Here is a 144,179-nt window from a genome sequence, read left to right as displayed (position 1 = left end):
ATCCTAAAACTCTTCAACTTGGTTCTGAGTGTCGGTCATTTCCCTGACATCTGGAACAAAGGACTCATAACACCCATATACAAAAGTGGGGACAAAATCGACCCAAACAACTATCGAGGCATCTGTGTAAACAGTAACCTGGGGAAGGTATTCTGTAGCATCATAAACAAAAGACTTATAAACTTCCTTGAAGAGCACAATGTCTTGAGTAAAAGCCAAATTGGATTCCTGCCAAACTATAGAACATCCGATCATATCTTCACCCTACAGACCCTAATTGACAAACACGTTCACCATAACAAAAGCAAAATCTACGCATGCTTTGTAGATTTCCAGAAGGCTTTCGGCTCCATCTGGCATGACGGTTTATTCCTGAAACTTATCGAAAGCGGGGTAGGAGGTAAAACATATGATGTAATTAAATCAATGTATACAAACAATAAATGTGCAGTTAAAATTGGAGACAAACAAACAAAATACTTCCCACAGGGGCGGGGGGTGACGCAGGGCTCGCCAATCTCACCGACACTCTTTAATATTTACATTAATGGATTGGCAAAACTACTTGAACAATCTACAGCACCCGGCCTCACCCTATATGAATCCAAGGTTAAATTCCTCCTCTATGCCGACGACCTGGTTCTGCTGTCACCAACTAAGGAGGGTCTACAGCAGAACCTGGACCTGCTGGAGTCGTACTGCCAGACTTGGGCCCTGACAATAAATCCCCAAAAAACCAAAGTCCTTGTGTTCCAGCAAAGATCCAAACAACATGGACCCACAATAAATTTCACAGTAGGAACAACCAAAATTGAACAAACCACTCACTACACATACTTGGGCTTAAAAATCAGTTCTACGGGAAACTTCAAACTGGCTGTGAATGAACTGAAAGAGAAAGCAAGAAGGGCTTTCTATGCCATCAAAAAATCAATCCAAATAGAAATCCCAATTAGCATTTGGCTCAAAATTTTCAAATCAGTAATTGAACCAATTGCACTCTATGGCAGTGAGGTCTGGGGACCACTAACACAACAAGATTTTGCAAAATGGGACAAACACCCAATTGAGATCCTACATGCGGAATTCTGTAAAAGTATCCTCCGGACTCGAAGGAAAACAGTAAACAACGCATGCAGGGCGGAACTAGGCCAATACCCATTAATAATCACTATCCAAAAAAGAGCCACCAAATTTTGGAATCACCTACAAATGAGCAACCCCCAATGCTATCACTACGACGCCCTGAAATGCCAAGAGCTGACCATAAAGAAGAATACCCTCAGTCAACTAGTCCTGGGACTCAATAAAGTAACTAATAGCAATACTAACAATAACCAGTCCCAGGACAGTGACAGGGTAACACAAAGAATTCGACCCAACACAATCGTCGCTAAGCAAAAGGAAAAATATCTGTCATATTGGGCAGAAACAACAAAAACCCAAAGCAAACTCAATTGCTACTTGGCCCTAAACAGACAATACAACATAGCTGATTACCTGACCATGGTAAAGGATAACAAACTGAGAAGAACCTTGACAAGGTACAGACTTAGCGAACATAGCCTAGCGATCGAAAAAGGCAGACACAGGCAGACCAGGCTGCCAAGAGAAGACAGGATATGCTCTCACTGCAGTCAGGGAGTAGTTGAGACAGAGATGCACTTCCTCACAGCCTGTGGAAAATATCAGGGCATCAGAGAGAATTTCTATCAAAAATTCTCACAAATATGCCCTGAATTCAGAAATCTGACTGACAACCAAAAACTCCCATTCCTACTGGGGGAGGAGAGAAGCTGTGTAACACTGGCGGCACACTATGTTACAGCTTGCCATGAACAGAGGGACAACCAGTAAACTAAGACAAGAGTATATATAAACAAGGCAAAAATATATTTATAAACTCAGGGATATACCTGTTTATACACTGTATGAATGGAACCGCGTTTATGTGTTCAACCATAAATGTATTTTGATGCTTTGGCAACATAAGATGTACCTTATCATGCCAATAAAGCGATTTGTATTGTATTATTGTATTGGGACTATGAACCCACAACCTCCTGACTCAGAGAGCGAGGGTGCTGCCCACTGAGCCACAGCTGACACATAGAATACATACCTTGTTTTTAAATCCCAAAGTAACAGGAAATGTTTCTGATGGTTGTATAATTGCAACACTGATTGCCTCAATCAGTTTAATGTAATTGAGGACTGATTCTATTGGCAATTAACCTGCATTTAATTAAATAACTTCAAAGAGTGAAAGAACAGTACTGTTGTTAAACAAGAGCACGTTATTAGATTTTACCCTTGTGCTTTATTCTATGTGCAACCCTGTTTGTGGATAAAAGAAATGCAGGAAGGGCTTTTTTTGTACACTGGTAGCTTACAAACTACAAAGTGAAACCAAGATACTGGGATAACTTGTTTAAATCTCCATGGCAACAGTGGAATATGATTCCCGTGGCATTCCATCTTTAGCCTCGGTAAGAAGGACGAGTAGCAAGTACCTAAAGCTCTGCAGTTCAGAGTTTACTAAAATATTAAAGTGGATGGTTTCCTGCAGCTTGGATTTTCGCCTATAAAAAGACAATTAGTTTGTGTTCTATTCATTGCTTGCTTAGCTGTGGAATCAGAAAAGTGGATGGGGGTGGGGGGATGGGGAATTAGCTAAGGTTCCTGCTCCTGCCCGCTATTCAGTATATGCATATTGGGTGAGCGCATGATCAGGCCAGGCTGTGATGCCTCCAACAGTGGGATAGCCCGTGACACTCGCTGTCTAGACTCACACATGAAGAATAGCCACCTCGTTAAGGTGCTGGAGGGTGACTGCTGCCTGTGGAACTACGCCCCGCCAAACAATCAGACCCATCAATTTTAAAATTCTCATCCTTGTTTTCAAATCCGTCCATGGCCTCGCCCCCCCCCTATTTCTGTCACCTCCTCCAGCCCCACAGTCCCCCCCGAGATAGCTACGCCCCTCTAATTCTGGCCTCTTGAGCATCCCTGATTATAATCACTCCACCATTGGTGGCCGTGCCTTCAGCTGTCAAGACCCTAAGCTCTGGAATTCCCTCCCTAAACCTCTCTACCTCTCTTTCCTCCTCTAAGATGCTCTTTAAAACCTACCTCTTTGACCAAGCTTTTGGTCACCTGCCCTAATTTCTCCTTATGTGGTTTGGCGTCAAATTTTGTTTGACAACGCTCCTGTGAAGCACCTTGGGACGTTTTACTACATTAAGTAGTTGTTGTATCAGGAAAAGGAATGACAAAAAAACTCATCCAACATATTGGCAGCTCTAGTTTACAGAGTGATTTATTATTGTATTATTGCTGATTGAACTATCTAGAAACGACTAATTAAAAAAAATAGTAAACAAGGAATCTACATCTTCATAAATAAAAAGACCAAAATGAACCTTATTGTTCTCTATTGTCCTGTCACCAGCAGCATTTCAAAGAACTGAATTCAAAAAATAATTCATGTTGCTACTTCGACTTCATTTTAATTTAATTCAATTCAATTTTATTTGTCATATATGCAGCAAACGTGTGTACTGCACAATGAAATGTTGATTTTTACGAGTCCTCCCAACATTGGAATAAATATGGCATAGCAATGATAAAAATACTAATAGAAATACAGTAATAATAAATAAAACAACAGTAATAAATAATAATAAATTATTCGTTCATGAGTCTTATGGCCTGGGGGTAGAAGCTGTTTCGAAACCTGCTGGTACGAGTCCGTATGCTTCGATATCTCTTACCGGACGAGAGCAGGGCGAAGAGGTTGTGGCTGGGATGGCTCGCATCTTTGATGATTCTCAGGGCCTTCCCCCGGCACCTCTCGGGGTAGATATCCTGCACAGCAGGTAGTTTAATTCCTATAGTATGTTGTGCAGCTTTCACCACCATCTGTAGAGCCTTGCAGTCTATGGCGGTGCAGTTGCCATACCAGGTAGTGATGCAGCCGGACAGGATACTCTCGATGGTGCACCGGTAGAAGTTGGTGAGAATCTGGGGGGCCATTCCAAATTTCTTCAGTCTCCTGAGGAAGAACAGGCGTTGGCATGCCTTCTTGGTTACAACGTCGATGTGATGAGACCACGTTAAGTCCGCCGTAATGAATACACCCAGGAATTTGAAGCTGCTAACCCTCTCCACCTCAGCCCCTTCGATGTAGATTGGGGTGTGTCCCTCCCCCTGCTGCTTCCTGTAGTCCACGATCATCTCCTTTTGTTTTGCTGATATTGAGGGAGAGGTTGTTGTACTTGTACCATTCTGCTAGGGCTCTTACCTCCTCCCTGTAGCCTGTCTCGTCGCCACCTGTGATCAGGCCTACAACGGTAGTGTCATCAGCAAACTTGATGATGGAGTTGGAGTTGTGCGTGGCCACGCAATCGTGAGTAAACAGGGAGTACAGAAGGGGGCTGAGCACACAACCCTGGGGAGCTCCCGTGTTCAGGATCAGTGTGGAGGAGGTATTACTGCCTATTTTCACCACCTGGGGTCTGCCCGTCAGGAAGTCCAGGATCCAGTTGCATAGGGAGCAGTTGCATAAGTCCTAGCTCACTGAGCTTGTTGACAAGCTTGGAGGGGATAATGGTATTGAATGCTGTACTATAATCGATGTGTATATTAGAAAATAGATTTTGGGGGAAAAAGTTGGTTGCTTTGCGCCTCCTGTTAACCCTAACCCTAAGAGGGTGCTAACAGGGCGCAAATCAACTAGCGCCTGGGTGCGGCACCACCAACACCTCCCGCGAAATTCAGTGGGAGGTTAGCGGCAGTGGTAACCGGTAGCACCCCGCGGCGCTGTACTGCCGGCGATGATACCATCGGCGTGCGCAGCGACCCACTTGCGCCCCCTGACTTACTGCCGGACGCTATATCCGGCGGTGTCAGGGGGGCTTACCTGCGGCCGGGGAGGCGCTATTTAAAGGCGAGGTGCAGGGCGGCCATTTTTGTTGCTGGCCGCCTGCCAGCACCTGCCTGCGCTTCCGTCCCCGGCTTCCTGACCTGCCCCCCCCCCCACGGAGTGCCGGCTGCGCTCCATGAGCCCAGCACTTCTCTTGAGTGCCGGGCTCTTTTGTCGACACTCCGATCTCCGGTGGCCCAGCTGGGCCCCCGGTCGCGCTGCGCAAGGCCCCTCCTCTTTAAGAAGGGGAGGAAGGCCTGCAATACCGTGGCACGTAGTGCCACGATATTCCCTCACAGCGCCCCACTTCCCTCTTGGGGCGCTACCACTCAATTTCCGTCACGGGGGCGCTAATTTTTCTGTGGCGCTCCCGGATGAAGTTAGCGCCCCAAAGGGGGCGCTACTCAATTTTTAGCCCTTTATTTCATAACTATAAAATCTTGAAGTCCATCATTACTAAACATGCAGGCTAAACTAATTATGCTGTAAAGGGGTGTCATTTGATGAGTGATATTTTCTAGACTTAATTTACACCTCCACCTTGGACTGATCCACAACAGACATCCCTATAACGCAGACACTGGGAATAGTCTGGTACACAGGTATATGGTGCCGTGCTTTTACTATTTATTTTTAAATGTAACTCAGGCACTTCCCTATTTTCTGCCGCTTGACTTCATGCATACAGGAGCTGACACCTGCCAGCTGATCTGGTCATGACACTTGCTACTGCCTCAGTGTTGAAAAGGAATAGAAAGATTCCACAGAAGGGCAGCAAGAATAGGTTTCAAGCTTTGCCCATTGAGGCATAACGAAATGACTAACAAAATTAAATCTCTTCTGAAAAGAAAACTGGGAAAAAAGACAATTAGAGAATGACAAATTCCACTGATGATTCAGTGAGTAGATTAACTGTTCAAAGTGAAATCGAACCATAGAGACCAAGAAAGTGCTAGCTTTGATCTTCAGTCTGTGCTGAGCTAACTAATCTCAATTGGTTGGTGTTCCCACGACCACTGACATCTGCTTGAAAGTGTGCACGTAACCTGCTGTGACACCCGATATAGTCTGTGGGTACTTACTATTTGGGGGTCATGAGTACAATCACTTCAACAAGGCACCACAGGGCTGCTGATCGCCATGGAGTTGTGCCCCAACACGAAATTATATCTTCAGTAGAGGAGCAGAAGGGCGAACATTGGAGAAAAAACAAACGAGAAAAGGGGAACGTTCACCAAGTTTATTTTAAATCATGGAGAACAGCGATAGAGTCAATGGCTTAGAAATTGGTTTGCACCCGAATTCGGGCAGTGCACCAGTGGCGAAGAAGGTGAAGATCGGCTGGCGAGGACACTGGCACCAGACTTACCATGAGTCGGGGGGGGGGGGGGGTGGCGGAGGGGAGGGCATCTGAGGGGTTGAGCGGTGGCCGGCAGTGGCCCGCATTTCTAACATAGAGCCAGGAGGAGCACTCCTGCTCCTTCTAGCTCTGCATTCAGGTAAGTAAAAAGTCTTGTTGGTGGAAGCCTCCAGCGTCCCTTTAAAGGCCGCTGGTTTGGCTGCTGTTTACATGAGGAAACTGTCTGCCATGTACACGGCGCATGCTGCCATCCGTTGCAATCCAGTATTGGAAAGGGGCCTGAAATAGGCATTATGCCCACGATTTACACAGGCAATAGGCTTAACGCCAGTTTCCCACATTCTACCCTACATAAACTTGGGGTCATCCCAAAACTCGGCTGCCCGTGTCCTAACTCGCACCAAGTCCCGTTCGCCCATCACCCCTGTGCTCGCTGACCTACATTGGCTCCCGGTTAAGCAGTGCCTCGATTTCAAAATTCTCATCCTTGTTTTCAAATCCCTCCGTGGCCTCGCCCCTCCTGATCTCTGTAATCTACTCCAGCCCCACAACCCCCCCGAGATATCTGCGCTCCTCTAATTCTGCCCTTTTGAGGATCCCTGATTATAATCGCTCAACCATTGGTGGCCGTGCCTTCTGTTGCCTAGGCCCTAAGCTCTGGAATTCCCTGCCTAAGCCTCTCCGCCTCACTACCTCTCTTTCCTCCTTTAAGACGCTCTTTAAAAACCTACCTCTTTGACCAAGCTTTTGGTCACCTGCCCTAATTTATCTTTATGTGGATCGGTGTCAAATGTTTTGTCTTAAAATACTCCTGTACAGCACCTTGGGATGTTTTATTACATTAAAGGCACTGTATAAATACAAGTTGTTGTTGTTGTTTCAGGCAGGGACCCCGGATGACTCCAGTGCGCCCTAACCAATATGGCGTGTGGAATGAACACGCTAATGCCGCACGCCATATTGGACCTTTCAGCGCCCATTTCATCGCCTGGAAAACTGGCACTACACAATCAAATGTCTAGGCCATTGCATTGAACTTTTCTCAGCAAACAAAGCTACCAGCTAATTTTAACACAAGGAGTAACATCTTTACACTTCAAGTTGTTAATTTACAGCAAAGACTGCCACCTAGTGTAGTGAAAGTTGAAACATTGAATGTTTCAGTGGACAAAATAAAGATTCCTGATTCAAATGAGAATCGAAAAACAATAGCAAAATACTGCGGATGCTGGAAATCTGAAATAACAACAGAAAATGCTGGAAAAACTCAGCAGGCCAGGCAGAGAATTGAAAAATGTGGGCTTGGAAACATGGCAAGATATAGGGCCCACCCGAGATATTTCAGGGCCCATAGCAAGAGCTGTTCTGAGGGCCTCCTCTCCCTGGACCGGAAGACTGGCCTTTTATTCTGTGAGGTAGCGGCAGGGGCTCAAGGACACAAATCCCCCTGAAAAATTCAGAATTTTACATGTGAAATAGTCTGATCTGATGCATTTATCTATCCTATTCATTGATTTATTTTTATTCCAAAGTCTCAGGATAGCACTAAAGGCAGATGTTTCAAATTATATTTGATAAAAGGTCACTTACTTCATTTAACAATCTTACTCTGGCCCAGATACAACAGTGCAGGAATACAGGGTCAATAACTCTCTCCGAGTGTCTCAGTCACTCGCCCTCTTTATTACTTTCTCACTTTGGGTTGAAGTTTCACTTTACAAATGTAACCAAAATATTATACAAGTATAACACAGTGCTTAATCCTAGTGAAGGCAGACAATTTCAGCACCTCTCCATGTGTTTCTCTTATACTCTCCCTTTCTGTGTTGCTCTGTTATATTCTCTGTATTGATGTGTCTCTGTTGCTCTCTCATTTTCTCTCTGTTATTCTTTCCTATCTGTTGTGTATGTACCTTTAAGAGAGAACTGACTTTATACTGTAGTACCGGCAGTGACCACACCTGTATATAAAGCCATAGCAGGCTTCTGTACTTTCAGTTTAAGCTTACCCTCTGTTCACACCCGGTGCGGAGGGGAGCGGACAGGTTGGAGGACCTCCTTGTAGGCCTGCTCCTGGGCCTGGCTAAAAGAGCCATCAATTGGTCCAGGCAGCGGGCGGTCGAGGGGGTCGTCCGGCCGGATTGCCTGCCTCTCTTCCGCGGCCATGTTCACGCCCGGGTGGCCCTGGAAATGGAGCACGCGGTGTCCGCCGGCACGCTTGAGTATTTCCGCGACCGGTGGGCGCCGCGGGGACTGGAGTGCATCATCAACCCGGAAAACCAAATTTTAATTTGATTTGTTAAGTTTTAGTTGAACTTTTGTTAATTTACAGTCCAATTTGTTTTGGGTGTTTTTTTGGGTCCAAACAAAAGAGTACCCTCTGTTCAGTAAATACCTGTTAATATTGTTTTCCTGTAGTCCGTGTATTATTGATACGCGGACGCTACACTGGCGACGAGCAGGTTCGAACTCACCTGCAGTACTGCATCACCTCACGGGGATCTTTCCCTGAAAAGAAGCTTCTTGGAGGTTGAAGTCAGAGCAACGGGCGTCGACCGCGGGCAACCGCCCAGGGATCCATCGGAGTTCGGAGAATTGCAGGGGAGGCTGTGGAGAGCTGGGCTTGGCTCCCCAGTCAAGGTGTTCCAGCAAATCGTGCTGGTAGCAGGTAGTGCGCTGACCCTTCCGGACTGCGGCGGGCTCGAGCTCGATCGAGCGGCTCTGCAAAGGAGCCGTGCAGCGTTGTCGGGAGGAAAAGAGAGAGAGAGGGGGTGGAGCGCACAGGGCGCGGTCGGTGCTCAAGAACCGGGCAGCGTAGAGAAAATAAAATGAGGGGAAGGAAAAGTGAGACGCGCCGAAGCCGCGGGTCGCCGCCATTACCCTGTAGAACGCTAGGAGCAGCGTGGCAGCAAGGGGAAGAAGGAAAAGCGCGGGAGGCGCCATTTTATTCCATTGGGGAAGAAGGAAAAGCGCGGGAGGCGCCATTTTAATCCATTGGGGAAGAAGAAAAAGCGCGGGAGGCGCCATTTTAAACCACCCAAGATGCCAAAGAGTGGCAGTATCACTGCTTTCGACAACGAGGTAGAAGACTGGACCACGTATGTGGAAAGAATTGAAGTGTACTGCAAGGCAAATGAGGTGGCCGATGGAAAGAAGGCGTCGGTATTATTAAATTTGATGGGCGCGAGAACGTACGGCCTATTGCGGAATTTAATTACCCCAGCTAAACCAATGGAGAAAAGTTTTGAAGAGATTGTTAATATCTTACAGGAACACCTAAACCCTACACCGCTGCTGATAGCAGAAAGATTCAAGTTCCATAAAAGAAACCAGCACAAAGATGAGAGCAATGCTGACTATCTTACGGAACTACGCAAGTTATCGAAGCACTGCCAGTTCGGAGCAGGACTAGCAGACACCTTAAGGGATAAGTTTGTCTGCGGGCTCCAGAGTGAAGGAACCCAGAAACGACTACTTTCGGAAAAGGACCTGACGCTAGAACAGGCTTTCAGCGTGGCAGTATCCTACGAAGCAGCAACACGGGGAGCTGCGGAAATACAACAGAAACCACAAGAATACAGCGTATGGAGCAGAAAAGTGCTATCGCTGCGGCAGAACAACCCATGATCAGAAGGACTGCTGGTTTAAGGACAAAGTATGCAGGCAATGTGGGAAAATGGGACACATAGCAAGAGTCTGCAGGTCGGGAAAGAAAACCAACATTAAAAGAACTACTAAGGAAAAGTACAAGAAAGTAAAAAAAATGACAGACGGTAGTTCAGAAGGTCAGGAGAGTGATAATGACTCCGGGAGCAGGAGACTAAGTTGTCTAAAGTTACACAACATGATCGCAAAGGAGGATCACCGAACCATTTGGGTCACCCTCATGATAGCAGGGTCCCAAGTAAAGATGGAATTGGACACAGGATCAGCCCTAACTGTCATGAATCGACGAGACTATGAGCGGCTATTCTCACACATACCCTTGAAGGACACATCCATTGTATTGAAGACATACACGGGGCAAAAAGTCTACCCCAGAGGAAAAATAAGGGTGCCAGTTAAATACAACGGCAAGGAAACACAGAAACTGTATCTATATATACTACAAGATGGAGGACCACCATTATTGGGACATGAATGGATCCGAAAAATACAATTGGATTGGCATTCCATTCAGGCGCTAACTGTGACTGACAAAAAGGATGACGACGTCACACCTGGACAACTGTCAAAAATTCTAACTGACGTGAAAGAGGTGTTCGAACAAGGACTTGGGACTCTAAAAGGAGTAACGGCAACGATAAAAATCGAAGATAACGCAAACCCAAAATGTTTTAAGGCCAGACCGGTACCGTACGCGATCCGCCCAGCCGTTGAAGCAGAGCTGGAGAGTCTGGAGCATTCGGGTGTGCTGTCCAAGGTGGACTGGAGCGAGTGGGCCACACCCATCATTCCTGTAATGAAGAAATCATTGAGCAGCACGCCTGGGGAGCCGAAGAAGGTTCGCATCTGTGGGGACTTCAAGGTAACTGTGAACCCAGCCCTGCACGCAGTACAATATCCACTTCCACGGATAGAAGATATTTTCGCCTCACTATCTGGAGGGAAACGCTTTACGAAGATTGATCTGGCCCAAGCGTATCTACAAATGGAGGTGGAAGAAGCATCTAGGAAATACCTCACGATAAACACTCACAGAAGTCTTTACCAGTACAACCGACTGGTATTCGGGGTAGCATCAGCCCCGGCTATTTGGCAGAGAGCGATGGAACAAGTCCTGCAAGGGATCCCGGGGACCCAGTGTTATTTGGACGACATCCTGGTTATGGGCGAAAATGACAGTGAACACCTTGCCAACCTGGAGCAGGTGCTCGCTAGATTACAAGAATATGGGCTACGAGCCAACCGCCCCAAATGTGAGTTCTTCAGGAGACAAATCTCGTATTGTGGCGACATGATTGATGAGGAAGGGTTGCATAAGTCCCCAGACAAGATTGAGGCAGTAGTCAAGGCTCCAGCACCGGAAAATGTGTCGCAACTGAGGTCGTTCCTCAGGTTGGTGAAATACTACCATAAGTTCTTGCTGAATTTATCTACAATTCTGCACCCACTGAACGCCCTGCTGCAAACTGGAGTAACATGGAAATGGAGTGATGAGTGTAAGCGTGCCTTTCAGAAATGTAAATGCCTAATCACTTCAAAAGAAGTATTGGCCCACTACAATCCAACACTACCGATTCGGTTGGCATGTGATGTGTCTCCCTACGGCATTGGAGCGGTGCTGTCACACAAATTCCTTGACGGTTCAGAGAGGCCAATAGCCTTTGCGTCGCGCTCGTTAACCTCAGCCGAGCGTAACTACGCCCAGATTGACAGGGAGGCCCTCAGCCTGGTGTGGGGGGTGAAGAAGTTCAATCACTATCTGCACGGGCAGAAATTCACCCTACTGACTGATCATCAGCCTCTGGTCTCCATTTTTAACCCAAAGATGGGCGTTCTGGTGATGACGGCGCAACGGCTGCAAAGATGGTCACTTTTTCTAGGGGCACATCAGTACGACATAGAGTACAAGGGTACGAAACAGCATGGAAACGCTGATGGGCTGTCGCGCCTACTGTTGCCTACGGTGGAGGAAGCACCTGCAGTGGACCCCGTTGAGATATTCCATTCGACCATAGTCGAATGTCTACCTGTTACAAACTCAAGTATAGAGAAGGAAACCCGAAATGACCCGACACTCTCTCGGGTCTATGATTTGACGGTGAAGGGATGGCCAGCACATGGCGACTCACTGTTGCCAGCATTCTCGCCAAGGAGAGAACAGCTGTCAGTGTGCCGGGGGACCTTGATGTGTGGATCCCGAGTGGTAATTCCACCCAAGTTGAGAGATAGAGTGCTCAATGAGCTTCATGAGGGTCATCTGGGAGGGGTAAAAATGAAGAGCCTAGCCAGGGCATTTGTGTGGTGGCCGGGAATTGATAAAGAAATCGAGGATATGACCAAGAGATGCACAGGATGCCAGAAGGTCCAAAACGCTCCACCACAGGCCCCGCTACACCCATGGGAGTGGCCCTCATCTCCATGGCAACGGGTACACATTGATTTTGCTGGTCCATTTATGGACTCAATGTTTCTAATCGCCGTGGATGCCCATTCGAAATGGCCAGAGGTCATCAAAATGTCCTCCACCACCACGGAGAAAACTATTGCAGTCCTACGGACCATCTTCACCAGGAATGGCTTGCCAGAACAGATTTGCTCCGACAGTTTGTGTCCGAGGATTTCCGGAGGTTTCTGAGGAATAATGGGGTGAAACATTACACATCTGCCCCACATCATCCAGCCACAAATGGATTGGCTGAGAGGTTTGTTCAGACCTTTAAAAAGGCAATAAAGGCGATGTATAACGACGACATACCACTACAACACAAGATGGATAATTTCTTGTTTGCTTACCGGAATGCGACACATGCAGTCACCAACCAAGCTCCAGCCATAGTGTTCTTCAACCGAAGGCTAAGATGTCACCTGGATTTGCTCAAACCAAACATAAGACGAGATGTTGAGGATAAGCAATTCCAGCACATCAATGAGAAGCTAACCAGGAGCTTCAAGATAGGGCAACCAGTCTTGGCCCGCGACTACCGAACAGAAAAATGGCAGCCAGGAACGATATGCACACAGCAGGGACCACTAATGTACACAGTGGATGTTGGAGAGAGCATCGTGAGATGCCATGCTGACCAGATTCTAGTCACAGGAACAAGCCAAACCCATACCACGAGCATGTGCACCTGGTAATGAACCCGAAGTACAGATTGCGTCTACCTCAGAATCAGTGGTATTGGAAGCTGACGAACCAACCAATGACAATGAGCCAGAATCAACTCCGCCGCAAGAACAGGATACTCGAGAAAGGCGCTATCCAGTCAGGATCAGGAAGCCTCCTCAAAGACTGAACTTATAAATGATTATTTCAGTTGATGTATATAGTACAGAGAAAATTGTAATTGTAATTAGTTATTATTTAATTGTTAAATGAATGTTATGTACTGTTTATCTAAAAGGGGAGGAATTGTTGTGTATGTACCTTTAAGAGAGAACTGACTTTATACTGTAGTACCGGCAGTGACCACACCTGTATATAAAGCCATAGCAGGCTTCTGTACTTTCAGTTTAAGCTTACCCTCTGTTCAGTAAATACCTGTTATTATTGTTCTCCTGCAGTCCGTGTATTATTGATACGCGGACACTACACCATCTGTTACTCTCCTCTTCCTGTTTCTCTTCCTTTCTCACTGGGTCTCTGTTATGCTCCCTTTTCTCTGCGTTTCGTTCTCTCTTTGCCTGTTCCTGGTGCTTTCTCTGTTACTCTAGCAATCTTTACCAGCCATGTCCTCTTCTTCCAATGATTTCCACTCTCCACTGCTGCTCTTTACCTTCAGCAATCTCTTCCAGCTCTGCTCTCCAGAACAGCTGACAATGCGATATAACAGGTTCCTCCACTCTCTGGCCCCTGAATCGCTAATCAGTCTGTCGTTAGCAACTTAGCAAGGTTTTAAAGATAAGTCAGAGCCGCTTAAGACTTCCATGGCACCTCTCAATTTGCGAACATCTGCGCCCTCAGGATTAGAATTAGTGTCAGCCAGTGGCTCAGTGGGTAGCACTCCCACCTCTGACTCAGAAGGTTGTGTTGGTTCAAAGTCCCACTCCAGAGACTTGAGCACAAAAATCTAAGCTGACACTCCAGTGCAGTGCTGAGGGAGAGCTGCACTGTCAGAGGTGCCGTCTTTCGGATGAGACGTTAAGTCGAAGCCCCGTCTGCTCTCTCAGGTGGACATAAAAAATCCCATGGCACTATTTCGAAGAAGAGCAGGGGAGTTCTCCCCGGTGTCCTGGCCAATAATTATCCCTCAATCAACATCACAAAAACAGATTATCTGGTCATTTATCACATTGCTGTTTGTGGGAGCTTGCTGTGCGCAAAATTGGCTGTCGTGTTTCCTACATTACTAAGCTGTCTCAAATTACATAATGTAATTGCCAAAGATGGTTACCAGACCATTTGGGTTACCCTCACGATAGCAGGGTCCCCAGTTAAAATGGAGCTAGATACAGGATCAGCTCTGACCGTCATAAATCGACGGGATTACGAGTGGCCATTGCCGGCATTACAGTACACATGGGGCTCTTAAAGGCACATACACTACAATTCCTCCCTTTTTAGCCAACCAGTGCATAATATTATAAGTAATTATTAATTACATGTTACAAGAAAAATAATCTACACATTGCTGCAGTTAATTAATTATAAGTCAGTCTCTCTGGAGGCTTCCTGACTCGGTCCGGATAACGCCTCGGTGGTGTAGTAGTTTCTGGTGGTGTAGTAGGTTCTTTTAGCAAGGCTGATTCAGCTTGAATGCCAGTGTCGGGTTCATCGGGTTCCAGTATCACCGGATCGGAGGTAGATATGGGTATCTCTACTTCATCGTTAGGTGTATAGAGTTGTGGTGTAGGTTGTCCCTTTTCGGATGACTCTATGATTTGGTCAGCATGGCGCCTTATTATGCTTTCTCCGATGTCCACGGTATACATCAGCGGTCCTAGTCGTGTGCAGATAGTTCCAGGCTGCCATTTCTTGGTACGGTAGTCCCGGGCCAAAACTTGTTGACCTATCTGGAAGGTTCTAGTTGGCCTTTCATTCATGCCTTGAAATTGCCGGTTCTCCACGTCCCTTCTGATGTTGGGCTTGATCAAATCCAGCCGGCATCTTAGGCTTCTATTGAAGAACATCATGGCGGGAGTTTGGTTTGTAACCATATGTGTTGCATTCCTGTATGCGAACAAGAAGTTATCCACCTTGTGCTGAAGTTTTATGTCTTCATTACCCATGGCCTCTATGGCCTTCTTGAAGGTCTGGACAAACCTTTCAGCCAATCCATTGGTGGCGGGATGGTATGGGGCGGACGTGTAGTGCTTAACCCCATTGTTTTTTAAGAACTTCCTGAATTCTTTGGACACAAATTGCGGTCCATTATCAGAACAGATCTGTTCCGGCAGCCCATTCCTGGCAAATATGGTCCTTAATACTGTGATGGTTTTTTCCGTGGTGGTGGAGGACATCTTTATTACCTCCGGCCACTTGGAGTGTGCATCAACCGCGATTAAGAAGATTGAGTCCATAAATGGACCAGCAAAGTCGATGTGTACCCTTTGCCAGGGAGATGAGGGCCACTCCCATGGATGTAGAGGGGCTTGGGGTGGAGCGTTTTGGACCTCCTGGCATCCTAGGCAGCTCTTGGTCATTTCTTCGATGTCTCCATCGATACCTGGCCACCATACAAACGCTCTGGCTAGGTTCTTCATTTTCACTCCACCCAGATGCCCCTCATGAAGCTCCTTTAGCACTTTATCCTGGAGTTTGGGTGGAATCACCACTCTGGATCCACACATCAAGGTTCCTCGGCACACTGACAGCTGTTCTCTTCTTTGCGAGAATGCTGGCAATAGTGGTTCGCCATGTGCTGGCGATTTATGATGGTCAGAGCTGATCCTGTATCTAGCTCCATTTTAGCTGGGGACCCTGCTATCGTGAGGGTAACCCAAATGGTCTGGTAATCATCTTTGGCAATTACATTATGTAATTTGAGACAGCTTAGTCTCTTGTTTTCGGAGTCGCTATCGCTCTTCTGGTCTTCGGAGCTACTGTCCGTCATCATTTGTACCTTTCTGTACTTTTCTTTATTGATTTTTTTTTTCCTGTCTGTGGATTTTTTTTTTCCAGATCGGCATACACGTGCAATGTGTCCAATCTTTCCGCATTGCCTGCATGCTTTGTCCTTGAACCAGCAGTCCCTCTGGTCATGGGTGGATCTGCCGCAGTGATAACATCTCTCGAAACCCTGTGTCATTTCATGGGTGCCGAAGTCCTGTGTCTTTTGTTGTATCTCTGCAGCTCCTCTTGCGGCTGCTTCGTATGATACAGCCATACTGAAAGCCTTGTCCAGTGTTAAATCTTTTTCAGAAAGCAGCCTTTTCTGTGTTCCTTCACTTAAGAGACCGCAGACGAATTTGTCTCGAAGATAATCTGCTAGTCCTGCCTCGAATTGGCAGTGTTTTGATAGCTTTCTTAATTCGGTGAGGTAATCAGTGTTACTTTCATTCTTGTGTTGATTTCTCTTGAAGAATTTGAATCATTCCGCTATCAGCAGCAGTGTTGGGTTTAAGTGCTCCTGTAGGGTATCAACAATTTCTTTAAAATTCTTGTCCTTTGGTTTGGCTGGAGTGATTAAATTTCGTAACAGCCCGTATGTCTTTGCGCCCATTAGATTTAGCAGTACTGAAGCTTTTTTTCCATCTTCTATTCCATTTGCGGTGCAATATACCTCCACTCTTTCCACATATGTGGTCCAATCCTCTATCTCGTTATCAAAAGCATCAATATTGCCAGACTTAGGCATCCTAGAAAAAAAATGGCGCTTCCCGCGCTTTTCTTTCTTTTCTGCAGAAAAGATATGGCACTTCCCGCGCTTCCCCGCCGCTGCTGCCGATGACAACGCTGTTTCCCGCGGTCTCCATACTTTTTTATTTATATATTTACAGTTGGAGACTCGTTCCCGCTGGACTCTCTCTCTAGGTCTGAACGCCGACCTGCTTGCAGCGCCGGCCGTCTCCCGAGTGCTCCCTCCCCGTCTGTTACTGCTTGCCTCCGCTTTCGCTGCTCGGCCTAGCTGTAGAGCCAGCCGCTGGAGCCCCAGCCTGACACCCAGGAAGGATTATTGCAGTACCTGCCACCAGCTTGGCTAGCTGGTGAAACCACAGCTTTTTTTCACTTTCTTGATTTTTCTTCAACTTTGGACGCCAGAGGAATCGATGTCCTTGAGGTGCTGCCGAATTGCAGGTAAGTCCGTTTCCACTTCGTCGCCACTGTTGTGTCTGTGTGTTGATAGAGACACTGAAGACAGGAGCTGGTTTCATAGGTATTTACTAAACAAAGTCTGGAGGGGAACTAACGGATACAACACAATATGCAGGCTTATATAGCCCGAGTGGCCATTACCGGCATTACAGTACACATGGGGCTCTTAAAGGCACATACACTACAATTACAACAGTGACTACACTTTGAAAAGTACTTCATTGGCTGTAAAGTGCTTTGGGACATCCTGAGGTCCTGAACGGCGCCATAGAAATGCAAGTCTGTCTTTTCTTTTTCTTAAGACAAAAGATGAAAATGATGTGTACAGATCCTGAACATGGACCTAAATGAATGACCATGTCTTATTGCTACTCTCTTACATGATTATAATTACCATCAATTCCACCCTGTAGTCAGGCAACAAGTGAGTCATCTTATTTTCTTGCTCTCAGTGAGAACGTTCTGTTATTGGAAGGTGCTCCGCCAGTGAATTAATGAACAAGAAAGAAAGAACAAACTTGCATTTGTAGGGAACCTTTCATGATCTCAGGACATCCAAAAGTGCCTCACAGATAGTGACGTACCTTTGAAGTGTAGTCACTGTTGTAATGTAGGGAAACATGGCAGCCAATTTGGGTTCAGCAAGGTCTCACAAACAGCAATGAAATAAATGAGCTGGTTTTTTTTGTTGGTGATATTGGTTGATGGATAAATGTTGACCAGCAAACCAACAGCATTCCCCTGCTCTTCCTCTAAGACTTAAATATGGGTCCTTTCACAATTTTAAAAGCATGTTTAATGTGTTCTTTGGTTCAATCCCAGTGATTACATTGTATTTATTAACTCATCCCTAACCATGGACACCATTTGGAATCATCCCCAGCACAGTCCCCGCTCCAGGAATGGACACCATGTGACATTATTATTACTGCAGCCCAGTAGGACGGATTTGTGGTGACTGCACAGTTACGGTATGCAAATAAAATGGGGTCACTGACCTCAGAGACAGAAGAAAAGTTAACTCAGCACAGGGAGGGAAAAAAAACATCTGTGAAGAAATGTGAAGAGATATGGAAGCAAAGATAGAAATTATATACAAATACAATATGCAGCCAACATAACTATACTACCAGAACAATTCCAGAGCTAATAAAGGTTTTTAACCATTTCTAATAATGTATTACAGTGAGATTTGTGTGTTGATGGAACAAAAAGAGAAGAAACGAACAAAATATTGACCAAGTAGAGGATTCGGGTTGTATGGATACAGATGTTCCAGTGATTCATGGACCTAAACAGGAGCCAGCCAAAGGAAGTCAGACACTTGTCTGTATGTTAATTAATCAAAGTTACCTTTAATGACTTAACATTGCACACAGCATTAAAACAGTTTACACAAGCATAAAGACAGCATCAAGCAATACATATGACCTTTAAACCAAGGTTTCAGCATCAGTGCAGCAGAGTGATCAGTTCTTGCGTGGCACTTGATTCCTCCGATGGGATGTCCTCCTCTAGGCGGAGTTTCGTTAGGCTCTTGTCGACTGCAGTGCTGGACCTGCCACGATGTCCCATTATTGTATGGTTCTTGCTAGTTGGGGCATGAGTAAAAGTTAGGGGAGAGTCACATTTTATGCAATCACCGCCCCCCCCCCACCTGCCCCCTGTTGTTAGGCCTCATTGTTAACAGGCCTCAATGATGGAAATATAAAACAGAAAATGCTGCAAACACTCAGTAGGTCGGGCAGCATCTGTGGAGAGAGAAACAGAGTTAACACTTCAGGTCTGTGACCCTTCGTCAGAACTGATGATGGACAGTTGTCTGTTTGCATTTAGCTTCTCTGTGATGTTAAAACTCAGATACAATGATCTCACTTGGTTTTATGGGCGATTAGAAGATGCAGGAGGACTCATGTTAGAGCTCAGACTGTCAGTGTTTCACAGCTTCAAACAGCTGTGAAACACTGATATTTCATCTGTCAAGAACTCTTGACAGATGAAATTTCAGTCTGTGATGTCACCTGTTGCCGGGTGGCCCTTAATTGGCCTGCTGAGTCCGCTGGGCGGGCTCAACAAGGTCAATCAAGGGAAAATCGCGCAGATTGGCCGGACGTCGAAGTAGGCGGGTCTAAAACCCGAAAGTTGTAGTCCCGCCTTCTTCCCGACAGCTTCGGGAAAATCGACCCCTGACAGTCTGAGCTCTAACATGAGCCCTTCCGCATCGACTCAGTTAGAACTCACATCGGCACTCAAAGCTGAAGGTTGTCTCTTTTGACAGATCGCAGCCGTTCAGCTTTAAGTGCCGGGTGAGTGATGGGCTCCCGACGGCTGCAGGAAGAAAGGCTGTTAAGGTAAGTACAGGTACGTAAAAGTTCTTTACACACTTTAAACACACCAAACACACTTACCTTTGCACTCATGCCCCCATCACTCACCTGAGCACCGACATCGCGACCCCTCCAACTCCTTCAACCCGACGGCCCGCCTGCTCTAACCTGGCGTGGTTTGGAGCCGTCGGGAAACCCACACAAAACCCCTCAAAATAGGGATTAGGCTAAAAACTGCCTGTTAACTACCTGTTAACAGGCAGTTAATTGGCACTAATCCCTTCCCGCCTGGTTTCGGCGGGTCCCAGTGCGGGGCGGGTACCCGCCGCCCCTGAAAGTTGCGTGGAGCGGGGTTTTGGGCGGGATGGTGTCGGGAGCCCCAAATTCGGGATTTCCCCCCCCCCCCCCCCCCCACACGCCTGAAACCCTGCCCGACGGCTCCACGAAAATCGACCCCACAATGTCCAAATGTCCAAAAGGTGTTATTAAACCTTTTCCTTCAGGGTCATGTGTATATTTCTACCAGGTAGTTCTACCAGATTATCTTCTCCATGGCGTTACAATGCTTCTAAACAAGGTTTCTCTATCCGAAGGTTCATTGCATCTGAACACCAGTTACAGTGTTTTTTTCCCCCATAATATGGTTTATGCCATTGTTCTTATTTTCTCCCTCTCAACTCTAAAAGCCCAATACAACCTGAAGTAGCAAATGATTTAGATATGCATCAACAACATAATTGGCAAATGCACACAGCACAAGATCCTCTCCAAGAGATCCAAGCTTCAGATCCTCTAATGAATGCAAATGAGGACATCAGGCTTTGTGTTGGCTCACTGAGAGCTGGGAAGCATTGTAACCATGAGTAGAGCTTCAGTATGGAAATAGCATGCTTGGTTATTGAACAAGGAATTGCATTTTCCTTTTGTTTCGATTTCCCATTCTAGTTTACAATCCTTTGAACCCATCAGCATTGATAAATATACTCAGGTCTACATTAAAGTAAACCAGCTTTAATATAATTTTATAGCCATATTTGGAATTTGTAGTGTATAACACGTCATTTAAAAAAAAAGTAAAACTGTTTAAAGGCAAAAGCTCAAATAATTCCCTATAATTCTCAGTTCAAACTGACAGTGATGCTCAAAAAATATGATATTAAACGATTTTATTTGAAATGTTGAAATTGGAAGTTTATGGAGCTTATTGTTATTCCCATCAATTTTGTTTGGTACTTTTTTTTCCTGTTATTGTTTTTGGTCAAACCTACAATAAGAAGATATGGATAGAAACATAGAAGATAGGAGCAGGAGTAGGCCATTCGGCCCCTCGAGCCTGCTCCGCCATTCAATGCGATCATGACTGATCATTCAAATTCAGTACCCTGTCCCTGCTTTCTCCCCATATCCCTTGATCCCCTCAGCCTTAAGAACTATATCTAACTCCTTCTTGAATATATTTCATGAATTGGCCTCAACTGTTTTCTGTGGTAGAGAATTCCACAGGTTCACCACTCTCTGGGTGAAGAAATTCCTCCTCGTCTCAGTCCTAAATGGCTTACCCCTTATCCTTAGACTGTGACCCCTGGTTCTGGACTCCCCCACCATCGGGAACATCCTTCCTGCATCTAGTCTGTCTAGTCCTGTTAGAATTTTATAAGTTTCAATGAGGATAGTTTTATATACCTGGGAATTAAATAGATTAGACGGAGACATACGTGGTGAGGTATAAATTCACATTGGGATAGCAGCAGCAGTCTTCAAGAAACTCAGCAACATACGAAGGTCAATTCTGCGAGGTGGCTAATTAGAATAATTTACATACGCACCCTGCTCATTTTTCACAGGTGCGTGAACGCTTTGGGTGCATGTGGACATGGAATAAGGAGAACAGCAGCTCTTAAAGGGCTGCTGCTTTTTTTCCAAGTGAGCATCTTGTTTTGCTTGACTGTTGCTGGGACCACGGACTCTTGCTATGGGGCGGGTGACAGAACTTCTCCCTCTAAATGAGGAGGCAGTGGATGTTTTGGTAGAAGGAATGAGACAGAAAATGGAATCCATATTTGGGACAGAGGGAATTGCCCTCGAGACCAAATGTGCTGCGTACATTTCAAAAAAAAATCTGTTGTTGGCATCTGGATGATGCTGGCAAGGATGCATTTTATTGCCCATCCCTAGTTGCCCTGAGAAGGTGGTGGTGGGCCTTCCTGAGAAGGTGGTGGTGGGCCTTCCTGAGAAGGTGGTGGTGAGCCTTCCTGAGAAGGTGGTGGTGGACCTTCCTGAGAAGGTGGTGGTGGGCCTTCCTGAGAAGGTGGTGGTGGGCCTTCCTGAGAAGGTGGTGGTGGGCCTTCCTGAGAAGGTGGTGGTGGGCCTTCCTGAGAAGGTGGTGGTGGGCCTTCCTGAGAAGGTGGTGGTGGGCCTTCCTGAGAAGGTGGTGGTGGGCCTTCCTGAGAAGGTGGTGGGCCTTCCTGAGAAGGTGGTGGTGGGCCTTCCTGAGAAGGTGGTGGTGGGCCTTCCTGAGAAGGTGGTGGTGGGCCTTCCTGAGAAGGTGGTGGTGAGCCTTCCTGAGAAGGTGCTGGTGGGCCTTCCTGAGAAGGTGGTGGTGGGCATTCCTGAGAAGGTGGTGGTGGGCCTTCCTGAGAAGGTGGTGGTGGGCCTTCCTGAGAAGGTGGTGGTGGGCCTTCCTGAGAAGGTGGTGGTGAGCCTTCCTGAGAAGGTGGTGGTGGGCCTTCCTGAGAAGGTGGTGGTGGGCCTTCCTGAGAAGGTGGTGGTGAGCCTTCCTGAGAAGGTGGTGGTGGGCCTTCCTGAGAAGGTGGTGGTGGGCCTTCCTGCGAAGGTGGTGGTGGGCCTTCCTGAGAAGGTGGTGGTGGGCCTTCCTGAGAAGGTGGTGGTGAGCCTTCCTGAGAAGGTGGTGGTGGGCCTTCCTGAGAAGGTGGTGGTGGGCCTTCCTGAGAAGGTGGTGGTGAGCCTTCCTGAGAAGGTGGTGGTGAGCCTTCCTGAGAAGGTGGTGGTGGGCCTTCCTGAGAAGGTGGTGGTGGGCCTTCCTGAGAAGGTGGTGGTGAGCCTGCCTGAGAAGGTGGTGGTGGGCCTTCCTGAGAAGGTGGTGGTGGGCCTTCCTGAGAAGGTGGTGGTGAGCCTTCCTGAGAAGGTGGTGGTGAGCCTTCCTGAGAAGGTGGTGGTGGGCCTTCCTGAGAAGGTGGTGGTGAGCCTTCCTGAGAAGGTGGTGGTGGGCCTTCCTGAGAAGGTGGTGGTGGGCCTTCCTGAGAAGGTGGTGGTGGGCCTTCCTGAGAAGGTGGTGGTGGGCCTTCCTGAGAAGGTGGTGGTGGGCCTTCCTGAGAAGGTGGTGGTGGGCCTTCTCCTTGAACCACTGCTGCCCTTGTGGTGATGGTGCTCCCACAGTGGTACTAGGTAGGGAATTCCATAATACTACACAGTAACGATGAAAGAACCGTGATTTATGTCCAAGCTAGGATGGTGTGAGACTTGGAGGAAAACTAGGAGGTAATGGTGTTCCTATGATATTTCTGCTCCTGTCCTTGTAGGTGATAGAGGGCGCAGGGAGGGAGGTGCTGTTGAGGTAACCTTGGCGAGTTGCTGTAGTACATACTGCAGCCATAGTGCACAGGGGATGAATATTGAGTTCAGCGCACTGAATGAGTTCCGGCTTCTTGATCGCTGTTGCGGCTGTTCCCATCCAGTTGCGTGCTAAGTATTCCATCATACTCCTAACTTGAGCCTTGTGGATGGTGAAGAGACTTTGAGGGGTGAGCCAGTCAGAACGCCTCTGCCTTGCTCTTGTAGCTACAGTGTTGCTATGCCTGGTCCAGTTCAGTTCCTGTTCAATGGTGACCCCCAAGATGTTAATGGTGGGGGATTAGGCCATGTTGGTGCTGTTGAAGGTTAAGGTGAGGTGAGGTGGCTGGACTTTCTCTTGTTCAACATGGTCATTACCTGGCACTTATGTGGCACAAATATTACCTACCATTTGTCAGGCTAGGTTTGGATGTTATCCAGGCTCTGTTCACGCTGGCATGAGCTGCTTCATTGTCAAAGGAGTTGTGTATTGAGCTGAATAGAATCATAGAAGGATACAGCACAGAAGGAGACCATTCAGCCCATTGTGCCAGTGCTGATTCTTCGAAAGAGTTATTCAATTAGTCCCACTCCCCCATTCTTTCCCTCTAGCCCTACAATCCATTCTTCTTCAAGTATATATCCAATTCCCTTTTGAAAGTTGTAAGAAGTCACACAACACCAGGTTATAGTCCAACAGCTTTATTTGAAATCACAAGCTTTCGGAGAATCTGCTTCCACCACCCTTTCAGGCAGCGCATTCCAGATCATAACAACTCACTGCATAAAAGAATTTCTTCTCATCTCCCCTCTGGTTCTTTTGACAACTATCTTCAATCTGTGTCCTTTTGTTACCAACCCTCCTGCCAGTGGAAGCAGTTTCTCCCTACTTACTCTATCACTACCTTTCAATAAGTCTCTTCAATAACCTTAGGAAAAGTACAGAAATGTAAAAGTGGAGCTGAAAATGCTTTTGTCTCTGTAATTTTCTTCTTTTCAACTGGTTGACTGCTTTTTGCTTTGCAATTGGTTAATTTCTCTATTCTGAGTTTTCTGATCAAACAATCATGTTGCAAATACAAAATGACCAATCACATTGCACTACTAGGTGTATTCTATAGGCCACCAACTAGTGGGAAGAATATGGAGCAGCAAATTTGCACAGAAATTATTATTTGAATGGCAATAGATTGGGAGAAGGGGAAGTGCAAAGAGACCTGGGTGTTCTTGTGCACCAGTCGCTGAAGGTAAGCATGCAGGTGCAGCAGGCAGTTAAGAAGGCAAATGGTATCAGGGGTGTTAGATCCGTGATTCTGAGAGTATGCTGTTTTTCAATAACCACACGGATGCTGTAACTTAACGATAAACAGGTATTTACTGGAGGAGGGTAGTCTCAAGACTGGGGGTACAGAGGCATGCGCAAGGCTTATATACAGGTGTGGTCACTGCCGGTACTACAGTATACAGGAGCTGTAAAAGTAGTTCTGTCTTAAAGGCACATACACTACAATTCCTCCCCTTTTAGATTAGTAGTACCCCTAATATTCAAATAACAATTAACACTTTAACATGTACATTAAACAACAATAGTCCATTTATAGATTCAGTCTTTGGGGCGGCTTCCTGACCCTTTCGGGATAGCGCCTTTCCTGAGGTTCTTGTTCTTGGTGCAGAGGCGATTCTGACCCCTTTTCATCGGGTAGTTCATCGGGTTCCACTGCTACTGGTTCTGAGGTAGATGCTACCGGTATGTCGGGTTCATCCTCAGGTACTCGAGACATGGGGTTGACGCATTCCTGTGACGCTAAGATCTGATCGACGTGGCGTCTCACAATGTTCTCCCCGACATCCACTGTGTACATTAATGGCCCCTGCCCTGTGCATATCGTTCCGGGTTGCCATTTCTCTGTTTGATAGTCACGGGCCAAGACTGGTTGTCCTACATTGAAGCTCCTTGTCGGCTTCTCATTGATGTGCTGGAATTGTTTGTCCTCAACATTTCTTCGCACATTTGGTCTGAGCAAGTCCAGACGAGATCTCAACCTTCAGTTAGAGAACATCATGGCCAGGGTCTGGTTGGTAACTGCATGTGTCGCGTTTCGGTAGGCTAATAAGAAATTGTCCATCTTATGCTGTAGTGGAATTTCATCGTCGCACATGGCCTTTATCGCCTTCTTAAAGGTTTGTACGAACCTCTCAGCCAATCCATTTGTGGCTGGATGATACGGGGCGGATGTGTAATGCCTTACCCCATTCCTTCTCATAAATGTTTCAAGCTCTTCGGACACAAATAGTGGTCCATTATCAGAGCAAATCTGCTCTGGCAAACCGGTTCTGGCAAATATGGTCCGTAGGACTGCAATCGTTTTCTCTGTAGTGGTTGAGGACATTTTTATCACCTCAGGCCACTTCGAATGAGCATCCACTGCTATTAAGAACATTGAGTCCATGAATGGACCAGCGAAATCAATATGCCCCCGTTGCCATGGAGAGGAGGGCCACTCCCATGGGTGTAGAGGGGCATGTGGTGGTGCATTTTGGACCTTCTGGCATCCTAAGCAGCTCTTAGTTAGGTCTTCGATTTGTTGATCGATTCCCGGCCACCACACATAAGCCCTAGCAAGGCTTTTCATTTTCACTCCCCCCAGATGACCTTCATGTAGCTCATTTAGCACTCTCTCCCTTAACTTGGGTGGAATCACCACTCGGGATACACACATCACTGTCCCCTGGCATACTGACAGCTGTTCTCTTCTGGATGAGAATGCTGGCAACAGTGAGTCGCCATGTGTTGGCCATCCCCTCACCGTCAAATCATATACCCGAGATAGCATCGGATCATTGCGGGTCTCCTTCTCTATATCCGCGTTCGTTACTGGCAATCGTTCAATTATTGACGAATAAAATATCTCGATAGGGTCCACTGCTGGTGCTTCCTCCACAGTAGGCAGTGGCAGGCGCGATAGCCCATCAGTGTTCCCATGCTGTTTCGTGCCTTTATATTCTATTTCATATTGATTCGCCCCTAGAAACAGGGACCATCTTTGTAACCGTTGTGCAGTCATCACTGGAATGCCCTTCTTAGGATTAAAGATGGAGACAAGTGGTTGGTGGTCAGTCAGCAAGGTGAACTTCTGCCCATGCAGATAGTGCTTGAATTTTTTTACTCCCCATACTAGGCTGAGGGCCTCCCTGTCAATCTGGGCGTAGTTGCGCTTGGCTGAGGTTAGTGACCGAGACGCAAAGGCTACTGGCCTCTCCAACCCGTCTGGGAATTTGTACGACAGCACCACTCCAATACCATAGGGTGATGCATCACATGCCAAATGAATTGGTAGCGCTGGGTTGAAATGGGCCAACACCTCTTTTGATGTGATCAATTCTTTACACTTCTGGAAAGCTCGTCTACGTTCGTCATCCCACTTCCATGGTACCACTGTTTGCAGTAGGGTGTTCAGTGGGTGTAATACCGTGGACAAATTTGGTAAGAACGTGTGGTAGTAGTTTACCAGCCCGAGGAACGACCTCAGTTGTAACACATTTACCGGTGCTGGAGCCTTGACTACTGCCTCAATCTTTTCAGGGGACTTATGTAACCCCTCTTCATCGATGACGTGGCCACAATACGAGATCTGTTTCTGGAAAAACTCGCACTTGTGGCGATTAGCTCGTAGCCCATACTCTTTTAATCTGGTGAGCACCTTCTCCAAGTTGGCGAGGTGATCACTGTCATTTTCGCCCATGACCAAGATGTCGTCCAAATAACACTGGGTCCCTGGAATCCCTTGCAGGACTTGATCCATTGTCCTTTGCCAGATAGCCGGAGCCGAGGCTACCCCGAACACCAGCCGGTTGTATTGATAGAGACCTTTATGAGTGTTAATCGTAAGGTATTGTTTCGAAGCTTCTTCTACCTCCATTTGCAAGTATGCCTGGGCTAGATCAATTTTGGTGAAGCGTTTACCTCCAGATAGCGAGGCAAAAATATCCTCAATTCGTGGAAGCGGATATTGTACCATGTGAAGGACTGGGTTCACTGTCACCTTAAAATCCCCACAGATGCGGACGTTCTTTGGTTCCCTAGGCGTATTACTCAACGACCTCTTCATTACAGGAACGATGGGTGTAGCCCACTCGCTCCAGTCCACTTTGGACAGTACTCCTGAACGTTCCAACCCTTCCAGCTCTGCTTCGACAGCTGGTCTGATCGCATAATGCACTGGTCTGGCCTTAAGAAACTTTGGGCTTGCATTTTCCTCTATTTTAATCATTGCTGTTATGCCTTTTAGTGTTCCTAGTCCCTCCTGGAACACTTCTTTTGCGTCAGTTAGCATTTTTGACAGTCGTCCAGGTGTGACGTCGTCATCCTTTTTGGCCTCAACCTTCAGTGCCTGTATGGAATGCCAATCTAATTGTATCTTCCGGATCCATTCACGTCCTAGCAGTGGTGGTCCTCCATCTGGCAATACATATATATCCATTTTAGGTATTTCCTGGCCTTTATATATCACTTTCACCCATATTTTTCCTTTGGGGTAGACTTTTTGCCCCGTATACGTCTTCAAGACAATCTCTGTAGCTTTCAAGGGTATATGTGAAAATAGCCGCTTGTAGTCCCTTTGGTTTATGACTGTTAGGGCTGATCCTATGTCCAATTCCATTTTCACTTGGACTCCGTCTATCTTGAGTGTAACCCAGATAGTCTGGTGATCCACCATTTTGTTACCTTATGTAGTTTCAGACAACCCAGCTCCTTGCTTCCGGAGTCTGTGTCACTTTTCTGTTCGTCTGAACCACTGTCCATCACCTGGTGTACCTTTTTGTACTTCTCCTGTGGAGATTTCTTACTGTTGGTTTTCTTCCCAGACCTGCAGACTCTTGCTATGTGTCCTGCTTTTCCACACTGTCTGCACACTTGGTCCTTGAACCAACAATCCTTCTGGTCATGTGTTGTTCTGCCGCAGCGATAGCACTTCCCTGTTCCATAGGACATTTCATTGGTGCCATATTCTTGCGGTCTCCGTTGTATCTCTGCAGCTCCCCTTGTGGCTGCTTCATGTGATACTGCCATACTGAAAGCCTTGTCCAGCGTAAGATCCTTTTCTGATAGAAGCCGTTTCTGGGTTCCTTCACTTTGTAGCCCACACACAAACTTGTCCCTTAACGTATCTGTTAGTCCCGCTCCAAACTGGCAGTGTTTCGATAGCTTGCGCAGTTCCGTTAGGTACTCAGCATTGCTTTCATCTTTGTGTTGGTTCCTTTTATGGAACTTAAATCGTTCTGCTATCAGCAGCGGTGTGCGGTTTAAGTGGTCCTGTAGGATTTCTACTATGCTTTCGAAATTCTTGTTCACCGGCTTCTCTGGGGTTATTAGATTTCGCAGTAACTCATAAGTTTTTGCACCCATGGAATTTAACAAAACCAGTGTTTTACTAGCATCTGGCACTTCATTCGCCCTGCAGTACACCTCAATATGTTCCACATATGTCGCCCAATCTTCGACTTCATTGTCGAACGTAGAGATACTGCCACTCTTCGGCATCCCTGGGTGTGATTTAACTGTCAAAAATGGTGTCTCCCGCGCTTCCCCTTCTTCTCCGCTGGCACAAAATGGCGTCTCCTGTGCTTTCCTTCCTTCCCGCGCTCGCCCTTCTTCTCCGCTGCGGCTTCTAAAAATGGCGTCTCCCGCGCTCTTCCTTCTTCTCCGCGGCTCAATGGCATCTCCCGCACTCTCCCTTCTTCTCCCCGTGGACACTGTTTAGCTCTTGAGCCCTGGCTGTGCTCTGCACGTTCTTTTTTTCTCGACGCCGCTCGGTCCTGAACCCGGCTGTTGCTTTACCCTCTCTCTCTCCATTTTTTTTTTCTCGATGCCGCTCTGTTTTCAACCCCCGGCTGCGCCCTGTGCGCTTCACCCTCTGTCTTACCCCGTCGACACTGCTCGGCTTTCTCTCCGCCGTCGGTCGGCTCCAGCCGCCGCTGTCCGGGAAGGGTCTGCGCTGGACCTGTCGTCAGTCTCTTGCTGATCGTCGTGGCTGGGGAACCAAGCCCGGCTCTCCACAGCCTCCCCTGTGATGTTCATTCTCTGCCAGACGACTGGGTGGTTGCTCGTGGTCGACGCCCGTGTTCCTGGCCTCGACTTTTTTTTTTTTTTTTTTTGTTACACCGCCCTCCCGGAGCGGATCCTCGAAGGGAAATGCAGAGCTGCAGGTAGATTCGAATCGACACTCGTCGCCACTGTTAGATCCGTGATTCTGAGAGTATGCTGTTTTTCAATAACCACACGGATGCTGTAACTTAACGATAAACAGGTATTTACTGGAGGAGGGTAGTCTCAAGACTGGGGATACAGAGGCATGCTTATATACAGGTGTGGTCACTGCCGGTACTACAGTATACAGGAGCTGTAAAAGTAGTTCTGTCTTAAAGGCACATACACTACAAGGGGCAAAATTAACAGTCACTTGGACAAGTGTGGATTAATTAAGGAAAGCCAGCACGGATTTGTTAAAGGCAAATCGTGTTTAAACAACTCGATTGAGTTTTTTGATGAGGTAACAGAGGGTTGATGAGGGCAATGCGGTTGATGTGGTGTACATGGATTTCCAAAAGGCGATTGATAAAGTGCCACATAATAGGCTTGCCAGCAAAGTTGAAGCCCATGGAATAAAAGGGACAGTGGCAGCATGGATACGAAATTGGCTAAGTGACAGGAAACAGAGTAGTGGTGAATGGTTGTTTTTCGGAATGGAATACAGTGGTGTTCCCCAGGGGTCGGTTTTAGGACCACTGCTTTTCTTGATAGATATTAATGACTTGAATGTGGGTGTACAGGACACAATTTCAAAATTTTCAGATGACACATAACTTGGAAGTATAGTGAACAGTGAGGAGGATAGTGATAGACTTCAAGAGGACATAGAGAGGCTGGTGGACTGGGCGGACACGGGGCAGATGAAGTTTAACGCAGAAAAGTGCGAAGTGATACATTTTGGTAGAAAGAATGAAGAGAGGAAATAAAAACTAAATTGTACCATCCTAAAGACGGGTGAATGAACAGAGATACCTAGGGGTATATATGCACAAATCATTGAAGGTGGCAGGGCGGGTTGAGAAAGCAGTTAAAAAAGCTTACAGAATCCTGGACTTCATGAACAGAGGTATAGAGTACAAAAGTGGGGAAATTATGAAGAACCTGTATAAAACACTGGTTCAGCCTCAACTGGAGTATTGTATCCAATTCTGGGCACCGCACTTTAGGAAGGATGTGAAGGCCTTACAGAGGGTGCAGAAAAGATTTACAAGAATGATTCCAGGGATGAGGGGCTTCAGTTACGTGGATAGACTGGAGAAGCTGGGGTTATTCATGAGGACAATTTTTTTTACTCAGCGAGTGGTTTGGATCTGGAATGCGCTGCCTGAAAGGGTGGTGGAGGTAGACTCAATCCCGGCTTTCAAAAGGGAATTGGATAAGTACCTGAAGGAAAAGAATTTGCAGGGCTACGGAGAAAGGGCGGGGGGAGAGTGGGACTAGCTGAAGTGCTCTTGCAGAGAGCCGGCATGGGCTCGATGGGCCAAATGGTCTCCTCTTGTGCTGTAACCATTCTATGATTCTATTCTACAAACAACAACCAATCAAATCCCAGAAACTAGATGACACTGACCCCAGGGGCTGCAGTATAACTAAAGCATTTTAGTACTCCAGCATTTTGGGGATGTAGAAATCACTCTGGAATTTAGCACCAGCTACAGAATGCACCCCTTGCCATTTGTTCTCTTATTTTCTTTCCTGGTTTTTACCCATTGCGATTGTATTCAAGCCAATACCTGTTGCACTGATATCTTCTTTTCTTTTGATTGGTCTGCGAGGATGACGCGCGTCACCAATCAAATTCAAATGATCAAAAATGCCCCCTTTTGAAAGGGGCACAAACAATAAGGTCCCAATTGTCAGTAAACAGAAATGGAAAAACTTGTTAAATCATAACATTATTGGCGGCGTTGATTACACAGTCCAGTCCCTCCGGTGCCCACTGGCCGCAGAAAGCCTCAAGCGTACCAGCAGACACAGAGTGCTCCCTCTCCAGGGACACTCGGGCGCGGACATAGCCGGGGAAGAGAGACAAGCAGTCGGAGCCAGTCCCCTCAACCGCATGTTGCCTGGACATGTTAATGGCCAGGCCCAGGAGCAGTCCCACAAGGAGGTCCACCGACCTGCCCACTACTGGTACCTTCTTAACTTCAATGGTGTCAGCTGACATCAACTTTCTCATGCCCGTTGATTTGCAGTTGGTAAATCTCCATGTATCTGATCTGATTTTCTTTAATTGCCAATTAGGATGACTGAGTTCTGTAGAAGGGTTTCGACCTGAAATGTTGACTCTATGGGGTCGATTTTCCTGGCGCCGTCAGGCGGGGTTTCAGGCGTGTGGGGGGGGGGAAATCCCGAAATCGGGGGTCCCGACACCATCCCGCCCAAAACCCGCCTCCACATAAGTTTCACAGGAGGCGGGTACCCGTCCCGCACTGGGACCTGCCGTCCCGAGGCAGGAAGGGATTAGTGCCAATTAACTGCCTGTTAACAGGTAGTTAACAGGCAGTGTTTAGCCTAATCCCTATTTTGAGGGGTTTCGTGTGGGATTCCCGACGGCTCCAAACCACGCCAGGTTAGAGCAGGCGGGCCGTCGGGTTGAAGGACTTGGAGGGGTCGCGATGTCGGTGTTCAGGTGAGTGATGGGTGCATAAGTGCAAAGGTAAGTGTGTTTGGTGTGTCTAAGGTGTGTAAAGAAGTTTAAATTACCTGTACTTACCTTAACAGCCTTTCTTCCTCTAGGTTTCGGGAGTCCATCACTAGCCGGCAACGAAAGCAAAATGGCTGTGAGCTGTCAAAAGTGACAGCCTTCAGCTTTCATTGCCGGTGACAGTTCTAACTGAGTCTGTGTAGAAGGACTCAGGTTAGAAATCAGACTGTCAGTGTTTGACAGCTTCAAACAGCTGTGAAACACTGATATTTCATCTGTCAGAAATCTTGACAGATTAAATTTCAGTCTGTGTCGTCACCTGTTGCCGGGTGGCCCTTAATTGGCCTGCTGAGCCCGCTGGGTGGGCTTAACAAGGTCAATCAAGGGAAAATTGTGTGGATTGGCCGCATCTCGATGGAGGCGGGTCTAAAACCCGAAAGTTGTAGTCCCGCCTCCTTCCGGACAGCTTCAGGAAAATCGACCCTTATTTCTCTATCCAGGGATGTTGCCTGGCCTGCTGAGTTTTTCCAGCATTTTCTGTTGTCATTTCGGAATTCCAGCATCCGCAGTATTTTGCTATCGCATCAATAAGGAATCAGTTTAACAAAGCTGTCCCCTATTTAAAGAGGCACAAAAAATAAACTCTAAATTATAAATAAAACCAAAGGAAACTTAATCAAATTGAAGCATAATGTTATTATCCATGTCGACTATGCATTTCAGTCCCTCTGGTGCCCACTGTATCTGATCAAAGTATGAATGCACGAGGGTTAACGAATTGCAAATCAGTGTGAATTAGAACATTTGGTTCAATTTAAAAACATTAGAATTCCATCTTTAAGTGTTTTACTATTGTATCTCTCCATTTCCTACTCTGACTTGTTCCTTATCCGAACTCATCTTGGACCGTGAGAAGTCTCGACCTCTGGTCCGTTTCATTGGTTCTGATTCAACATTGTTACACGCCGAACGCGTCCTATTGGTGGAGATCGGCGTTGCCTTGGTTGCTGTTGTCAATATACACTTTGCGTAACCAGGATACGTTGTTCTTAACGGAATTGTTGTTGGGTGAATGGATCAAACTTCTCTGTAACGGCAACACACGCATACAGCTGAACAGTTTGGTAAAACGGTAATTATATCCATTAATCCAATTGCTCTAAAATCAGGGTTAGCAAATTTTAGATGAGCTGACTATGTGTCCACAGCCTCACAGGCCAGGCAGCATCTGTGGAGTGGGGAACAGAGGCAACTCTTCAGGTCGACGATCAGGACCACAGAACCCAGTTCTCCTTAAAGCTCATCGACCTGAAACGTTAACTCTGTTTCTCTCCCCACAGATGCTGCCTGACCTGCTGAGTGTTTCCAGCATCCCCTGTTTTTATTTCAGATGCCCAGCATCCGCAGTATTTTCCTATTGTTCCAGCACCTATTAGTATATATTTTAATCTGAAATTGGTTAATTGACTAAGGGAAGTGGGCTGCACTATGTACGAAAAATAGTATTAACAAAAATTCAACCATGAATGCTTGTTATTGGTTAACTGAAATTGTGGAAAGGTTTTATTTTACGCAGGGCATCATGGATTTCGACCCTTTCACCGAACTGTTGAAGAAACAGGCTGATATTATAATAGAGATTGTTCTGGAGAATGCCAAGAAGTACCTTGCAGATTTGCTGATGAAAGAAGGTAAGGAAAAGACCCTCACATCTTCAAATAATTCAGAAATTGCATTTATATAGCACCTGATCACATCTCTCAGGAACACCCCAAAGTGCTATACATACAATGAATTACTTCCAGAAGTATCAGCCTTGGCTCAGTGGGTAGCACTCTCGTTCGTCTCTGAGTTAGAACGTTGTGGGCTCAAGACACACTCTTGAGCACATCATTTAGGCTGACACAAGTGAGGGTGTGCCGCACTGTCGGAGGTGCCATCTTTCGGATGAGACGTTAAACCGAGGTCCCGTCTGCTCTCTCTCGTTCTCTCATCCTCCTGTTCTCTCTCTCTCAGGGTCAAATATCCAGAGGTCAATTAGAGATCGAATAATTACTTCCCTTGAGATTGGCAGTTAGGTGTAAATCCCTGACTCCTGCCGTAATGAAATAATTAGCTTCCATTCCCATTTTTAAGATTGTTTGACCTCTGTAACAAAGTATGATAGAAACATAGAAGATAGGAGCAGGAGTGGGCCATTCGGCCCCTCGAGCCTGCTCCGCCATTTAATAGCATGGCTGATCATCCAAATTCAGTACCCTGTCCCTGCTTTGATGGTATCTGTAGTGTGATGGAAGCACAGCAGACCCAAGATGTTTATTTTTGTTCTAGTAGATATCCTGTGACGTAGCTTACAGTAAAACCTTTCCCCTTGCTCACCAAACCAAATCTCCCCCCAGGCTCCCACTGCCCTATCCTGAATCTGCTCTTTTCTCCAATTTCTCTCCAATCACCCCTCATGCTTATTCTAAGCTCATTTTGTCCATGAGAGCCACCTCCTGCTCCCTTGACCCACTAAACTGCTGACCACCCAACTTCCTTTCTTGGCCCCGTGCTAGCTGACCTGGTAAATGGTCCCCTCACCTCAGGTACTGTCCCCACCCCTTTCAGAACTGCTGTCTTAAGCCCCTTCCTCACCATCCACCCGTGACCCCTCTGTCCTACTGCCTCACCTCTAATCTTGCTTGCCTCTCCAAAGTCCTTAAGCATGTTGTTGCCCCCAAATCCGTGCCCATCTTTCTCGCAACTCCCTGTTTGAATCTCTCCGATCAGATTTCCATTCCTGCCACAGCACTGAAACGAACTAAACAAAAGTCACAAATGACATTCTCGGTTATTATCCCCTCCCTCCTCGGCCTCTCTGCAGTTTTTTACACACCATCCTCCTCCAACATCTCTTCTCTGTTGTCCAGCACTGTGAGACTGCCCCGCACTTGGTTCCACTCTTACGTATCCAATCCTAGCCAGAGTAACTGCAGCAAAGGCTTATCTTCCCAACGTCAACCCCCCCTCAACCTGCACCATTATCTCTGGATCACCCAAAGACCTATCCTTGACCCTCTTCGCTTCTTCATCTACACGCAGCCCCTTGGCAACATTATCCGCAGACATGGAGTAAGCTTCCAACTGTATGTCCAGTATGGTTTGGATAGGTTGGGTGATTGGGCAGAAGCATGGCAGATGCAATATAACATGGATAAATGCAAGATTATCCACTTTGGTGTCAAAAACAAGAAGGCAGATTATTATCTGAATGGCAATAGATTGGGAGAAGGGGAAGTGCAACAAGGGCGTCCTTATGCACCAGTCGCTGAAGGTAAGCATGCAGGTGCAGCAGGCGGTTAAGAAGGCAAATGGTATGTTGGCCTTCGTAGCGAGAGGGTTTGAGTACAGGAACAAGGATGTCTTGCTGCAGTTGTACAGGGCCTTGGTGAGACCACATCTTGAGTATTGTGTGCAGTTTTGGTCGCCTTATCTGAGGAAGGATGTTCTTGCCATGGAAGGAGTTCAGCGAAGATTCACCAGGCTGATACCTGGGATGACAGGAATGACGTATGAGGAGAGATTGGGTCGATTGGGCTTATACTCGCTGGAGTTTAGAAGAATGAGAGGGGATCTCATTGAAACCTATAAAATTCTGTCAGGCCTGGACAGACTAGATGCAGGAAGGATGTTCCCGATGGCCGGGGAGTCCAGAACTAGGGGTCATAGTCTAAGGATAAGGGGTAAGCCATTTTGGACAGAGATGAGGAGGAATTTCTTCACCCAGAGAGTGGTGAATCTGTGGAATTCTCTACCACAGAAGGCAGTGGAGGTCAATTCATTAAATATATTCAAGAAGGAGTTGGATATATTTCTTAAGGCTAAAGGGATCAAGGGATATGGGGAGAAAGCAGGGACAGGGTACTGAATTTGGATGATCAGCCATGATCTCATTGAATGGCGGAGCAGGCTCTAGGGGCCGAATGGCCTACTTCTGCTCCTATCTTCTATGTTTCTATGTTTCTATGAATGCTGCGACTGCCAGCTCTACCTCACCACCACCTGTCTCAACTCCTCTACTGTCTCTGTGTTGTCAGATTGCTTGTCCGATATCCAGTCTTGGATGAGCCACAATTTCCTCCAGTTGTTGGGAAGACCCAAGCCATCATCTTCGGCCCCCACCACAAACTCCGTACCTCTTGCTACTGATTCCATTCCCCTCCATGGCCATTGACTCAGGTGGAACCATACTTATACTCGCCATCACAAAGACTGTCTACATCCACCTCCGTAATATCGACCGCCACCAGCCCAGGCTCAGCCCTTCTGCCGCTGAAACTTCATCCATGTCTTTGTCACTTACAGACTTGACTATTTCAATGCTCTCCTGGTCGGCCTCCCATTCGCCTCCCTCTGTTAACTTGAACTCATCAAGATGATGCTGTCCTTCTCCTATCTGCTCACATATCACCCTGCCCTTGCTGACCGATCTTAACACCCAGCCCACAACGCCTGCAATTTAAAATTCTCAAACCTTGTGTGTAAACCAGCAGATCAAAATGGGTCCAACAAGATTATCCCGCATAAAATATCTTAACATTAAAATAAATCGTTAGTTAAGAAAATAAAAGATTAGAAAATTAAAAATAGTTTTAAAAGAACTCTCCATCAATTTACATTTGTATGGTGCCTCTTGCATAGCGTCACATGTCAGTGAGAAGAAAGAGGCCACCAAACAGGGCGAAGAGTGACTGGGGAAGGAAGGGACAAAAGCATGATCAATTAGAGGGGTCTTTAAAAGGCTTTGAAAGAAGTGACAATATGGCGAAGCAGAGTGCTTTACAGAGAGTGTTTCACAAGGCAATGGAGCAACGACTGAAAGATTGACCACTGGTGGCATAGCAGAGGATGTGAGGAACAAACAGTAAGCCAGAGTCAAGGGAGTGGAGAAGGTGTGTTCAGGTATGTGGTTGGAAGACATCATGTAGGTAAGAAGGGGCAAGCCCGTGGAGGAATCTGCAAACAAGGACTTCAATAATAATAATAATCATAATCAACTTTATTGTCATTGTTAGTGCACAAGTGCAGTACAACGAAATGTAGGCTTGCGGCTCCCGAGAGTGTACATTTAGATTAAGACATTTAAACTCAATACATTGGGGAACACAGAGCTAGTGGAGCTTGTGGAGCTTGAGTGTGGAAAAAGCCACAAGCCACAGGGTTTTGAATTAATTGAAGTTCGCGACTGGTAAAGGAGGGGAGCACAGTGACGAAGACAATCAAGATCAGTGCTCAATGTGATGAAGGAATAGATTAGAATTTCAGCAGCAGAGGAAGCGAGGTAGGAACTATAAATGGACCATGGTCCTGAAGTGGATAAAAGACTGGACGTGGGGCATAAGGAATTGCTCAGAGTTAAAGCGGATCCGGAAGTTGCGGACCACCTGATTCAGCCTGAGCAGGCAGCTAGGAAGGCTGATTGAAGCAGTGCCAGAGCAATGAAGGTGCTGGCGGGAAGCAGCTTCGGTTTTGCTACGGTTGAACTGGAGGATGGTATGACTCATCCAGGTGTTGATGTTGGGGAGTTACTCCGATATTACAGTACTGTGGAGTGAGTGGTGGAGTGGAGAGGTAGAGTTGGGTGTCAACAGCAGACTTGTGAAAGCCGAGCCTGTGCCACCCAGGGGTATCCGTAGGCGATTAATAGGAAAAAGATCTATTTTGATAAATCTACGTGCACTGGGTTTCCTCTGGTCTGATTACCTGAGCTGTCTTCAGATGCCACTAATACGACTTTTTATTTCGGACCAGTGTGTGATGTTTATCTGGACAGTCACAGTTGAGACAAAAGATGGACAGTGTACAGGTCCCATGAGATAGAATCATAGAATCCTACAGCACAGATGCAAGCCATTCGGCCCATCGTGCCTGTGCCGGCTCTTTGAAAGAGTTCTCCAATTAGTCCCACTTCCCTGCTCTTTCCCCATAGTCCTGCAAATTAGTCCTCTTCAAGTACATGTCCATTTGCCTTTTGAAAGTTCCCATGGAATCTGATTCCACCACCCTTTCAGGTAGTGCGTTCCAGATCATACAACACTCTGTGTGAAGAAATTTCTCCTCATTTCCCCTCTGGTTCTTTTGCCTATTATTTTTAATTTGAGTCCTCTGGTTACTGACCCACTGCCAGAGGAAGCAGTTTCTCTTTATTTGCTCTATCAAAATCCCTCATGATTTTGAACACCTGTATTAAATCTCCTCTTAACCTTCTCTGCTCTAAGGAGAACAACCCCAGCTTCTCCAGTCTCTCCACATCACTGACGTCCCTCATCCCTGGTACCATTCTAGTAAACCTCCTCTGTACCCTCGCCAAGGTCTTGACATCCTTCCTAAAGTGTGGTGCCCAGAATTGCCCACAACACTCCAGCTGTGTGAGAATCTAAAACTAGGGGCCATAAATACAGGATAGTTGCTAATGAATCCAATTGGGAAATCAGTAGAAATGTCTTTACTCAGAGAGTGGTTAGAATATGGAACTCGCTACCACAGGAAGTGGTTGAGGCAAATAGCTTAGATGCTTTCAAAAGGAAACTAGACGAGTACATGAGAGAAAAGGGAATAGGAAGATATGCTGAAAAGCTGAGCTGAGGCAGATGGAGTGGGAGGAGACTCGTGTCGAGTATAAACACCAGCACAGACTAGCTGGGTCGAATGGCCTGTTTCCGTGTTGTATATTCTGTGTTATCCTAGGTATAGTAGAATGACTTGAGATCTAGATTATATTTTGTAAATGGATTTAACTTGATTTCAGATGAATTTGTAACTAATTAGTCTTGATTTTTTCATTAACTTCTTTAGTTTAGTGTCTCCTTATCTCCTATTTATTATTTACGTACACCAGATTTTTATTTAATGCAATTCAGATCCCTTTAACGTTGGTAACTTCTATTTAGTTCACTTGCGAACAAGGCCCTTGCCATCCATGAGCTTATCGTGGATGACTGCATCGACATCGTGGTCTTGACGGAAACTTGGTTGAGCGGTGATGATACCTTACCCTTAAATGAAGCCTCCCCGCCTGGCGAGACCTTCCGCCACTTGCCCCGCTCAGACCGCCGTGCTGGCAGCGTGGCTCTCATCACTAAATCACACCTTGGTCTGTCCCCCACTTTCTCCTGCTTTGAGCAGCTCACCTTATTCCACCCCTCTCACCTCTCATTTTAAATTCTTGTTCTCTACCGCGCACCCAAGTACCATAACATTTTATTACTGAGATATCTTCACTGTTCTCCTCCCTCAGCCTCTGCGCCAAACGACTTCTCATCCTCGGTGATTTCAACCTCCATCTCAATTCATCGTGCTCTCTCTTTTAAGTAACCGATCGGGGGGTACTAACTTTTGCGTCTACATCAGCTTGTTTTTGTCACTGTTGTTGGACACATTGACCTGAACATGCACTTGTACTGGGACCTGGAAAATGTCACATGAGAAGGTCCAGCAAAACAAAGAAGGATCCAGGAAAGGACAACACTTTAGCCCAGGCCCCTGGGAGAGGGTAAGCCTGTGGAGAAAAATGTACAGGGCAGATTTCTAGCAGCAGATGGCATTTTTATGAGGAGGTTTAAATATTCTTTTGTGAACCACTTAAGATTTTTTATGTGTTGTCATGTTACAAAAGTTATTTTTTAGTACCTGACGCAAGCTTTCAAAGAAACTGGAAAATCTTTTTGAGAAATGTGGTTGCTTTTGTGGGAGTTGCCAGTTGTTGATTGGTCATTTTCTTTCTTGATTATCTTCATTGCTTCAGAGTGAGTGCAAGTGTTTATAAAAATACCTATTTTTTTCCACACAGTGGTTTTCATTGAGCCAATGTCATGATTCATATGACAGATGGTGGTTTGTGATTTTTAATCAATAGTACATTTGCGTTTACCTTAATTTTTTTCCTAACAGAAACTTTCAAGGTATAACACCTTAAGAACATAAGAAATAGGAGCAGGAGGCCATTCGGCCCTTCGAGTCTGCTCCACCATTCAATAAGATCATGGCTGATCTTCTACCTCATCTCCACTTTCCTGCACTATCCCCATATCCCTTGATTCCCTTAATATCCAAAAATTCTACTGGTCTCTATCTTGAATATACTCAATGACTGAGCATCCACAGCCCCCTGGGGTAGAGAATTCCAAAGATTCACCACCCTCTGAGTGAAGAAATTTTCCTCATCTCAGTCCGAAATGGCCGACCCTTTATTCTGAGACTGTGACCCCTGGTTCGAGACTCCCCAGCCAGGGGGAAACATCCTCCCTGCATCTACCCTGTCAAGCCCAGGAAGAATCTATCTGTCAATGAGAAACAGATGCATACTGTACCCAAGTCTTTTGTAGATAGATAATACAAGTTTCACCATTAGCGCTTAGATGGATGAGTATTTTTGTTGTGTAGTATATGTTACACTTAAATTCTAATATGTAGGTTTGTACTTTAAATACTAATGTAATAATTAACTGGTAATTCATCTCCGCGCTGTTTCCAGAATGATGTTGGTGCAGAATGGCTGCCACATTTGCCTACACAGCAGTAAATGAACTCCAATAGTAGTTGATAGATGAGTTGATGGCACAAATAGAAATAAATGGGTCTGATCTGATAGCTATTACAGAGATGTGGTTGCAAGGTGACCAAAGCTGGGAACTGAATAGTCAGGGGTATTTGACATTTTGGAAGGATAGGCAGAAAGGAAACGGAGGTGGGGTAGCTCTGATAATAAAGGATGAGATCAGTGCAGTGGTGAGAAATGATATTGGCTCAGAAGATCAAGATGTAGAATTAGTTTGGGTGGAGATAAGAAATAGTAAGGGAAAGAAGTTACTGGTGGGCGTAGTCTTTCGGCCCCCTAACAGTAGCTACACTGTAGGACAGAGTAGAAATCAAGAAATAATGGGGGCTTGCTTGTAAGAAAGGTACTGCAATAATCATGGGCAATTTTAATCTTTATATAAATTGGACAAATCAAATTGGCAAGCATAGCCTTGAGGACAAGTTCATAGAGTGTATTCGAGATGGTTTCTTAGAACAATGCGTTGTGGAACCAAGCAGGGAGCAGGCTATTTTAGATCTGGTAATGTGTAATGAGACAGGATTAATTAATGATCTCATTGTAAAGGATCCTCTAGGGAAGAGTGATCATAGCAATTTCAAATTCAGTTTGAGGGTGAGAAACTTGGGTCTGAAACTAGTGCCCTAAACTTAAATAAAGGCAATTACAAGGGTATGAAAGCAGAGTTGGCTAAAGTGGACTGGGAAAATAGATTAAAGGGTAAGATGGTAGATAAGCAGTGGCAGACATTTAAGGAGATATTTCATAACTCTCAGCAAAGGTTTATTCCAGTGAGAAAGAAAGACTCTATGTGAAGGATGAACCATCCGTGGCTAACTAAGGAAGTTAAGGATGGTATCAAATTGAAAGAAAATGCATACAATGTTGTGAAGATTAGTGGTAGGCCAGAGGATTGGGAAATTTTTAGAAACCAGCAAAGGATGACTAAAAAAATAATAGAGGGAGAAGATAGATTATGAGAGTAAACTAGCAAAAAATATAAAAAAACAGACAGTAAGAGCTTCTACAGGTATATAAAAAGGAAGAGAGTAGCTAAAGTAAATGTTGATCCCTTAGAGGATGAGACGGGAATTAATAATGGGAAACAAGGAAATGGAAGAGACTTTGAACAAATATTTTGTATCGGTCTTCAAGGTAGAAGAAAATAAAAACATCCCAATACTAATTGATAATCAAGGGGCTATAGGGAGGGAGGAACTTAAAACATTCACTATCACTACAGAAAAAGTACTAGGTAAACTAATGGGACTAAAGGCTGACAAGTCCCCTGGACCTGATAGCCTGCATCCTAGGGTCTTAAAAGAAGTGGCTGCAGAGATAGTGGATGCGTTGGTTGTAATCTACCAAAATTCCCTGGATTCTGGAGAGGTCCCAGCAGATTGGAAAACTGCAAATGTAATGCCCCTATTCAAGAAAGGAGGGAGACAGAAAGCAGGGAACTATAGGCCAGTTAGCCTAACATCTGTCATTGGGAAAATGATGGAATCCATTATTAAGTAAGTAATAGCAGGACATTTAGAAAATCATAAGACAATCAAGCAGAGTCAACATGGTTTTATGAAAGGGAAATCGTGTTTGACAAATTTACTTGCATTCTTTGAGGATGTAACGAGCAGGGTGGATAAAGGGGAACCAGTAGATGTAGTGTATTTGGATTTCCAGAAGGCATTCGATAAGGTGCCACATAAAAGGTTACTGCACAAGATAAGAGCTCACGGGGTTGAGGGTAATATATTAGCATGGATAGAGGATTGGCTAACTAACAGAAAACAGAGAGTCAGGATAAATGGGTAATTTTCAAGTTGGCAAACTGTAACTAGTGGAGTGCCGCAGGGATCAGTGCTGGGGCCTCAACTATTTACAATCTATATTAATGATTGGCTGAAGGGACCGAATGTACTGTAACCAAATTTGCTGATGATACAAAGATAGGTGGGTTAGTAAGTTGTGAGGAGGACACAAAGTGTCTGCAGAGGGATATAGATAGGTTAAGTGAGTGGGCAAAAATTTGGCAGATGGAGTATAATGTGGGTAAATGTGAGGTTATTCACTTTGGTAGGAAGAATAAAAAAGCAAATTATTATTTAAATGGAGAGAGACTACAGAATGCTGCGGTACAGAGGGATCTGGGGGTCCTCGTACATGAAACACACAAAGTTAGCATGCAGATACAGCAAGTAATTAGGAAGGCAAATGGAATGTTGGCCTTTATTGCAAGGGGAATGGAGTATAAAAGTAGGGAAGTCCTGTTACAACTGTACAGGGCGCTGGTGACACCACACCTGGCGTACTGCGTACAGTTTTGGTCTCCTTATTTAAGGAAGGATATATTTGCATTGGAGGCAGTTCAGAGAAGGTTCACTAGGTTGATTCCTGAGGTGAAGGGGTTGTCTTACGAAGGGGACTTCAATCACATAAACCTAAAAACTGTACTACCGAAATTCCACCAGAATGTCTCCTGCCCCACAAGAGGGGAGAACACACTGGATCAAGTCTACACGAGCATTGTAGACGCTTATAAGGCCATTCCCTGCCCCCACCTTGGGAAGTCTGACCACCTCTCCCTATTTCTAGTCCCGGCATACAAACCGCTCATCAAAAGAGGGAGAACATCAGTGAGAGCAGTGAAAGTATGGCCAGAGGGGGCAGTATCGGAGCTTCAGGACTGCTTCGAATGCACTGATTGGGGCATGTTTGCCCATAATGACATCGAGGAATACGCATCCACAGTGCTATTCTACATCAACAGCTGCGTCGAGGTCGTCACGACCCATAAAAATATCAGGACATACCCCAACCAGAAACCCTGGATGAACGGAGAGGTCCGCTCACTGTTGAAAGCACGCGACGCAGCATTTAAATCTGGCGACGCGGCGGCTTACAGTGCAGCTAGGACCAACCTAAAAAAGGGTATCAGGACTGCCAAAAGGAAACAGACACTGCAGATAGAGGATCACTTCCGCAACAACTCGGACCCCCGGCGCATGTGGCAAGGCATCCAGTCCATCACTGACTACAAGGGCAAAAACACCAGCCCCCTGGTTAGCGATGCCTCCCTTCCGGAGGAGCTTAACAACTTCTACGCTCGCTTCGACAGGGACAACAGGGAGCCGGCTACCAAAGCCTTGCCACCCCCGGAAGACCAGGTGCTCACTCTGTCGACCTCCGACGTAAGGGGTGTTCTACGCGGAGTGAACACACGAAAGGCTGCTGGACCGGATAGCATCTCTGGACGGGTACTCAAGGAATGTGCTGATTAGCTGGCTGATGTCTTCACCGCCATCTTCAATCTGTCATTGGCCCAGGCAGTAGTCCCTACATGCTTCAAGACCGCTACCATTATTCCTGTGCCAAAACAAACGGCTGTGACGTGCCTGAACGACTATCGACCTGTCGCACTCACACCCATCATAATGAAGTGTTTCGAGAGACTGGTCTTAGCCCACATCAAAGCCAGTGTTCCTGCCTCTCTTGACCAACACCAGTTTGCCTATCGTGCAAACAGATCAACGGAGGATGCAATCACAACTGCTCTACACTTGGCACTGAATCACTTAGATGGTAAGGAGACCTACATCAGAATGCTGTTCATAGGCTACAGCTCAGCATTCAACACTATCGTCCCCAACAAGCTGGCCGCCAAACTCCAAACTCTTGGCCTGAACACTTCCCTCTGCAACTGGACCCTGGACTTCCTAACAAACAGACCCCAGTCTGTCAAATTAGGTAACCACACCTCCCCCCCCCGACCCTGAACACGGGGGCCCCACAAGGATGTGTGCTGAGCCCCCTCCTCTACTCCCTCTTCACCCACGACTGTGTGGCTGTTAATGGTTCCAACACCATCATCAAGTTTGCGGATGACACCACGGTAGTAGGCCAGATCACCAACAACGATGAGTCAGCCTACAGGGAGGAGGTCCAGCATCTCGTGAAGTGGTGCGCCGATAACAACCTGGCCCTTAACATCAAGAAAACCAAAGAAATCATTGTGGACTTCAGGAAGTCCAAAGGCGGAAGTCACACCCCCATCCACATCAATGGGGCTGTGGTGGAAAGGGTGGACAGCTTTAAGTTCCTCGGAGTCCACATCACGGAAGACCTCTCCTGGTCCCTCAACACCTCCTCTCTGGTGAAGAAGGCCCAGCTGCGCCTATATTTCCTAAGGAGGCTGAAGGGATGTAACCTGTCACCCCTGATCCTCTCTAACTTTTACCGCTGCACTATAGAGAGCATCCTGACAAATTGTATCACAGTATGGTATGGCAGCTGTAGCTACTATGACCGGAAAGCCCTGCAGCGGGTAGTCAAAACTGCCCAATGCATTACCGGCACCCGGCTACCGACCATAGAGCACATATACCAGAAACGCTGTCTACGGAGGTCACGGTCCATCATCAAAGACCCTACCCACCCCAGCCACAGTCTGTTCGCCCTCCTGCCATCTGGGAGACGCTACAGATGCATTCGCACCCGTACGACCAGATTTAGGAACAGCTTCTTTCCCAGGGCTGTCATCCTACTGAACTCCACAAATAAACTCTAAAGCCTGCACATCTGCCAATGCACTTTATTATGGTTATGTTTATGTTAATATACTACAAGCCAAATGTATGTTGAATGTTTAAATGTCTTAATCCAAATGTACACTCTCGGGAGCCGCAAGCCTACATTTCATTGTACTGCACTTGTGCACTAACAATGACAATAAAAGTTGATTTGATTTGATTTGAAGAAAGGTTGTGCAGGTTGGGCCTATAATCATTGGAGTTTAGAAGAATGAGCGGTGATCTTATTGAAACATATAAGATTCTGAGGGGGCTTGACAGGGTTAGATGCTGAGAGGTTGTTTCCCCTTGTGGGGGAATCTGGAACTAGGGGGCATAGTTTCAGAATAAGTGGTCACCCATTTAAATCGGCAATGAGGAGGAATTTCTTCTCTCAGAGGGTCGTGAATCTTTGGAATTCTCTACCCCAGAGAGCTGTGGAGGCTGGGTCATTTAATATATTCAATTTAGACAGATATTTGCGCTACAGGGGAGTCGAGGATTATGGGGAGCGGGCAGTGAAGTGGAGTTGAGGCCAAGATCAGATCAGCCATGATCTTATTGAATGGCGGAGCAGGCTCAAGGGGCCGAATGGCCTACTCCTGCTCCTATTTCTTATGTTCTTATTATGTGAAGCACGTAGAGATGTCTTGATGTAATAAGCTGTATACATAAATGCAAATGTTCTTATTTTATTTAATTAGCATTTTGTGTTACTATTGTCTTCAAACAATTCTTTGATCACTTATACCTTTGCATATTTTTCTTTTGAAAGGAAAAAGTCCTTTTGTAATCAGTAACATCCAATGGATTACATGCAAAGAATTCACAGTTTCCATTGGGGCGAGACAAATAGAAGAATATATTTCTGTAAGTTTTGTATATAGATAATGTGTGATCTGCAGGGTTGTTTTGTGCCATGATTTGTTTTTTTTGTTCCTTTATTTTGGCTATCTTCTTCCCCTCTCCTTTTTTCAGTTCCCCTTATACCAGAAACCATTCCACAGCAGATAACGGATAGGGATCCCCTCAGCCTTTGCCATTCTGTGATCAGCTTCTCAAATGTGTGCAGTTGCAAACCAAGGTAACTCGCTCTGCCCATTTTCCCCACCTGTTCAGGACAGCTTTGCTAGTGTGGGGAACCTGCCTTGCTCATTGAAACATATAAGATTCTGAGGGGGGATTGACAGGATAGATGCTCAGAGATTGTTTCCCCTGGCTGGAGAGTCTAGAACTAGGAGGCATCAGGATAAAGGGTCGGCCATTTAAGACTGAGATGAGGAGGAATTCCTTCACTCACAGGGTTGTGAATCTTTGGCGTTCTCTGCCCCAAAGAGCTGCGGATGCTCAGTCGTTGAGATAGATTTTTGGACTCTAAAGGCATCAAGGGATATGGGGATTGGGCGGGAAAGTGGAGTTGAGGTCGAAGATCAGCCATGATCTTATTGAATGGTGGAGCAGGCTCGAGGGGCCGTATGGCAGAGCAGGCTTGAGGGGCCGTATGGCGGAGCAGGCTCGAGGGGCCGTATGGCGGAGCAGGCTCGAGGGGCCGTATGGCGGAGCAGGCTCGAGGGGCCGTATGGCGGAGCTGGCTCGAGGGGCCGTATAGACGACTCCTGCTCCTAATTCTTATGTTCTTGTGTGGAGAATCATGGGTTTGAACCCAAACGCTATCATACTGTTAACTAGTTCTGGTGCTGTGGTGATAGTGACGTGAATGTTAATATAATAGGATTCAATAATAAAAAATTTATTTTTAATGTAAGTATATTAAGTGAATGCAAGAACAGTTATAAATTGTGCAGTTTTCATAACAGTTTGTTTCGGGGCAACTCTTCAAAAAGTATTGTTATTTAATTAATGTAATGATGGCTAACATTAACTGCCGTTGAAAACTTAACATTAGAAAGAATACACTGGCAGGGAAATGCTGTATTTATACTACACAGAAGATTGTTTATAGTAGAGTCGGCTGTGGCTCAGTGGGTAGCATTCTCTCTCTCGCGTCTGAGTCAGAAGGTTGTGGGTTCAAGTCCCACTGCAGGAGACTTGAGCACAAAAATCTAGGTTGACACTCCAGTGCAGTGCTGAGGGAGTGCTGCACTGTCAGAGGTGCCGTCTTTCGGATGAAATGTTAAACCGAGGCCCTGTCTGCTCTCTCAGGTGAATGCGAAAAGATCCCATGGCACTGTTTCAAAGAAGAGTGGGGAGTTATTGCTGGTGTCCTGGCCAATATTTATCGCTCACCCAACATCACTAAAACAGATTGGCCTTGAATTTGACCCATGAAATATTTCCGAATTTACCTCTTGGTTCCACAGCGGCGGAGAGTTCGGGTCCAGGGCATCCAGGTGTACGTCTGCATAAAGGCCCAGGGATTCAGACAGTTCGGAAGCGTCCCAGGGATCACGTGGGCCAGGTCCTCCAATGAGAAAGGAGGATTCCATTGCAGTCATTTCCGAACGGAATCCCCTTATGACATGCAATGGAATCCTCAAATAATGAAACAATTTAGAAAACTCTAATAAAAATAAATGTTCTCATTTTCAAATGTAATTAAAAGTCCCTTCAATACAGCAAATATAATAAAAATTAAATTTTTTGAAAAATTATTTTAAACATTTTAATCCAGGCCAAAATTTGCATAAAGTAATTTTAAGTGTTTGTGCATCATTTTTGATTTTTGAATTTTTGATTTTTATTAACCCTTACACTGGTGAAAGCAGGCCCTACGCCTGCTTTTACCAGCTGTAAGAGTTTTGTGGGCAATTGCTGGGCAGTAGTTGGGCAAATAGCCCCTCTCTGTGCCAGCGAAAGTGATTTCTCAATCGGTTCGGTAGATCTGTTTAAGGCGAACCTTGACAGATCGCAAGTTCTGTGTTTTCGCGCCTGTGCAGTGCGTGTGGAAACCCAAAACTTGCGGGGCCTTTCAGAAGGCTTACGACGGCCTACGCTGAATTTGGGTGAGCATGTAATAGCCTAATTTCTTAATACAGTATTCAGAGAAGATATTAAAAATGCTGCTTTGACCACACTCATGGTGAGGACATCTTGCTGTACACTGTTAGACAAAAGTTGTTAGCTTTTGCATTTTTAATTTCTATATATGATAATGCTGATACGCCAGTTATTTGACATCTACATTTAACTTACAAGAAATACACAGTGGTAGCATTGGGGGAGGAGGCGGTGGGGGGGCGGTTACTGCAGTCACCCCTAGTGTCCCAGGGTTAAGGAAGGAACAAATCAGCCAGGGTTCCCAGTTCTGGGTGCGTTTCAGTGATCCCCACCAGAAATTGTACGCGTGTGGTCATTGGGTGAGGATATGGGATACAATTCGACTTGACTGTAATGCTTTCTGCGTTTAACGACCCTGCTGACAATCGTTGTTTAAGATCGCATATGTAGAATAACCACATGGGTAATTTACAGGACGGTCTTGGATGCTTGCGGAGATGGACTAAATTGAGGTGGTGGTGGTGGGGGTAGGGGGATATAAAATAGCACAGCATGCTTGGGGAAGCATTTCACAACCACTAAAACATCTTGCGTTCCATTTCCTGACAGTAAATTAACTGCAATTTCATTAATCACAATTGCGCTGTACTCTAACAGACCTGGGAGTTTTCCAATTGCTGGCTTCACTGCCTGGACTACCTGAATGAAGAGGAACTAGAATACCATATTCATCATCATTATCGTGTACGCTGGAGTATACCAACTCGGAGGAAGCCCATCCCACGAGCAATGGCCTGTACTTATTTTATTATTGAAATCTCTAAAGTTAAACCACCTGTGAGTAAAAGTGTACAGTAAATCCACACCTTCATATTGATGAATTTTCATGCTCTATATGGTTAGTACTACAGGGTTTTCCACAGAGGCAACTTAGACCAGCAGCTGAGGAAGGCTGATGCTCAGAGCTTAAGGGTGAATTGCTGTGATTCATTTTGCTGTAGCATACTGTGCAAGAATTGAAACAGGTGGACTCTGCATCAGGAAAGGATTGAAGATGTTTGTGTGCACCAGTGGGACCACTGGGGACACAATGTACACCAGGGATCAGTGCCTTTACCTTCTAAATCATTAGGGACTCAATGTAGATCAGGGATCAGTGCCTTTACCCACTAAACCAATGGGGATTCAATGTAGATCAGGGATCAGTGCCTTTACCCACTAAACCATTGGGGACTCAATGTAGACCAGGGATCAGTGCCTTTACCCACTAAACCATTAGGGACTCAATGCAGACCAGGGATCAGTGCCTTTACCCACTAAACCATTGGGGACTCAATGTAGACCAGGGGTCAGTGCCTTTACCCAGTGCCTTTACCCACTAAACCATTAGGGACTCAATGCAGACCAGGGATCAGTGCCTTTACCCACTAAACCATTAGGGACTCAATGGAGACCAGGGATCAGTGCCTTTACCCACTAAACCATTGGGGACTCAATGTAGACCAGGGATCAGTGCCTTTACCCACTAAACCATTAGGGACTCAATGGAGACCAGGGATCAGTGCCTTTACCCACTAAACCATTGGGGACTCAATGTAGACCAGGGATCAGTGCCTTTACCCACTAAACCATTGGGGACTCAATGTAGACCAGGGATCAGTGCCTTTACCCACTAAACCAATGGGGATTCAATGTAGACCAGGGATCAGTGCCTTTACCCACTAAACCATTGGGGACTCAATGTAGACCAGGGATCAGTGCCTTTACCCACTAAACCAATGGGGATTCAATGTAGACCAGGGATCAGTGCCTTTAACCACTGAACCATTAGGGACTCAATGTAGACCAGGGATCAGTGCCTTTACCCACTAAACCATTAGGGACTCAATGCAGACCAGGGATCAGTGCCTTTACCCACTAAACCATCAGGGACTCAATGTAGATCAGGGATCAGTGCCTTTACCCACTAAACCATTGGGGACTCAATGTAGACCAGGGATCAGTGCCTTTACCCACTAAACCATTGGGAACTCAATGTAGACCAGGGATCAGTGCCTTTACCCACTAAACCATTAGGGGCTCAATGTAGACCAGGGATCAGTGCCTTCACCCACTAAATCATTGGGAGCTCAATGTAGACCAGGGATCAGTGCCTTTACCCACTAAACCATTAGGGACTCAATGTAGATCAGGGATCAGTGCCTTTACCCACTAAATCATTGGGAGCTCAATGTAGACCAGGGATCAGTGCCTTTACCCACTAAACCATTGGGGGCTCAATGAAGACCAGGGATCAGTGCCTTTACCCACTAAACCATTAGGGACTCAATGTAGACCAGGGATCAGTGCCTTTACCCACTAAACCATTGGGGACTCAATGTAGACCAGGGATCAGTGCCTTTACTCACTAAACCATTGGGGACTCAATGTAGACCAGGGATCAGTGCCTTTATCCAGTAAACCATTGGGGACTTAATTCTTTCAGTTAATGTTTTGAAGCATTAATAATAGATAATTAATTCATTCTTAACCTGGTCTTCTCAGCTTTAAATGAGAGTAATGCCAAAGGTTGAAGAATCAATGTTTGCTGCCTAGGGAATGATGGTTATGTGTTCCTAGGAGCCCTTTCCAGCGATTAGAGGTATAAATAGCCGTGTGCAGTGAGTGAAGCACTGGTTGCTATGGGTTGACCATTACTGGGTTTGGGGCTTTTAATCCAGCTTTTCAGAAAATGTTTCCATGTTCTTCTGATTCTCGAGCTCCAGCTCAATGCTCGGTTGACATTGCAATCTGTCTCGTCAGTGCTAATACTCAGAATAACGTGTAACTCTCCAACTTTGTGTACTTGAATTTCTGATGCACACGTTACTGAAGTCCTGAAGGATTAAACCAAAGCAGTAACAAGTACAGAAAAGCATTAACCCGTTAAATAGTAAATGTAACTTGCAGCTTTGAAAATGGACATAGTGTTAAGCATTTAATTGAGCATGTATCTTTTGATGTTTTTAGGTTTTTCCAGTTGAAGTTTACTTCTTTTTAGAATCAAACAAACTCATGCACAGGTAAGCAATTTATTTATAAATTATAGCAATTGTCCAGGTGTTTTTATTCGTTCTCAGGATGTGGGTGGCGCTGGCAAGGCCGGCATTTATTGCCCATCCCTGGTGGCCTTGAGAAGGTGTTGATGGGCCTTCTTCTTGAACAGCGGTTTTGATATAACCGAGTGGCTTGCTAAGCCACTCCAGAGGGCAGTTAAGAGTCAAACACATTGCTGTGGCACTGGAGTCACAGAGACCAGACCGGGCAAAGATGGCAGGTTTCCTTCCCTAAAGGACATTAGTGAACCAGTTGGGTTTTTACGACAATCTGACAGCTTCGTGGTCACTTTTACTGACACCAGCTGTTTATTTCCAGATTTTATTAAACTGAATTCAATTCTCAAACTGCCACAGTGGGATTTGAACTCATTCTCTGGATTCCTAGTCCAGTAACACAAATCACTACACTATCGTACACTGGACCTTCATGAAAGTGGCCTTCCTTTCAGAAGGCTTCAACTTCCCTGGGTACAATGGTAGCTTTTCATCCCAAATGAGGGAACGATTACTGGTCATGAAATAAGTTCTTTTATTGGTGGGATGTAGTAATACATAGAGCAGGCATATTCAACCTGCAGCCTCTGAACCCTGTCAATATTTTAAATTAAAACATTTTTTTTCATTTATTGCTAGTTTGAGTTGTTATCCCCACTTTGGAGTGATTATATTGGCCCAGAAATTCGGGTCGGGGGCTTCCCGCGGGTGCAAGCCTCCGACCTGCACTTACCTAGCGCGCCGGCCGTTGAGCTGTGGGCCCGCGTGGGATTCCGATCCTGGGCCTGCTCCGACTGCCGGCGCGCAGTGCTTGCGTATCCCAGGGGCGCAGTTAGTTCGAAGCGTCCCCTGGGATCACGTGGGCCATGGAGAGCCAATGGTAGTAGAGAATCTGTATTCATAGATTTGACAGGAAGATCTGTCAAATCTATGAATACAATTCAGCCCCAAAACATCACTAAAACTTCAAATACATTTTTTAAAAATCACATTTTTAAAATAACTATAAATTACATAAAATAACTATTTTAAACAATAATTAATTACAGTTTCTAACTGTGCTAAAAATAAACACCTTTCTTTAAAGTATTAAAAAATAATAAACCTGTGGAAAAAATGTTTTAGCTTAACTTAATTCACCACTTACCTGGTTAAAAGCAGGCCTTGCGACTGCTTTTTAAAAGCGTAGCTCCTGGAGACTTACCCTCCTGGAGAAACCTGCCAAAAAAATGGAAGTTCCAGACGTACACGCTGCCTCTCCGGCGCACGCGTTTGACCTGTGAACCCCTTCCTTGAAGGGAACGGAAGTTCCGGTTTCCCGCGCATGCACGAAACTGGCACTTTCATTGGGCATACGCACGAGTACCCAGCGCGTACTCACCCGTGGGGACCTGAATTTCTGGCCCAATGTTAGACCATGTGATATTGTGCTGCATAGTTTTTCAGTGCAAGATGGAGGATGAGGCTGCACAGAAGAATTTAAATAAAGCTCATCCTTGCTGCCAAGCCATTCACTAAATTGTCAGTCAACGAATCACTTCAAGCCCAACTCCTCTATTAACCAACCCATGAGAAAGGAAATGATCTGTCAGTCTCCAACATTCCTCAATGTGCCATGTTTCACTTTTGCACTCCGAGGGACCTGGGTGTCTTTATACATGAATCACAAAGTTACCATGTAGGTACAGCAAGCAATTAGGAAAGAAAATGGTATGTTAGCTTTTGTTACAAAGGGATTAGAGTATAAGAGTAAATAAGTCATACTACAATTATACAGGGCATTGGTGAGGCCATACCTGGAGTACTGTGTACAGTTCTGGTCTACTTACCTAAAGAAAGACATACTTGCCTTAGGGGGAGTGCAGCAAAGGTTCACTAGACTGGTCCCTGGGATGGGGGGATTGCCCTATGAGGAGAGATTGAGTAAACTAGGCCTATATTCCTTAGAGTTTAGAAGAATGTGGTGATCTAATTGAAACATATAAAATTCTTAAGGAGCTTGACAGAGTTAATGCTGGGAAAATGTTTGCCCTGGCTGGGGAATCTAGAACACAGGGTCACAGTCACAGGTTGGCCATTTAGGACTGAGAGGAGACATTTCTTCTCTCAAAGGGTTGTGAATCTTTGGAATTCTCCACCCCAGCGAGCTATGGATGCTCAGTCATTGAGTATATTCAAGACAGGGATTGATACATTTTTGGGAACAAAGGGAATTAAGGGATATAGGGATAGTGCAGGAAGGTGGAGTTGAGGTAGATCAGCTATGCTCTTGTTGAATGGCAGAGCAGGCTCAAAGGGCCAAATGGCCTACTCCTGCTCAGATTTCTTAGGTTCGCTGTATGTTTGTGGTGTATTTGATGTTGGTGTTAATAGTTTTGGATCCACTTGACACCTGTTATATTGTAATGTGATGGTGATGCAACACAAATTAAGTCCTTGTGTGAGGTCTAAGTCATTAAGCATAAATCACACTATCCGTCATGTAAAAGATATTAATCCAACCAAGGTTCAAATTACATTGTGAAGAGAGAGCAAAGCTCAAGAACTGAGCAGCTCAGTAAGATTGCAACCCTGAAATCACTCCCAGGTATCTTTCGTTTAAAAGTGCTTTTGGATTTTTTGGACTTTATTACATTTTTGTTCCTGTTATTTGTGGGCAGGTGATGGCATGTTGGAGTCTGGCAGCTCGTGCCTTCAGTGCTCATTGACATACTTGCCTTAGAAGGAGTACAGCAAAGCTTCACTAGACTGGTTCCTGGGATGGGGGGATTGCCCTATGAAGAGTGATTGAGTAAACTAGGCCTATATTCCTTAGAGTTTGGAAGAATAAGGTGATCTAATTGAAACATATAAAATTCTGAAGGGGCTTGACAGGATTAATGCTGAAGGATTAACAATAATGATACAATCACTAAGTTTGAGTGAGCAATCTACCAGGAAATAAGTGAATATAAATGAGAACTCAATTATTGAGCCGTAGGCCACTAAAGTAACCAAAATATTTTGTAATGTCTAAAACTAAAACCTGGTGACATTGTACATTCGAGGGCATTTGTGTAACCCGGGATGGGGTGGAGATGGAGAAGAAATAGTTTACTTTATAGCTTGAAAACTATTTGTTTGTACCAGTTACAAACTGTACTTCATGGTATCTGCAGTAATGTGTTTACCAGTATTGGTCCCTTAGGTTTACTGCCCAATGACATTAACAGCAAGTGAAAATTTTTACACAAATGCTTTGTTCCGTTGATGTCTTATTCAGACTGTACTCAGTTTTATATTAATAGCAGAAAACTAAGAAGCGTATCTTTTTTTTTAGACCTGGCCAATCGCGATTCAAAGAAAAATGGCTAAAAGACATAATCGAAAGCAAAATTCTGCTAATGGAAGAAGTGGACTTCTAGTATTTTTAGGTGTATATACAGTATTGGGTGCTTTAGGTGTGTATCTTAAAGAGTATAAAAAGGGGAGAAACTAAATAGTACTCATTATCTCTGGTTGTTTTTTTAAATTTCCACCAACTTTGTCCTTTTAAAAGGTATGGCTTACTTGCTGGGATGGTTCCATGGGCTCCAGTTGCTCTCTGGTGCCCTTGCTCAAGTTCCACTTGAGGGGCCTGGTGGTGCGAGGTGGCAGGCTATTCATTGCTGGCAAGTCTCCACTGCTGAATGCGCCCACTTATTCTTGTATATGGTGCCAACAACTCCCGCTTGCCTCATCCAAATGGGCATTCTTGATGCGTGAGTCACGACAATGAGTGTCAGCAGGCTATTCATCATTGAGATAGCATCATAGCTGCCCCTGCCCCTATCTGATGTCCATTTCTCAGTGGAGAATAGTGATTAAAAGCTGGAGCATGGGTTGGCTTTTCCTCACCCTAGCCCAGGGACACTGGAGAACAATATGTCAGTAGCCCAGCTAAGATAACTCAGCACAGGCCAGGAATCAAACCCAGGGCATTTCTGGCTTGTACAGCCAAGAAACGCTCTCGGTAATGCACTTATCCGATTGAGCCAGCATATAGCAGAGAATTGTTTTTCATATTACATTATTTTCAAAAATCAATGAATGTAAAAGAATTTAAGGAAAAATGTTTCAGTATTTTTCATACTATGGCTAAATAAACCAGTTTCATATACATAAAAGCTCCAGTGTTGCTGTTTTAATAAACAAACATGATCCGTGTGATTGAAGACACTAAAATGGATGAGAACCAAATTAGTTTCCAATTGAGCATTTATTTGGGAGATACATTGCTCTTTGCTCAGATGACAGAAGGTGCACAACCATGATGGGAGGGGTAAACTGCACATTGTTTTTCTTTCCCATCAACTAGGCATCGCCAGTACACTTCATGCGGAGATTATTAGCTCACCATGTGGGGATGCCAGGTGTGAATGTTAGCCGAGGTTTAGATCATTAACCAGATGGGAGCACTGAGGAATTCCCTTCTATTTTCTAAACCTCAGACACCATCTCCTTACCCGGTCACATCGGTAGCATAGCCATGTCAATCTTCACAGTCCTGAGCTTGTCTGCTAGTTTTGTGCTAATTAAAGGGCATTGTCTGCATGCCCGATACGAGACTCCCAAAACAAGCACTCTACTCGGAGCTCCGGCACGGCAAGAGAGCCCCAGGTGGGCAGAGGAAACGCTTCAAGGACACCCTCAAAGCCTCCTTGAAAAAGTGTAACATCCCCACCGACACCTGGGAATCCCTGGCCCAAGACCGCACAAAGTGGAGGAGAAGCATCCGGGAAGGCGCCGAACACCTCGAGTCTCTTCGCCGGGAGCAAGCGGAAGCCAAGCGCAAACGGAAGGAACGCACGTCAACCCAAGCACCCCACCCACCCGCCCCTTCAACCACTGTCTGCCCCACTTGTGACAGAGACTGTAGGTCCCGCATTGGACTCATCAGTCACCTGCGAACTCATTTTTAATGTGGGAGCAAGTCATCCTCGGTTCTGAGGGACTGCCTAAGAAGAAGAAGAATTAAAAGGTTAACCTTACCACCTGTATAATTCATGGTGAGATCACCAGGTTTACATCACCACCAGTTAGGGTGGAATATATTGAACATCCCTTTGCAGATTATTTCAGAGTTGTTTGATTGGTTTGCTGGTAGAATCAGGGCATATGGGACACTTTCTCCTTTCCACTGACTAATCGATTTGGAGTGTAATATGAAATGTAATCCATCACACCACAAGATATATTAATAATTTTAATATCAATTTTACAGCAAGTCAGCACTGAACTGAAGTTATTTTATAAAAATTTAGAAAGGGGATAGGAAATTAAGGTTTCAAGTATACTATATTAACATTCAATTTGAACCAACTACTGTAACAAAAACTGAAGAAATTTATAACATCCAGAGCTGAGTTATACACCAAGATTTTTAAAAGAAAAATTATAAATGCTGAAAAGGGAGCTTAAAAAAAAAAAAATCAGAAAATGGTAGAAATACACAGCAGCTCACTTAGCTTCTGAAAAGGAAATACATCAAGATTACAATCACCCACCTGGAACACAATCTCTTCTCTTTCAGATGCTGATTGAACTGCTGTGCATTTCCACCATTTTCTGTTTTTAAACACAATATTATAGAGAGCTGTTAAAAAAAAACATTTCAAATCTCTATTTTTCCTCCTTGCCCTTAGTCTTTCTGTGCACCATCTCCCTGAAGCCAGACAGGATCTTGTTCTCCCTCTTCTGTCGTTCCTCTTTGTTGAATGAAGCCAAGGCTCTCTTCTCGTCTGCACTGTAAATCTGGTTCTCTTTACGGAGACGCACGGCCTCCATACGTCGATGTCTGGACACAAAAAAAAACCCTCAGAACTCACAAATCAGAAGATAAATACAAACAAATCATCAGGATCATTCATATACTAAAAGGAATAAAATCACAACACTGAAGAAGCCAGCCATGTATGTGTGCACTTTTAAAACAAAATAGTAATTTAAAAAAAAGATTCCTCCAAGTTTTTGAGGCGTCATTCTCTTATATTTTCAAATCTCCACTTTCTGGCTGACGTTTATTTTTATGCTTCAGTCTTTCATCTGATACTTTTAAACAATTGAGTTAGTTACATAGGTTTTACAAGTTAACCAATAATTTAGTGGAAAATTTTACAATTCAGTGCATGCCCTCTACACACAAACAGGAGTTATTTCTGTTTTAATTACATCTACTTTAGATCACACCAAACACCCAGCGTTTTTGAACAGAAGGCACAGCACAGGCTCAAGACTTTAGAATTCAAGGTCCTAAAACATTGTACAATACAGCAGTATTTCTCGACCCAAATCTATCTATCTACTACAAGAGTACAGATGAGCATTTGCAAAGCAGGTCACTTCACCAGCTCCGTGCATAGTCTGCCTCCATATACATTATACACATCTGTAGTCCTGCTGACATTTAATGGAGGGTGTTTAAATTTACAACTTATTTTAACCAAAGCTTGCAACAGCTCCTAGAAATAACAAGGGGGAAAAAAATTAACGCGGTGTGAGTTGGCTATTGTTTTGCAAATTGAAGTGAATTTAGTGGAATTGTTGCCAAAACGTTTGTCCCTTCAGATACCCATGAGGAGGTTTTCACAATACCCATAAAAAAAACCAACTTTTTTTTTTTCCTTTTTCAAATTCTCTCCCTCTCCTGCTTGCTGTGGTGCAGTTTCACGGGCACAGGGCGTCCTTCCCCATCGCCTCCAAGTGAGTGTTCACAATGAGTGGGCTGAAGTAGCGAATGCCTGCAGTTATTTGACCACAAGGGGACATCACGACCAAACCCAATCCTGATCTCACCCGACCAAACCCAATCCTGGTCTCACCCCGACCAAACCCAATCCTGGTCTCACCCGACCAAACCCAATCCTGGTCTCACCCGACCAAACCCAATCCTGGTCTCACCCCGACCAAACCCAATCCTGGTCTCACCCGACCAAACCCAATCCTGGTCTCACCCGACCAAACCCAATCCTGGTCTCACCCGACCAAACCCAATCCTGGTCTCACCCGACCAAACCCAATCCTGGTCTCACCCGACCAAACCCAATCCTGGTCTCACCCGACCAAACCCAATCCTGGTCTCACCCGACCAAACCCAATCCTGGTCTCACCCGACCAAACCCAATCCTGGTCTCACCAGACATCCGTAATTCCGGTTGAATTACAATCAGGAGCACAAAGGAAGTTGGCTGTGGTTGTTGGAGGTCATTCATCTCAATCACATGACATCACTGCAGGAGTTCCTCAGGGCAGTGTCCTAGGCCCAACCATCTTCAGCTGTTTCATCAATGACCTTCCCTCCATCATAAGGTCAGAAGTGGGGATGTTCGCTGATGATTGCACACTGTTCAGCACCATTCGAGACTCGTCAGATACTGACGCAGTCCGTGTCCATATGCAGCAAGACCTGGACAACATTCAGACTTGGGCTGACAAGTGGCAAGTAACATTCGCAACACACAAGGGCCAGGCAATGACCATCTCCAACAAGCGAGACTCTAACCATCTCCCCATGACATTCAATGGCATTACCATCGCTGAATCCCCCACGATCAACATCCTGGGGGTTACCATTGATCAGAAACTGAACTGGACCAGCCATATAAATACTGTGGCTACAAGAGCAGGCCAGAGGCTGGGAATTCTGCGGCGAGTGTCTCACCTCCTGACTCCCCAAAGCCTTTCCCACCATCTACAAGGCACAAGTCAGGAGTGTGATGGAATACTCTCCACTTGCCTGGATGAGTGCAGCTCCAACACTCAAGAAGCTCGACACCAATCAGGATAAAGCAGCCCGCTTGATTGGCACTCCATCCACCACCTTCAACATTCACTCCCTCCACCACCGGCGCACTGTGGCTGCAGTGTGTACCATCTACAAGATGCACAGCAGCAACTCGCCAAAGCTCCTTCAACAGCACCTTCCAAACCCGCGACCTCTACCACTTAGAAGGACAAGGGCAGCAGACGCATGGGAACATCACCACCTACAAGTTCCCCTCCAAGCCACACACCATCCTGACTTGGACCTGTATCGCCGTTCCTTCACTGTCGCTGGGCCAAAATCCTGGAACTCCCTTCCTAACAGCATTGTGGGTGTACCTACACCATATGGACTGTAGTGGTTCAAGGCGGCGGCTCACCACCATCTTCTCAAGGGCAATTAGGGATGGGCACTAAATGCAGGCCTAGCCAGCGACGCCCACATCCCATCAATGAATAAAAAAAAACCCTATCCCGAAGCAGAAGTAGAGGTCAACTAAAGCAACCCCCCCCCCCCCCCTCAACCAATCACTGTCCTGGCTGAGATCAGTTAGGGACTGAGGATTCAATGTGGGATCTTTCTATCCTGTTTGGCTTAGCTACTCACTACCTTAATCAGCTGCGTTATTGGTTTTCATTTAATATCTTGGCTACTCTACAGTTTACTTACAAAACCCCATACTGACCCCCTAGTTCCAGAAGAATTTGTACACTAAATCAGTTCTTAAAAGATGCCCATTTTCGCACTGATTTCAGGCCTCCAGCTCTGCTAATTTGGCACCAAAATCTTAATGCTGAGCAGCTGACTCTCACCAGGTATACTCCTACTGGGTCAGTTTTATTCCTGTTTTGCCACTGTAAAATACTGAAAATGCAAAGCCTGATTGGTATCTGTGCATCAGATGCTATTCTTTCCCCTTCTTTTCACCCTATTTATTAAAAAGTTAAAATAAAAACACAAGAGATACATTTAAAATACCATCCTCAACTGCAATAACTCTTACCTGCTACCACTCATTACATAGCCAGAATGCTCAAAGGAAGCAATCTGGTCACTCGTCAGACCAATTTCACCTCTTCGTGGAATACGCTTCCCAGCTTTCACATATTCAGCCATGGCAGCACCTTCACCAGGAAGCAGAGCGTGACCATAACTAGAAGACAGAGACGGTTAAGCATATGAGCAATACAGCACACTTGACAAAACAGATAATATGCCACACAACCCACTTTTGCCTGGAAATTCCTCAGCTTTTCATACACATCTTAAAAACGACAAGATTGTAGAAAGATTTCACACACACATGAACAGCATATGTATCTGTTAAATACAGAGCAATAGTAACAGGAGTAGGCCATTCAGCCCCTCATGCTTGTTCAGGCATTCAATTAGATCATGGTTGATCTGTATCTTAACTCCATCTACCAGCTTTGGTTCCATAACCCTCAATAGCCTTGCCTAATAAAAATCTATCAATCTCAGATAATGGAGACGTGAAATTGATTTATCAGTTGTCTAATCAGGGGATTTGGGCATCGCTCTGTGGAAGTGAATCACAACTGGATAACTAGCATCTAAATCATGGAGTTAAATTTGTGTCTTGACAGTTGATTCTTGATAGCTCACTAAATGCTACTTGGTATGCTGCTGAACCATTCAGGACTTGAAGGTCTCAAGTTAGATCTCTGCTCTGTGCTGAGTCAGCTGATCGCTACTGGCGGTCAAATGAAGGTACTACAAGGGGCTCGGTGTTTCTGCTAGGGAGGGGATGATGATAGGAGATGTTCCTCCTTGGTTTAAAATTAAATCGAACACAACATGGGCCCGGAATTTGCGGTCAGTGGTGAAGCAAAGGCGTTCGCTGCTGGCTCCAAAGAAAGCTGCCCAGAGATCTCGCAATCTCCGTGGCGAGAAATTTGCCTTTTTCGCCGCACAAGGGATTTCAGCACTCTGTAGTGAGGATTCCCTTGTGCGATCTGCTGTGACATTAACAAGCTGTCTAAGCAGCCAATCACATTGTAGAATTCTCAAAGATGGAACCAGGAAATGAAAACCTGCTTTAATCCTGACTTTTTTAAAATGTTGGCGAGCAAAACAAAGATTGGGGCTCTCACATGGGGATAAGGTAGAACCTGAAATATCATGAACAAACAAAAAATGTCCCCAATGTTTCTTAAAAATTCTAACTTTTATCATAATGGAGAAATTTGACACTCCATAAAATTAAAATTAGTTTTTCAGGACCATAACGTTTGTTTAGCAGTCAATACGCTGTTAAAACCCCAGCTACACCTCACCCAACAAAGCCTAAACATTTAATGGGGTATTTAACAGCGATATTACGCAGAAAAGCCCAAGTTGTCGTCAGTTTCACAGATTGCCGGCTACCAGGGCGGGGAGGGAGGGGGGCTACAGCGCAGCCAGTGTCGGAGCAGTGGATGACTGATCACAACTTCAGGATTTCCACCTTTAGATGCGCATGTGCTACATCCGGACGTTGCGGTCAGTTTCAAATGGGGAATTAACGGCAAACACTGTTAGTTCGCCGTTATCACCCACCGCAAATTCCAGCCCCTGATATTATTTAAATTCAAAGAGCTAACAGATTAACCATTAATACTCTTTTTGAAAAATCTACATACAAGTCCATATAATGGTGTTTTTCGTATGTGATATCCCAGTGTATAATACCGTATGTTAAACAGATAAAAGCATAGCTAAGGTTCAGCCCTGGCAGTCCATCTCCAAAATGGGAATGAAGACAAATGTGACACAAAGGGGCACACAGTCAGTATTCTAAACTGGACTTTGATAAGGGATCCATTCAGTACCTGTCAGAATTTGAAAAGCTGGGCATTCATCATTTGGGTTGAGAGTTTGCTTCCATTTTACTCAAAAGGAGGAAAGGTCACTTACTTCAAAGGTTTGTCATCATCTTGAGCGGACTGTTGCATTGGAGCTTCAGGTCCAACCACAGTCTCCTCATCAAGTGCACCTTCACAAGGAAAATATATTTATAATCAATTTTTCGAGGAACACGTGCTCTTTTTAGTCACGTGGAAGCTATTAATTAAACTGCACATTTAACATGAGCAGGCCAAGATTGACAGAGCCTATTTTTTTTTAAATTTTTTTTTTTTTTTATATAAAAGTTCCACATATCTGGAAAAAACTTCACTAGTACAAAATAAAAAAATGTTTTTTTAAATAAATAAAAAAGGCACCATCGAATACCATTCAAGACAAAATGAAAATGACAATTAACCAGAGGTATATTGATGGACTTTGATTGTACCCGTCTCATCTAACTAAAAACTCACGTGTTTTTTCTACCCAGATAGCTTCATCATTTTCTTCCTCAGACTCTCCACTGCTGGATTCCGATACCACCACCTTGTTCTTTTTCACTTTCTTTGGCTTCTTCCTGTTAAATTAAACCCAGAGATTTTTGTTTTAAATACTACCTTGTTGTCTCTCCCCGAGTCATAATTATCGAAGTTAAAAAGACTTTGGGGGGGGGGGGGGGGGGGGGGGGGTGGGGAGAGGAGAGAAAGAGGAGATAGGAGGCATAATGTAACCTGTATCTACAGTTTTAGTTACAAGAATTTATTTTATGTTACTGGTAATAGATAAATTCAGTGAAAGGTAATATTCAACTACTGAATTTGCAGCACTGCTTTCACTTTTACGCATGCTGGTTATCCTTCCTGCCAGCTTTCTTCAGCTGGCAGCACACAACCGACCAGGCAGTAGGATTCATCTCACCAATCAGGAATGCCATTTCACGATTTGATAGAAATTGAGTCTAGTTCCATTGATCTTTCCCTGAAATGAAGCCAGTCAGAAACTGGAGAGAGTTAAGGGCCGATGAATTCAAACATAAAACTGGGACGGGAGCTGATCATGTGCTTTTATATTGCAGCCCAGGAGAGACATCTAACGGTGCCACTTTATCTTTCTAATGTGCAGCTGTACTTCCCGTAAACCGGCTGCGGCGTGCGGCTGCTGTTCTGTGCATGTGCAAATCGGCGGTGGCATTTAGCCTATGCTCATGTACAGAATAATTATGTCACCACCAGTGCACGTTGTACACTACTGGAGGAGGGCAGTTACTGGCTGCAGAAAGATTGCTGGAAGCCAGGAGGACCAGGTGTTAAAAAAAAAACCAACCTTCTTGGCTGGTGGTCCAAAAAAAATTCCAGGTTTATTTTAGTTCGGCCACCAGCTGCTACGGGAGATAGGGGTCGAAGACCAATGTAAAACGGCTTAGAATACCAACATTGCCAATTCCAGCTCTCACCCATTTAGTTAGGCTTTTTTATTCCTGGGCCCAAGTTTATTCCTTTTCTTGGATACTGTATTTTCCAAGTAATTGATCCAAAAATGATCACTTTAAAGAAAATGCTTAAGAAATGTAATAAGCAGGTAAAATTATGATTTAATGGAGTAGTATGATGTGGGAGAGCTCTCCTGAATTTCTGTACAACAAGATTACAATCTCTGCCAGGCTACATGGAGAGAGGAGAGAAAACATCTGCCACTTTCACTCTCCACAAATAGAACTGAAAAGGTGGCCTAGCAGTAGATCAGGTCCAAGCTGGGAAATAATGTACAACACAGGGAAACCCAATGAACAGGAGAAGATAAATTTTAAAAATGGATCGGAGGGAGGAGAAATATAAAAGAATTCACATTTATGATATAGATGTACAAGTCAAGTTACATGGTGGCTCTAACATGTAATTACTTACTAAACTTAGGAAAGGTTACTCATTTCCAACTTGCAACTAAGGTTAAAAGCTTTTAAAGAAACAAGGTACAGGAAAAGTTCTGATATCCGGCACCGACGGGACCGAGCTGCTGCTGATCTATCAAAACTTCCGGATAGACCAGCGCTAATGTTGAAGGATACGGAGGTTTTCATCTCCGTATCTGACAACAAACACTGTTGCTTAGCAACAGCTTGTAAACACTCGGCCCGTACCTTGGAAGCGTCTCTGAAGCTGTTGCTAAGCTACAGAGACGCTTTCCAGAGCCTGACTGTTTATATAAAAAAAAAAAAATGCTAGGAGAAGAAAAAAAACCTAACCAAAACGGCTGCTGATTTCTGCTGTTAGATCGAGGTTTCCGGGCATACAACCTCCGGATAAACCAAAGTTTCCTGTAGCTATATCAAGTCACTTGCATTGCTCATCAGTCCACTTTTGCTGGTCATTTTACCAACTTTTAATGAAAACAGTCTTATAACTGGTGGCTCTCATTCAAATAAATTCTCAGGTTGTTGACAAAAATCTGCTATTGGGACTTTAAATATTTACAAACTTTGTTCCAGTCTATACATTAATATGAATTTCTCACTCTAATATGTAAACTCATTTTCAGTTTGTTCTACTTCAACAATTTTTAATAGCAGTTGTATACTCAATAGCAGAAGAGAAATGCAGTATTATAAATCAACAGTAAAGTAAATGCCAAACAGGTTAACTTGCATCAAGTTAAGCAGATGAAAGCTAGATTCAGATACAACATAAATGAGTTACTTTTTGTGAGATTTCTTCTTCTTCTTCTTCTTTTTCTTTTTGTCTTGATCTGAAAACATATCATACATAAGAACCAAATTCAGTAAAAAAAAATATATACTCATAAAAGTACACAAATGACAAAATACAGGCTATGGGGCCGAAAGTCTTGAAATGATAACTCACATCACCTATTACAACAGAATAAATAGATAAATAGAGACAGTTCTATATTCATCCAACAAGGTTAACAGTTTAAAGTTAAATATATTGCTTAGATCAGTGAAGAAACTGTTGAGCTGCTTAATGCATGTCAGGACCATACAACTTTAGTCACCATTGCCACATGAAAGGGGAGATAAAATCTACCTAGTGAAGTCAGCCTTCACGCAGTTTTTGCAGCATTTTATTACCAACCTAATTTTCTATTGCATTCTTGATCATCTGCCCCGACTGATACAGGTAGACTATCCTTTATCCGAACTTCCGAAAACCTCTGAAAACCAAAAGTTTTTTCGTTCAGCGTAAGTCGTGCGCACGACATGACCCGAGTGGCGCAAAACATGACAGGAGTGGTCCTCCGGGGCCCAGAACAAGAATTCCTGCAGATTGTCGACACGCCGGCCTTCGCTCTCGATGTTAAGTGTGACTGAGGGAGCTCTGCCTTTCCCTGTGAGCAGGCCAGAGGGTCACAGAGTTCCCTCCTGGGTAGGAGATTGCAGGCTGAGCCGGGCAGTGTGAAGGAGGTACCGGGAGAGTGAACCCAACAATACAGCGGCCTGTCCGATAGCTGCAGCGGCCCGTCCGATATTCTTCTCTCTTTCTCCCCCCCCCCCCCCCCCCGACCTGATTTGCGGGCCAGCTTAGCGTAGGAGTCAGCCGATATCCGGCTTTCCCACAACTGGCAGCGGCAGTCGAGCCCCAGACCCCCGCCAAGTCAAGGAATTCAGATACGGAGCAGGGGGAGCTGTAAACAGACTGGGAGCGGCAGCACAGAGAAGCAGGAAGGGGAATGAGACACGGAACAGTCACAAGAGGTAGCCTGAACTTTTAAAATTTATATTAAATACAAATACTAATTACCAAATTAATTTAATGTTCAGAGTTTCCCAGTCTAAAATAATACCTTCTGAAATCTGAAAATTTCCAAAAACCAAAACACAGCTGGTCCCAAGGTTTTCGGATAAGGGATAGTCAACCTGTACATCGATTTCAATTTAAGATAAAAGTGTCGGTTGTATACTCAATTAAAACTTTATATGCATTGTTATAGTAGAAAGAACAAATTAACTTGCATTTATATAGCACTTTATTTATCACATCCCCAGGCTGTCCCAACGTGCTTCATATCCAATAACTTACTTTTAAAGTGGTCACTGTTGTAAAGAGCTTCCAAAGGATACCAAGAATATTGAAACTATAAGAAAAGTTGTTTCTGAATCCTTAGATGATAAAGCATAGGATTTCTTATTCTTTTCAGTAGTACATCTTACCACTTAAGTCACTTTCACTGTCAGACTCCGATTCACTTTCTTCTGAATGCTTATGCTTTTTCTTCTTTGATTTTTTCTTTTTATTCTTCTTCCGTTTTTTCTTTTTCTTCTTTTTCTCTATATATAAAGCATTTTAAATCATGGGATATTACATTACTCATACTTTATTTACTTGTGCTGAATGATGGCTTTGCTTTGTAGAACAAACACTGAAACCACCCCCCCCCCCACAAAAAAAAGGGCCTCACTGATGGTAAAAAGATTATGGGTTGGCTCCCCTGATGTCTCAATGGGTTTAATACAGCAAGCAGCTTAGCCAAACAGACCAAGAAGGTCAGAGGTTTGATCTCTGGTCTGCTGTTAGTTGATTTCAGTCACACAGGTAGTCAGAGCCTCAGTGGCGCTAATTTAAGGAGTGAAAAATCGGTAAGTTTCTCACTCCTGATTGCTATCCTACTGGAAACGTACGCGTGTGGTTATCAGAGGACGACACGATCAGGCTTCGCTAGGCGGTGATGCCCCAGTGACCAAGCAGCTGACACTCACCGTCAAGGCTCACACATGAATAAGTCACTTGGACTAGGTACTGAAGGGTGCCTTGTGCCCAAAGAACTGTACTCCAGCAAGGAGTCAACACTTCTTGGCTGGATTGATGGCAAGAAAAACAAGATTACGGCAGAAACTATTTGTATTGCTATTTAGGAAAGAGTGACAGAAACCAACATTGCAGATTAAATGAAGATTTAAATTCAAAAGCGTAACATTAAAAAAATCTATTCAATAAAGTTAGGTCTTGTTTAGATAGGTCTTATTTTTATAGAAATAGGCTACAACTTTAAATATTGTAAAATTTGTTATCAAGTTCATGCACGGTTCATTTTCGATTCAGTCACATGAAGACATTTTCAATCAGTGCCACAAGTGTGTCTGGGACACTAGTGTACAATACGCTGCGTCACAAAATGTACGTTCCCAAGTCCCCACGCAGCACTTTCGGATATCGGATGGGCTGTCCATGAGGTACCTCTAAACAAGTATGAAACAAAAAAATTACAAGCTCATTTCAGGTGTGAACCTACCAGCAGACAGCAAAATAATGGCACTCCAAGGCCTGGGAATAGTTCATGTGGGGAATGGTGAATGTGGGGAATGATGACTAGTGGGAGCTGAGAGACTAGCAGGAATCAGGGCTGCCAGCACTATATGAACGACCAGTGATAGTAAGGCAGATCACCTGCTCATTTAAAAATGCTTCTGGAGTTTACGGAGCTCAACAACTGAAATGGTCTCACATCAAATGCTTGCTGCCATTGGGTTGGTGTGCAAAGGACAAAAATCAACTTTTCAAATATAGATTGATGCACTCAATCTATAAATATTCTTGGAAGCTGGAAGCTAACATTAAGAATCAAGCCTACACGTTGTGAAATAACAACAGAAAATGCTGGAAAACTCAGCAGGCCAGGCAACATCCATGGAGAGAGAAATAGAGTCAATGTTTCAGGTCAAAACCCTTCGTCAAGACTGAAAAAGCACAGGAAATGAAACAGATTAAAAGGCCAGTTTGGAGGCTGGGAGAGAACAAAAGGGAAGTGAAGAGACATTAAGAGGTATTCAAAACGAGACGAGATGGTGATAGGACTAGTGAAGACAAAAGACGGCTCTAGATTAGGTGTGAAATGCGCTGGCAGAATGGGAGACAGCTACCATGTGGGATACTGGTTTGAGCTTTTTGAAATTTTCCCTTTTGTTAGAGGCACTCTTGTCAACTGAGCGTTTCGCGAACATTCCAGTCTGTTTCTAATGCAAAGTGTGAGTTTCTCAATTACCTGTCAATTTCCACTATCCACCACAAGGGCTCGCTGTAGGTTTCCCTAAAATGCAGTTATTTATAAAAAGTTACCTTCTGCACTGGAATCAGAACTGCTGCTCTTCTCGGCTTGCTCTCCCTCAACCGGAGTATGTTCATCGGAACTAAAACAAGAAAGCAAACTGATACTTTGTTCTAAGAGAAATCTCATTTTTGTTATCTGTAGACACTGTAATACACTCAAAGCTAATCAGAAAATCATGGGAATTTTTCAAGTAGTTAACCCTTTAAAAAATGTAATGCAGAAATAATGTGCATATGCCATGCAGCTATTAAACAACATCACGGCTGTACGTATTGTAAGCAATTTTCTTGGAATTATTTTATTACTTTTGAACCAATAACTGCTCCTGACTTGAGGTCAGGTTTCAATAAAAACACAAATATTGAAACAAAATAAATTAACTTCAATATAGATTTTAAAAAACTGCAGCTGTCAAAAAATAACCAGTCGACCAACAAATTGTAAAGAGCAAATGCAATTTAAACCAGTGATCGTGGCAAGGGCACTTACTCTGGTTCTGGGACCTTTGGAGATAGCCCCCAAACTTCAGGTGCTCCAAGTTCTCCAATTCGCTCTCGTTCCTTTAGACGCCTGCAAGAAATATGCACAAAACAGTCACTATTTGTAGATTTATCATTTCAACATTTCTTTGAGACAATCTATTCAACTGAAGACTTGCACTCACCTTTTTAAAAAAAATGTTATTCCCATCTTCCACTCCCACCCTCCACCCCATCCAATTTTCTTCCCTCCTATACTGAAGGCACCAGGTATAGCTCCGTGGGTGCCAGCAGTCTGTCACGTGATAGAATGTCAATAGTCTATTCCACTTTGGGAGCATCACAGCAAAGCCTAATTCTGTCCTCATCCGATGTCCACACACTGGATGGTGATCAGGTGTAGGAACCCTGAATGATTTGACTAAGCCCGAGCCTAGGTGTATTGAAACTTATTACAGTGGAAGCTTGATGATCTGCCACAACAGATGGTCTCATTTCCTTGCGCCCGCCGCCCCACTTCTGGCAGATAATTAAAACAAGAGGCCCGACTCCAACTGGTCCATCTCATCCAACACAATTCCATCAAAAGTTGCAGCCCATCTTAACAGGACCAGTCATATCAACACCATCGTTACAAGAGCAAGGCAGCGACTGGGTACTTACCTCCTGACCCCTGAAAGCCTTTCCAGCATCTACAAGGTTCAAGTCAGGAGTGTGATGGGATACTCACCACTCACGTGGATGGGTGCAGCCACAACACTTAAGACACCATCCACGACAGGGCAGCTCACTTGCTCGGCATCCCTGCCAATGTACTGAATATCCACTCCCTCCACCACCAGCATACCATGGCTGCAGAATGGATGATCTTGGGGATGCACTGCAGCAACTCACCAAGGGTACGTCCACAGTGCTCTCTACCACCGAGAAAGACATGAGCTGCAATGTCATGGGAACAACATCAACTCGAAGTCACACACCATCCTGACTTGGACAGACACTGCTGTTCCTCCAGTGTCACTGGGTTACTATCCTGTAATTCCTTACCCAATACCATTAAAAGGAGCATCACCACCACACGGACTGTAATAGTTCAAGGAAAAGGCCCACCACCACCACCTCAGTGCAACTACATTGCAACAGTGACTACACTTCAGAAGTACTTATATGAACATAACAACATAAGAAATAGGAGCAGGAGTAGACCATTTGGCCCTTCGAGCCTGCTCTGCCATTCAATAAGATCATGGCTGATCTTCTACCTCATCCCCACTTTCCTGCACTATCCCCATATCCCTTGATTCCCTTAACATCCAAAAATCTATCGATCTCTGTCTTGAATATACTCAATGACTGAGCTTCCACAGCCCTCTGGGGCAGAGAATTCCAAAGATTCACCACCCTCTGAGTGAAGAAACTGTGTTTGGGGGTATTGACCGCTGTCGGATTTGCACATTGTTTTTGCAAGTGAAACTTTTGAGGAAGTGTTCTAAAATGGCATTAAAAAAAAGTCCTATATAATTTTTATCCTGTTCACTTAAATTGGAAGTCTTTCTTTTTTCCCCCCTTAACTGGGAATGGCCAGGGTTGCCAACATCTCCAGAATAATAAAAAGAAGTTTGGCGAAAAGACCGACAGACACCACCAGCACCCCCACCCCCCCATTGCAGCGTAGTTCCAATAAAGAAACCAATTCAAGTTCCCACTACAGGTGCAAAAAAGACCTGGCCTGAAGTTGCAGTCAAAAGGCATTGCCCAGTCAGAAGCCACAACTTTGCTGGTCTGGTTTGCAGATAGTTCAGTCTCTACTATATATGATGATCATCTGTTCACATTCGTAATCCCAATGCAAATTATGAATGATTTGAAATATTAAATGATTTGGTTTCATCAATTCATTCCAGTTCTTTCAATATTAAAATTAAGAAAAGTTAAATTCTATATTCTAGTTACCATAATCAAAATTACCAAAAGTAAGATGGAAGATATAAAAAAAAATATTGCAGATGCTGGAAATCTGAAACAAAAACAGAAAATCAAGTCAGGCACAGCATCTGTGGCAAGAAGTGACAAGGTAAGGTCCCAGGCATAACCCTTCATCAGAACTGTTGTGTGTGAAATGTTAACTTGTCACTTCTGTCCACAGATACTGTGCATACTCTCCACTTGCCTGGATGAGTGCAGCTCCAACAACACTCAAGAAGCTCGACACCATCCAGGACAAAGCAGCCCGCTTGATTGGCACCCCATCCTCAACCTTAAACATTCACTCCCTCCACCACCGGCGCACCGTGGCTGCAGTGTGTACCATCTACAAGATGCACTGCAGCAACTCACCAAGGCTTCTTCGACAGCACCTCCAAAACCCACGGCCTCTACCACCTAGAAGAACAAGGGCAGCGGGTGCATGGGAACACCACCACCTCCAAGTCACACACCATCCTGACTTGGAAGTATATCGCTGTTCCGTCATCGTCACTGGGTCAAAATCTTGGAACTCCCTCCCTAACAGCACTTGGGAGTGCCTTCACCTCACGGACTGCAGCGGTTCAAGGCGGCGTCTCACCAACACCTTCTCAAGGGCAATTAGGGATGGGCAATAAATGCTGGCCCTGCCAGTGATGCCCACATCCCAGGAGCAAAAAAAAAAGTAATGTAACATCTCCAACTGTACATGTTCATAAGTATATTGTATCTGTGTACCCTCTAATGACCTGGTTTGTGCATTTGAAGCTGTTTCATTTTACCCAGCTATGTCCAGCACGCTGTTCAAAGCTGGTAATAAGAGAGACTGCCGAGAGGCAAGCTGTGAGGCTCAGAGGACTCCTGCTACAATTTTTGTGATGGCCAGCAGGAGAGAGTTTACAGAGAAAGAAAAGCAGGACTGTAAGAGAACCGAATGCTGACCATACAAAAAACAGAAACAGCATTCTTGAGAACCAGAGAAATAAAAACAAGAACAATCGCCAGAACTGGCTACAATTGGAAGAACAGATTTGAGATTTGCATTAGTCAGCAGATACTGACGATTAAGCAAAATGAACTGAACTTATGGAACGCACAAGTTCTCGCTTTTTTTGTTTCATTTCTGCCGTTGGGGTTCGCTGGTCACATTTTAATTTACATGTTATAGGAAAGAGATGAGATTAGCTCCTAAACTACTTACTCAATAGTTTTGTTTTATAGAAGATGTTTTAGAAGGCCCTCCACTGATATGAGGATTAATGTTTATGCCCAGTAAATAAACAAACGCTTAATCTGCAGTATTGGAGTCAAAAGCTTGCAAGAGAACGACACTGTTGCTTTGGAGTTTGAGATTTGAATCTCACATACGAATACATTCCAAACTCTTGGAAATTTAATAGTGTAGGCTTTGGGTTACACTGACGTTGCAGATAAACTTACAAAGAAATAGGGCAAAGTATCAGGATGCAGCTTCAAGTGAGGTACCAGAGAAACAAAATAACCATGGGATACAACTGCACTAGGCTTAGACTTTGGAGTCTTGGAGGTTGCATCTGGTCCATCCACACCTCTAGAAGCCAAACAAGACCAAGAGTCAAAATGGCCTGTGGGTTACTTTTTGGATTTGGGTGGGGTTCAGTGACGTGTCCCTTCTAGGTCCTAGCACTTTTTAGTTAAAAAAAGAGCAGAAGTCTGCTAATAAGACAAATTTGGAGATCTGTGGCACAGACAGAACCTAGTGAGGAGTCTTAAAAGAAAATATAAAAATCTACAGAAGGGAGAAATCAATCCAAGATTCAACTTTTAGCGCAAGGAGTGGACGCTGACTGAGCTGGAACTAGCTTTGTGATGTCCTGCAATAAAGGCCTTTGTTCTTGATTTAGGATTGTTAGTAGTAGCGATAGTAACAACAGCAGCATGTGGTTTGCTCCACTCATTAATAAGCTCGGAGCTCCGGCACAGCAAGAGAGCCCCAGGTGGGTAGAGGAAATGCTTCAAGGACACCCTCAAAGCCTCCTTGGAAAAGTGCAACATCCCCACCGACACCTGGGAATCCCTGGCCCAAGACCGCACAAAGTGGAGGAGAAGCATCCGGGAAGGCGCCGAACACCTCGAGTCTCTTCGCCGGGAGCAAGCGGAAGCCAAGCGCAGGCAGCGCACATCAACCCAAGCACCCCACCCACTCGCCCCTACAACCACCGTCTGCCCCACCTGTGACAGAGACTGTAGGTCCCGCATTGGACTCATCAGTCACCTGAGAACTCATTTTTAATGTGGAAGCAAGTTATCCTCTGTTCAGAGCGACGAAGACCAAGATGAAGAAGCAGCTTGTTTCCAATTCAAGTAATTTATTTTATCCAAAAGGTGTTCAGCACTTTATCTAAACTCGGTAGTGAAATGAGAGTCAGGGTGCACCACGAGAACGTGAATGAGAAAATGCTGTGGGTACACAAATGCAACTTTTCCCACATTCCCACATAGAATCATAGATTAGCACAACACAGAAGGCGGCCATTCAGCCCATCGAGTCTGCTCCGGTTCTTTTCGAAGAGCAATCCAGTTAGTCCCACTCCCCCGCAATTGTTTCTCCTTCAAGTATTTATCCAATTCCCTTCTGAAGGCTACTATTGAATCTGTCTCCACCGCCCTATCAGGCAGCGCATTCCAAATCCTAACCACTCGTTGTGTAAAAAGGTTTTTCCTCATGTCGCCTCTGGTTCTTTTGCCAAGCTCCTTAAATCTGTGCCCTCTGGTTATCAACCCTTCAGCCATTGGAAATCGTTTCTCTTTATTTACTTTATCTAAACCCTTCATGATTTTAAACCCTCTATTAAATCTCTTGGCTCTAAGGAGGACAACCCCAGCTTCTCCAGTCTATCCACATAACTGTAATCCCTCATTCCTGGAACCATTCTAGTAAATCTCTTTTGCACCCTCTCCAAAGTCAATACGTCCTTCCTAAAGTGTGGTGCCAGAATTGGACACAATACTCCAGCTGGGGCCGAACCAGTGTTTTATATAGGTTTAGCATAACTTCCTGGCTTTTATACTCTATACCTCTATTTATAAACCCAAGATCCCGCATGTTTATTAACCTGTCTTGTCACCTTGAAAGATTTGTGCACAAGTACCCCCAGGTCTCTGTCTTCTTGCACCCCCTTTAAAATTGTACCATTTAGCATGTATTGTCTCTCCTCATTCTTCCTACCAATATCGTGTCTCATTATACTTATGGTAAAAAGAAACCATTTGGGATGAGAGATTTAGAATGTGTAACGAGGCTGGATTAATTAATGATCTCGAAGTGAAGGATCCTCTTGGGAAGAGTAATCATAGCATGGTAGAATTTCAAATTCAGTTTGAGGGTGAGAAAGCTAGGTCTCAAACTAGTGTCCTGAACTTAAATAAAGGTCATTACAAAGGTATGAAGGCAAACTTGGTTAAAGTGGACTGGGAAAATATATTACAGGGTAAGACTGTAGAAAAGCAGTGGTAAACATTTAAGGAGATATTTCATAACTCTCAGCAAATATATATTCCAGAGAGAAAGAAAGACTCTAAGAGAAGCATGAACCATCCGTGGCTAACTAAGGAAGTAAAGGATGGTATCAAATTGAAAAGAAAAGCATACAATGTTGCAAAGAATAGTGGAAGGCTAGAGGATTGGGAAATTTTTAAAAACCAGCAAAGGACGACTAAAAAAGAGAGAGAAGATAGCTTATGAGAGTAAGCTAGCAAGAAATATAAAAACAGACAGCAAGAGTTTCTACAGGTATATAAAAAGGAAGAGAGTAGCTAAAGTAAACGTTGGTCCCCTAGAGGAAGAGACTGGGGAATTAATAATGGGAAACAGGGAAATGGCAGAGACTTTAAACAAATATTTTGTATCGGTCTTCACAGTAGAAGACACTAAAAGCATCCCAATAATGGATAATCAAGGAGCAATTTGGTGGGGGGGGGGGGGGGGGGGGAAACTTAAAACAATCACGATCACTAGAGAGAAAGTACTAGGCAAACTAATGGGACTAAAGGCTGACAAGTCCCCTGGACCTGATGGCCTCCATCCTAGGGTCTTAAAAGAGGTGGCTGCAGAGATAGTGGATGCATTGGTTGTAATCTACCAAAATTCCCTGGATTCTGGAGAGGTTCCAGCAGACTGGAAAACTGCAACTGTAACGCCCCTATTTAAGAAAGGAAGGAGACAGAAACTAGGCAACTATCGACCAGTTAGCCTAACATCTGTCATTGGGAAAATGCTGGAGTCCATCATTAAGGAAGTGGTAGCAGGCCATTTAGAAAATCATAATATAGTCAAGCAGTCAGCATGGCTTTATGAAAGTGAAATCATGTTTGACAAATTTGCTGGAGTTCTTTGAGGATGTAACGAGCAGGGTGGATAAAGGGGAAAATGTGAGGTTATCCACTTTGGTAGGAAAAATAAAAAAGCAAATTATTTAAATGGGGAGAGATTACAAAATGCTGAGGTACAGAGGGATCTGGGGGTCCTTGTACACGAATCACAAAGTTAGCATGTAGGTACAGCAAGTAATTAGGAAGGCAAATGGAGTGTTGGCCTTGGTGAGACCACACCTGGAGTACTGCGTACAATTTGGTCTCCTTATTTAAGGAAGGATATACTTGCATTGGAGGCAGTTCAGAGAAGGTTGACGAGGTTGATTCCGGAGATGAAGGGGTTGTCTTATGAAGAAAGGTTGAGCAGGTTGGGCCTATACTCATTGGAGTTTAGAAGAATGAGGGGGGATCTTATTGAAACATATAAGATTCTGAAGGGGCTTGACAGGGTAGATACAGAATGTTTCCCCTTGTTGGGGAATCTAGAACTAGGGGGCATAATTTCAGAATAAGGGGGCACCCATTTAAAACGGAAATGAGGAGGAATTTCTTCTCTCAGAGGGTCGTGAATCTTTGGAATTCTCTTCCCCAGAGAGCTGTGGAGGCTGGGTCATTGAATATAATTAAGGTGGAGATAGACAGATTTTTGAATGGTAAGGGAGTCAAGGGTTATGGGGAGCGGGCAGGGAAGTGGAGTTGAGGCCAAGATCAGATCAGCCATGATCTTATTGAATGGCGGAGCAGGCTCGATGGGCCAAATGACCTACTCCTGCTCCTACGTCTTATTATGTAGAAAGGGTGTCAACAGTTACAGAAAGATGTAACTTGCTCGAGCATGGAGAAGGCAGTTTCTAAACAAATCTACACACTGGGGCATTAAACATATTTAACTTCTTAGGGCCAGACCTGGCAATAAAGGCATCGTGTCTCTGTCGGAGTAGATCTTCTTGCTCTTTTCCATAATGTTCCATATGCAGCTTGTTGTAGTGCCCATGGTGCGAACGAGAATTCTGATCTCTTGATCTTGACCTAGAACGGCTGTGGTGTACACCATTCTGATGCTTGTGTGTGCTGGACCTTTCTCTTGACTTCGATCTGGATCTTAGCTTTTTGTCAATTGATGGAGATTGGCGGTGTCCCGAGTGATGCCTGTTACATTTTACTGGAGGACTCTGGGATCTGCTGTCATTGCTGCTGTTACGCCGTCTTCTCTTCGGGCTGACTGATGAGTCTGGACTGCCACTCCTTGATCGACGCACTGGAGGCATTGCTTATCATCAGGTTCAAAGAGTGTTGCTCATTTATTTTCAATATTACCTGCAAAATAAAACATTACAAGAATAGCGTAAATTAATAACTTAAAAAGTTCTATTACCAGTGAGGCACCTAACTGGGATGTCATTTTTTTCTTCTGACTTATGTTCTTCAGTAATAAAATATTACTTACAAATGTCTTTTTACATTGTTAGAATGTATTTTTGCCTTGACAATGACCGTAAGCTTGTTATTTTACCTGTACTGTATTTACTTGTATAACTCAAAAAACTTTAACTAAATAAATAGACTATTTTATACAATCATTTAGGTTCATTTAAAGGAATGCTGGCAATAACAATCCAAAGTGATGGCGCCTCTGGTAACTCAAATAATTTTCATTTATAGGGCTCCTGTAAGCATCCATTTTGGGTAGTTGATGAGGAGGCATGCACAGCCGACATCTGTGAAAGGAGCCCATTCATAGAGTACATTTCCACAGAAAAAGGGATCTCTTGTTGCCAGTCTTGTGGAAATGATTATGTTTGCCTCCCTCCATGTCGCTGCCAAGTGGTACTCTTTAGAATGACTGCACTTAAGGGCCCTCCAGGCCTGAAGTCACCCATTGCATCTGCTCCATACTGTCTGGCTGAAATAATGTTTACTAGAGTTCATAATGGAAGCTTCGTAATTAAGATCACTGAATAAAGTAAAATTTATCTACAGCCAAGAAAAAAGCTCTGTCTGAATAAGTATCATTGGCCCAGAAATTCGGGTCTCCGTGGGTGAGTACGCATGGGGTACTCACCCGTAAGCCCAAGGGAAGTGCCGGTTTCCTGCATGCACTGCGCATGCGCGGGAAACCGGCACTTCCGTTCCCCTGAACGAAGGGGTTCAGAGGTCGAACGCGTGCGCCGGAGAGGCAGCGCGTGCGCATCGAACTTACATTTTTTTTTGCAGGTTTTCCCAGGAGGGTAAGTCTCCAGAAGTTAGACATGTAAAAAGCAGTCGCAAGGCCTGCTTTTTACAAGTGGTGAATTAATTAAAATTAAAATATTTTTTCCACAGGTTTATTATTTTTAATAAATACTTTAAAGAAAGGTAAGTTTATTTTTAGCCCAGTTAGAAAATAAAATTATTTTTCAAAAATTTAAATTATTGTTTAAAATAGCTATTTCATGTAATTTATAGTTTATTAAAAAAATGATTTAAAAAAAAAAATGATTTGAAGATTTAGTGATTTTTGAGGCTTATAGTATTTGTAAGTTTGACAGCCCTTCCTGTCAAACTTATGAATGAAGCATTCCCTGCTCCGATTGGCTCCCCATGGCCCACGTGATCCCAGGGGACGCATCGAACTAACTGCGCCCTTGGAATACGCAAGCACTGCGCACCGGCAGTTGGAGCAGGCCCAGGATCGGAATCCCACACGGGCCCACAGCACAACGGCCGGCGCACAAGGTAAGTGCAGGTCGGGGGCTTACACCCGCAGGAAGCCCCCGACCCGAATTTCTGGGCCATTAACTTTTTTTGGGTGCACGGCCCCTTTAAGGGACTACGCGGCTCTTTCACAGTTTCTTTTAACATTGGAAAAGCCGGTCACGGGCTGCGCGGGACCGGCAGAGACCTACACAACCACGCAGCTTAGAGGGAACGTTGCTGGTGTCCTGGCCAATACTTATCCCTCCACCAATGTCACTAAAACAAATCATCTGGTGATCATCACATAGTTGTTTGTGGGAGCTTGCTGTTCACAAATTGGGTGCCACGTTTCCTACATTACAACAGTGGCTACACTTCAAAGTATTTCATTGCTGTAGTGTGTTTGGGATGTCCTGAGGTCGTGAAAGGCGCTATATAAATGCAAGTCTTTCTTTTATGTGCAGCACATCTCCCATCTTCCCAGCTGAGAACAGTTCACTTGGCACAGATTGCGGGTCAAGCCCGAAACCTTCCCGACTTGTAGGACTTAGTTACTCACTGACCATTTGAAACATTTATTTATTTCCGTTGAATACATTTGTTAAAATGGCAAGTGGATTGGTGGAGTTACAGAGTGCACACTATGCACGAGTTTAAAGGACCGTGCCAGTTTACACAGTTGCCATCTGCCAATAACTATATTTTTCTAAATTATGAAAAGCTATGTAAACTAGTGGAGTCCTTCAACCAGGATCATCAACTTAGAACAGTATTAACAAAGGACACTTTAGCGGCACAATTTCACTTGTTGCCAAGCTTAGTTTTCATTCTAGTGTGCTGGATAATGATCGGAATACATTTTCAATAATATCTAAAAGAAAGGACTTGCATTTTTAAAACACCTTTCACGACCTCAGGTCATCCCAATGTGCTTTACAGCCAATGAAGTGTTTTTGAAGACCTGGGTGTCCTTGTGCACCAGTCACTGAAGGTAAGCATGCAGGTGCAGCAGGCAGTTAAGAAGGCAAATGGTATGTTGGCCTTCGCAGCGAGAGGATTCGAGTACAGGAACAAGGATGTCTTGCTGCAGTTGTACAGGGCCTTGGTAAGACCACACCTTGAGTATTGCGTGCAGTTTTGGTCGCCTTATCTGAGGAAGGATGTTCTTGCCATGGAGGGAGTGCAGCAAAGATTCACCAGACTGATACCTGGGATGGCAGGAATGACGTATGAGGAGAGATTGGGTCGATTAGGCTTATATTTGCTAGAGTTTAGAAGAATGAGAGGGGATCTCATTGAAACTTATAAAAAATTTTAACAGGACTAGACAGACTAGATGCAGGAAGGATGTTCCTGATGGCGGGGGAGTCCAGAACCAGGGGTCACAGTCTAAAGATAAGAGGTAAGCCATTTAGGACAGAGATGAGGAGGAATTTCTTCACCCAGAGAGTGGTGAACCTGTGGAATTCTCTACCACACAAGGCAGTAGAGGCCAATTCATTAAATATATTCAAGAAGGAGTTGGATATATTTCTTAAGGCTAAAGGGATCAAGGGATATGGGGAGAAAGCTGGGACAGGGTACTGAATTTGGATGATCAGCCATGATCACATTGAATGGCAGAGCAGGCTTGAGGGGCCGAATGGCCTACTCCTGCTCCTATCTTCTATGTTTCACGACCTCAGGTCATCCCAATGTGCTTTATAGCCAATGAAGTGTTTTTGAAGTGTAGGCACTGTTGTAATGCAAGGAAATAAGGCAGCCAATTTGTGCACAGCAAGGTCCCACAAACAGCAATGAGATACATAACCAGATAATGTTTTAGTAATTTTGGTTCAGAGATAAATATTGGCCAGGACCTCTGCTCTTCTTCAAATAGTACCATGGGATTTTTTTACATTCACTCAAGAGGGTGGCTAGGCCTCGGTTTAAAGTCTCATCCAAAAGATGACAGTGCAGCAGTGGGTTCGAACCCATAAGAACATAAGAAATAGGAGCAGGAGTCGGCCATTTGGCCCCTCGAGCCTGCTCTGACATCAAGAAGATCATGGCTGATCTTCTACCTCATCTCCACTTTCCTGCACTATCCACATATCCCTTGGTTCGCTTAATATCCAAAAATCGATCGATCTCTGTCTTGAATATACTCAATGACTGAGCCTCCACAGCCCTCTAGGGTAGAGAATTCCAAAGACTCACCACCCTCTGAGTGAAGAAATTTCTCCTCATCTCAGACCTAAATGGCTGACCCCTTATTCTGAGACTGTGACCCCTGGTTCTAGACTCACCAGCCAGGGGAAACATCCTCCCTGCATCTACCCCGTCAAGCCCAGTAAGAATTTTGTATGTTTCAATGAGATCACCCCTCATTCTTCTAAACCCTAGAGAATATAGGCCTAGTCTACTCAATCTCTCCTCATAGGACAATCCCCCCATCCCAGGAATCAGTCTGGGGAATCTTTGTTGCACTCCCTCTATGGCAAGTATATCCTTCCTTATGTAAGGAGACCAAAACTGTACACAATACTCCAGGTGCGGTCTCACCAGGGCCCTATATAACGGCAGTAAGACATCTTTACTCTTATATACTCAAATCCTCTTGTAATAAAGGCCAACATACCATTTGCTTTCCTAACTGTTTGCTGTACCTGCATGTTAACTTTCAGTAATTCGTGTATAAGGACACCCAGGTCCCTCTGAACACCAACATTTCCCAATCTCTCACCATTTAAAAAATACTCTGCTTTTCTATTTTTCCTCCCCAAGTGGATAACTTCACATTTCTCCACATTATAATCTATTTGCAATGTTCTTGTCTTGAAAGGAGTCGGCAGCCCTGGAGAAGGCAGAGGATAAAGTGCGCGGGAGGCTGAGGACAGCGGACTTGAAAGGAGTCGGCAGCCCCGGAGAAGGCAGAAGATAATTCAGAGCAGCTGAAGGCAGTGAAGTAGGGAAACTAGGCCTATAAAAACAGGCTTTGCAGTATGATCTGCACTGAGTGCAGTTTGCTCAGAGTGCTGAGAGTTGGGTGAGTGAGGAGTGGAAGGAGGAGCGCCTTTGCTTTACCTAACTTTTCACTCTGTAGGATTTGGTCCTTACTTTACACCCAGGAAAGAGTCCGAGAGCGGGAGCAGTCAAACAACAACAACTGCAAAACCGCTGAAGTGATGTCACAACCAGGGAAGGAGCTGATTGGTAAGTAGGACCTGGTAAGTAGGACCTGGTGAGTATTTCTACAGTCCAGTCGTTAAAGAAAAAGTAAGGTCTCTAGTTTAGAGTGAGTAGTGTGTAAAGTGAAGTAAGGTCCCTAGTGTATTTAATATTCTTTAATTTAGAGGAAGTAAAGGGAGTAAATTAAGGGTAGGACATGACAGGGCAGCTCGGCAGCGTGGACTACTCCTCCTGTGCTATGTGGGAAGTCGGGGACACTTTCGGTGTCCAGGGCAAACACGTCTACAGGAAGTGTCTCCAGCTGCAGCTACTCGAAATCTGCGTTTTGGAGCTGGAGTCGCCGTGGAGCATCCGCGAGGCTGAGATCTTCGTAGATAGCACACATAACGAGGTGGTCACACCACAGGTAAAGACTGCACAGGCAGAAAGGGAATAGGTGACCGCCAGACAGTGTAAAAGAACTAGGAAGGTAGTGCAGGAGTCCCCTGGGTCCATCTCCCTCTCCGACAGATTTTCCATTTTGGATACTGCTGGATAGTTTCTCAGGGGAATGCAGCAAGAGCCAAGTCCGTGGCACTACGAGTGGCTCAGCTGCACAGGAGGGGAGGAAAAAGAGTGGGAGAGCAATAGTGATAGGGGATTCTATCATAAGGGGAACAGATAGACGTTTCTGTGGCCGCAGACGTGACTCCAGGATGGTATGTTGCCTCCCTGGTGCCAGAGTCAAGGATGTCACTGAGCGGCTGCAGGACATTCTGAAGGGGGAGGGTGAACAGCCAGAGGTCGAGGTCCATATCGGTACCAACGACATAGGTAGAAAGAGGGACGAGGTCCTGCAAGCAGAATATTGGGAGCTAGGAAATAAATTAAAAAGCAGGACCTCAAAAAGGTAGTAATCTCAGGATTACTCCCAGTGCCATGTGCTAGCAAGAGCAGAAATAGAATAGACCAGATGAATGCGTGGTTGGAGAGATGGTGTAGGAGGGAGGGATTTAAATTCCTGAGGCATTGGGACCAATTCTGGGGAAGATGGGACCTGTACAAGCTGGACGGGTTACACCTCGGCAGAACCGGGACCAATATCCTCGCAGGGGGGTTTGCTAGTGCTGTTGGGAAGGATTTAAACGAGTTTGTCAGGGGGCTAGGAACCCAAGTGTGGGCCTAGAACAGAGAGAAACAAAGCTGGAAGTGCAAGTTAGAAAAGTAGTCAGCAAAACTAGTAGGGAGCAGAAACAAAGGCCAACAGTAAAGAGGGTCAAAGTGCAGAAAAATATTAAACAGGCAAAGTTGAAGGCACTTTATCTAAATGCACGTAGCAGTCGCAACAAGGTGGATGAATTAATGGCACTAATAGAAGTAAATGGGTATGATGTAATTGCCATTAGAGACATGGTTGCAGGGTAACCAAAACTGGGAACTGAATGTTCCAGGGTACTCAACATTTAGGAAGGACAGACAAAAAAGAAAAGGAGGTGGCGTGGCACTGTTAATAAGGGATAAGATCGGTACGGTAGAGATAAAAGATCTTGGCTTGGCAGATCGTGATGTAGAACTGGAAACAGCAAAGGGCGGAAAACATTGGTGGGAGTTGTGTATAGGCCACCAAACAGTAGTGGTAATGTAGGGCACAGTATCAAGAGGTTAGAAGTGCATGTAACAAGGGCAATACGGTAATCATGGAGGACTTTAATCTACATTTTGACTGGGCAAATCAAATGACCACTAATGGTGTGGAGGACGAATTCTTGGAATGCATGCGAGATGGTTTCCTGGATCAGTATGTGGAGGAACCAACCAAGGAACAGGCTATTCTGGATCTGGTACTGTGTAATGAGAAAGAGCTAATCAATAATCTTGTGGTAAAGGGGCCTTCAGGGACAAGTGACCATAATATGATTGAATTTTACATTAAGTTTGAGAGTGATGTCGTCCAATCTGAAACTAAAGTCTTCAATCTAAACAGAGGAAACTACAAGAGTATGAGGGTACGATGGTGGACATACAATGGCTAACATTCAAGGAAATAATGCATAATTTGCAACAAACATATATTCCTCTAGGGCATAAAAACCCAAAAGGAAAACTGATCTAACCATGGCTAACAAAAGAAATTAAAGCTGGTATTAAGTCAAAGGAGGATTGGGATCTTTTTAGAAATCAGCAAAGGGGGACCAAGAAATTGATAAAGGGAAAATGGAATATGAGCACAAACTAGCAAAAAATATAAAAATGTGTGAAAAGGAAAAGACTGGCAAAGGTAAATGTAGGTCCTTTACAGTCAGAGACGGGAGAATTTATAATGGGGAATGAGGAAATGGCAGCGAAATTAAATAAATACTTTGTTTCTGTCTTCACGGAGGAAGACACAAAAAAATCCCAGAAATACGAGAAAACCAAGGGTGTGGCGAGAATTAAGAACTTAAAGAAATTATTATTAGTTAAAAAACAGTACCAGCAAAATTAATGGGACTAAAAGTTGATAAATCTCAAGGACCGGATGACCTACATCCTAGGGTTTTGAAAGAGGTGGCCATTGGGATAGTGGACGCATTGGTTGTCATCTTCCAAAATTTTATAGATTCTGGAATGGTTCCTGCAGATTGGAGGATAGCAAATGTAACCCCACTATTTAAGAAAGGAGGGAGAGAGAAAATGGGGAACTACAGACCTGTTAGCCTCACATCAGTAGTTGGGACAATGCTTGAATCTATTATAAAGGATGCAATAAATGGGCACTTAGAAACCAATAGTAAGATTGGGCAGAGTCAACCTGGATTTATGAAAGGGAAGTCCTGTTTGACAAACCCATTGGAGTTCGTAGAGGATGTAACTAGTGGAGTAGACAAAGGGGAACCGGTAGATGTGGTGTATTTGAATTTTCAGAAGGCCTTCGATAAAGTCCCACATGAGATTGGTGAACAAAATTAGGGCACATGGAATTGGGGGTAATATACTAGCATGGATTGAGAATTGGTTAACAGACAGAAAACAAAGAGTAGGGATAAACGGGTCTTTTTCAGGATGGCAGGCTGTGACTAGTGGGGTACCGCAAGGATCGGTGCTTGGGCCCCAGCTATTCACAATCTATATCAATGATTTGGATGAGGGGACTAAATGTAACATTTCCAAATTTGCTGATACAAAGCTAGGTGGCAGTGTCAGTTGCGAAGAGGATGTGAAGAGGCTTCAAGGGGATCTCAACAGGCTCCGTGAGTGGGCAAGAACATGGCAGATGGATTATAATGTGGATAAATGTGAAGTTATCCACTTTGGTAGAAAAAACAGAAAGGCAGAATATTTCCTAAATGGTGAAAGATTGGGGAATGCAGATGCTCAGAGACCTGGGTGTCCTTGTACATGAGTCACTGAAAGTGAATGTGCAGGTGCAGCAAGCCATTAGGAAGGCAAATGGTAAGCTGGCCTTCATTACAAGAGGATTTAAGTACAGGAGTAAAGAAGTCTTACTCCAATTATATAGGGCCTTGGTGAGACCACACCTGGAGTACAGTGTACAGTTTTGGTCTCCTTACTAAGGAGGGATATACTTGCCATAGAGGGAGTGCAACGAAGGTTCACGAGATTGATTCCTGGGATGGCAGGACTGTCGTATGAGAAGAGATTGAGTAAACTAGGCCTGTATTGCCTTGAATTCAGAAGAATGAGAGGGGATCTCATTGAAGCATACAAAATTATTACAGGGCTTGATAGGGTGGATGCTGGGAGAATGTTTCCCTTGGCTGTGGAGTCTAGAACCAGGAGCCACAGCCTCAGGACAAAGGGTAGTCCATTCAGGACTGAGATGAGAAGAAATTTCTTCACACAGAGGGTGGTGAATCTTTGGAATTCTCTACCCCAGAGGGCTGTGGAGGCTCAGTCATTGGGTATATTCAAAACAGAAGTCAATAGATTTCTGACTAGCAAGGGCATCAAGGGATATGGCGATAGGGCCGGTGAATGGAGTTGAGGCAGATCAGCCATGATCTCATTGAATGGCGGAGCAGGCTCGAAGGGCCGAATGGCCTACTCCTGCTCCTATTTCTTATGTTGTCCACTCTCATAGCTTGTCTATATCCCCTTGAAGGCTCTTTGCATCCTCCACACAACTTACATTCCCACCCAGCTTTGTATCATCAGCAAACTTGGATATATTACATTTGCTCCCCTCGTCCAAATCATTGATAGAGATTGTGAATAGCTGAGGCCCAAGCACTGATCCTTGCGGTACCCCACTAATTACAGCCTGCCCATCTGAAAATAACCCGTTTATTCCTACTCCCTGTTTTCTGTCCATTAACCAATCCTCAATCCATGTTAGTATATTACCCTCAAGCAGGAGGCAGAGGGTGATGATCGAAGGATGCTTTTGTGACTGGAAGCCTGTGTCCAGTGGGGTACCTCAGGGATCGGTGCTGGGTCCCTTGTTGTTTGTGATCTACATAAATGATTTGGATGAGAATGTAAAAGGTATGATCAGTAAGTTCGCAGATGACACGAAAATTGGTGGGGTGGTAAATTGCGAGGAGGAAAGCCTCAGGCTACAGGACGATATAAACGGGTTGGTCAGATGGGCGGAAAAGTGGCAAATGGAATTTAACCCTGAAAAGTGCGAGGTGATGCATTTTGGACGGACAAATAAGGCAAGGGAATACACAATGAGTGGTAGGACCCTAGGAAGTACAGAGGGTCAGAGGGACCTTGGTGTACATGTACATAGATCTCTGAAGGCAGCGGAACAGGTAGATAAGGTGGTTAAAAAGGCATATGGGATACTTGCCTTCATTAGCCGAGGCATAGAATATAAGAGCAGGGAGGTTATGATGGAGCTGTACAAAACGCTGGCGAGGCCACAGCTGGAGTACTGTGTGCAGTTCTGGTCGCCTCACTATAGGAAGGATGTGATTGCTTTGGAGAGGGTGCAGAGAAGATTCACCAGGATGTTACCTGGGATGGAGCGCCTCAGCTATGAAGAAAGACTAAACAGGCTGGGGTTGTTTTCCTTGGAGCAAAGAAGGCTGAGGGGGGACCTGATTGAGGTGTACAAAATGATGAGGGGCATAGATAGGGTAGATAAAGAGGAACTATTCCCCTTAGTAGGGGGGTCAATAACAAGGGGGCATAGATTCAGGGTAAGGGGCAGGAGATTTAGAGGGGATTTGAGGAGGAACTTTTTCACCCAGAGGGTGGTTGGAATCTGGAACTCACTGCCTGAAAGGGTGGTAGAGGCAGGAACCCTCACAACATTCAAGAAGCATTTGGATGAGCACTTGAAATGCCATTGCATACAAGGCTATGGACCAAATGCTGGAAAATGGGATTAGACTGGACAGGGATGGATGGGCGGCGCAGACACGATGGGCCGAAGGGCCTCTTTCTGTGCTGTAAAACTCTATGACTCAATCCCATGAGCCCTAATTTTGTTTCATAACCTCGTGTGTGGCACCTTATCAAATGCCTTCTGACTCAAGAGGCAGAAGTGCTACTACTGAGCCAATTCAGACACCAATCTACTATTGGACCCAGTGCACAGAAACTGACTGGGTTGAAGGTGCATTATCCCAATCAACTTCTAATTGCTTTTATTATAACATTTTACAATTTCCCCCGCCCCCCCCCTGAAGAAATGAGTTAGGATTCAAATCATTTAGATTTTGTCACTGTATACTATATATCTGTTAAGTAATCAGAATAACATGAATAGATGAGAGCATTAAAAAGACAGCAGATGGTGCAATAATACGTGCAACTTTAAACAGCATGGAGGATGAGGACAACCTAAAACATTCTCAAATAAAAACAGAGAAGGCTGGAAACACTCAGCAGGTTAGGCATTAACTGTGGAGAGAGAAACAAGAGTTTACGCTTCAGGTCGATGACCTTTAATTAGAACTGGAAGAGGTTACAAACAGCTTTTAAGCAAGTATAGAGCCAGGGAAAAGGGGGTACGGCAGGAAAAGAACTAAAGGGAGAGGTCTGTGATAGGGTAGAGGGCAGGAGTGATTAAATGACAAAAGTGGTGATGGCGCAATGAAGGTAAAAGAGGGATGGAAGTCGGAAGCAAAGTTGATGAAAGTTGACAGTTCAGGGCACCGACAGTCATCATACGTACTCGAAGTCTGCTGGTGTTAACCTCAGGCCCTGTTAAGGCAGTTCTCTTTCTGCCCCTTTTCCCCCTCCCCTAAAGTTTCAATTGTACAGTGTCAGTGGGTTCAAGTCCCACTCCAGAGACTTGAGCACAAAAATCTCAGCTGACACTCCAGTGCAGTACCGAGGGTGTACTACACTGTCGGCAGGGCAGTGCTGCAATGACGGATGTGCTGTCCTTTGGATGAAACATTACACCGAGGCCCCGTCTGCTCTTTCAGGTGGACATAAACGATCCTATGGCATGATTTTGAAGAGCAGGGGAGCTATCCCTCAATGAACATAACAAAAACAGATTATTTGTTTGTGGGAGCTTGCTGTGCACAAATAGGCTGCTGCGTTTCCCACATTGCAACAGTGTTTTGGATGTGAAAGGTGCTATATAAATGCAAGTCTCTCTTTTTCCCAAGCTGTACCAAATATTTTGACAACTAGTAAAAGAGGAGAAAATCTGGTTCAAAATACCCCACTTTTTTTTCCCTGTGTGACTCAAGTTAACAGACTTGAGGGAAGCATAAGTGAGAAAAGACTTGCATTTCCATAGCACCTTTCACGACCTCAGGACATCCCAAAGCTGTTTTTTAGTGATGTTGATTGAGGGATAAATATTGGCCAGGACATGGGGGATAACTCCCCTGCTTTTCTTCGAAATCGTGCCACGAGAAATTTCACATCCACCTGAGAGCAGACGTTTCACGTTTAACGTTTCATCCGAAAGACGGCACCTCCGACAGTGCAGCACTCCCTCAGCACTGCACCGGAGTGCCAGCCTAGATTTTTTGTGTTCAAGTCTGTGGAGTGGGACTGTGAACCCACAACCATTCTGACTCGAGAGGCTGGGGTGCTGCCCACTGTACATTTTTTTTATTGCTGCAGTTACTTTTGACTCAGACGCGAGAGAGAGTGTTAGCCACTGGCTGACACAAGAGGGACGAATACGAATTAACAGGGGGGGGGGGAGGAGGAGACAGAGGCGCCGGGCTGTGCAGAGCAAGCGGCGGTCACAACTCACCTGAGCGGGAGGCTTTCCAAGCGACCCAAAGCTGCGCCTCCGTCACTTACACGGCTTCAAATATTAAACCCACTTTAATTTCCGTCACTGCGACATTTCTTTCCGGGGGGGGCGGGGGGGTGGTTTGCCAAAAGCCTTTGTCCGATTTTACGGTAGCATTATTCGGAGCTACTTTTTTTTTAAAGAAATTTAAGAATTCTTTCTGAAATCAAAATGTCATCGACTCCGAACCGACCCGACAGATATTGGCCGTCGCGCAGCAAGCGCTTGGCAGGTCACAGGTCAACAAACGATACCCGGATATCACCCCGTCTTCTCATTGGCCCCGCCCCCTTTTACACGTCGTTTACGTAACCCTGCCTGGCTGCCACACGCATGCGCAGAATCTTGACAAAGGGTTTGGACCTGAAACGTTAACTCTGTTTCTCTCTCCACGGATGTTGCCTGGCCTGCTGAGTTTTTCCAGCATTTTCTGTTGTTATTGCGCAGAACCTTAGTGAGTCCTTGGGGGGGCACGCGCCACCTTGGAGGCTTGCGCCCCACGTGCTCAGTGCTCTTTTGGTTAGACCCAATTAACTGTAACTTAACTGTAAATTAAATAAAACTTTATCAAATCAAATTAAAATTTGGTCTGCCGGGGTGATGATGCACTCCAGTCCCTGCGGCGCCCACCGGTCTCGGAAGGCCTCATGCATGCCGCCGCTGTTTGCAGTGGTGGAGGAGCAGGAGGAGGCAGAGGTCTTGCTAAGGAAGGGAAGCAAAGCAAGGTGTTAACTATAGGCATGCTGACTACCTCTCCTCACAGGTTTCCTACCCTTGTTTATTTTTTTACCCTGTTCATCCTGGGTTAAATTATGAGGACAGGCTGCATCAACTGGGTTTGCATTCCCTTAAGTTTAGAAGGTCGAGGGGTGATCTGATCAGCCATGATCTAATCGAATGGCGGAACAGGCTCAAGGGGCTGAACGGCCTACTCCACTTCCTATGTTCCTATCTAATTGAGGTATTAAAAATGATAGAAATTTGATCAAGTAGATACAGTAAAACAATTTCCTCTCGTGGGAGAATCCAAAACAAGGGAGCATAGAGTTAGACCATTTCACATAAAGGCTAGTGGAAATCTGAAACTCTCTTCCCGAAAAGACTGTGGATGTGGAGACACTTGAAATTTTCAACATTAAGGCCTAGAAATTCAGTTGCCTTAGCGCCGCTTTTGAGGCGCTAGAGGGACTAGCGCCAGAGTTATGGCCAGTTTAAAAATTCCCTGGGGCCCTAAATCGGCGTTGCACCGGTGGCGCTGCGCCGGCACCGATGACGTCATCGGTGTGCGCAGCGTCCCGGTTGCCGTGGTAACCCGCCCGAACTCCGAAATTGAGTTGCGGCCGCCTCGCCCGTGGCAGCCGCAAGCAACGTTCTGTCAGAGGTGCCTTACTCCAGTTTGCGCCGGCGCATTAAAGGCCCCGCGGCGGCCGGCCACTTTCCCGCCGGCCGCCTGCCCGCAGCTCCCCCCCCCCCCCCCCGGAACAGATGCAAGCCCGGCACTTGTCCGAGGTGCCGGGCTCATTTTTAAGCTGATTTGCGCGGGCCGCGGCCGGGTGTAGGCAGCTCCTCCTTAACGGGAGGAGGAGGCCTGCACGTCCCCAGCCTGCCGCACCGCATCGGGTGCCGCAGCGCCGGAATTGCGGCGCGAAACGGCAGTTAGCGCCGATGTACCGCCGCAAAGACCCTTCAGTAGCGCCGGCAGCCGTTTGGGCGTGGCACTACTGAATTTTTGGCGCGCGCAGGGGGACTTAGCGCCGGCACTAACTTCCGGCGCTAAAGCCCTGCCTACGCCAGAACCCAATTTCTAGGCCTAAGATCCTATTTTTTTGTTGGGTCAGGGTATCAAGGGATATGGATCAAAAGCAGGTAAATGGAGTTGCGGTACAGATCAACCATGATACAATTGAATGGCGGAACAAGCTCGAGGGTCTTAATGGCCTAGACCGGTTCGTGTATCCTTAGCTAGTGTTACTTTTGTGAATTACCTTCCCATTTCCAACTCTCCTCCCTCGTCCCACATTTCACGCCAGTAGGTATTAATTTGGCGCAAATTTGCTTGATTTACAGGTCCTAGATCGCACTTACACTGAAATTGCGCCAAAATTTATGCCAGTTTGCGCCAATATCACTGACGGGAACTTGCACCGAAATTTCCTGCAGAGCTCATTTGTCTACGCTGGAACATAAAAACCAGCGTAAAATGAGTGTGAATATATAGATAGGTGAGAGAGAGAATTTGAAAGCCAGAGTTATTTCTGTGCAAAGACATAGAGCCTGATTGAGATAAGACAGCTGGTGTAGTAATTAACTGTGTTCTTGTAGACAATAGACTCTTAGATGAAAATTGTATCACATGGCTTAAGTTTAAGATGGTTATGAGGGCTTGCTATAGATACAGAAGTATAATGAAGAAAGTGCTGACACAGTACAGATAGGAGACAAATTCTTGAACAATACCAGTTAGACAAGGGCTGAACTCAGTTGGACAGTAAGGAACACGACCTTGTGAAGCACAGATAAGAAAGGGACCTAGTTGCAGCTCAAGTTTAACGCTGCAACTAAGCATGAAGTCCGGATTCTGTCAGGTGAGAGCATCCTGGTGAAGGGGGGTGCCGCTTCGACTTCAGACACTAGAGATCAACCTCGGACGTTTGAGGTTCCATCTGCCCTAATGTAAGTTACTACGGACGTAAGTAACTTGCATGTTTACTATAATTGATGTTTGAATATAAGATAAGGCAGAGGCTAAGTCTTGTATTTTTTTAAATAAAGTATTAATGTACAATAGCCTCTCGAACCTATTAATTAATAAGATTGGCCGGAATGGCCAAATCTGACAAGTTAAACCTGGGTTTGAACTCACAGACGTCCTGATGAGATCCCTGATCTGGTAGTAGCACCAATACTACTGGAGAGTAGCTTACTTCTGGTTTAGCCTCTCATTTTGACATGCAACTGAATAGGCAACGGCTCCATTGCTATATTGGCTCCATTGCTATGTCCAGTAACAAAAAATAATCTACACTCCTTCACCATGGTGTGATACCTGGGATGGCAGGAATGACGTTTGAGGAGAGATTGGGTCGATTGGGCTGGAGTTTAGAAGAACGAGAGGGGATCTCATTGAAACTTATAAAATTCTAACAGGACTAGACAGGCTAGATGCAGGAAGGATGTTCCCGATGGCGGGGGAGTCCAGAACCAGGGGTCACAGTCTAAGGATAAGGGGTAAGCCATTTAGGACTGAGATGAGGAGGAATTTCTTCACCCAGAGAGTGGTGAACCTGTGGAATTCTCTACCACAGAAGGCAGTTGAGGCCAATTCATTAAATATATTCAAGAAGGAGTTAGATATATTTCTTAAGGCTAAAGGGATCAAGGGATATGGGGAGAAAGCAGGGACAGGGTACTGAATTTGGATGATCAGCCATGATCTCATTAAATGGCGGAGCAGGCTCGAGGGGCCGAATGGCCTACTCCTGCTCCTATCTTCTATGTTTCTATGGTGTCAATTTGGACAACGTCCAACACTAGCGTCAAAATGGGATTGTTAATATTGTTAAAGTCTGAATTATTCAGATTTAACTTCTGAGGTTAACATCCCCACCAGTTGTTGTTTCACTGTTCACAGGGAACTCCTCGGTGCTGTTCCCGCTCCGGCTGGAAACCCTGTTTATGCGCAAACCATTTCTTCCACTGCTTTTACATTCAGCAGATCAGGCTATTTCCATAACGAAGACCCCTTTTTTATGTAGCCAGTTCATTCGCCTGACTGAGGGCAGTGGCTAGATCGCCACTCCACTCTTATCGGATGCGAGCAGCCCTGCTGGATGTTTACCTACTTTTCAGATGCCAGATCACAGGTCTCCTGTTTGCCGGGGTTACAACGCTGGGGCCACTCCACTCCCATCGGATTTGAGTAACCCGTTGGATGTCTACCCAGTATTCAGAGACCAGAACTATTGTCTCTGCTTGCTGAGGCTGTTTGGAGTGGGGCTTGAACCCATACCCTTCTGACTCACAGACACAGCTACCACTGAGCCAAGCCTCACTCCCTTTGTTATAATTAAAGGGCAGAAAATTATGGGATGGATGTGTGCAATTTCCTGATCTGCACTCCCGGTGTGTGCCAGGAGCACACTTAATCAGTGAGTTTGCTGACTTATACAGTCTTTTAATAATCATAAATTTCCATAAACAAATAAAAATTACCCTGTAGAATGCTGAAAGTTCATAGTTTATGCAGTGAGGAAACATATAAGATTCTGAGGGGGATTGACAGGGTAGATGCTGAGGTTGTTGCCCCTGGTTGGAGAGTCTAGAACTAGGGGGCATAGTCTCAGGATAAGGGGTCGGCCATTTAAGACTGAGATGAGGAGAAATTTCTTCACTCAGAGGGTTGCGAATCTTTGGAATTTTCTACCACAAAGGGCTGTGGATGCTCAGTCATTGAGTATATTCAAGGCTGAGATCGATAGACTTTTGGACTCTAGGGGAATCGAGGGATACGGGGATCAAGCAGGAAAGTGGAGTTGAGGTCGAAGATCAGCCATGATCTTACAGAATGGCGGAGCAGGCTCGAGGGGCCGTATGGCCAACTCCTGCTCCTAATTCTTATGTTCCCATGTTCCAAATGCTTATCTAAAAAAATTGAATAAGCATCAAAAATTGTTCAGGAGGGAGTTTTTAATTGAATATATACAGCCAAAAGTGATTGACTTAAAAGCAATCCATTTTCTATAAATAAGCTCTGCTTTCTTCTCTAATCACCAACACACACTGCCTCAGTTTTCTTCTTCATAACAGAAAAGCACAATTGTAAAGTACCTATACAAATTGTTCACTTCCCTGAAATTAAAGCTTTGAAAATTCATAGAATTACATAGAATTAGATGGAATATACAGCACAGAAACAGGCCATTCGGCCCAACCAGTCCATGCCGGCGTTTATGCTCCACTCGAACCTCCTCCTGTCTTTCCTTATCTAACTCTATCACCATAACCCTCTATTCCCTTCTCCCTCATGCTTATCTAGCCTCCCATTAAATGCATCTATACTATTCGCTTCAACCACTCCCTGTGGTAGCGAGTTCCCCATTTTCACCACTCTGAGTGAAGAAATTTCTTCTGACTTCCTTATTCGATTCTTGGTGACTATCTTATATTGATGGACTCTAGTTTTACTCTTCCCCACAGGTGGAAACACTCTCTCTGGCCGCGAATTTGCCGGCGCTCAGAGGGCAGGTCTGGAGGCGGCTTGGGAGTAAAAATCTAAATGATTGATGGCGGGTTGCGAACTCGCCGCCATTCCGCTTCCACGCTACTTTGCCAAGTGTCGGGTCAGCGAGTCCCGATCAGACCCGACACCAAACGGCGGGAGAGGCACATAAGGCAGTTAACAGCCTTGCTAATCTTATTTTAACTGCCTGTTCCAATTTTTGAGCTTTTTCTGCATGTTGCCCGTCGTCAGACAAACATGCCAGCTGCATTGTGCCGGGTTTAGCAAGGAGCTGAATTGTTAGCAGCTGCTCCAGCAGCTTAAAAGTGGTCCTGCAACATAGCTGAGTTTCAGATGGCCAAAGTTAGTGCTTTGAGGTTTTGGCTAACATTTTGCAGCTCTACTGATCTTGAGTGTTCATGCTGAGATCCACCTGTAGTGTGACCTCCTTGGAAGACCCTCTGACCCTTTGACTGAGTGCTTGCAATCTCTATTGCTCAACTGAAATATCCACCAGCGGAATGGGAACCATTTATATCCTCTCATCCTGGTCCTCAGATTCGGAGGAAGAGTAGCCGCGGCAGCAGCACAACCAGGCAGAACAGCAGCACCAGCAACAGGAGCGCCAACCTTCTCCTCAGCCACATCATGATGCACAGGGCAGAGGGCATCAGTGCAGGGCTGCACTGCACCGCGCCGCAGGAGATACCCCCAACACAGGGTTTACAGGCCGAGGATGAGCTTCCTCAACATGAGTGAGCAGCAGTGCCAAAGGAGGCTGAGACTTTCGAGAGAGGTTGTTGTCCCAAATTCACTGTATCTATTGAGCTAGTAATAAGTCGTCAGCTCAACAACAGTTCAACAATTATGGTTCTTAGTTCAGAGTGCCAAATGTCGGTCGGACTCCGTAAGTTGCATACATTCAGTACTTTATTGGTTAACAAGTTGTTTGAATAACTTACAAGGAAAATGACATGGGACTCACTTCCCTGTGTGCTAGCTTAAAACAATATTACCCGTTTGAAAATTGATCAGCCTTCGCGCTGGTGTCCTACAACAAGTCCCGGACTTGTGGCTCCTCCCTTCTCGAGTGTGATTCCTAGGTTCTCGCTGCTCAACTAGCTCTTGGTTCCCTTCTTTTATACCTATATTTTACTACCTATGTGCCCCCCCCCCCCGATAAGACTGTTTGTACAAGGTTGCTCTAATCAGTCATGAGGCCTCTTGACAGTTAGCTCACAGCTTCTGTGATCATCACAACAGAATGGTCAAGGCGTGCCGTGTGCAGACTCGGCCATTTTGTCTGAGATGTGTTCATCCTTAGCCAATCAGTATCCTTGGTCGTTTCGGGAATTCCAGAGGTCCCTTATTATGTGATTTGCGACTGTTTAACCGTTAGGCTAGACTGTCACCCTTATCTTGAGTTAATTATTGTTGTAGACTCGATCATCCTGCAAGCTGGTCACCTTTTGCAGGCCTGTTAACTATGTTATTTGAGCAGCCCTGGGCCCCCAGCTTCAAGTTTTTGTTTATTTGAGATCTCACTGGCTGTAGTTTTCGCAGTCCTCGACCATTTTCTAAAGGCACCAGTTCATATTTCTACAGAGGTAGTCGCAAATATCTGCACAATGCTGCACTAACACCTGGAGCCCAGAGGAGCGTGTGGACACTCCTTACCAGTTGCTGTCAAAGTCACCCCTGCACTCCACTTCTTTGCTTCGGGCTCCTTCCAGGGATCAGCAGCAGACATCAGCGGCATCTCCCAGTCAGCCGCACACACCTGCATCACGCAGGTTACCAATGCCCTCTTTGCAAAGGCGCACAATTACATCCACTTGTCCACAGATGAAGCAAGTGTAACATCGCGTGCGGTTGGTTTTGCAAATATGGCAGGCTTCCCAAGGGTGCAGGGCGTCGTCGACTGCACACATGTGGCCTTAAGGGCACCTCATCACAACCCAGCTGTATTTGTCAACCGCAAGGGCTTCCACTCCCTTAAATTCCAGCTGGTGTGTAACCACAGGAAGATCATTATGCATGTTTGCGCCAAGTACCCTGGCAGTTGCCATGACTCCTTCATCCTGCGGCAGTCTGTTGTGCCTCAGCTCTTCAATCCGCCAACCCAACTTTCCGAATGGCTACTTGGAGATAAGGGCTATCCTCTGAAAAAGTGGCTCATGACACCGATGAGGAGGCCATCAAACGAGGCTGAGGAGCAGTACAATCTGAGCCACATTTCTACCAGAAGCATCATAGAGCAAACCATCAGCTTGCTGAAAATGCAATTCCGATGCCTCGACAGATCTGGTGGAGCCCTGAAGTACGCACCAGCCAGGGTCTTCAGAATCAGTGTGGTCTGGTGTGCCCTGTACAACATCGCACAGCAGCGTGGCTTAGCGCTGCCTGAGGAACGAGTCTCCGCCTCCTTTAGCACTGCTGCTCACTCATGTTGAGGAAGCTCATCCTCAGTGCAGAGCCTCCTTGGAAGAGGAGGAGGACGAAGAGGAGGAGGAGGCGGCAGATGAGGGATGCCTTGCGGGGCCGGATGTGCCAACTCTACCAGCACACGACCACATTGCTGGCCGTCAGGCAAGGGATGCACTCATCCATGACAGATTTGCGTAAACTTACGCTTCATCTACAGGTGGCTGGCAGATGGAGATGAATAGAAACATAAAAACATAGAAGATAGGAGCAGGTGTAGGCCATTCGGCCCCTCGAGCCTGCTCCGCCATTTAATGAGATCATGACTGATCATCCAAATTCAGTACCCTGTCCCTGCTTTCTCCCCATATCCCTTGATCCCTTTAGCCTTAAGAAATATATCTAACTCCTTCTTGAATATATTTAATGAATTGGCCTCAACTGCCTTCTGTGGTAGAGAATTCCACAGGTTCACCACTCTCTGGGTGAAGAAATTCCTCCTCATCTCTGTCCTAAATGGCTTACCCCTTATCTTTAGACTGTGACCCCTGGTTCTGGACTCCCCAGCCATCGGGAACATCCTTCCTGCATCTAGTCTGTCTAGTCCTGTTAGAATTTTATAAGTTTCAATGAGATCCCCTCTCATTCTTCTAAACTCCAGCGAATATAAGCCCAATCGACCCAATCTCTCCTCATACGTCATTCCTGCCATCCTAGGTATCAGTCTGGTGAATCTTCGCTGCACTCCCTCCATGGCAAGAACATCCTTCCTCAGATAAGGTGACCAAAACTGCACACAATACTCAAGGTGTGGCCCCACCAAGGTCCTGTACAACTGCAGCAAGACATCCTGTACTCGAATCCTCTCGCTATGAAGGCCAACATACCATTTGCCTTCTTAACCGCCTGCTGCACCTGCATGCTTACCTTCAGCGACTGGTGCACAAGGACACCCAGGTCTCGTTGCACTTCCCCCTTCTCCCAATCTATTGCCGTTCAGATAATAATCTGCCTTCCTATTTTTGCCACCAAAGTGGATAACCTCGCATTTATCCACATTATTCTGCATCTGCCATGCATCTGCCCAATCATCCAACCTGTCCAAATCATACTGGAGTTTCTCGGCATCCTCCTCACAGCACACACGCCCACCCAGCTTTGTGTCGTCTGCAAACTTGGAGATATTACATCTAGTTCCCTTGTCTAGATTATTAATATATATTGTGAATAGCTGGGGTCCTAGCAGCAATCCCTGCGGTACCCCACTAGTCACTGCCTGCCTGCCACTCTTTGCCTCCTGTCTGCCAACCAGTTCTCTATCCAAAATGACAATAAGGATGACAATCGCTACTTTGTTACACAAGAAAACACCCAAGTGACTACCCGTGTGACTATTTGTGTGTTAACTTTCTCTTACGTGTGCTTCTACGTGGTGCTTCCACTGTAGCTTCAGCAGATGTAGAATCACCTGGCTCACTTTTATGCTGCGCCTGCTTAGACGCCTTTGGCGGATGTCCTCTGGGTTTGGGAGTCTGGGAGGACTCCTCAACAGTCTGCTCTTCCTGTGGCTGTGCAGGGGCTGAGACGGCCATCTCAGTTGGGTGCAGAATCTGGGGCTCTGCAGTGGCATGGTTGTGTGAGCGCTTGGAGAAGAGCCCACACTTCCCTGTTGTTGGCCACCAACATCCCTCTCATGGGTCACCCGCACTTCAGTGCTAGCAAGTGGCTGGAGAGCAACTTGCTGCACATCAGTGGGGCCATGAGGACCCGTCTCTGCACTGACAGTCCTCATAACGGGGATGTCCATGTACCTCTGGTGTCTCTCCTCAATAGGTGCCCATCTATCCTCCATAGCAGACCATCTATTTAGAAGAGTCACCATGCTCTGTTGAGTCTGGCGAGTTATGTCCTCCATGGAGGTTGCCACCCTTTCCATTCTGGCACGTTCATTCACCATTGCGTCCACCACGGCAGTCTCATGTTTGAGATGGACTCCTCCACTCTCTGCACACTCACAGTTATCGTGGATGCAAACCCTGTCAGAGACTCCTGCACTTGTTCCTGGAGTTCCAGCACCGCTCTCTTTCTGGATGGCCCCAGAGGCACAGCGTCTACATGCAGCTGAGCAGAGGTAGGAGCGTCCTGCGACCTCCGACGAGGACTCTCCACTGCTGTCGCTGTCTCCACCATCTGCTGATGCTCCCTTGTGAGCTGTGATACACCAGGTGACAACACTACTCTATGTCGCGAAGGCCCCGCCGAGGTGTGTGTCTCTGCGCTGGAGCTGGGTGCGCTGAGTCCTGGGGATGCTGCTCCCTCAGAGGCTGCAGGTTCCTCTGAGGAGTCATCTTCCTCTTCCTCCTTGACAGTGGGGAGGGGGGCTCTTGATGGTCCTGTGGGAGAGTAAAGACATGAGTTAGACATCTGATATTTAGGTAGCAGACACATCCTATTGTGCAGATGATCCAAAGTCAATCTCTATGAACATCATATACCATGGCAGTCAATCATGAAATCTAAATAAGAGGGTTGAAAATCTATTCTGTCACCAGCTTCCTCTACTGTGCCCGTCTCTCGGTCCCCCACTTCCAGCCCCTCGCCACCTCCCACGATGTTGTGAGCAGCCTCCTCAGCGCTTGTCAACGTTGCGAGTGATGGTGGCCCTCCTCCTGTCGTCGCTCTCTCCCTCTTATTGTGGGCTATCTTTTCCTGCAAGGAGGAACACAAGTGGAGGTTCAGCGAGATTGATGGAATGAGTGTGAAGAATCCATAACATAAGCTTAGATGGAGACGAAGATGGAGTGAGGTGCCAAGAGGAAGGAGCCTCCCTGTGCGTTGTTAGTTGTTGTCATTGCATAATAGTGAGAGCAAGTATGAGGGGTGCATAGTAGGATGGTGAAGTGATTCAGTACATTAGGAGGTATAGGTAAGGGTGCAAGGGAAGTAAGGGTAAGGTGGGATCTGGGGGAGCAGGCTGACAAAGCAGAGTGCTGGTGATGAGAAGAGAAGGGAAGCAGATTGAAGGTAGGTGTGATGTGATACTCACTTTTGATGAGCGCAGAAGATCATTGAACCGTTTTCGGCACTGCACCCAGGTGCATGAGCATAAGGACCTAGCGCTGACCTCCTCAGCAATTTGCTGCCTTGGTCTGCTGAGGAGGCTTCCTCCGGCCATCGGGAGGGAACAGAATCTCCCTGCGCCCTCTTACACTATAGGAAGGATGTGATTGCTTTGGAGAGGGTGCAGAGGAGATTCACCAGGATGTTACCTGGGCTGGAGCGTTTCAGCTATGAAGAGAGACTGGACAGGCTGGGGTTGTTTTCCTTGGAGCAGAGAAGGCTGAGGGGGGACCTGATGGAGGTGTACAAAATTATGAGGGGCATAGATAGGGTAGATAGAAAGGAACTTTTTCCCTTAGTAGAGGGGTCAATAACAAGGGGGCATAGATTCAAGGTAAGGGGCAGGAGGTTTAGAGGGGATTTGAGGAAGAACTTTTTCACCCAGAGGGTGGTTGGAATCTGGAACTCACTGCCTGAAAGGGTGGTAGAGGCAGGAACCCTCACAACATTCAAGAAGCATTTGGATGAGCACTTGAAATGCCATAGCATACAAGGCTACGGACCAAATGCTGGAAAATGGAATTAGATTCGACAGGGCTTGATGGCCGGCGCGGACGCGATGGGCCGAAGGGCCTCTTTCTGTGCTGTATAACTCTATGACTCTATGACAAGAGCTTGGAGGGAGTCCTTATCAAAGCGTGGAGTAGCCTTTGCTTTGGCAGCAGTCATGGTCACGTGGGCCGATTTCCAGAGCAGCACAAACGAAATGAAAAGCTAAGGCTACATGGGCCCTTTAAAAACAACTGAATGAATGACGCCATCAGAGGCGTACAGCAGACCCGCTCCCACTCATTGGGCCAGGTAGCACGCACGGTGGGCCTCATGAGCCCACTTAATTTAAAATCGTGAATTGGGAGCGCCTGAAACCGGCAGCGGGACCGGAACCCGCCCACCAAGCAACTCGACTCCAACCCGCCTCCTCAAAGGAAATCGCGGCCCCAGAGTCTACTCTATCAAAACCTTTCAATAATTTTAAAGAACTCTATTAGGTCAGCCTTCTCTTTTCAAGAAAAAGAGACCCAGCCTGTTTATCCTTTCCTGATCAGTATAACCTCACAGTTCTGTCCCATCAAATTAGTTTGAAGGGAGGCTATAAGTTCTCTTGCTAACTTGCAGTTACGGAAAGAATGAGAAGATTGGACCAGCCCGCTTCTCTCTCTTTCTCACCCTACCTGCCAGAAAAAACCTTTACTTCTAGTTCTAACTGGAGCCCAGTATAAATTAGCTTTAAGCCCCCAGCGAAAAAATAAATGTGTATCAGATGGAAAGTGCCACTGCTGTTTTACAGACGTGACTCACCAGTCTACAATACAAGTTAAATTTGAAGAACACCTTCCTGTGTCCAGAGACAGACAAATGGTTTTCCTGGACAGCAGCTAGGATAATGGGTGAATCAATCACGGTGTAACTGCGAGCTCCTTGTCATCTTGGCAGGCTCAAACCAGTTAGTCAAGCTCTTCACACAACCAGCCAAGTGCATTGGTGCCACTGATGGCTCTGTTCAACTGAGCCCACATATTCCAAAGCATGGAGTAGCCTTGGCCTGTGTGGACTAGTGCCAAGGAGAGGCCCCGCTCATTACTAGGCATTGGTTGTCATTGTTGGCTTACCCATATCAGTGGCTCATGGTGAGAAGGTGTAATTGGTAACAGCTGGTACTAAGAAGCTCTTTGACATGCTCTGGGATTTTCAGTTCAGCTTTGTACTAAGGTAAAAATATGGGATTTTTTAGTGAATTTTGGTGTAGTGAAGATTAATGTGAAAACTAAAAAGATGGAACAAGACATGCAAAAATGGTAAATTTGGCCAGGTACAATTTTAAATTACAATTTCCAAAGAATTCCATAGAAAATTCACAAATGTGCAAAATTCTGCAGAATCCATGAACACTTTGCATCTGTAAACTTCTCCTGACTCTGATACGGCACTACAGTTGAAGTGGACGAGTTCTGTAGCACATCCTGTGCACAGTAGTGTTACTAATTAAAGTTTGGCTATTACTACTGTCATCTGGAGCCTGTAGAACACAATCTGCTTTGCTTTTGTGGATTTGCAAATGATAGCCATGCTCTAATTTAAAACAGAATCATAGAAACATAGAATGGTTACAGCACAGAAGGAGGCCATTCGGCCCATCGAGCCTGTGCCAGCTCTCTGCAAGAGCACCTCAGCGAGTCTCACTCCCACCACCCTTTCCCCGTAGCCCTGCAAAATTTTTTCTTTCAGGTACTTATCTAATTCCCTTTTGAAAGCCGTGATTGAGTCTGCCTCCACTACCCTTTCAGGCAGTACATTCCAGATCCTAACCACGTCGCCTTTGGTTCTTTGGTTAATCACTTTGAATCTGTGCCCTCTGGTTCTCGATCCTTCGGCCAATGGGAACAGTTTCTCTCTATCTACTCCGTCTAGACCCCTCATGATTTTGAACACCTCTATCAAATCTCCTCTCAATCTTCTCCTGCTCTAAGGAGAACAACCCCAGTTTCTCCAGTCTACCCACGTAACTGAAGTCCCTCATTCCTGGAATCATTCTCGTAAATCTTTTCTGCACCTTCTCTAAGGCCTTCACATCCTTCCTAAAGTGCGGTGCCCAGAATTGGACACACTACTCCAACTGTGGCCAAACAGTGTTTCATACAGGTTCATCATAACTTCCTTGCTTTTGTACTCTATACCTCTATTTATGAAGCCCAGGATCCCGTAAGCCTTTTTAACTGCTTTCTCAACCTGTCCTGCCACCTTCAATGATTTGTGCACATATACCCCCAGGTCTCTCTGTTCATGCAGTCCCTTTAGGATTGTACCCTTTAGTTTATATTGCCTCTCCTCGTTCTTCCTACCAAAATGTATCACTTCGCACTTTTCTGCATTAAACTTCATCTGCCACATGTCCGCCCAGTCCACCAGCCTGTCTATGACCTCTTGAAGTCTATCACTATCCTCCTCACTGTTCACTATACTTCCAAGTTTTGTGTCATCTGCAAATTTTGAAATTGTGCCCTGTACACCTAAGTCCAAATCATTAATATATATCAAGAAAAGCAGTGGTCCTAGAACTGACCCCTGGGGAATACCACTGTATACCTTCCTCCAATCCGAAAAACAACCGTTCAGCGCTACTCTTTGTTTCCTGTCACTTAGCCAATTTTGTATCCATGCTGCCACTGTCCCTTTTATTCCATGGGCTTCAACGTTGCTGGCAAGCCTTTATCAAATGCTTTTTGGAAATCCATGTACACCACATCAACCATATTGCCCTTATCAACCCTCTCTGTTACCTCATCAAAAAACTCAATCAAGTTGGTTAAACACAATTTGCCTTTAACAAATCCGTGCTGGTATCCTTTAATTAATCCACACTTGTCCAAGTGACTGTTAATTTTGTTCCAGATTATCGTTTCTAAAAACTTCTCTGCCACCGAGGTTAAGCTGACTGGCCTGTAGTTGCTGGGTTTATCCTTACACCCTTTTTTGAACAAGGGTGTAACATTTACAATTCTCCAGTCCTCTGGCAGATTATGGAAAATAAAAGAACAGATTATATTTTTTTGACTGGGTGCACATGTATCACTTTGCATGGTTTAAAAAGCTATTGAGATACATTGGCCTAGAAATTCGTAGTCTTACCGCTGGCCGTTAAGGCCCATTTCGGGAGAAAAAATGGCAGCAGCTGCACTTCTGCCCGCTGCCAGTGGGTCCCACAACAGCCACCATTTTCGGCTGGGTGGCAGTGCTGCCGATGTCTGTGCTCACTAGCAATAAGGAGATTATACAGATTGTGACGTCAGTGAGTGTGCAACGCTTACCTGAAGCCTGATCTGTCATTTTGGAGTGTGCTACTCAACTTACCAGCCTGTGTTAACTGTGACTAGTTAAGGGAAGGTGTGTTAACTCTAGTAGCTTTCTAAACTTGTTTCAAGGTCCTAAGGTGACGGGGAGTATTGGGGCAAGTGGAGAACGCCCTCATCCTTATTTAAAGGCTTCTGCTCACAACACTTGCTCACAGTCAGGGGATCTCTACTTGCAGCCTCTTTGCACTTGAGGATCTTCAGGAGAGGGAGTGGAGGCAGCGAAGAAGAGAAGAAGATGCTCGCAGAGGGAGGAGGAGGCGGGCTCGCAACAGGAGGCCTTACCCACCTAGGGAATTCCGAGAGCACTTTTCCTACCTCCAATTAAGCGAGGAGCAGTGTATTAGGAGGCTCCGCTCCAGCAAGGAGGTGGTGACAGAACTCTGCCACCTCTGGCAAGCAGACCTGCAGCCTCAGAGCAGGACAACCATGGCTCTCCCAGTGGCCTTCAAGGTCACCGTGGCCCTCAATTTCTTTGCCAGTGGATCCTTCCAGTCTGCAGCAGGAGACATAGCTAAAATCTTCCAGTTCGCCGTCCATCGCTGCATCCGGGAGGTCACAGATGCTCTCTACACCAGGAGAAGGGACTGCGTTGTCTTCTCTCTGAACAGAAGCAGGAGGAATGCGCATGTGGCTTTGCCAGGATAGCAGGCTTCCCCGTGGTGCAGGGTGCCATTGACTGCACACACGTGGCTTTGCAGCCAGCATAACAATGCTGAGATCTTCGGTAACCGTAAAGGCTACCACTCACTTAAGGCGCAGTTGTTGTGCGACCACGCCCAGCGCATCCTGATGGCCAATGCCCGCTATCCTGGCAACAGTCACGATGCCTTCATCCTGCGTCAGTCCAGTGTGCCAGCAATCTTCCAGCCACCACGTCAAACTTGAGTACGATAGCAAAATACTGCGGATGCTGGAAATCCCTGCCCCCAAACTGGCCTTTTAATCTGTTTCATTTCCTGTGTTTTTTCAGTCCTGACGAAGGGTTTTGACCTGAAACGTTGACTCTGTTTCTCTCTCCACGGATGTTGCTGGGCCTGCTGAGTTTTTCCAGCATTTTCTGTTGTTACGTCAAACTTGAGGGTGGCTGTGTAAAGTCTGTGGGTTGTGCAGTTAATAAATACACAGGCCTAGAAATTGAGTTTTGGCTTAGCCAGGGCTTTAGCGCCGGAAGTTAGTGCCGGCGCTAAGTCCCCCTGTGCGCGCCAAAAATTCAGCAGGGCCGCGCCCAAACGGCTGCCAGCGCTACTGAAGGGTCTTTGCGGCGGTAAATCGGCGCTAACTGCCGTTTTGCGCCGCAATTCCGGCGCTGCGGCACCCGATGCGGTGCGGCAGGCTCGGGAAGTGCAGGCCTCCTCCTTCCCTTAAGGAGGAGCTGCCTGCACCCGATCGCGGCCCGCGAAAATCTTTTAAAAAATGAGCCCGGCACCTCGGACAAGTGCCGGGCTTGCTTCTGTTCCGGGGGGGGTGGAGGGAAGTCCGGGGAGGGAGCTGCGGCCAGGCGGCCGGCGGGAAAGCGGCCGGCCGCCGCGGGGCCTTTAATGCGCCGGCGCAAAGACTCGTAAGACTCTGTTGCCAGAGTCTTAGTTGCGGCTGTCACGGGCGAGGCGGCCGCAACTGAATTTCGGCGCTGGGGCCCGTCGGCATGGCAACCGGGACGCTGCGCACACCGATGACGTCATCGGTGCCGGCGCAGCGCTACCGGTCTACCGCGGCGTAAGGGCCCCAGGCAATTTCGGCGCCGGCGCCAAATGCAGCGCTAGGCCCTCTAGCGCCGCAAAATCGGCGCTAAGGGCACTCAATTTCTAGGCCACAGACTTCAGAAGTAACAAACAAACAGGTCTTTACTATTCGAAGGTCCGGGCGAATCTGCCCCAGCAATCCTGCTACAACACTTATATACTGGTGTGGTCACTATCGGTATTACAGTATACAGAAGCCAAACAAATAGTGCCACACCTAAAGTAGTTCCCTTAAAGGTGAACGGTTACATTCAATAGCTCCCTTAAAGATAGACGGGTACATACACTACAATCCTCCCTTTTTAGCTTATTACTTACAGAGTCCCCGTTAAACATACATATCTTCAACTTCCTATAAAACAAATTACAGATATAATCTCGGTGGAGTCAATGTCATATAAAACAATTTACAAATATAATCTCGGTGGAAACAGTTCACAGGTTCAGTCTCTGCGGAAACAGTTCATAGATTCAGTCTCTGATCTTGACTCGTTCCGAACAACATTTCTTTGGTGTAGCCGGTTCACCTGGCTAGCGTGACTCCTCCATAGCCTTTTTCTTGACGTAACAGCTTGAACTTTCGTCCTGTTGAACCAGCAGTGCAGACTTTTACAACCAACTGGCTGTCTTGACATTTTCCAGTTTTTCAACTAATTTAGCTCCTTTCGTAATGTCCCGCCTGGAATGGTAGAAGTGCTAATATTTTAGACAGTTATTATCTTCTGCTTCTTCTTTTTCTTTTCTGCCTTTTTGAAACTCTCGGAGCTCCTTTCTCGGCTGCCAGCTGTAGCGCCACCAACTCTCTATGTTCCTTAGACCTTAAGTGCTTCATCCGGATTTCAGCACTTTGAGAGTTTTCATCACAAGCTGGGCAGACCACATCCTCGTAATATTCAGTGTCACTCAACAGGTCATGGTAATATTCAGGTTCGTCCTGAGTTAGGCCAGCGAGAGAGACTTCTTCTTCCTCCTCACCCGTCTGGACGTTAGCTGATGGTGGTTCCTTCCCTAAACATCTTTCTTGAAAAGCCTTCTTCATGCATTCATATTCATCCCGCTCTTCCTGGGTTATCTGCCATTCCTTCACGACGGACCTCATTTGTGAGTTCAATACCTTCCTTTCCATCGGTAATTGCGTTATCAGGCTATTTAACCCTTCTACTGAAGTAACGGTTTCCACATTCTTCTGTTCACCTTGACGTGATTCAACGTACTTTTGGCATCCTTGTAAAATTTGTGTTGCCACCTCAGCTATCTCCGTGACTTTTGAGAGCTCCGAACTCGTTCCCCCTGAAGATTGAAGCTCGTGTTCAGATTGTTCCCCTTGCAGAGTCTTGTCCTTCAGCATATGAAGGAGTTGGCCGACCGTTAACTCTTCCCTGGGAACACGGTGGATCAGAGTCTTCTCCATTTCATCCACCTCTTTCTCCAATACTTCCACCTTACGTTCCTCTTGAACTTTGGCTTTCAGCGCTCGGAAAAGTTGCGCCCTGATGCTCTCTAGTTCATGTTCAGGGACCATTCTTACAGTGTCCTGTTCTTCCACTGAAAGGATTCCCAGTTGAATCTGTTCTTCAAGTTGTTGAACCTCGGTCATTGCCGCCTCATATTTGTCTTGGGTGTCCTTCAATGTTTTTATAAGTTCTTGGACATCCTGTCTTTCATGCTCTGCCATGATTTTCACCTCTAATTGCTCACCTATGGATGGAGCTTCTATCGATGAGTCTGTCTTGGCCTTGAGCTCATCAAGAATTTCCTGCAGCCTTTGGACTTCTTGCTCATGTTCAACCTTTAGTTGTTCATATGCTTCTACTGAAACTAGCTTTTCGGAGGCTGCCGAGTTAATCCCCTCCAGAATTGTAGCCTGGGCCTGTTCATACTGTTCTTTCAACTTCTCACACTCTGCTTGTAAGGAGTCGTAGAGAAGAACTGGAATAAAATCCTGGCTCCCTGAAGATTCCTCTTCCTTTGGTTCATTCTGTAAATATTCTAGTTCCTGAACAGCATCAGGGGAATGTGATTGGTATTTGACCATGATGGCTCTATGGTCGCTCTCTGCTTGAGCTAGCTGTCTCTGTAGTCTTTCCAGGTTCCCCCATTCGGTGTCCCAGAACTTTTCCATATTTTTCATCTCCTGTACGAGACGGTCACTCAACTGTTCTAATTGTTGTCGTACTTTGACATAAGTTTGCGTCCGAGCTTGGTGTTCTTCCGTCATGGATGAATCCTTTGCTTGAACAGGCTCAGAATTCTCTGTCAACCTGGAGTTCTGCTCTGCAGCTTTATTCTTCTTGGTACCATAAGTCCTTCTGCATGTCTTCGTTTTCTTTCCCATCGTCGGCAAGTCCCTTTTAGCCTTGTCTTCCATTTTCGACTTGGTCTTATCATCATCCATTTCAGAATCTGAGCTAATAGCTTGCACCGAGTCCTCCCTCATTATGGCTTTTAGGTAATGCCATTCCATGTCTATTTTCTTAATCCACTCCCGTCCTAGAAGTGGTGGTCCTCCCTCAGGTAGTACGTACAAGCTCATTCTTGGGTGTTCTTTACCCCTATCTCTCACCTTGACTCTTATTTTCCCCACGGGGTATACGTTATGCCCCGTGTATGTCTGTAATACGAACTTGGTATTTCTTAAAGGTATGTGAGAGAATAGCCGGTGGTAGTCCCTTCGGTTGATGACTGATAGAGCTGATCCAGTGTCCAGCTCCATTCTTACTTGGACTCCAGCTATTTTTAGTATGACCCAGATGGCCTGTAGATCCGTTTCTTTACCCACATTGTGGATTCTCAGACTACCCAGCTCCTGGTTGTTTGGGTCTGAGTCTGAATTCTGTTCGTCTGAACTCTTCTCAGTCACCTTGTGTACCTTGTTGTACTTTTCTGGTGGTGGCTTCCTTTGATTATTGGTCTTTTTCCCGGACCGGCATACCTTCGCGATGTGACCCAGTTTGCCACATTTCCTACACTCTTGGTTCTTAAACCAGCATTGATTCTGGTCATGCGTTGTCTTCCCACAACGGTAGCATTTTGTTGTGCTTGAAGTAATTTGGTCCACCCCGAGTGCCGCCGCCTTTAGTTGCATTTCCGCCGTTCCTTTCGCTGCGGCTTCGTGCGATGCAGCTATAAGGACAGCCCTGTCCAGTGTGAAGTCGTTCTCTTCCAGTAGTCGCTTCTGCGTCCCTTCTTTGGACAATCCGCATACGAACTTGTCCCGCAGCGCTTCTGTCAGATTCCCTCCGAACTGGCAGTATTTCGCTAGCCTACGCAGTTCGACCAAGTATTCCGCATTGCTTTCGTCTTTCTTCTGCGTTCTTGCGTAGAATTTGAATCGTTCAGCCAGCATCAGCGGTGTGGGGTTCAAGTGGTCCTTCAGCATAGCCACAATCTCTTCGAAGGTCTGATCCGCTGGTTTATTTGGTGCTATTAGATGCTTCAAGAGCCCGTATGTTTTTGCCCCCATCGAGTTTAGCAATGTTATCGCCTTGTCGTCTTCCTCTATTTTGTTGGCTTCGCAATAGATCTCTATGCGTTCCACGTACGTGGCCCAGTCTTCTATTTCAGAATTAAAGTCGTTAATATTCCCTCGCTTAGGCATCTTTCTTCCCTTGGGAGCAGCACCAGTATTTCTTTAAGTATTCTTATTTATTTGTTTGTTTCTAAGATGGCGGTTTTCCCGCGAAATCGGCGGTTTCCCGCTCTTTCCTTTCTCGCCCCGCCCACTTCAATGGCGGTTTCCCGCTTCTGGCGTCTTCTCCGCCTAATGGCGGCTTCCCGCGTTTCTTCCCGGTGGAAGGGGTACGCTTCCCCCACAGCGGACAGGTTCAGCCGCTGGCTGGCTACCGCACAGCTCCCCTTACTCGGCTATGTCTTTTCCTCCCGCCCGCACGGCTCTACCGGCGCTGGGTACACCCCGTTAACGGAGGACAGTTCAGCCGCTGGACTGGCTCTCGCGCAGTCTCTCTCTCCGTACCCGGCTCTGTCGCTCTCTCACCCGCACGGTTCCCGTTCGCCTCCCCAGCCCTCTCGCAGACCGGTGTTTCCCTCCCCAGCTGCGGCTGGGTTTCTCTTCCCGCGCCTACTCGCAGGCTCAGCGCTTCGTGGCTGCGGTCGCTGTCCGGATTTTTTTTTTCCGCCGATCGCGGTCCGGCTGTCACCCGACGCCATTGGACCCGACTTTTGGCCGGCACAGCTCCCCCTCGACCGAGGTCGAGTGCTCTGCCCTTATCCTCCGGATATTTCTACACCTTCCCCTACTCACAGTCTCTTCGGCCGCCTTGTTTCTTGCTGGTCGGCTCACTCCGCACCGTGGCAGAAGGGTAGTCAGTGCCTGTTGCTGATACAGCTTTTGTTGTTAGTCTTCCTGCTTTCTGTTGTTGCAGCCTCGTGTTTTCTTTTGGTAGCACGACGAGGGCGGTTGTCTCTCTTCGACGCTCTTCGTTGCTTTTGGTAATCTTGCCGCAGGGTACGATCGGACTCGTCGCCACTGTAAAGTCTGTGGGTTGTGCAGTTAATAAATACACAGACTTCAGAAGTAACAAACAAACAGGTCTTTACTATTCGAAGGTCCGGGCGAATCTGCCCCAGCAATCCTGCTACAACACTTATATACTGGTGTGGTCACTATCGGTATTACAGTATACAGAAGCCAAACAAATAGTGCCACACCTAAAGTAGTTCCCTTAAAGGTGAACGGTTACATTCAATAGTTCCCTTAAAGATAGACGGGTACATACACTACAGGCTGCTCAGAGACAAAGGTTATCCGCTCTCTACCTGGCTGATGACTCCCCTCCGCAAACCCACCACTCGTGCCCAGCATTCATATAATGGGAGCCATACTGCCACCAGGAACATCATCGAGCAGACCATTGGGCTGCTGAAGCAATGATTCTGCTGCCTTGACCGCTTGAGAGGAGCCCTCTAGTACTCGGCGGAGTGAGTGTCCCATTTACTGGTGGTCTGCTGCATGCTTCACAACTTGGCCATCCTGAGGGTGCAGCCCTTGCCAGCAGGGATGCGGGACCACCTCAAGAAGAGGACGAGGAAGAAGGGAGGAGGCAGGCAGCCAATCCCCCTTTGGCACGGGCTGTCCATGAATGCCTCATCAGACTCCTTGAGGATGTAACTAGTGGAGTAGACAAAGGGGAACCGGTAGATGTGCTGTATTTGGATTTTCAGAAGGTCTTTGATAAGGTCCCACACAAGAGGTTGGTGAACAAAATTAGGGCACATGGAATTAGGGGTAATATATTAGCATGGATTGAGAATTGGTTAACAGACAGAAAACAAAGAGTAGGGATAAACGGGTCTTTTTCAGGATGGCAGGCTGTGACTAGTGGGGTACCGCAAGGATCAGTGCTTGGCCCCCAGCTAGTCACAATCTATATCAATGATTTGGATGAGGGGACTAAATGTAACATTTCCAAATTTGCTGATACAAAGCTAGGTGGCAGTGTCAGTTGCAAAGAGGATGTGACGAGGCTTCAAAGGAATCTCGACAGGCTCAGTGAGTGGACGAGAACATGGCAGATGGATTATAATGTGGATAAATGTGAAGTTATCCACTTTGGTAGAAAAAACAGAAAGGCAGAGTATTTCCTAAATGGTGAAAGATTGGGGAATGCAGATGCTCAAAGGGACCTGGGTGTCCTTGTACATGAGTCACTGAAAGTGAATGTGCAGGTGCAGCAAGCCATTAGGAAAGCAAATGGTATGCTGGCCTTCATTACAAGAGGATTTGAGTACAGGAGTAAAGAAGTCTTATTCCAATTATATAGGAAATAACAACAGAAAATGCTGGAAAAACTCAGCAGGCCAGGCAACATCCGTGGAGAGAAATTAGAGTCGACGTTTCGGGTCTAACCCTTTTTCAAAACTGGAAAGGAAATGAAATAGATCGAAAGGCAGGGGTGGGAGACGACAAAAGAAGTGAAGAGACATTAAGAGGTATTCAAAACGAGACGAGATGGTGATAGGACTAGTGGAGACAAAAGACGGCTCAGATTAGGTGTGAAATGTTCTGGCAGAATGAGAGACAGCTGCCGTGTGGGAGAGAGAAAAAAAAGGAAAGGGGGGGGAAGGGAAAAACCAAAACAAAGGTGTGGATAAAAAATATAAGTAAAAATGTAATAGGGGCCGAGGTTATGATCTGAAATTATTGAACTCGATATTGAGTCCGGAAGGCTGTAAAGTGCCTAATCAGAAGATGAGGTGCTGTTCCTCGAGTTTACGTTGAGCTTCAGTGGAACAATGCAAGAGGCCAAGGACGGTGAGGTCCGAGTGGGAATGGAGCGGTGAATTAAAATGACAAGCGACCGGAAGCTCGGGGTCACCCATACGGACTGAACGGAGGTGTTCCGCAAAGCGGTCACCCAATCTGCGTTTGGTCTCCCCAATGTAGAGGAGACCGCATCGTGAGCAGCGAATACAGTATACTAGATTGCAAGAAGTACAAGTAAATCGCTATTTCACCTGGAAGGGGTGTTTGGGGCCCTGGACAGTGGGAAGGGGGAAGGTATAGGGGCAGGTGTTACATCTCCTGCGCTTGCACGGGAAGGTGCCGGGCGAAGGGGAAGGGGTGCTGGGTGTGATCGAGGAGTGGACTAGGGTGTCTCGGAGGGAGCGGTCCCTACGGAATGCTGAAAGGGGAGGGGAGGGGAAGATGCGTTTGGTGGTGGGATCACTTTGGAGGTAGCAGAAATGGCGGAGGATGATCCGTTGAATGTGGAGGCTGGTGGGGTGAAAGGTGAGGACAAGGGGAACCCTATCGTGGTTCCGGGAGGGAGGGGCAGGGGTGAGGGCAGAAGTGCGGGAGATAGAACGGACACGGTTGAGGGCCGTGTCAACCACGGTAGAGGGGAATCCTCGGTTGAGGAAAAAGGAAGACATGTCGGAAGCACTGGTGTGGAAGGTAGCATCGTCGGAGCAGGTGCGGCGGAGACAGAGAAACTGGGAGAATGGAATAGAGTCCTTACAGGAGGCGGGGTGGAAGGAAGTGTAGTCCAGGTAGCTGTGGGAGTCAGTGGGCTTGTAGTGAATATTGGTCAATAACCTATCCCCAGAGATGGAGATGGAGAAGTCGAGGAAGGGAAGGGAAGAGTCAGAAATGGACCATGTGAAGGTGAGGGAAGGGTGGAAATTGGAGGCAAAGTGAATTAAATTGTCTAGTTCAGGGAGAGAGCAGGAAACGGCACCGATACAGTCATCAATGTATCGGAAAAAGAGGTGAGGGAGGGGACCCGAGTAGGACTGTAACAAAGAGTGTTCCACATATCCCACGAAAAGGCAGGCATAGCTAGGACCCATGCGGGTACCCATAGCAACACCTTTGATTTGGAGGAAATGAGTGGAGTTAAAGGAGAAGTTGTTCAATGTGAGAACAAGTTCAGCCAGGCGGAGGAGGGTAGTGGTGGATGGGGACTGGTCGGGCCTCTGTTCAAGGAAGAAGCGGAGCGCCCTCAGGCCATTCGGGTGGGGGATGGAGGTGTAGAGGGATTGTACGTCCATGGTGAAAAGGAAGCGGTTGGGGCCAGGAAACTGGAAACTGTTAAAGTGGCGGTGGGCGTTCGAAGAGTTGCGGATGTAGGTGGGAAGAGACTGGACAAGGGGAGAAAAGATAGAGTTGAGATAGGAAGAGATAAGTTCCGTGGGGCAAGAACAGGCTCAAACGATGGGTCTATCAGGGCAGTCCTGTTTGTGGATCTTGGGAAGGAGGTAGAAGCGGGCTGTGCGGGGTTGGGGAACTATGAGGTTGGTGGCAGCGGGGGGAAGATCCCCAGAGGAGATGAGGTCAGTGACAGTCTTGGAAATGGTGGTTTGATGTTCGGTAGTGGGGTCATGGTGCAGGTGGAGGTAGGAGGAGGTGTCGGAGAGTTGGCATTCAGCTTCCGCTAGGTAGAGGTTCCACTCGCACTTGGACCTCACCGTCCTTGGCCTCTTGCATTGTTCCACGGAAGCTCAACGTAAACTGGAGGAACAGCACCTCATCTTCCGATTAGGCACTTTACAGCCTTCCGGACTCAATATCGAGTTCAACAATTTCAGATCATAACCTGGCCCCTATTACATTTTTACTTATATTTTTTATCCACCCCTTTGTTTTGGTTTTTCCCTTCCCCCCCTTTCCTTTTTTTTCTCTCTCCCACATGGCAGCTGTCTCTCATTCTGCCAGCACATTTCACACCTAATCTGAGCTGTCATTTGTCTCCACTAGTCCTATCACCATCTCGTCTCGTTTTGAATACCTCTTAATGTCTCTTCACTTCTTTTGTCGTCTCCCAGCCCTGCCTTTCGATCTATTTCATTTCCTTTCCAGTTTTGAAAAAGGGTTAGACCCGAAACGTTGACTCTATTTTCTCTCCACGGATGTTGCCTGGCCTGCTGAGTTTTTCCAGCATTTTCTGTTGTTATTTCGGATTTCCAGCATCTGCAGTATTTTGCTATCCAATTATATAGGGCCTTGGTGAGACCATACCTGGAGTACTGTGTACAATTTTGGTCTCCTCACCTAAGGAAGGATATACTTGCCATAGAGGGAGTGCAACGAAGGTTTACGAGATTGATTCCTGGGATAGCGGGTCTGTCGTACGAGAAGAGATTGAGTAAACTAGGCCTGTATTCTCTTGCATTCAGAAGAATGAGAGGGGATCTAATTGAAGCATACAAAATTATTACAGGGATTGATAGGGTGGATGCTGGGAGAATGTTTCCCTTGGCTGAGGAGTCTTGAACCAGAGGCCACAGCCTCAGGATAAAGGGTAGGCCATTCAGGACAGAGAGGAGAAGAAATTTCTCCACACAGAGGGTGGCGAATCTTTGTAATTCTCTACCCCAGAGGGCTGTGGAGGCTCAGTCATTGGGTATATTCAAAACAGAAGTCGATAGATTTCTGACTAGTAAAGGCATCAAGGGATATGGCGATAGGGCCGGTGAATGGAATTGAGGTAGAAGATCAGCCATGATCTCATTGAAGGCTCGAAGGGCCGAATGGCCTACTCCTGCTCCTATTTCTTATATTCTTATGTTCTTCTGACTCCGATTTGTGTGAATGAAACTCCAGATCCTCGTTTCTCACCACTTCCCATCTTACCCTCCCTCTGTCATGGAATATCATAATGGCCCAGAAATTCGTGTCGGGGGCTTCCCGCGGGTGCAAGCCCCCGACCTACACTTACCTAGCGCGCCGGCAGTTGAGGCCTGGGCCTGCGTGGATTTCCTCTCTGTGGCCCGGTCCAGCTCCTGGCGCGCTGTGCTTGCGTGACTCAGTGGCGTACTTAGTGCGATGTGTCCGCTGGGATCACGTGAGCCATAGGCAACCAATCGGAGGAGGGAAAAGCCCATTCATGAGATTGACAGAAAGAACTGTCAAACTAATGAAAACTCCGGCCCCCAAAACAGTACTTATCTTCAAATAAATATTTTTAAAAATCACACTTTTTAAATAAACTATAAATAATATTAAATAACTATTTTAAACAATAATTTAAATTTTTGAAAAAAATAATTTTATAAAAAAACGGGGCTAAAAATATACTTACCTTACTTTAAAGTATTTAAAAATAATAAACCTGTGGGAAAAAAATTCTAATTTTAATTAATTGACCACTTACCTTTTAAAATGAAGTCCTTACGCCTGGTTTTTAAATGTGTAAAATGTGGAGGCCTTCACGCATGGAAAAACCTGTGAAAAAAAAGGAAGTTCAACGTGCACGCGCAGACTCCCGCGCACACGCGTTCGACCTCTGAACCCCTTCGTTCAGAGGATCGGAAATGCTGGTTTCCCGCGCATGCATAGTGCATGCAAGAAACCGGCACTTCCATCGGGTCCACGCGTGAGTACTCCGTCCGTACTCACACGTTGGGACCCGAATTTCTGGGCCAATGTCCTACTGGGTACAAAGCTGAAATGAGAGCCAACACAAAATAAAGATTCCAAACAAAATTAATAAATTTATCACTATTCAATTCACAAATACAAAATATCAACTAATCACCCTTGCGCAACACCTTAGTGCCCGTCGTTCAGGTGCTCTTTCCTCCTCTAGTGCTCCCACACAGTGCTCCCCCAGTGGCTGCAGCATGGCTGATACAAGGCATTTAAGTTTCCATGAGGGACACTTCAGATGGCCTGGCAGGACAACCTCGACCAACTCTGGACCTAGAAGGCCCGGCTGTAGACTGCACCACCTCGGCATGAGCGGCAGCAGTTTGGGCTGGCTGGCTGACAGGCAGCGGCAAGGGCAATGGCGGAGTGGCAGTGGTGGGAACAGGAATGCGGTCATCCTGAGAGAGGACAGCGAGTTTCTGCTCCACAGACCCACTGCCACTCCCCCGGGGTGGCACCTCAGCATTCCTAGCAATCTATTGGAGGACAAATTGCTGGGCTGCTGCAACACCCTGCAAGCCCTGTTCAACACTGGTATACCCAGCCACGATGGTAGCAGTCTGATCTTGCGTGGCAGCAAGCTGAGACTGCAGGAAAGCGGTCTGCGCTTCTACTGCAGCACTAAGACGTTGGGTCGCTTCCGCCTGTGCTGCAATGGCAACTGCGAGATCGCCCATCACAAGCAGCATCATGTCTAGGTTTGCAGAAGAGTGTTTCAAACTTCTACCACCCTTTGTGTGTAGAAGTATTTCCTAATTTCACTCCTGAAAGGTCTGGGTCTAATTGTTAGACGATGCCCCCTAGTCCTAGACTCCCCAACCAGTGGAAATAGTTTCTCTCTATCCACCCGATCTGTTCCCCTTCCTTCAGGAGAGGAGACAGTTGGAACAATATTCAAAAAAAAATTGGACTTATCACAACTGTACAAATCTGAGCTTCGCCCATCAGTAACTGTTTTAAAATTAAAAATTGAGATTAAGTTCCACATCCCATGTCAATTTCTGGTTTTGCTGTTATGTTTTTGAGGTCATCAGCGTTTGGCAGTTAAAACAGAATCAAGGAAGTAGCTTGTAAAAGGCCAGTGCAGTGGGAAAGCTAAATTATTATGCACGGTGAAAATGAGAAGACTTCTGAATTCCTTCCCCCACCCACCCCCCCACCCCACCACCCCCCGACCCCCGCATGAGAATTGTATCTCTCCTAATGCAAATTAAAGTTTCCTCACACTCTGGCTATAATTCTTCCAAACCAGTTTTCTAGATGATACCATCTGAATTCACTATTTAAACACAAATATTCAAATAGCTACAAAAATAGAGAGGAGGAAGAGATATCAAAGATTATCATCCAGGACAAAACAACCCGTTTGATTGGCACCCCATCCACCACCTGAAACATTCACTCCCTCCACCACCAGTGCACTGTGGCTGCAGTGTGTACCATCTACAAGATGCACTGCAGCAACTCGCCAAAGCTCCTTTGGCAGCACCTCCCAAACCCGAAACCTCTTCCGCCTAGAAGGACAAGGGCAGCAGGCGAATGTGAACACCACCACCTCCAAGTTCCCCTCCAAGTCACACACCATCCTGACTTGGAAGTATATCGCCGATCCTTCATCGTCGCCGGGTGAAAATCCTGGAACTCCCTCCCTAACAGCACCTTCACCACACGGACTGCAGCGGTTCAAGAAGGCGGCTCACCACCACCTTCTCAAGGGCAATTAGGGATGGGCAAGAAATGCTGGCCTTGCCAGCGACGCCTAGGTCCCATAAACGAATTTTAAAAAAAATTATTGCAAACTTGTTTAATGGAGATCTGCAAGTTGAAAAAGCAAATCCATGTTGTGTAACATTCACAAATGATCTGTAGTAGCAAAATAATTCATACATAGAAAAACTGGTAATGCCAGCAACAATTTTCTTCATGCTCTATTCTACATGCACTGGGAGTAACCTGGACTCTGGGGGAATCAGGTGCTGAGCAGACGCGTGAAAATGCCATCATTGTGCAGCAGATAGGTGGTGCCATATTCTTACTCTCATATGATATAAAGCTCCGGGACTTGCACCACTGCAGCAGTTAATTTGTCTCCAGCTAAAGGCTCTTTGCTCCGTGGCTTTTGATTCTTTTTTCGTGTTGCCCAAGAGCCCCGGGTGTCGGCGTCAAGCAATGAAACACCAGAAAATATCACGATAGGTTGTCCTTTCAAGGCTAAGTTAACAAGAGAAGGAAAATCTGTGCTCGTCGGGTTGTACAGTAACAACATCAACCAATCAAATCCTATGCTCCTTGGGTAGCTGTAAAGGAAAATACATAACATAAGGAAAAACAAATTAGAGCACTGACATACAAGGAGCACAAGTACGCTCCAACTGGGCTGTGGTTATGGAGTATGTTCTTCGGCACAGACCCAGGCCATAAGCAAAATACTGCGGATGCTGGAAATCTGAAATAAAAACAGTAAATACTGGAAACTCTCAGCAGGTCAGGCAGCATCTGTGGAGAGAGAAACAAGAGTTAACGTTTCAGGTCAATGACCTTTCGTCAGAACTGGAAAAAGTTAGAGATGTAACAGATTTTAAGCAAGTGCAGGGGGCAGAGAAAGGGGGGAGGGGAGGACAGAACAAAAGGGGAAGGTCTGTGATAGGGTGGGAGGCAGGAGAGATTAAATGACAAAAGGTATGTACAAAGCAAAAGGAGATGATAATGGGACAAGTAAAGAAACAAAGGATGGGTCGAGAGGAGGTGTAAATGGGAATGGCAGAATCATCAACAGCTGCCATCTGAAAAAATGGGGGCCGAGGTCATGGTCAGAAATTGTTGAACTCGATGTTGTGTCCAGAAAGCTCTAAAGTGCCTAACTGAAAGATGAGGTGCTGTTCCTCGAGATTCGTTTGAACAGTGTAGGATGCCGAAGACAGGGAGGTCAGAGTGGGAGTGGAGCGGAGAATTAAAGTAACAGGCGACCCGAAGCTCGGGGTCCCGCTTGCGGACTGAATGGAGGTGTCCCGCAAAGCGGTCGCCCAATCTGCATTTGGTCTCTCCAATGTAGAGGAGACCGCATCGTGAGCAGCGACTACAGTGTACTAAAATTGCAAGAAGTACAAGTAAATCTCTGTTTCACCTGGATGGAGTGTTTGGGGCCCTAGACGGTGGGAAGGGAGGAGGTAAAAAGGCATATTTTGGTCAAGATGTCCCCATCAACATTTGTCAAAAGCTTTAAATACAGTGCAAAATACAATAGTCCATTCACGATTACCGACCCTCAAGCTTATTGTATATACGATGCTTGTCACCAGAGCATCTGTTTCTGGTATACAAAACCCACTTGTAAAGAATGGATGCACTGTATCTCCTGCATTGTTTAGAACAAGACAGACAAGCAGATTAAACCCTCAGAAATCTTTCCCAGTTGGGTGTCATTGTACACACTAACCTACTGCACAGTGCTAAAGGGTCAGTGATTTCAGTTAATGCTGAGGACAGATAATAGCAAAATCTTGCTGATCATTCTGTGCTCCCTATTGCCAAGAGTTCAATGACACTGAGATATCATTGGCATCAATTAGCACCAAATTCTATGTAAATCAAGGGCAGATTACTCCTCACCTTCTAAGGAGATAACTATCAGTAACATGAGACCACCCACAGATAAGGATCCCAAATCTCAGATATCCTGACACCATCCATGACAGTACTGCTAAAGCAATCCCAGTACCATTTGATATTGGATATCCTTTGGACTATGCTCCCTCAGAGATAGTCAAAACAAAGCCCTTGGGGACTTTGGAGGTTTCCCAAACTGTAGTCCAAGAATGTATCTGTAAAAAAAAGCCTGGTTTTGTCATCCCAGCCTGGCCTCTATCCCTACTTTACCTGTCTCCTCCCTTGAAACATCCTCAGACTCTTAATAAGGAGGAGGATTTGAGGAAATGGAGGCAGATTTTGCAGATTTTCCCAAACAATATGTAAGGCACTATAGCACACTGCATGACTAATTTAACACCCTGAACCAGACTGTTTGTGATTTGGTGGAATCAATAAGAGCCACACTTCCACCGGTGATGGGACAGTCTGGCCTGACATACAGAAATTGTCAACAACCAATCCTAAAATGCAAGACTTGGCGAACCCATGTTCAACGGATCATCCTCTGCCATTTCCGCCACCTCCAGCGCGATCCCACCACCAAACGCATCTTCCCCTCACCTCCCCTTTCAGCATTCCGAAGGGACTGCTCCCTCCGCGACACCCTAGTCCACTCCTCTACCACCCCCAGCACCTCTTCCCCTTCGCCCGACACCTTCCCGTGCAAGCGCAGGAGATGCAACGCCTGCCCATATACCTCCCCGCTTCCCACTGTCCAGGACTCCAAACACCCCTTCCAGGTGAAACAGCGATTTACTTGTACTTCTTGCAATTTAGTATACTGTATTCGCTGCTCACGATGTGGTCTCCTCTACATTAGGGAGACCAAACGCAGATTGGGTGACTGCTTTGCGGAACACCTCCGTTCAGTCCGTAAGGGGGACCCTGAGCTCCCGGTGGCCTGTCACTTTAATTCACTGCCCCATTCCTACTCAGACCTCACCGTCCTCGGCCTCTTGCATTGTTCCACGGAAGCTCAGCGTAAGCTCGAGGAACAGCACCTCATCTTTCGATTAGGCACTTTACAGCCCTCTGGACTCAACATAGAGTTCAACAATTTCAGACCATAACCTCGGCCCCTATCACATATATATATTTTCTTTTTTTTATCCACACTTTTTGTTTGGCCTTTTTTTCTTCCCTCCCACATGGCAGCTGTCCTTCATTCTGCCAGCGCCATTCACACTTCATCTAGAGCCATCCTTTGTTCCTTTACCTGTCCCATTGCCACCTCCTCTCGCCTTGAATATCTCTTAATGTCTCTCAATGTCTCTTAATCTCTCCTGCTTTCTATCCTATCACTGACCTTCCCTTTTGTTCTTTCATCACCTCCCCCTTTTCCCAGCCCCTAAACTTGTTTTCCATTTCCTGCTTTTTTCCAGTTCTGACGAAAGGTCTTCGACCTGAAACATCTGTTTCTCTCTCCACAGATGCTGCCTGGCCTGCTGAGTTTTTCCAGCGTTTTCTGTTGTTTTTTATAATATGTGAAGGGCAGACTTGGCAGTTGTACTTCAGGCCATCTCCGGGAATGGGAAATCCAATGTGCAAGAAATGAATTCCTAGTGTCCTGAATGAGAGTTCAAGCAGGGAGATGCACTGGACCACAAATTTACCAGCATGGGTCTAAGTAGGTTAGGATGGCATATTACCAGACTCATTGGGTGGTATTAATTCATTGAAGGGTCTCACAGCTTCAGAGAGTCACTAAAACAGCTCAGGGAGAATTTCAAGGATCAAATGCAAGTTGTCAGAGCAAGAAGTAAATTAGGTTTCTTTGAGGGCCAAATTATGCCTTTCCACCTGTGAGCTGTCAAATCTCAACTCTCACAACATGAGCAATCTCGCTATCAACAGAAGATACACTATCACCAGAATCTTGCAATACTTTGCAGCATGAGTCAACCACCTTGGGACTTCTGCTTCACCTTCCAACAACCTCCTGCAGATGTATCTCCATTCAGCCAGTGGTTCAGTGGGCAACACATTTGTCTCTGAGTCAGAAGGTTGTGGGTTCAAGTCCCACCCCAGAGACTTGAGCACAAAACATCTAGGCTGTCACTCCACTCCAGTGCAGTGCTGAGGGAGTGCTGCACTGTCGGAGGTGCCGTCTTTCGGATGAGACATTAAACCGAGGCCCCGTCTGCTCTCTCAGGTGGATGTAAAATATCCCATGGCACTATTTTGAAGAAGAGCAGGGGAGTTCTCCCCAGTGTTCCTGGCCAATATTAATCCCTCAATCAACATAACAAAAACAGATGATCTGGTCATTATCACATTGCTGTTTGTGGGAGCTTGCTGAACACAAATTGGCTACCGCATTTTCTACATTACAACAGTGACTTCACTCCAAAAGTACTTAATTGGCTGTAAAGCGCTTTGGGACGTCTGGTGGTTGTGAAAGGCGCTATAGGAATGCAAGTTTTTCTTTTTAGTCCTTCTTGTTTGAATCTTTCTCCCTGGACCTCTTCACCTTTCTTTCCACCTTTAAAAAACTTCTCAAAACTTCAGCCAAGCTTTCTGCCACATCTCCTAATCTCGCTCTTTGGGGCTCAGCAATTAACTGCTGCTTTGTGGTATTTGGTGTATTTGATCTGCAACTTTAGCTCTCGCTCACTCTTCTCTTCTTTCAGGGCTTGCCTGCCATTATAATTCCTGCTGAAATATTTCTACCCAAAATGTTAACCTACTTTTTCTCTTTTACAGATGCTGATGGGCCTGATGTGCATTTCCAGCATTTTATATTTGTTCGTCCTCTGAGGCAAACGTTTGGTGACGGGTATCAGTTGATGAAGAGGTAAGTAGGGCATTTTTTAAAAATTGTAATCGACGTCACTGTTTCTTGAGGAACTGCATCCAGATCTGGATAAAAACCTTGCTGTCCATTCCAACTAATGAAAAGTGCTGCCTTTGGTGAGACTTGCAAGTCTGTCAAGGGGAAATGCTACAGTACTACATACAGAACCCGATAAGAGTTCTTTAAGGAGGTGATGGATATAATGGATGAGAGAATTGCAGTGGATGTGGTATATACGTGACAAGGTACCACACACTATTGGAGAAGATTAAGGGGTATGGAATTGGGAGGATAGCAGGGAATTGCATTGGTATCTGGTTAGAAGGGAGGAAACAGAGAGTAGGAGTTAAGGGCAGTTTCTCACAGCAGTTTGGGACCTCTTCTATTCACTCTGTACACCGTGACTTGGATTTGGAGCTGGATGGAGTAATGCCCAAATTTCAAGACAATATTAAAATTGGAGGCATAGAAAATAATAATTCAAAAGGAAGCTGCAATTGTAAGATGGGAACGGGCAAGTTAAGTGGCAGATGGAATTTAACATAGAAACATAGAAGATAGGAGCAGGAGTAGGCCATTCGGCCCCTCGAGCCTGTTCCGCCATTTAATGAGATCATGGCTGATCATCCAAATTCAGTACCCTGTCCCTGCTTTCTCCCCATATCCCTTGATCCCTTTAGCCTTAAGAAATATATCTAACTCCTTCTTGAATATATTTAATACGTTGGCCTCAACTGTCCTGTGTGGCAGAGAATTCCACAGGTTCACCACTCTCTGGATGAAGAAATTCCTCCTAATCTCAGTCCTAAATGACTTACCCCTTATCCTTAGACTGTGACCCCTGGTTCTGGACTCCCCCCGCCATCGGGAACATCCTTCCTGTATCTAGTAAGTTAATGTGAGATGGTATATTTTGGTTAAAATAAAATGGTCCGGGTCTTGCTGGAAAAATGACGGCGTGTTAACGATGCACGCTGTTATTAATGTGAAAATTGGCCAGCAAGTTCAGGGGATTGAGAGATATGCCATGAGTTGCCAATCTCCAGAACTTGCTGGTCAATTTACGCCGCTCCGCTGCTTCACAAACGGCATCTCTTCATTAGCGTCACCGTTATTTTTAGGAACTTGCTGGATTTGCACATTAATTGCTCGTTAAACTCGTCACAAAAAGTTAAGTGTTGCAATTAAGAGCATTAGAACCTTTTGAACAATGTGATAATTGTTAATGGAGTGTCAATCAACCTCTCTGGCCCAGAATGAGAAAAAATTTTAATGTTCTCTCTCATTCCTGCATGTAGTCAATTGTTGTCAGAGATTTAAAAAATGTAAAAAAAATTTTTTTTAAAAATGTTTTCCTTCTTTTCCATTCTGTTTCTTTTTTCTCCCTTAATACAGTCTTCCTTTCCCTCTCTTTATTTTTCTTTCTGTACCTGATTTGGCTCTAATTCACCCACTCGAATTCACTCTCCTTCGTCACTCCAGTTTCTTTCTCAATCCTTAAATCTCATTGATTAAGGAGATGCGCTATTGGCCCTGCCGTTAACTTAGGTCCTAGATGCCCCATTGCCCTCGCCATGCTATTATCAGCTCGCACTTCCAGCAACTTATGTCACAAAAGAATTTCGAGCTGAAGGGTGCAGAAAAAAGTCTCACTAATGGTTCGCATTGCGAGATGTCCCGCTCCAGTAAGATCCAGCCCAATAATTGTACTTTGAACGGTGGAAATCTGGGTGAAGTGGAAGACTAGAGAGTTTAGGGGGTTCAGGTTAACAATGTTGTATATACACTATATATAAATAAGCACATTTATTATGAATCATTATGTTATGCTAACGAATATTAAGTTTCTGTAAAAATTGAACTACAGTATATGGAAAAGGTCAAATACTCACACCATTTATAATATATGTGCCTGCAAAAGAAGGATGTGGGTTGCAGTTGTAACGTCTGCAACAGGATTGCTTACAGAAAGATGAAGGTTCAAAATTCTGATGCGTCAGGGGAAAAATTCGGTCGTGCCCCCTTTGGGCGTAGCGCTCCCCCTCCTTCCTGGGGCGCTACTATTCAATATCGCGGTGCTACGTGCAACAGCGCCACGTGCGTCGGCACGTTGCACCGCGGTATTACAGGCCTCCCTCCCCTGATTAAAGGGGAGGGGCCTTGCGCAGCGTGCACCGGGGCCCTGCTGGACCAGCACTCAAGACCGACCGCAGCCAGCACCCCGCATGAGGAAGCGGAAGGGGGCAGGTGCTGGCAGGCGGCCCAAAAAAAATGGCTGCCCGGCACCTGTCCTTTAATTTGCGCCGCCGCGGCCGCAGAAACACCACCCTGACCCTGTTGGACATAGCGCCCGGCGGTAGGTCAGGTTTGTGGCCGGGGTGCTGCGCACGTTGATGACGTCATCGCCGGAGGCGCAGCACTGCAGGGCGCTACCGGCTCCTGCTGCCGCTAACCTCCCGTTGAATTTCACGGGAGGCGTTAGCGGTGCTGCACCCAGGCGCTAGGGCCTTTGCTAATGGGAGGCACAAAGGAACCCAATTTTTCCCCCCGTAGAGAGCGAGTTGTTGCTTATAGTGAAAGTGTGTATATGGCATGTGTGCAAAGGTTGTGCTGTTATGGGCAGACAGTCTTCTTCACGTATCAGGCATGTAATTAACACTTGAAAACAATGGACTGCTGACAAATACCAAGCAAAAGGGACTTTGTGGATGATAACGAAGAATAACAGACAAGGGATGTCTGACTTTACAGACCAGGTACACTAAGTAAGCCAGTGAAACAGGTCGTAAACAAATGGGTTGTAAAAATCCAAAGGCGATAGGTAAAATTGCTGTCGTCGGGCAAGGTAAGCCAACGGCAAGCCTAAAAGAAGAAATCCTGGTCCGCATGGACGTACTTGTGAGCTTGAGTCTGTGTTGTGTAATGTAAGCAAATGCAGGCACAATTAGCTTGCAAATAATCATATCATGATTACATATCGAAGATCAATGAAACTCAGTGACTCCTTCTGTTCTTGGGTTCAAGCTAATTGGGAATTAGATATTCACGGGTTTGTGTAGCTGACATTGGGTATCTTACGGATCGGACATCATTTGAACCTTTGGTGCATCGGGTGCTTGTGTGCAGCTGTCATGGGCTCCCTCTAAACCGAAAGTGTATTATTTAATTTTACAAGACCTTAACAGCAGGGCCTTAAGTGGATAAAGCCATTAAATAGCTAATGGTACATTGGGTTTTATGGCAAAAGGTATAAAATATAAAAGTCAAGATATAATGGTCGTCGCACGTGTGGTGGAAGGCTTTCTGGCTGCGATTAACGCTCCTTCTGTGACCGTAACCATCTTCATATCAGCCATTAGGGTGGTTAGTCCTATGGCGGGAGGGATTTACGGGCTCCCACAACCCATACGAGCAGGGGGGCGGGGGGCCACCCACACCCACGGACACAAGTATCCCGCTGGATGTCAACCCAGAATTTAGAGCCGGAGCTCCGACTCCACTTGCCGGGACTGTCTGGAGCGGGGTTTGAAACCCTACGCCTTCTGGCCCAGCGGCGGGGATGCTACCGCTACGCCAAAGGCCCACTCCCGATATAATGGTGAATCTATTATAAAACCTTAGTAAGACTATAGTTGGAGTACTGTGTGCAGTTTTGAGCTCCACACTATAGGGAGGATGTTGGGAGAATAGAGAGGATCTAGTGCAGGTTCACTAAGGTGATTACATAGAATTTTACAGCACAGAAACAGGCCATGATATCCAATGATAGCTGTCCCTATTAAATGAATAACTGCTAATGAAACGTGTAAATGAATTGCAAAAGTCTGGATTGATTCATTTAAGTTGTTGTACTGCCTCGCTAAAGCAGATTTGTTGAGGCCTTTTTGACAATCGACGTGTTAAGTTCTTTTCACGTCTTTGTCTAGGTGTGAAAATCGCCTAGTAACCAACTCAGTGATGTTTCAGAGTCTTTTACAGCTCATCAGGCACTTTTGACAACCAATGTGACATGCGCTATTATTTAGGCGTGAAAACCGTCTTTTCAGGTGCCAATGCTGAAGCTTTGTGATGCTTACAACTTACCCATGTTTTACCTGCTCACAAACCCTTTGGCAATGAACTGTGGCAGAAGCTCTGATCTGGATATTAATCCCCATGATGGGTGGGAGAGGATTGGGGGGATGGTTAAACCGTCAAATGCTGGAATCGTGACGCCAGCCCGCCACGCAAGGTCCAGTTGCTGTTTTCACAGTGGCGGGTTTTGTGGCGTTCAAGTGTCCCGTCGTGGAGAGGTGGGACACGTCATTAACATCTTTCACTCGGGCTCCCACAGTGCAATCTTCAACCCGATTTAAAATTCACTGTTGCTGCGCGGGTTTCCCAAGTGTCAGGAAACACGGGAGTGAAAGGGAGGCGGGAGCTGCCAGATCGATCAGGTAAGGGCCTTTTTAGCGCTCTTTGTGGGTCAGAAGGAGCAGGAGTGCTCTCCCTCCCAGCCTCGATCACCGGCCTTACCCCCTCCCAGCCCCGATCACTGACCTTACCCCCTCCCAGCCCCGATCACTGACCTTACCCCCTCCCAGCCCCGATCACTGACCTTACCCCCTCCCAGCCCCGATCACTGACCTTACCCCCTCCCAGCCCCGATCACTGACCTTACCCCCTCTCAGCCTCGATCACCGGCCTTACCCCCTCCCAGCCCCGATCACTGATCTTACCCCCTCTCAGCCTCGATCACCGGCCTTACCCCCTCCCAGCCCCGATCACTGATCTTACCCCCTCTCAGCCTCGATCACTGGCCTTACCCCCTCCCAGCCCCGATCACTGACCTTACCCCCTCCCAGCCCCGATCACTGACCTTACCCCCTCCCAGCCCCGATCACTGACCTTACCCCCTCCCAGCCCCGATCACTGACCTTACCCCCTCCCAGCCCCGATCACTGACCTTACCCCCTCCCAACCCCGATCACTGACCTTACCCCCTCCCAGCCCCGATCACTGACCTTACCCCCTCCCAGCCCCGATCACTGACCTTACCCCCTCTCAGCCTCGATCACCGGCCTTACCCCCCTCCCAGCCCCGATCACTGATCTTACCCCCTCTCAGCCTCGATCACCGGCCTTACCCCCTCCCAGCCCCGATCACTGATCTTACCCCCTCTCAGCCCCGATCACCGGCCTTACCCCCTCCCAGCACCGATCACTGACCTTTCCCCTCCCAGCCCCGATCACCGTCCTTACCCCCTCCCGGCACCGATCACTGACCTTCACCCCTCTCAGCCTCGATTACCGGCCTTACCCCCACCCAGCCCCGATCACCGGCCTTACCCCCTCCCAGCCCCGATCACCGGCCTTACCCCCTCCCAGCACCGATCACTGACCTTACCCCCTCCCAGCCCCGATCACTGACCTTAACCCCTCTCAGCCTCGATTACCGGCCTTACCCCCGCCCAGCCCCGATCACCGGCCTTACCCCCTCCCAGCCCCGATCACCGGCCTTACCCCCTCCCAGCCCCGATCACTGACCTTTCCCCTTCCAGCCCCGATCGCAGACCTTACCCCCTCCCAGCCCCGATCACTGACCTTACCCCCTCCCAGCCCCGATCACTGACCTTTCCCCTCCCAGCCCCGATCTCTGACCTTACCCCTCCCAGCCCCGATCACCGGCCTTACCCCCTCCCAGCCCCGATCTCTGACCTTACCCCCCTCCCAGCCCCGATCACCGACCTTACCCCCTCCCAGCCCCGATCACCGACCTTACCCCCTCCCAGCCCCGATCACCGGCCTTACCCCCTCCCAGCCCCGATCACTGACCTTACCCCCTCCCAGCCCCAATCACTGACCTTACCCCCTCCCAGCCCCGATCGCAGACCTTACCCCCTCCCAGCCCCGATCACTGACCTTTCCCCTCCCAGCCCCGATCTCTGACCTTACCCCCTCCCAGCCCCAATCGCAGACCTTACCCCCTCCCAGCCCCGATCACTGACCTTACCCCCTCCCAGCCCCGATCACTGACCTTACCCCCTCCCAGCCCCGATCGTTGACCTTACCCCCTCCCAGCCCCGATCACTGACCTTTCCCCCTCCCAGCCCCGATCACTGACCTTTCCCCTCCCAGCCCCGATCTCTGACCTTACCCCCTCCCAGCCCCGATCACTGACCTTTCCCCCTCCCAGCCCCGATCGCAGACCTTACCCCCTCCCAGCCCCGATCACTGACCTTCCCCCTCCCAGCCCCGATCACTGATCTTACCCCCTCCCAGCCCCGATCATTGAACTTCCTCCTCTCCTGATTCCCGGGGACCATCCCCAAGGGTCCCCGGCTGTAGCCTCCTGACGCTGGATTTCCCTCCCGGCTGCCTGTCAGGCTGTCAATTTGTCCGGCTGCCTGGCAGGAAACGGAACAAAAAATGATAATGGGTGCTGCCGTTAAGGCCTAGTCGGGTCCTTCAGCTGTTTTGGGCCTCTCCCGCACCCTCCCTGTAAATATTGGGCCTTGTCACTGTGAAAAATCACAAAGCCAGCTCTAATGAAAAAGGATCTTCCCTTTGGTGATTATCTGGTGTCAATAGCCTAGTGTTAATTGATGAAGTGTTTTTAAAAAAAAGTGATAACTGTAAAATACTGTGCAATATTACAAGATAGAATCATAGAATGATACAACACAGAAAGAGGCCATTCAGCTGATCGTGCCTGTGCCGGCTCTTTGAAAGAGCTATATCCAAGTGGTCCCACTCCCCTGTTTTTCCCCTTAGCCCTGCAAATTTTTCCCCTTCAAGTATTTATCCAATTCCCTTTTGACAGTTATTATTGAATCTGTTTCCGCCACCCTTTTCAAATGGCAATGAATTTTGTCCCGGATTATTGTCTCTAAGAGTTTCCCCACCACCGTCGTAGGGCTGACTGGGCCGGGTTTATCCCTCTCCCCTGACTTGAACGGGTGTAACATTAGTAAACCTCCAGTCCTCTGGCACCACTCCCATATCTAAGGAGGATTGGAATATTGTGGCCAGATCTCCGGAATTTACACCCTTACTTCCCTCAGCAACCTAGGATGCAACCCATCCGGACCGGGTGACCTCTCTACTTTGCGTGCTGCCAACCTTTTAAGTACCTCCTCTTTATCTATTTTTAATCCTATCCAATTTCTGTACTACCTTTACTGTGACTTCGGCAGCATCAGCGTCTTTAGCGACGACAGTTGCAAAGTACTCATTTAGTACCTCAGCCATGCCTTCTGCTTCCACAAGAGAATCTGTAATTTGCTCTGTAATTGGCCCCACCCTTCCTTTGACTACCCTTTTACTTTTTATATGTTTATAAAAAGACTTTTGGTCTCCCTTTTATGTTATCCGCTAATCTATTCTCAAACACTCTCCCTGCCTCTCTTATTTCCATTTTCATTTCTCCCCTATACTTTTTGTATTCAGCTTGGTCCTCTGCTGAATTATGAATCTGACATTTATCATAAGCCTCCTTTATCTGTTTTATTTTAATTTCTATATCTTTAGTCATCCAGGGAGTTCTAGCCTTGGATGCCCTTCCTTTCCCCCCTCGTTTTAGAAGATTTGTTGTGCTGCGCTGTCGCATGTATATTGTAGTGAAGCAAATGACATAAAAACAATTTAAGTTATCCATAGCAACTGTGGGACTGTTTTTACAGTACAGTAATTGCAATCCAGTTTGCATTCAATTGTTAGCTTCTTGCCAAACTTGATACAACAGTTAAAATGGATAAAATGGTTACGTGAATAACATTACTTTGCAAAGTCATTATTCATTTAACCGTTTTGCACTGTATGCCAAGATTTTAGTGCAGATTTTGTGCTAAACAATTTTATGTCTTTGTGAACAAAAATGGTTGTCATCAGTGCTCATAACACCATCAATTTACATTTATATAGCGCCTTTAACGTAGTAAAACATCCCAAGGCGCTTCACAGGAGCGATAATCAAACAAAATTTGACACCGAGCCACATAAGGAGATATTAGGACAGATGATCAAAAGCTTGGTCAAAGAGGTGTAGGATTCGCAAAAATCCATGAAATACAGTATACGGGTAGGGCCCCTGAAGTGGCCACATTGTGAGAACACAGAATGGAGTTGGCAGTTCTCATGGCCCAGTTCAAAAGGACACACACACAGTACCTAACAGCAGTCTGAGTCATCATCGATTAGAAGAATCCAGAACCTTACTGTTTTTGATATTGTAATGTGGCTACAGCAGTAAACAAAACTATTAGCACCTGGAGGTGCGCTAATCGCTGGCAGAGCGGTAACCGGTCTCAGAAACCACTGAGCACACACAAACGGAGGAACACTAAACGGATTCCCATTAGTTCGATTTGCGAGCAGTTAAAATTAATGTGCTTGCTTTTGTTAAAGCAACCTTAACAAAGGAAAACGGTTGATTTGGCGCCAAGATTAGGGCCAGAAAAGAGTATAACCGTTCAGGTAAATCGTCAGCAAGTCAGTCTAAGATTCGACCAGAGTAAGGAAGACTCCTCCGGAGACGGTTCACACCGTGAAGTCCAAGTCCAGTTACCATCAGGAGTTCGAGGACCGTGCGGAACAGAAAACGGCTCGAGGATTTCGGAGGACTTCCAAAGTTTGTACAGGAGAGCGAGTCCAGGAGCCGGTCCCATAAGGAAGGTCGGAGGTCCCGGACGACACCAAGTAACAGGGTCCAGGAGCCGGTCCCATAAGGAAGATCGGAAATTCCAGACGTAACAAGAAGTACCAAGGTCCAGAAGGGTTTTGAAATTCTGGTGAGCATAAAGGCCCAACTCTACCTAACTGACATAATTGAGGTATATTCAGTAATGGGAGGGTTTGTAACGTTAAGGGTATTTGTAAGTCAGGAGTGCGATTTATCCCTCGATGTGTCCGTGCGCTTCCCTCACCCCCGCTTTTAGCTTATTGCTATTTTAGAACTGTTTATATGCTTTAAAGTTATTTTTCTCAGTGTATAATTTAGTCCTCTGTGAGAAACGTTATTTTTCGTCTGCATTTATTCTTGCCATTTTTCTCTGTGTACATTCTCTTTCAAAAATAAAGATCGTTTTGATTTAAAACTCAATCTGTCTCATCTGACCATTTGTCTTCCGAGTCACGAGTTGGGCCAACACACAAAGGTTGTCTGGCAATAAGCCCAGTGTCTAGAACCGTGAGGGGGGAGCGCTTCGAAACCGCTCACGAGTAGTGCGAAAATCAAAACCGATTTAGCACACCATAAGCTCGTTAAAACGACCCCTTACAGAGGTAGGTTTTAAGGAGTGGGGCAAGTGGTGGAAAGTATAGCCAGGTGGGGAGGCTTCATTTTAAGGTAAGGTGTCATCACCCCTCAGCCAAGTTTCCGTCAGGGCCATGATGTCAATGCAATCATCCACGATAAGCTCATGGATGGCAGAGGCCTTGTTCGCAAGTGAACGGACATTCTGGTGGGAGACGCGGAGAGGGTCGGTGATGGCTGACCCACTGCCAGCATCTGCAGGATCAGCACTGGGAGGGGTGAGTTGGATGGGGAGGAGATTGGCAAGATTAGCCCCCAGCGGGTGCGCTGGGCAGGAAGGTCGGCGAGAGAGTAGGATGGAACAGTTGGGGTTGCTGCTCGTAAGGAGGCAGCGACGAGTGCCTCGATGGGCCCTTCGTAGGATGCCAAGGGAGGCAGAGAGGGAAGCTGTAGGCTTATCTAAGAGGGAGTCAATCCTGGGACGGCGGCAGGAGAGCAGAAGGTCGAAGAGTAATAAAGGATTGGTGTAGGGATTTCACAGAATCACAGAAATCACAGAAACCTCACAGTGCAGATAGAGGCCATTTCGGCCCATCGAGCCTGCACCGACACATATCCCACCCGATCCCCGTAACCCCTACACCAACACATATCCCACCCTTTCCCCGTAACCCCACATATTTAATCCCCCTAACACTAAGGGTCAATTTTTATCATAGCCAATCAACCTAACCCGCACATCTTTGGACTGTGGGAGGAAACCGGAGCACCCGGAGAAAACCCATGCAAACACGGGGAGAATGTGCAAACTCCACACAGACAGTCACCCGAGGCCGGATTCGAACCCGGGTCCCTGGCGCTGTGAGGCAACAGTGCTAACCACTATGCCACCGTGCCGGATTTGGAAAGAAAGAAAGAAAACTTGCATTTCTATAGCGCCTTTCATGACTACCGGACGTCTCAAAGTGCTTTACAGCCAATGAAGTACTTTTGAAGTGTAGTCACTGTTGTAATGTGGGAAACGCGGCAGCCCATTTGCACACAGCAAGCTCTCACTAACAGCAATGTGTTAATGGCCAGATAGTCTGTTTTAATGATGTTGATTGAGGGATAAATATTGGCCAGGATACCACGGATAACTCCCCTGCACTTCTTAGAAATAGTGCCCTGGGATCTTTATGTCCACCTGAGAGAGCAGACGGGGCCTCGGTTTAACGTCTCATCTGAAAGACGGCACCTCCGACAGTGCAGCACTCCCTCAGCACTGCACTGGAGTGTCGGCCTAGATTTTTATGTGCTCAAGCCCCTGAAGTGGGACCTGAAGTGGAAGGGCAGAGTATCCAAGAGGGGAGAGATGAAAGGAAACATGACGACAGGAGAGAGCGATCAGGGAGGGATAGAGCAAATGGAAAAGGGGGGAGAAAAAAGTGGAAATAGAAGTGAACGGCTCGGGTCTGGAGCGGCAGCCAAAGTGCACACGCAAATGAACACAGGGAAAAGCTCAGGTTACATAGCCTGGTTATGTAGTAATGAATTAGACACATATTTCCTGGTAGTAGCAGGGAATTGGTTGGAGACAATAGTAGGGAGACCAGAGTCAAAGCCAGAGGTCCCATGGAGGGGCAAAGACGATGTAGGCAGGATGTAGCCGGCACGGAGCATCGCCGAGCCGCTGTCCAAATTCAGAGATGGGTGTTAGCAGGCGAGTGAAGTCCAGAAGCTAGTTGAAGGGTAGAGAACTGGAGGATGGAGGTTGTTGCCATAGGAATGAGAATTGGTAGAGTTACAGAAAGACGATGGCGAAATTGACGCAAGTTGGATGTCACCGTAGGTCAGAAGCGACGGAAAAAAGTGTAAAACCGCAAGCCAGCGACCAGCAAAGCTGGAAAAACCAGCAGAATGAGTCACTGGCAGCAAGTGCAACACCAGCTGCTAGCCAGAAGCCAACAAAGCTGAAAAAAACAGCAGTTCAGCAGAGAGACAGACGCAGTTTTAAAATCTTTTAGCAGCAGAATTAGCGACACAGCCGGTAAGTCTCACAGTGTAATCCAGTGCAGTCCAGAGCAAAAGCATAGTCTAGATGTCCAGGGAAGTCCAGGAGATCAGAAACCAGTTTGAGAAAAGAACTCAGCAGCTTAAAACTTGAAGTGACTGAATAGCAAAGCAGAGTCACAGCAGCGGAGTCAAATGGTGTAGTCAGTAGAGCAGCGTAGTCCTTATGGCAGAGCAATCCAGGTGTTGGAAGTCAAATTTCAGCATAGCTCCAGCAGTTGAAAAGAGCTCAGTGAGAACAAAGACAATCATGATCAGGGGATGGGCAGTGGGCTCTGCAGGCATGGATTTAAATTTGTAATTTGAACTTGTTTGTGCTGAAATGCATTCACTATCAGAGATGGGGGAGGGGGGGGGAATTCAGTCGTGCCCCCTTTGGGGCGCTAACTTCGCCAGGGCGCTACTTTTAGCACCCCGAAAAAGTTAGCGCCCCCGCGCCATAAATTGAGTGGTAGCGCCCCAAGCAGGAGGAAGGGCGCTACTGGAAGCGCTCCCCCTCCTTACTGGGGCGCTAGCATTCAATATCGCAGCGCTACGTGCAACAGCGCCACGCTCGTCGGCACGTAGCGCCGTGGTATTACAGGCCTCCCTCCCCTGATTAAAGGCGAGGGGCCTAGCGCAGCATGCACCAGGGCCCTGCTGGACCACCGGGGAGCAGGGTGCCGGGAAAACAGCCCGGCACTCAAGAGGAGTGCCGGGCTGACCGATCGCGGCCGGCACCCCGCATGAGAAAGCGAAAGGGGGCAGGTGCTGGCAGGCGGCCCTCAAAAAAATGGCCGCCCGCCACCTGCCCTTTAATTCGCGCGGCCGCAAAAGCACCTCCCTTACCCTGTCGGACATAGCGTCCAGTGGTAGGTCAGGGGGCGCGACCGAAGTTTGCGGCCGGGGCGCGAGTAGGACACTGCGCACAGCGACGACGTCATCGATGGAGGTGCAGCACCGCGGGGCGCTACTGGTTAATGTTGCCGCTAACCTCCCACTGAATTTTGCGGGAGGCGTTAGCAGCGCCCGGGCGCTAGGGGCTGCGCACCCTGCTAGCGACCGCCCCCCCTCCCGGGGCGCTAACGGGAGGCACAAAGCAACCCAATTTTTCCCCCAGGGTGTCTTAAGCAATGGAAGAAAGGGCAAAGGATGGCAGTGGATGACCAAGGATACAGTTGCAGAGAAGAGCAGCTCAGTAAGGATTTGCCAGCCCAGGAGCTATCTTGGTCTAAGCACACAGTATTATTGCATGTGTCACATAGCCCTAACTTCACCCTGCACACAGTATTGCATTTGTCACATAGCCCTAACTTCACCCTGCACACAGTATTGCATTTGTCACATAGCCCTAACTTCACCCTGCACACAGTATTGCATTTGTCACATAGCCCTAACTTCACCCTGCACACAGTATTGCATTTGTCACATAGCCCTAACTTCACCCTGCACACAGTATTGCATGTGTCACATAGCCCTAACTTCACCCTGCACACAGTATTGCATTTGTCACATAGCCCTAACTTCACCCTGCACACAGTATTGCATTTGTCACATAGCCCTAACTTCACCCTGCACACAGTATTGCATTTGTCACATAGCCCTAACTTCACCCTGCACACAGTATTGCATTTGTCACATAGCCCTAACTTCACCCTGCACACAGTATTGCATGTGTCACATAGCCCTAACTTCACCCTGCACACAGTATTGCATGTGTCACATAGCTGTAACTTCACCCTGCACACAGTATTGCATGTGTCACATAGCCCTAACTTCACCCTGCACACAGTATTGCACGTGTCACATAGCCCTAACTTCACCCTGCACACAGTATTATTGTATGTGTGCATGGTAGGAGGCCAGGAACCTGTGGCCAGGGCCTGATGATGAGGTGGTCCCTGTGACCCAGAGTGGAAGGGACAGTGAGTGAGTGAGTGTGTGTGTGTGTGTGTGTGTGTGTGTGTGTGTGTGTGTGTGTGTGTGTGTGTATGGGTGTGTGTGTGTGTTGGGTGTGTGTGTATATGGGTGTGTGTGTGTGTGTGTGTTGGGTGTGTGTGTGTATGGGTGTGTGTGTGTGTATGGTTGTGTGTGTGTATGGGTGTGTGTGTGTATGGGTGTGTGTGTGTATGGGTGTGTGTGTGTGTGTGTGTTGGGTGTGTGTGTATATGGGTGTGTGTGTGTGTGTGTGTTGGGTGTGTGTGTGTATGGGTGTGTGTGTGTGTATGGTTGTGTGTGTGTATGGGTGTGTGTGTGTATGGGTGTGTGTGTGTATGGTTGAGTGTGTGTATGGGTGTGTGTGTGTATGGTTGAGTGTGTGTATGGTTGAGTGTGTGTATGGGTGTGTGTGTGTATGGGTGTGTGTGTGTGTGTGTTGGGTGTGTGTGTGTATGGGTGTGTGTGTGTATGGGGGGTGTGTGTATGGGCTGTGTGTGCGTGTATGGTCTCTTAGAAACATAGAAGATAGGAGCAGGAGTAGGCCATTCGGCCCCTCAAGCCTGTTCCACCATTTAATGAGATCATGGCTGATCATCCAAATTCAGTACCCTGTCCCTGCTTTCTCCCCATATCCCTTGATCCCTTTAGCCTTAAGAAATATATCTAACTCCTTCTCGAATATATTTAATGCATTGGCCTCAACTGCCTTCTGTGGTAGAGAATTCCACAGGTTCACCACTCTCTGGGTGAAGAAATTCCTCCTCATCTCTGTCCTAAATGGCTTACCTCTTATCCTTAGACTGTGACCCCTGGTTCTGGACTCCCCCGCCATCGGGAACATCCTTCCTGCATCTAGTCTGTCTAGTCCTGTTAGAATTTTATAAGTTTCAATGCGATCCCCTCTCATTCTTCTAAACTCTAGCGAATATAAGCCTAATTGACCCAATCTCTCCTCATACATCATTCCTGCCATCCCAGGTATCAGTCTGGTGAATCTTCGCTGCACTCCCTCCATGGCAAGAACATCCTTCCTCAGATAAGGCGACTAAGACTGCACACAATACTCAAGGTGTGGTCTCACCAAGGCCCTGTACAACTGCAGCAAGACATCCTTGCTCCTGTACTCGAATCCTCTCGCTATGAAGGCCAACATACCATTTGCCTTCTTAACCGCCTGCTGCACCTGCATGCTTACTTTCAGCGACTGGTGCACAAGGACACCCAGGTCTCGTTGCACTTCCCCTTTTCCCAATCTGTTGCCGTTCAGATAATAATCTGCCTTCCTGTTTTTGCCACCAAAGTGGATAACCTCGCATTTATCCACATTATACTGCATTACACACAGTGTGTGTGTGGGGTGTGTGTGTATGGGCTGTGTGTGTGTGTGGGCTGTGTGTGTGTGTATGGTGTGTGTGTGGGGGGGGGTGTGTATGGGCTGCGTATGTGTGTATGGGCTGTGTGTGTGTGTGTATGGTGTGTGTGTGTGGGCTGTGTGTGTGTATGGGCTGTGTGTGTGTATGGCGTGTGTGTATGGGCTGTGTGTGTGTGTATGGTGTGTGTATGTATGGGCTGTGTGTGTGTGTATGGTGTGTGTGTGTGGTGTGTATGGGCTGTGTGTGTGTGTGGTGTGTGTGTATGGGCTGTATGTGTGTGTGTGTGGTGTGTGTATGGGGTGAGCGTGGGTATGGGCTGTGTGTGTGTGGTGTGTGTCTGGGCTGTGTGTGTATGAGCTGTGTGTAGGGGCTGTGTGTGTATGGGCTGTGTGTGTGTATTGGGTGTGTGTATGTGTGTGGGGTGTGTTGGAGGGAGGGGCGTGTGTGTATGGGCTGTGTATATCTGTATGGGGTGTGTATGGGCTGTGTATGGGGTATGGACTGTGCATATCTGTGTGTGTGTGTATGGGGTATGGGCTGTGTATATCTCTGTGTGTGTATGGGGTATGGGCTGTGTATATTTGTGTGTGTGTATGGGGTATGGGCTGTGTATTCTGTATGGGGGGTGTGTGTGTATGGGCTGTGTATATCTGTATGGGGTGTGTGTATGGGCTGTGTATATCTGCGTGTGTGTGTATGGGCTGTGTATATCTGTGTGTATGGGGTATGGGCTGTGTATATGTGTAAGGGCTGTGTATGGGGTATGGGCTGTGTATATCTGTATAGGCTGTGTATGGGTTATGGGCTGTGTATGGGGTATGGGCAGTGTATATCTGTATAGGCTGTGTATGGGTTATGGGCTGTGTATGGGGTATGGGCTGTGTATATCTGTAAGGGCTGTGTATATCTGTTTGGGCTGTGTATGGGGTATGGGCTGTGTATATCTGTATGGCTGTGTATATCTGTATGGGCTGTGTATGGGGTATGGGCTGTGTATATCTGTATGGGCTGTGTATGGGGTATGGGCTGTGTATATCTGTATATGGGGTATGGGCTGTGTATATCTGTATATGGGGTATGCGCTGTGTATATCTGTATGGGTTGTGTATGGTGGTATTAAGAAGGGGAAACAGAATATGAGAGTAAGCTTGCAGGGAACATAAAAACTGACTGTAAAAGCTTTTATAGATATGTGAAGAGAAAAAGATTGGTGAAGTCAAGCGTAGGTCCCTTGCAGTCAGAATCAGGGGAATTTATAATGGGGAACAAAGAAATGGCAGACCAATTAAATACATATTTTGGTTCTGTCTTCACAAAGGAGGACACAAATAACCTCCCAGAGATGTCGGGGAACATAGGGTCTGATGAAAGGGAGGAACTGAAAGAAATCAGTATTTGTAGGGAAATGGTGTTAGGGAAATTGATGGGATTGAAGGCCGATAAATCCCCAGGGCCTGATAATCTACATCCTAGGGTACTTAAGGAAGTGGCCCTAGAAATAGTAGATGCATTGCTGATCATCTTCCAACATTCGATATTCAAAAAAGGTGATAGAGAGAAAACAGGGAATTACAGACTGGTAAGCCTGACATCAGTAATGGGGAAAATGCTAGAGTCCATTATAAAAGATGTAATAGCAGAGCACTTTGAAAACAGTGACAGGATCGGACAAAGTCAACATGGATTTACAAAAGGTAAGTCGTGCTTGACTAATCTACTGGAATTTTTTGAGGATGTAACTGGTAAAATAGATAAGGGAGAACCAGTGGATGTGGTGTATTTGGACTTTCAGAAGGCTTTCGATAAGGTCCCGCATAAGAGATTAGCGTGTAATGTTAAGGCACATAGGATTGGGGGCAAGGTATTGACTTGGATAGAGAACTGGTTGGCAGACAGAAAGCAAAGAGTTGGAATAAACAAGTCTTTTTCCGAGTGTCAGGCAGTGACTAGTGGGGTAACGCAGGGATCGGTCCTTGGACCCCAGCTATTCACAATATATATTAATGATCTAGACTAGGGAACTAGATGTAATATCTCCAAATTTGCAGATGACACAAAGCTGGGTGGGCGTGTGTGCTGTGAGGAGGATGCCAAGAAACTCCAGGATGATTTGGACAGGTTGGGTGATTGGGCATGTTGGAGGAAAATTTAAAATGGCACCGTAGTGCCTGCTGAAATACTTGACATTTATTGACATTTTGCAGACACTGGCATAACAGACAGCTGACTTGATCTGCTTGCACCAACTTGTGATATCACTTGTACAGACGTAAGACAGGAACGGCTAGTCAACTGTTGGGGTAAAACTGTAAGAGCGAAAAATTATGTTTAGGAAGAATAAGGGAGGTAAAGGGTGTTTAAGGGCGGGGTTACGCAACTGGCAGGACATAGGTATCACTGTGAGAATAGGGTTGCGAAATACCAACATGTCACATGAAAGAAGCTAGCTAACAGTAATATAATTAAGTTTGTGAAAGAAGCTAGCTAACGGTATAATAATATAATTAACTTGTTTTTGACAGAATGTGATTAAGGGTTGCTAAGGTATCGGATTGGCCAAAGTTGAAGGATGCTAAAGTACCAGATTGGCCAAGGAATTAATGTAATAACTGCTGATATGGTACCTTTCCTGTTTTTAAACTGTATAAAAGAAGCTCGGCTACTATTGTAAAACCGAGAAGCTGGCAGCTGAGACCGCGGGGTCTACTGTTGTTCTTCTCCCAGAGCGCTCTGTACATTAAACTGTGCATTTTTACTTCTCTCAAACTATTTGGTTGTGTGAGTTTATTCACATAAGTCTAAGTTGGGTAACGCATCGACCTCGTATATCACTTGGCCCGCTCAGGCTCCAATTAGACCCTAACAAATTGGCGTAGTCAGGCAGGATCAGCTCGGAGGACGCCGGAGCACCCAGAGGTGATCTCGGGCGAGTAGTCAAATTTTTGACCGTCCATCAATTAGCGACGCTAGACGGGTGACACCGGAGCACCGACTGATCAAAAGGACAAGAAAGGGATTTGACGAGATGTGAGAATTCACAGTTAACCGAAAGTTTGTGGTATTCTTTGTTTGTTTGTATCTCGTAGGGCATTTATAAGGATCATAAGGTAAAACTCGTAGACGTCGCTTACTACCTTCGGGGTTGGACCGGCAGAAGGTCCCGGGGAACCACCGATACATAGGTTGCACGTACGCCCGCTTCTCTTTGTGAGGAGGACGTACCTCTGACAACACAGGGTAAGGAGAGGATTTACAAGATGACAGGTAAGGGTCAAACATGGGGGCCTTCGGGCTCCCTTGGTAATCAGTGTATGGCTGATAAGAGAACCCTAATAAAAAAAATGCGGAGAGATGGATGGGATACGAGTCAGACATTGGTAGCACGAAGAGAATGGTGGGAAAAGGAGAAAAAGGACAAGACTAAAAAGGCAGGAATATTCTTGGTCCACCAATTGGTTGGCTTACAAGAAGCCGTTGAAAAATGTAAGATTGGAATAAAAGAAAGAGATAGTAAGTTAGAAGCCAAAGACGTCAAAATTAGGGAACTAGAGAAGAAACTCGAGTATTTAGAATCAAGTAAAAATACGTGTGGAATGATGCCAATATTGGGAGATATGGGAGAACCCGTCCCACCCTATGAAGAAAAAACAGCCGCCACGGCCCCAGGTACGGGGGAAGAGGCAGGAATTGAAACATTTGCCATGGCCCCTGTGGCACGGGGAGGCACGATAGCCGCCCCCTCTGCAAAATGGACACCATTCACGCCAGGTGATAGACAACAGATAATGCAATTTTGGGGATCATTAAAACCCCGTAGCAATAATACAGAGTTCTGGAAAAACTTAGAACGAACATGGCAAAGTCACCAATTACATACTAGAGATGTACATCAATTAGTGAGAGCAGCCTGTCCCGCGGACAGATGGAGACTTATGGGGCAGGGAGCCGCACCACCTACCCAATTTAGGGATGGCCAGTGGGCACTTCAATTGCCTCACACTACTGAAGTAAATGCATTGCAGGCAATTTTTATACCATTTAAGGCAGAAGTACAAAGGGTGTTGGGGGCAGCACAGACAAACTGGAATAAAATCACAGCTTGTAGACAACAAAAAGGAGAAGGGTCTTCTGAATTTGGTGAACGATTGTTTACGATATACGAAGAGAGTTCGGGCCAAATTAACCCCCAAATGGAAGACCCTGCCTTTGTACAATTATTTAAAGATGGGTTGACAACCGAACACCAAAGGATCCTAAAAATGGGAGTTGTGGCTGCTAATACCTATGATGCAGTTGTCCAATGGGCATGCTCTGTAGATGCCCTGGAGGCCCAACAATCCCACGCGGTCCGTATCAAGCAAGAAAAGGTAGCAGCTGTACAAGGAAACGGCCAGGAAGCACGACCCAAAACGAAGGGAAATTGTCACAATTGTGGGAAACAAGGACACTTTGCTAAAGAATGTAGAGCCCCGCGACAGGAATGCTCATTTTGTAAAAAGAGAGGTCACACATGGGAAAAATGTTATAGTAGATTAAATCAAGAACAGGGAAAAATGACCAGTGATGAATACCGAGAACTCCAAGCCTTTAGGGATGCTCGGGACGGAGGGCACTGACATGCAGCGGCCCCCGTAATTGAAGATAAGGGAGATAGTAGAATTTATATGTCTGCACTAGTAGGGGGCCGACAGTGTAACATGCTAGTGGACACTGGCGCATCTATGTCTATAACCGATTTACCTTTACCCATCACAAAAACTAAAATTTATTTGATCGGATTAGGGGGAACAAAGACCCCCTGCCTTTTTAAGTACAGTACAAGTGGTCGAATTAGATGGCCATTTGATCCCGATGAGATTTTATGTGTGTAAAAATAATGAAGGAACTATAATGGGAAATGACCTTATGAGGGAATATAAAATCCTGATTGACTGTCATAAAGGAAAATTGATCTGGCCTAGACAGGATGGAAATAAAACTGAAGTAAACCAATATGCTGCAAATTGCACTAAAATAGCAACTGCTAAACCTCTTTTCCGGGATTGGAAATTAGAAACTGGTAATTTTGGAACAATATGTAATGCCGTAAAAGGCGTATGGGCAGAGGATAAATTAGATACCGGAAAAGTAAGAATGGAACCAATTAAAATCTCTGGACCAGAGCATAAACCACATAGACAATGCCCAATAAAACCCGAAGCTAAGAAAGCAATTACGGAAATAATTAAAACATTGGAAGAACAGGGAGTAGTGCGTAAAACGGAAAGCACAACCAATTCCCCTACCTGGCCGGTAGGAAAACCCGACGGAACTTGGAGATTAACTATTGACTATACCGCTTTAAATAAAGTAACACCAAAGTTACATCCTATTGTAGCAAGTCCAGCGACAATATTAAATGGGTCAAGCGCAGAACATAACGTTTTCACGGTATTAGATATTGCAAATGGATTCTGGACCCAGAATCCCAGGAGAAATTTGCGTTCACTATAGGAGATATGCAATACACATGGACCCGCTTGCCACAAGGGTTCCATAACAGTCCCGCTATATTCCATAGAGTCATGCAGTCTCTACTGGAGACAGTTGACCTCCCGAAGGGAAGTACTATTCTACAATATGTGGATGACCTCCTCATTGCTTCAGAGAAGGAGGAAGACCACAATTGTGCACTCTATTTGGTGTTACGAGCACTAAATAGTAAAGGGTTTAAAGTGAACCCCAAAAAAGTGCAAGTTGGGAAATCAGAAGTAACCTATTTGGGCCATAAAATTTAGCAAGGAACTAAAACAATGCCAGAAGATAGAAAAGCGGCTATACGGGCTATGCCCAGACCCAGTACAGTTAGAGGAGTTAGGAAAGTATTAGGACTCTTTAACTATAGTAGGAACTTCATCCCCAACTTTGCTAAAATAGCGGAGCCAATACAAAGATTAGTAAAAGGAGGGAAAGCGGCCCTCGATCAGATAGAATGGGGATCGGAACAAGAAAATGCGTATACCGAACTAAAAACTGCCTTAACATTAGCTCCAGGATTAGGATTACCCAATATAGGTAAGCCATTTCACATCTATTGTGAAAATGAAGGAGGCTTCTACGCTGCGGTAGTCACTCAAGACCACGGGGGTGATAATAGACCGGTAGCCTATTATTCCACACGATGATGTCCAGCAGCAGCCGGACTTTCTCGGTGTGTAGCTGCCCTGGATTGTGCAGCATGGGCGGTAAAGGTTAGTGAGCCCATCGTAATGACAGGAGAAATTATCCTCCATACCAAACACACCTTGGTAGAAATGTTAAATACCAGAAGATTAAGGTCAGTTTCAAATATGAGGAGGGCAAGATGGGAAGCCGTATTAGTACCAGCGGATAAATCAGTACGAATAATTTGGGACACCGGAGTTAACCCAGCCGCAGGAATGTTAAACGAAGGAGAACCACATAAGTGTGGGGATATAGATGAGGAAGCTGAGGAGAGTTGGATTAAGGAAGAAGCTTTGGAACAGACAGAAGAGGTCTTCTATGTAGATGGATCCCACAAATATATTAACGGCTTACCTAGAACAGGCTGGGCAATAGTGGACAATACTCTTAAAACAGTAAAATCCGGGCGATTAGAAGGAGGACTATCCGCACAGGTTTCGGAGATAGTCGCCCTAACCAAAGCCCTTGAATTAGCAGAAGGAAAAACTGTCAATATTTATACAGATAGCTGGTACGCCTTTGGGGTAGTACACGACTATATGACAGCCTGGGGAAGACGTGGATTTGTAACCACTACTGGGGAACCTATTAAACATCAACAACGAATAAGAGCCTTATTAGATGCGGCGGCAAAACCAAGTAAGGTAGCCGTTATAAAAATAAAGGCACACCAGAAGGCCCCAGAACAGGGTAACCCTGACTGGCTGAATCAACAGGGTAATCAGGCGGCCGATTTGGCGGCCAAGGCAGCTCTAGAATTAGAGGAAGAGGAAGACAGTTATCCCGTAGGGAGCGTACAAATGGAAGAAATTGAAATACAGAAATTGCAGAAAGACACCCCGCCAGTAGAAAAGGATGAATGGAAACAGAAAGGGGCAGTACAAGGATCAGATGGAATCTGGAGGAAGGATACTAAAGTATTAGCACCAGAGTGTGTAAGGTTAACGTTACTGGATCTGCATCATGGCCTGACGCATTCAGGACGAGATGCCATGCAGGAAGCTCTTTCAAGAGATTGGTGGTGGCCTGGAATGGGAAGAGATATAGCAAAACACTGTCACCGGTGTGTGACGTGTGCACAATATAATCCAGGCAGGCCTGTAAAAATTAGAATGGCACATCAGTCTCGACCTAGGGGACCTTGGGAACACTTACAAATTGACTTTACTGGCCCCCTGCCATCATCACATGGAAAAATATATTGTTTAGCAATAATTGATCAGTTTACAAGGTGGGTAGAGGCTTTTCCTACCCGAAATTGTACCGCATTGACAGTTGTGCGTCTTTTGGCAGAAGAAGTTATCCCAAGGTGGGGAGTACCATTGCAAATAGATTCTGATCAAGGAACGCACTTTACTGGAGCAATGGTAAAAACCATTTGCAAATTGACGGGAATCAAATGGAAATTCCACATACCCTGCCACCCCGAAAGCTCCGGGATGGTAGAGAGAATGAACAGAACTTTGAAATTAGCTCTGGCCAAAGCTATAGCCGAAACTGGAAAAACATGGGTGGAGGTGTTACCCATAATATTAATGAAGTTGAGAGCAACTTCCAATCGTACCACTGGACTAACCCCTTATGAACTAATGACAGGACGAGCAATGCAATTACCAGAAGGCATTATAACAGGTGGAGCAGATGTGGGGCCCTTAAAAGACAGGCTAAAACGATATGTGTTGGAACTAAGTAACCAACTAAAAGAAATGAGGGCGGGGGTTAGGAACCGTCAACAGGAAAGGGACGAGGAGCTGAAATTACAAATGCTCCCCGAGGTTCCACCCGCTGGATCTAAGGTAATGTTAAAAAACTTACCTGGAAAACCGGGATTTGCCCCAAAATGGTCTGGACCCTATGAGGTTATAATCAGTGGAGACACCTGTGCCTGTCTGGACATAAGGGGTGTAGGAAAGTGGAAACATTGGACCCAATTAAAAGTCTATAACCCATAAATTGTTCCCGAGAGAAAAAAACCATGTAATTTAAACCTACAGATTGAATACTGCAAGCAAAAGGTGACAGCCCCAAAACAACATGAGGCTGTTAAGTGTTTTATGTATAGTTGCGTTAATTGGTATTGTCACGGAAGGTATACTTAACTCCCGCAAGAAAAGGGAGCTGCATGTAAATACGTTTTTATATATGTCATATAAGTATGCCAAACTGAGTGGGATAGATGCCTGTTGGGTATGTAGCCATACTCCCACTCATGCGAAAGGAGGGATACCCTTGCGACCAATACCCTTGAACCTCACAGATATGGCAGAATAGATAATTAATAAAAATCATACGAAACAGAAAAATACCACCTTATCCACCTTCGGAAAAACATGGGAACAGAAATGGACTAGCCTAAGGAATGAGTTCCGGGGGGGAAGATATTCGTTAGAAAATTTTAAAGAATGGTATAAGCCAACATATGATTATACGAAAGAACCCCCCTTTTTTAGTCCTTACCAATACGTCAGGAAAGGGCCAGCCGATCGGGGAGATATGTTGGGAGCATGGTACAGAACAGACTGAAGGGATCAGAATTGATGTGGGGAAAAGTCATTGTATACAAAATTTTACCACATATAATGCAGGAAATTCCATGGAAAGCTGGTGGTTCAATACTACCAATTTGATGAATTTGACCAATAATAAACCATGGAATGGGACCAGGCGAACAGATACTGACAACCAGATGGGTTTTACCGTCTTCCGCGCCAACATAAACCCCGATCAACCGGGACAGATAATGACAGCCTATAATGGGACATACTTCATATGCGGTCATAGAGCATACCCCTGGCTACCAGAGAATTGGGCAGGATCATGCTATTTGGGGTATGTAGTACCATACGTACACCACATAAAGGAATTGAAAGACCACCACAAGCATAGTCATACTAAAAGAGAACTTCCCACCTGGCAGGTGGTACTAGGAGCTATGTTCCCCACGGCTGGAATAGAAACATAGAAACATAGAGATAGGAACAGGAGTAGGCCATTCGGCCCTTCGAGCCTGCTCCGCCATTCAATGAGATCATGGCTGATCTTCATCTGAGATCTTAGCTGATCTTACCAGTTCAGTACCCCGTCCCCACCTTTTCTCCGTAACCCTTAATCCCCTTAGCCTTCAGAAATATATCCAATTCTCTCTTGAAAATATTTATTG

General features: G+C 46.0%; 2 protein-coding genes across 3 annotated transcripts; one reads left to right on the top strand and one right to left on the bottom strand.

The window, feature by feature from the left end:
* Positions 1 to 32,882: 32,882 nt before the first annotated feature.
* Positions 32,883 to 55,181, top strand: akap14 (A-kinase anchoring protein 14). 2 transcript variants are annotated; one of them, XM_086001041.1, is made up of 6 exons: positions 32,883 to 32,972; positions 33,417 to 33,531; positions 45,762 to 45,856; positions 48,602 to 48,781; positions 50,954 to 51,006; positions 54,356 to 55,181. In XM_086001041.1, exons 2-6 carry the CDS (start codon positions 33,423 to 33,425, stop codon positions 54,438 to 54,440), a joined length of 522 nt encoding a protein of 173 aa, XP_085857167.1. In that variant the 5' UTR covers positions 32,883 to 32,972; positions 33,417 to 33,422; the 3' UTR covers positions 54,441 to 55,181. The 2 variants fall into 2 exon arrangements, with proteins under 2 accessions (XP_085857167.1, XP_085857176.1); XM_086001050.1 differs by having other exon boundaries at positions 33,401 to 33,531.
* Positions 55,182 to 56,246: 1,065 nt separating this feature from the next.
* nkap (NFKB activating protein) lies at positions 56,247 to 87,790 on the bottom strand. Its single transcript, XM_086001027.1, has 10 exons — positions 87,521 to 87,790; positions 75,427 to 75,837; positions 68,213 to 68,293; positions 67,732 to 67,802; positions 65,829 to 65,945; positions 64,357 to 64,405; positions 62,137 to 62,240; positions 61,733 to 61,811; positions 59,820 to 59,969; positions 56,247 to 56,851 (listed from the first exon to the last, which is right to left on the bottom strand). Exons 2-10 carry the CDS (start codon positions 75,786 to 75,788, stop codon positions 56,677 to 56,679), a joined length of 1,188 nt encoding a protein of 395 aa, XP_085857153.1. The 5' UTR covers positions 75,789 to 75,837; positions 87,521 to 87,790; the 3' UTR covers positions 56,247 to 56,676.
* Positions 87,791 to 144,179: the final 56,389 nt, after the last annotated feature.

The sequence above is a fragment of the Somniosus microcephalus genome, chromosome 1 (assembly GCF_052327205.1).
Source record: "Somniosus microcephalus isolate GS21.2 chromosome 1, FLI_Smic_1.0, whole genome shotgun sequence".
Taxonomy (NCBI): Eukaryota; Metazoa; Chordata; class Chondrichthyes; order Squaliformes; family Somniosidae; genus Somniosus; species Somniosus microcephalus.
Note: the sequence above shows the minus strand (reverse complement) of the source record. Positions and strands in the feature narration are given on the sequence as shown.

Coding starts and splice junctions, on each gene's coding strand:
- nkap (XM_086001027.1), bottom strand. CDS start 75,788: ATGCCTCCAGTGCGTCGATCAAGGAGTGGCAGTCCAGACTCATCAGTC. Junction 65,946..67,731: donor TTCTGATTCCAGTGCAGAAG/GTAACTTTTTAT, acceptor CTTTATATATAG/AGAAAAAGAAGAAAAAGAAA. Junction 56,852..59,819: donor TATGTAATGAGTGGTAGCAG/GTAAGAGTTATT, acceptor TTTTGTGTCCAG/ACATCGACGTATGGAGGCCG.
- akap14 (XM_086001041.1), top strand. CDS start 33,423: ATGGATTTCGACCCTTTCACCGAACTGTTGAAGAAACAGGCTGATATT. Junction 48,782..50,953: donor TCTCTAAAGTTAAACCACCT/GTGAGTAAAAGT, acceptor TGATGTTTTTAG/GTTTTTCCAGTTGAAGTTTA. Junction 51,007..54,355: donor TCAAACAAACTCATGCACAG/GTAAGCAATTTA, acceptor CTTTTTTTTTAG/ACCTGGCCAATCGCGATTCA.